At 41.7% G+C, this 144,179-nt stretch overlaps 2 protein-coding genes across 2 annotated transcripts in view; both read right to left on the bottom strand.

The window, feature by feature from the left end:
* Positions 1-615: 615 nt before the first annotated feature.
* On the bottom strand, positions 616-59,556 carry si:ch211-180a12.2. Its single transcript, XM_038990751.1, has 13 exons — positions 59,496-59,556; positions 51,002-51,313; positions 50,336-50,638; positions 35,396-35,704; positions 34,689-34,799; positions 21,494-21,655; positions 19,672-19,986; positions 18,093-18,143; positions 17,549-17,803; positions 5,269-5,616; positions 4,731-5,009; positions 4,047-4,316; positions 616-951 (listed from the first exon to the last, which is right to left on the bottom strand). Exons 1-13 carry the CDS (start codon positions 59,545-59,547, stop codon positions 932-934), a joined length of 2,787 nt encoding a protein of 928 aa, XP_038846679.1. The 5' UTR covers positions 59,548-59,556; the 3' UTR covers positions 616-931.
* Positions 59,557-96,866: 37,310 nt separating this feature from the next.
* LOC120046421 (integrin alpha-M-like) overlaps positions 96,867-144,179 on the bottom strand; it is a 64,142-nt gene continuing 16,829 nt past the window's right edge. The window contains exons 13-30 of the mRNA XM_038991641.1: positions 139,745-139,885; positions 139,419-139,631; positions 139,091-139,224; positions 135,072-135,214; positions 133,248-133,402; positions 130,763-130,891; positions 130,443-130,516; positions 130,034-130,175; positions 129,732-129,830; positions 126,797-126,876; positions 126,615-126,698; positions 113,618-113,696; positions 113,424-113,522; positions 106,424-106,504; positions 105,678-105,788; positions 105,441-105,554; positions 105,022-105,132; positions 96,867-100,145 (exon numbers count right to left, since the gene is read on the bottom strand). Of these exons, the coding sequence (XP_038847569.1) occupies positions 100,053-100,145; positions 105,022-105,132; positions 105,441-105,554; positions 105,678-105,788; positions 106,424-106,504; positions 113,424-113,522; positions 113,618-113,696; positions 126,615-126,698; positions 126,797-126,876; positions 129,732-129,830; positions 130,034-130,175; positions 130,443-130,516; positions 130,763-130,891; positions 133,248-133,402; positions 135,072-135,214; positions 139,091-139,224; positions 139,419-139,631; positions 139,745-139,885 (2,082 nt within the window). The 3' untranslated portion in view covers positions 96,867-100,052. The remainder of the gene's footprint in view (positions 100,146-105,021; positions 105,133-105,440; positions 105,555-105,677; positions 105,789-106,423; positions 106,505-113,423; positions 113,523-113,617; positions 113,697-126,614; positions 126,699-126,796; positions 126,877-129,731; positions 129,831-130,033; positions 130,176-130,442; positions 130,517-130,762; positions 130,892-133,247; positions 133,403-135,071; positions 135,215-139,090; positions 139,225-139,418; positions 139,632-139,744; positions 139,886-144,179) is intronic.

A 144,179-nucleotide genomic window follows, 5' to 3' on the forward strand; every position in this document is an offset into this window, starting at 1 on the left:
ACGCCAGACAGATCAAATAAATCATTGCGAGGGACTAACCTACGTCCTTTTGAAAATCGTCCTGTGGTGTGTCTGATCACTTGGGAATGATTTATAATCCAGTTTTGCGGGCACTTCCGGGCACTTGCGTCAAGAAAGGAAGTGAGGGAAGAATTCACAAAACAGTTTATGTGGCGTGTATCGGCGGTTGACATTCAAAGGTGCCTTACCGCCACTTACTGTACTGGAGTGTGGGCCAGAGACGGAGAGGAACGGGTTAGAAGTTCTACACAAGCACCAACCCAATGATACAGCTTATGCATTGACATGGCACAGAACATAAGTAATATAATTATAAATAATTAAAAGGTTAATACTTAACTATTAACACTGAGATCAAGGCTGAAGTGTGTGAAATGTGCAATGTGAAGGCATGTGAAATGCACTCCCCTTGTTTCAATAGTGGTTGAGGTAAAAGCAAGAGACAGAGAACCACGTCTATTTTTGAAACGCATCAGGCTCACACATTTTGTCCCCATGCAAAAACAATGAACAACACAGTACAATGTCAGCGTAAAGGAAGATGTTTTGTCCCCCCAACTAAAATGAAATGCTGCACAAAAAGTGAACCAAGATTTTATTGACAAAATTACATTTTCGAAAATGTATATGTTTTTAGAAGATTATGCGACAAACGTTGCGCTGAACCTGAAACGAAACATGACATGAATATGAAATGTATGAATCATACAATTACAAATGACCTTATGCGGGAACAAGCATCAAATCAAATGTATTTGTCATAAGCTTTGTAAATAACAGGTGTAGACTAACAGTGAAATGCTTACTTATAGGATAAAGTGTGACATCCTGAGGAGTCGTATACCATAAGTATTTTATATCTATGTTATATAAAATAAACACCTTCTGTAGGCCCCATTCACAGTGAAGATTAAACCTCTTCATTGGGCTCTGCAACAACAAAAAAGACAGGAGTTAGAGGTATGTCTTGTTCATAAGTATGTCCTGTGATATACTGTACGTTGCATATAAGTTAAGTGTATTTATTGTGATGCATTATATTCATTAATTAATGGGGCTTGCGAAAGCAAAAGTGCCAACTTTGAATCTTTGACAAATTTTTGACTTATTACACTGTAGTTACACTGTATTATTAGTGGGGTTTGTGAACGCAAGACCCCCATTTTAAATCTTTGACATACTTCTTATTTTTCGTTGGAACGCGATTCCTCCTACACTGTTTAAACTATAAACGTCATTCAAACGTCAAAACATGCAGATCGGTCTGGATTAGTGTGCTTGCAGAATTTTTTTTGATATCTTTTTACTTTTTAAACTATTACACTTTTTGTCCTCCATCCACTTTCATGGGATTTCCTCAGCATTCTAAAGGCCCCATTGTGACATCATCACTTTCAACATTCCATTCACTGTAAATGCAATGATGCAACTTTTAACACAAATCAGCTACTTTGACCACTTTGCCAACTACTTCTTAGACAAAAGGTTAGAACATGTAAAATCTTCCTCTACTTCTCTGCTTTTCGAATCTGAACTCAGAAGTAATATCAACGACATGTTCATCTAACTTTTTCCAAACTGCCATTTTGACCACTCCCCCCAAAATTCTGATAAAAACTTTGTTGCATCACTGCTTGGTACGGCAATTGCCCGGTCTCTGACCGCAAGGCACTACAGAGGGTAGTGCATACGGCCCAGTACATCACTGGGGCTAAGCTTCCTGCCATCCAGGACCTTTACACTAGGTGGTGTCAGAGGAAGGCTCTAAAAATTGTCAATGACCCCAGCCACCCCAGTCATAGACTGTTCTCTCTACTACCGCATGGCAAGCGGTACCGGAGTGCCAAGTCTAGTACAAAAAGGCTTCTCAACAGTTTTTACCCCCAAGCCATAAAACTCCTGAACAGGTAATCAAATGGCTACCTGGTCTATTTGCATTTATGTGCCCCCCAACCCCTCTTTTATGCTGCTGCTATTCTCTGTTTATCATATATGCATAGTCACTTTAACTATACATTCATAAACATATGTACATACTACCTCAATTGGCCCGACCAACCAGTGCTCCCGCACATTGGCTAACCGGGCTATCTTCATTGTGTCCCGCCACCCACCACCCGCCAACCCCTCTGTACGCTACTAATACTCTCTGTTCATCATATATGCAGACACTTTAACCATATCTACATGTACATACTACCTCAATCAGCCTGACTAACCGGTGTCTGTATGTAGCCTCGCTACCTTTATAGCCTCGCTACTGTATTTAGCCTCGCTACTGTTTTTCACTGTCTTTCTACTGTTGTTTTTATTTCTTTACTTACCTATTGTTCACCTAATACCTTTTTTGCACTATTGGTTAGAGCCTGTAAGTAAGCATTTCACCTGTTGTATTTGGCGCACGTGACAAATATACTTTGATTTGATTCAGATCCTTTGCTATGAGTCTCAAAATTGAGCTCAGGTGCAGCCTGTTTCCATCGATCATCCTTGAGATGATTCTACAAATTGCTTGGAGTCCGCCTGTGGTAAATTCAATTGATTCGACATGATTTGGAAAGGCACACACCTGTCTATATAAGGTTCCACAGCTGACAGTGCATGTCAGAGCAAAAACCAAGCCATGATGTCAAAGGAATTGTCCGTAGAGCTCTGAGACAGGATTGAGTCGCGGCACAGATCTGGGGAAGGGTATCTTGAAGCATTGAAGGTCCCCAAGAACACAGTGGCCTCCTTCATTCTGAAATGGAAGAAGTTGGAAACACCAAGACTCTTCCTAAAACTGGCTGCTAGGCCAAACAGAGCAATCAGGGGAGAAGGGCCTTGGTCAGGAGGGTGATCAAGAACCCGATGGTCACTCTGACAGAGCTCCAGAAGGTTCACCTTCCAACAGGACAACGAACATAAGCACACAGTCAAGACAACGCAGGAGTGGCTTCGGGACAAGTCTCTGAATGTCTATGAGTGGCCCAGCCATAGCCCGGACATGAATCCTATCTTACATCTCTGGAGAGAACTGAAAATAGCTGTACTGTGATGCTCCCCGTCCAACCTGACAGAGCTTGAGAGGATCTGCAGGAAAGACTGGGAGAAACTCCCCAAATACAGGCGTGCCACCTTGTAGCGTACCCAAGAAGACTCAAGGCTGTAATAACTGCCAAAGGTGCTTCAACAAAGTACTGAGTAAAGGGTCTGAATTCTTATGTAAATGTGATATTTCAGTTTTTATTTTAATGTTTTTGCTTTGTCATTATGGGGTACTGTGTGTAGATTGATGACTAAAAAAACCAACAAGGCTGGAATGTAACAAAATGTGGAAAAAGTCAAGGGGTCTGAATAGTTTCCGAATGCAATATACAAACCTATTCTACGTAGTTCTTCAACTACCACAAAAATACTTTTAAAGAGCTGCCATCACTAGATCCGCCATCATATTTCTTGCCACAAATAATAGCCTAAAACCTTTTCATTACATCATCTTTCAACTAAAATCAAATTTAACTTACACTAAACGTTTCACAAAAGTAAATCGCGCATCTATTTATCTGAAACCCACAGCATGAATGATTGAGTTGCTTTGCTTTCCTAAGTGTTCTCTACATGATCCTGCCTTTTATTCCCATCTTCTGACAGAAGATCGCTTTGTTCTGTATCAGTTTTCACACGCAACAACTGTAGTTTAGCCATTTTTTGCGATCTAACTAATCAAAAGAAATAAAGGTTGATATAGTAGTCTATCAAAAATAATCAGACCAATTATTTTACTTTGTCTATATGTATGATTTGCTTTAAATAGTAAAGTAAAACTTTTTAAACTTCTTCCATAACCACAAAAACACTTGCAAAGAGCTAAAGCAAGCCCAACAACTTTACTTTTAAAGTTACCATCTAGTTCATATATGCTATTACTTTGACAGCATAGCAATGTTATAGTATAACGGTTTCATTGGATAGGCCTGTATGTATTATGGTATAGAAAACGTACATTTGAATGATTTTATAGGATAAGCAGTGTAATACAATACCTGTCCATGTTCGGTGCACAGGCAGCTTAAGGGCCGGGTGGGTGATCTCCACGCTCACTCTCAGTCGTGCTCTCTCCTCCCCTCTGGGCCCCTTTCTCACGTTCACCCTGTTTATGTGCAACGTTTCCATGCCTTCTTCTTCCTCATCCCTACTCTCATCCTCCACCTCCATCTGCGTCACCTTTCTCTCCACGTTGTTGTTCTCTCCGTCTCTTGCGTCAATGTACTCTATTCCTTCCGTTTCGGGGTCAGCGACTGCGGCTTCTGTTTCTACAGACATTAAGAGGTATAAGGAGATATTTAGTCGCTTTACTGGATAAAATGTGAACGCATGTACAAGTACTGCATAGGATTTGTATTACTAATGAATATGCTTATGAAATGTTGCACACTTACAGCTAATGTTTAAACTTAAATCATAGGTGCAATGAGTTTGCATGAGCACACATAACCTTGACTTAATTAGCCACAATAGCATTAGCTTGGGTCGAAACAGGGAGATGTTCAATAAGGCAAATCGTTGCAAATTGTTTTGAAACTGAAAACTAAAATTAGCGTTTCATATTAGACAAATGCTTGTAGTCCCTCCCTTTTCAGTCCTTTTTCTTCCGTTTGATGCTTAATGGACACAATCCAGTTCTAACATGGACAGGTACTGTTTCACTAGTGTTAATAAAAACCCACTAAGTGTGTGTCCGTTTTTCCAACTGTCCATCTGACCATTTCCGTCTGTCTGACTGAGCCAGCAAGTGGATCTCTCCAAAGCGCACACACTCCTAAACTCTCTCTGTCCGTCCACTCCCTTCCCGCCTGTCTCGTTGGACACCAGCGGTATGAGGGTGGTGCCCCCTGCTGCCCAGAGCACTTTAGCTTTTGGGTGGCCTCCCGTCAATAGGAGATTGAAAACCCCAACACCCTCGCTGGTCCAACGGACAGTAAGAGAGGAGGGGATGGAGGGAGCAGCTGGGAAAAAGAGAGAGAAAAAGGGAGGATTAAAGGTCAAAGTATTTGGAAAATGTATAGTAGATAGAATTCCTTGAATGTACATATACTTAAAAAAAATATATATATACTGTTTGATAGGTTATTCATAACGTATAAGAAAGTGCATACGACCAGTTACAGTCTTAAAACAGTTGGCGTACTGCTAAACAACATTTAAATGAAGTCTATACTAACAATGTTCACATTACATGAATGCAGACTAGAGAGAGACAGGTACCGATAAGAATGTTTCTCCACCGTCTCTCGATGGGCTCCTCCAGCGAACAGTGCTCCACTCGGCACACCACCCCTCCCGCGCTCTCCTTCTTCTCTTCATTTGTTCCCCCCTTCCTCAGAGTGGCGTTGGCACGGTAGGTACTAGGACCGCTCAGCAGGGGCCCCCAGACTTCTCCTCCTTCTAGCACCTCTTCCTCTCGGTCATCCACCTCTCCTTCTCTCAGACGGAGCCAGGTGACTGAGATGCCTGGAGGGTAGAACCCAGTCATGTCACAGCCCAATGTCAAATGTTGACCAGGGGAGGAGGCAGAGCTGATGATCTCGGACACATTGGGCCTCTTTATGAAACCTGCAAGGAACAAGATGTAATTGAAGATGAGTGGAATACATTTAGTCATGACCAATGTTCCCTCCAAAAAAAATCCGCACTGAGCAAATTTCAGGTGTGTCGAGCGCAAAATGTAACGTTCTGTGCAACTTCCAGCGCATGTTTACTGTGACCACTGAGGCTGTACCCGCTTTAAATTACAGTTTTAACAGTGGCCATGTAGGCTACTGTGGCTATTTGATCATAATGTACGTCTAACCAGTGTGGCCAACCATCAAAAACAATGGAATAAATGCATCCCATAACATTTTAACATGGAAATAGCTGTTCTATCATTCAGCCTACAGTAACAGCCAATGTGTGGTGTTCAATTTAGGCCTACATTCAATGAGACTTTTGAAAAAAAACACGCAGGGGTTGACATTAACCTGTTTATCCACTTGTCCTTCAGACAAGGAGGCGACTGAAAATGTTGTGTTGTTTAATGGAAGAAACCACTTTACAAAATAAAATGCATTATTATTCTGATACCATTATTACAGAGAATCAGACAAATGATGCTACCCTCTGCCTATTGGCTACTTAGCTTATTCAAGACCGCCTCAAAATACAACAGTACCCCATTAAGACAAAGCTTTTCAAAGATGTCTAGAAATGTATTTGTTTTGTGCTCTTGCAGGAAACAATCACTCCCCTACTGCTGACTACAAATTATCTGGTTCACCAACTACTTCTCATATAGAGTTTAGTGTGTCAAATCGGAGCGCCTGTTGTCCGGACCTCCGGCAGGTTCTATGGGAGTGCCACAGGGTTCAATTCTCGGGCCGACTCTTTTCTTTGTATACATCAATGTTGTCGCTCTTGCTGCTGGTGATTCTCTGATCCACTTCTACGCAGACGACACCATTCTGTATACTTCTGGCCCTTCAATGGACACTGTGGAAACTAACCTCCAGATGAGCTTCAATGCCATACAACTCTCCTTCCGTGGCCTCCAACTGCTCTTAAATGCAAGTAAAACTAAATGCATGCTCTTCAACCGATCGTTGCACGCACCTGCCCGCCCGTTCATTATCACTACTCTGGACGTATCTGACTTAGAATATGTGGACAACTACAAATACCTAGGTGTCTGGTTAGACTGTAAACTCTCCTTTCAGACTCACATTTACCTCTTTGGGCTAGGGGGCACTATTTTCACGTCCGGATGAAAAACGTGCCCAAAGTAAACTACCTGTTACTCAGGCCCAGAAGCTAGGATATGCATATAATTGGTAGATTTGGATAGAAAACACTCTAAAGTTTCTAATACTGTTCAAAATAATGTCTGTGAGTATAACAGAACTGAAATGGCAGGCAAAACCCCGAGGACAAACCATCCCCCCCCAGAAAAATTAATCCTACCACTGATTTCAATGGCTGGCACTTTTATTATAAGGCGAAATCCTCCCCGATTGCAGTTCCTAGGGCTTCCAATCGATGACAACAGTCTTAAGAAAGAGTTTCAGGCTGTTTTTTTGAAAAATGAGGTAGAAGTTGTGGTTTTTGTAAGTGGCTCCCATTTTGGCTTGTAGTGTTTACATGCGCATGGACGAGTGCGAGTTCTTTTTGTTTATCTCCGGTAAAGACAATAACGATTCTCCGTCTTAAATTTGATAGTTTATTTACGTATATGGGTACCTAAGGTTTGATTATAAATGTTGTTTGACTTGTTTGGAAAAGTTTATTAGTAACGTTTGGGATTCATTTTGTATGCATTTTCATGGAGGGAAACCAGTGGATTATTGACTGAAGCGCGCCAGCTAAACTGAGTTTTTATGGATATAAAGAAGGACTTTATCGACCAAAATGACCATTTGTAATGTAACTGGGACCTTTTGGAGTGCCAACAGAAGAAGATCTTCAAAGGTAAGGCATATTTTATATCGCTATTTCTGACTTTCGTATCACAACTGCCTGGTTCAAAAATGATTATCATGCATTTGTATGCGGGGCGCTGTCCTCAGATAATCGCATGGTATGCTTTCGCCGGAAAGCCTTTTTGAAATCTGATACCGCGGCTGGATTAACAAGAAGTTACGCTTTATTTTGATGTATTGCATGTGTATTTTCATGAATGTTAAATATTTACAATTCTGTATTTTTAATTTGGCGCCCTGCAATTTCACCGGATGTTGTCGAAGGTGTGCCGCTAGCGGCACGCCTAGCCTAAAGAGGTTTTAAGCATCAGCTGTCAGATCACTGCACCTGTACATAGCCCATCCAACTACCTCATCCCCATACTGTATTTATTTATTTATCTTGCTCCTTTGCACCCCAGTATCTCTACTTGCACATTCATCTTCTGCACATCTACCTTTCCAGTGTTTAATTGCTATATGGTAATTACTTCACCACCATGGCCTATTTATTGCCTTACCTCATTTGCTCACACTGTATATAGACAACAAAAAAATCCTATTGTGTTATTGACTGTATGTTTGTTTATTCCATGTCTAACTCTGTGTTGTTGTATGTGTCGAAATGCTTTGTTTTATCTTGGCCAGTCGAAGTTGCAAGTGAGAACTTGTTCTCAACTAGCCTACCTGGTTAAATAAAAAAATATTATTTTTATTTTATTTTTTATAAATGGATTTAATAAAAAGGTATCACTAGTCACTTTAAATAACACCACTTTAATAATGTCTACATATCCTACATTATCTCATATGATTATACTGTATTCTATACCATCTACTGCATCTTGCCTATGCCGCACGGCCATCGCTCATCCATATATTTACATATTCTTATTCATCCCTTTATATTTGTGTGTATAAGGTAGTCGTTGTGAATTTGTTAGATTACTTGTTAGATATTACTGCACTGTCGGAACTAGAAGCACAAGCCTTTTGCTACACTCACATTAACATCTGCTAACCATGTGTATGTGACCAATAAAATTTGATTTGATTTGACAAAGGCCTCTCCAATAGTAGTACCAAAACATTGAAAGACGGTTTTCTCAAAAGTGAGTTTACAAGTTGATCAACTTTCAAAGCAGAATTGCTTTCCCATTGTTTCCTCAAATGCAGTGTATGATATACCATTTTGTAGTGTAAAAAACTGAAATTCAAATGTTGCTACATAAGACCGAATCCAGGTGGTGAGTCACATATGGAAATGGTCTATTTATATATAGGCCTACTGCAGCTTTGATTGTTTATGCCACACCGGTCTGTGTAAACTAGTCTGGGCTGAGAAGTGCATATCAATGCAATAGAATCCTACTCCGATGCGTTCTGCCGACAACAAAATCTCTTGCGTAATTCGTTTTGTTTCGGGATGTTGCATTGAAAGTGGCTAAAATTGCACTGATCCCAATTGTCACAGTAAAGGGAAACGTTGATAGTGTTAACAGGAAACACTCTAGAACAGTGTTCACCAACCTTTTCTGAGTCGAGATCACTGAGTCAAAATGCAAGCCAAGATCTACCGCTCAGATTTTTTTTTTTTTAACATGACTCAAAAAACGTAAGCCATGCAACATCATCCAACTTTCAGAGAGGGAGAGAGAGAAACACAGCTGCATGTTAGCTCTCACATTTTTCAACATGTTTTTTTACAAAAAGATAGATTTGGAGTTAGATCAACTTTGGTTTTTGGTAGGGACATATACAGGGCACTACACTCCACAGCATAACCTTCACTCCAAATCAAAACTTCAAACCTCTACAACCTAATTTTGGACAAAAGGACCTGGAAGGATTAATACTACCAAGCTACCATCCAACCTGGAACTCAGACAGACCAGATACAATTTCAATTAGCACTGACGTGTGAAGTGAGAGGGCCTTTGAGCCCAACAAATGGCAGGCTACCCTACCCAAATCCAAAGGCCTTGAAGCCCCCTCCTGCCATTCAGAAACCATCTACTGGCATTTTCTACAAGAAATCTGCCTCCAGATAAAAGCTTCTCCAAAATGGGTGTGACACATACTCCCGTTGCCTGCTGCACTGCTGCTTGGATTCCACCTGGCGATCTGTTCTCCGTCTGCCCTGGTTGTCTCCCCCTGTCTGGTACAGGTACCCCCACCACTCCCCCCTCTCTCCCGAGCTTTCGCTCGCCTCCAGCACACAGGCACTGTTGGGGCGAGTGACTCGAACGTACAATGGCTAGCCCCAAGTCGTTATAATTGTTTTCTTGTGCATTTTGCTATTTGCCTCACGACTCCTGCATGCTTTGTTGACTATGAACTTTCTTGTTTACCCAACCGTGGGACATACTATGTTTGTTCCCACACTCAGTACTCTGACTCTCTATTGGTTACACGGACTCTTGGCCTCCCATCCTATTCTAACCACCTCTCGCCGGCTTTGTATTCATGTTACCTGATGAAATTGCTGTATAATATGATCTTGTTTCCATCTAATGCACATTCAAATGTCATAAATCAGCACTGCAGAGCTCTCCCTGTCCTCTGCTGTGCATTGATTGTATTACTGTTGATGATATCTGGAAATGTACATGTACACCCTGGCCCATCTATTGTTACTAGCCCCAATTTTGACTTGTGCTCTGATATCTGTTTCACTGATTTCTGCTCTCGTAAAAGCCTGCTTAAACCTAAGGCAGAAAGACTCCCTAAAACTTTCTCAGATTATTACCAATCCCATAAGGTATGACTCCAAACACCCAGAAAAGGCTACTCTCCGCGATGTTATCCTCACAAATAATCCTGATAGGTATTAGTCTGGTGTTTTCTGTAATGACCTTAGTGATCACTATTTTACAGCCTGTGTTCATAATGGCTGCTCAGTGAAACGACCTGTCCTGATTTGTCATAGAAGCTTTCTAAAAAACTTTAATGAGCAAGCCATCCTTCATGACCTGGCCTCTTTAAATTGGTATAGAATCAGCTTGATCCCCTTTGTCGAAGACGCTTGGACCTTTTTAAAATATATTTTCACTGATATTGTTAACAAACACATCCCCATAAAGAAAATGAGAATTAAAAACAGGTTCAGCCCCTGGTTCGACGGTGATCTTGCAGAGTTACTCCACCTCAATAATTTCATTTGGCGAAAGGCTCAGCACACGCATACTTAGGCTGACTGGCTCTCGTTCAGGCAAATGAGAAATAAGTGCACTCAGGCTATCCGGAAGGCCAAAGTTAGTTACTTTAAGGAGCAGTTCTCTCTCTGTGGGTCTAACCGCAAGAAGTTCTGGAAAATGGTTAAAGACCTGGAGAATAAACCCTCCTCCTCACAGCTGCCCATATCCCTTAAAGTTGATGATGTGGTTGTTACTGACAAGAAGCACATGGCTGAGCTTTTAAATCACCAATTCATTAAAGCAGGATTCCAATTTGACTCAGCCATGCCTCCTTGCCCGTCCAACATTTCCTCATCTCCCACCCCTTCTAATGCGACTAGCCCCGATGCTCCTCCCTCTTTTTCCCCTGTCACACTACAAAGTTTCTCCATGCAGGCAGTCACTGAGTCCGAGGTGCTAAAGGAGCTCCTTAAACTTGACCCCCAAAAAACATCTTGGTCAGATGGTTTATACCCTTTCTGCTGCCCCTATAATCGCTGGGGAAGTTCCCATTGCTTGGAAGGCAGTCACGGTTCGTCTTTTATTATAAGGGGGAGATCAAGCTGATCCTAGCTGTTATAGGCCTATTTCTATTTTGCCATGTTCATCAAAAGTGTTCGAAAAGCTTGTCAATAATCAACTGACTGGCTTTCTTCATGTCTATAGTATTCTCTCTGGTATGCAATTTGGTTTCCGCTCAGGTTATGGATGTGTCACTGCAACCTTAAAATGTCCTCAATGAGGTCACCATTGCCCTTGATTCTAAGCAATGTGGTGCTATTTTTATTGAATTGGCCAAAGCTTTTGATACGGTAGACCAGTGGTTCCCAAACATTTTATAGTCCCGTACCTCTTCAAACATTCAACCAGGGTCAGCGCACTCTCAAATGTTGTTTTTTGCCTTCATTGTAAGCCTGCCACACACACTATACGACACATTTATTAAACATAAGAATGAGTGTGAGTTTGTCACAACCTGGCTCGTGGGAAGTGACAAATAGCTCTTATAGGACCAGGGCACAAATAATAATAATCTTGCTCTTTATTTAACCATCTTACATATTAAACCTTATTTGTTCATCGAAAACTGTGAATAACTCACAGCAGGTTAATGAAAAGGGTGTGCTTGAAAGGATGCATGTAACTCTGCAATGTTGTGTGGTATTGGAGAGAATCTCAGTCTTAAAACTTCTTATGGCTGCAGTCCCGGTAATGGGACCGATATGACAACAGCCAGTCCAAGTGCAGGGCGCCAAATTCAAAAACCAAAAATCTCATAATTAAAATTCCTCAGACATTCATGTGTTTTATATCATTTTAAAGGTAATCTTGTTGTTAATCCCAACAAAGTGTCCGATTTCAAATAGGCTTTTCAGCGAAAGCACTACAAACGATTATGTTAGGTCACCACAAAACCACAATAAGCATAGCCATTTTCCCCAGCTAAATATAGCTTCACAAAAACCAGAATAGAGATAAAATTGAATCACTAACCTTCGATTATTTTCATCAGATGACACTCATAGGACTTCATGTTACACAATACATGCATGTTTTGTTTGATTAAATTCATATTTATATCAAAAAATCTGAGTTTACATTGAGGCGACAAGATTCACTAAATGCAAAAACATCAAGTGACTTTGCATAGCCCTTCGTTTCAACAGAAATACTCATCATAAATATAGATGATAATACAAGTTATACACATTGAATTATAGATATACCTCTCCTTAATGCAACCGCTATGTCAGATTTCAAAAAAACTTTACGGAAATATAAACCATGCAATAATCTGAGACGGCGCTCAGGTGATTAGCCAAATTAGCCACCATGTTGGACTCAACAGAAACCAGAAAATACATGATAAATGTTTCCTTACCTTTGAGGAATTCATCAGAATGTAGGCCTATGAATCCCAGGTCCACAATAAATGCTTGATTTGTTCGTTCATGTCCGTTATTTATGTCAAATTAGCTACTTTCGAATTGTTTACCAAAACCCTAACCAAAGTCTCAAAGCGCGACCACTATAACGTGACGAAAGGTCCAAACATTCCGTTACAGTCAGTAGAAACATGGCAAACGATGTACTGAATCAATCTTTAGAATGTAGTTAACATACATCTTGAATAACGTTCCAACCGGAGAACTATAACGACTTCAATTGAGAGATAGAACACAGCTGCCTCTCACGTGAACGCGCTTGGGGAATGCATGGTCACCTCATGGGACCTGATACTAAATTCTGTCTAATTCGACCCCCCTTCACATTAGAGTCATCAGACTTAGTTCTGTTGATTGCTGACATCTAGTGGAACCCCAAGGCAGTGCAACATCATTAATATCTCAAGTGGATTTCTTTAGGGACTCTGGTGAATACACAGAGGCTCAGATTTCTGACTTCCTGTTTTGATTTCAACTCAGGATTTTGCCTGCCAATATGAGTTCTGTTAATCTCACAGACATAATTCAAACAGTTTTAGAAACTTTAGAGTGTTTTCTATCCAATACTACTAATAATATGCAAATATTTGCAACTATGACTGAGGAGCAAGCCGTTTGATATGGGCACCTTTCATCCAAGCTACTCAATACTGCCCCTTCAGCCATAAGAAGTTAAATCATTTTCCACACAAAGTCTGTGCCTGTATTTAGTTTTCATGCTAGTGAGGGCCGAGAATCCACTCTCACGTAGGGACGTGGTTGCAAAGGGCATCAGTGTCTTTAACAGTGCAATTTATCAAGGCAGGATGCTCTGATCCCAGCCTAATCCAGAAATCTGGCAGTGGCTTCTGATTAAATAACATTTTCACAGAACCGCTTGTTGCAATTTCGATGAGGCTCTCTTGTTCAGATATCGGTAAGTGGACTGGAGTCAGGGCATGAAAGGGATAACGAATCCAGTTGTTTGTGTCATCTGTTTCGGGAAAGTACCTGCATTAGGTGCGCACCCAACTCACTCAGGTACTTCGCTATATGACATTGTCCGTAAGCTTGAGATCATTTGCACGCAAAGAAATCATACAATGATGGAAAGACCTATGTGTTGTCCTTGTCAATGCAGACAGAGAAGAGATCCAACTTCTTAATCATAGCCTCAATTTTGTCCCGCACATTGAATATACAGCTGAAGTTGGAAGTTTACATACACCTTAGCCAAATACATTTAAACTCAGTTTTTCACAATTCCTGACATTTAATCCGAGTAACAATTCCCTGTCTTAGGTCAGTTAGGATCACCACTTTATTTTAAGAATGTGAAATGTCAGAATAATAGTAGAGAGAATGATTTATTTCAGCTTTTATTTATTTCATCACATTTAGTTGGTCAGAAGTTTCCCACATATTTGCACCTCTTCGATGGTCCAACGTCACTGTCTGTTGTTTGGTGCTTTCCCGGGTAAGGGGGTAGTAGCTCTTCGGCTCCATCAGATTGACAACTGTCAGTGTCCATGCTAGCTGGGCTAACAACAAATGTAGAATTACTGATGTTAGCATTGGATGTGCTCGTAGAAACAGAACAACTTGTGTCGTCGACAGGTGCAGGTGTAGTACTGCTGGTAGTAGCAGTACTACCAGTAGAGCTGGTATGTCTCTCTATGGATGCGGGCCTTACTTTTTTTAAACCATTTATCCATTTTCGAGCAAACGGAATGAGCAGAAGCTACGTTTGGCTATATACGGACCGTTAGTGGAATTCCCGCGAGAGAGTAACGGTTAATGTGATTGGATGTTAATTATTTGACTAGGCTACCTGTATTTGACATTGTGTTTTTATTTAGCTGAACACTAGGTGGTTTAATTTTATTTTTGGCAGTGAAACGAGGCTACTCAGGCGAGAAAGAAATCTCACCCAAATGTATAGCCCCATTGGAAAATATAATATATATATTTTTTAAATGTGAATCACATTTTTATTTGGCGTACCCCCAACGGCATTCCCCAGTTTGGGAATACCTGCGGTAGACCATTCCATTCTTGTGGGCCGACTAAGGAGTATTGGTGTCTCTGAGGGGTCTTTGAGAAAGGTAGTTACCAAACCAGGCCAAAGAGTGCAGTGTATAATGTCAGAACATCTGCTGTCTCAGCCACTGCCTGTCACCAAGGGTGTACCCCAAGGCTCGGTCCTAGGCCCCACGCTCTTCTCAATTTACATCAACAACATAGCTCAGCCAGTAGGAAGCTCTCTCGCATCCATTTATATGCAGATGATACAGTCTTATACTCAGCTGGCCCTCCCCGTATTTTGTGTTAAACGCTCCACAACAAATCTTTCTTAGTGTCCAACAAGCTTTATTTGCCCTTAACCTTGTTCTGAACACCTCCAAAACAAAGGTCATGTGGTTTGGTTAGAAGAATGACCCTCTCCCCACAGGTGTGATTACTACCTCTGAGGGTTTAGAGCTTGAGGTAGCCACCTCATACAAGTACTTGGGAGTATGGCTAGATGGTACACAGTCCTTCTCTCAGCATATATCACACCAGCAGGCTAAAGTTAAATCTAGACTTGGTTTCCTCTATCGTAATCGCTCCTCTTTCACCCTAGTTGCCAAACGAATCCTGATTCAGATGACCATCCTACCCATGCTAGATTACGGAGTCGTAATTTATAGATCGGCAGGTAAGGGTGCTCTCGAACGGCTAGATATTCTTTACCATTCGGCCATAAAATTTGCCACCAATGCTCCTTATAGGACACATCACTGCACTCCATACTCTTCTGTAAACTGGTCATCTCTGTATACCCGTCACAAGACCCATTGGTTGATGCTTATTTACAAAACCCTCTTAGGCCTCACTCCCCACTATCTGACATCTACTGTAGCCCTCATCCTCCACATACAACACCCGTTCTGCCAGTCACATTCTGTTAAAGGTTCCCAAAGCACACACATCCCTGGGTTGCTCGTCTTTTCAGTTCGCTGCAACTAGCGACTGGAACGAGCTACAACAAACACTCAAACTTGACAGTTTTATCTCTTCATTCAAAGACTCAATCATGGACACTCTTACTGACAGTTGTGGCTGCTTTGCATGATGTATTGTTGTCTCTACCTTCTTGCCCTTTGTGCTGTTGTCTGTGCCCAATAATGTTTGTACCATGATTTGTGCTGCTACTGTTGCTACCATGCTGTGTTGTCATGTGTTGCTGCCATCCTATATTGTCGTCTTAGGTCTCTCTTTGTGTAGTTTTGTGTTGTCTCTCTTTTTGTGATGTGTGTGTTGTCCTATATTTTGATTTAATTATTATTATTATTATTATTATTTTTAATCCCAGCCCCCGTCCCTGCAGGAGGCCATTTGCCTTTTGGTAGGCCGTCATTGTAAATAACTGACATACCTAGTTAAATAAAAAAGCCCCTTTGGCAGCGATTAGAGCCTTGAGTCTTCTTGGGTATGATTTTACAAGCTTGCCAAACCTGTATTTGGGGAGTTTCTCCCATTCTTCTTTGCAGATTCTCTCAAGCTCTGTCCGGTTGGATGGGGAGTGTCTGTGCACAGCTATTTTCAGGTCTCTCCAGAGATGTTCGATCGGGTTCAAGGACATTCAGAGACTTGTACCGAAGCCACTTCTGTATTTTCTTGGCTGTGTGCTTAGGATTGTTGTTCTTTTGGAAGGTGAACCTTCGTCCCAGTCTGAGGTTCTGAGCGCTCTGGAGCAGGTTTTCATCAAGGATCTCTCTGTACTATGCTCCGTTCATCTTTCTCTCAATCCTGACTAGTCTCCCAGTCCCTGCCGCTGAAAAACATCCCAACAGCATGATGCTGCCACCACCATGCTTCACCTTAGGGATGGTGCCAGGTTTCCTCCAGATGTGAATCTTGGCCACCAGGCCAAAGAGTTCCATCTTGGTTTCATCAGACCAGAGAATCTTGTTTCTCATGGTCTGAGAGTCCTTTAGGTGCCTTTTGGCAATGTGCCTTTTACAGAGCAGTGGCTTCCGTCTGGCCACTTTACCATAAAGGCCTGATTGGTGGAGTGCTGCAGAGATGGTTGTCCTTCTGGAAGGTTCTCCCATCTCCACAGAGGAACTCAGGATCTCTGTAAGAGTGACCATCGGGTTCTTGGCCACCTCCCTGACCAAGGCCCTTCTCCCCTGATTGCTCAGGAAGGTGCATCATCACTAGCTCTAGGAAGATTATTGGTGGCTCCCAACTTCTTCCATTTAAAAATGATGGAGGCCACTGTGTTCTTGGGGACCTTTAATGCTGCAGACATTTTTTGGTACCCGTCCCCAGATCTGTGCCTCAACACAATCCTGTCTCGGAGCTCTACGGACAATTCCTTCGACCTCATAGCTTGGTTTATGCTCTGATGTGCACTGTCAAGTGTGGGACCTTATATAGACAGGTGTGTGCCTTTCCAAATCATGTCCAATCAATTGAATTTATCACAGGTGCACTCCAATCAAGTTGTAGAAACATCTCAAGGATGATCAATGGAAACAGGATGCACCTGAGCTCAATTTCGAGTCTCATAGTAAAGCATCTGAATACTTATATAAGTAAGGTATTTCTGTTTTCTATTTGTAAACTTTTTCTAAAAACCAGTTTTCACTTTGTCATTATTAGGTATTGTGTGTAGATTGGTGAGGAAAATTGCTTATTTTATAAATTTCAGAATACGTCTGTGATGTAACAACATTTGGAAAAAGTCAAGGGTTCTGAAATACTTTCCGAATTCACTGTACCCCCTTAAAGGGGTAGTTGACCCAAATTATGAAATTATGTATTTGTTTCCTTAGCCTAAAAGCAGTCTGTGGACTCTTAGGTAAATAAAACCTAAGCTTGGATTGCAGTCTCTCCTTTTCCATAAACTATATTTAAGGTAACAAATAATACACCTTTAACCCTCACAACACCACCTTCCTCTCACCTCGGGTCTCGCGGGTGACGGGGTGCTTGAGGGCGATGTGATGGACGCTCACCCACACCTTGGTGCTGCCGTGCTCCAGCTCGGCGCGGGGCAGCTTGCACTGGCTCATGGCTGAGAAGAAGCCCTGGGTGTCGGGCCGTGGGGCAGACAGGGCCTGGGAAGCTACGGGGCTCAGTTCGCCTCCCTGGCAGAACCAACGGAAGGTGATGATGTCTGGATGGAAGCACGAGGCCTGGGTGGTCAGGGTGACCACACCTGGAGGAGAGTGGAAAGAGACATGCAGCGTATAGACTTGTGTGGTTCAGTTTGTAACAGTGCAGCACTGGCAAAGCCAAGGTTGTGTGTTCAATTACCACAGGGATCTTACACACACACAAAACATTTTTTTGCACGGACTGTATTGTAAGTCGTTTTGGATAAAAATGTATGCTATATTGTCAAAACTGTTAAAAACGCAAATGGTCAAGTTGAAATGGAATTGACTCCAATCCTGATATGCAATGTACTTTCATTTGTATTTTAAATGAACTTGAGTTCATCTTACCGGAGTCATCACCTGCCTCTGTGAGCTGAATCTCTGAGACCTTGGGGGGAGCTGAAGAAAAGTAAGAGAGGACAGGACAAGTAATTTGAAAGTATTTTTTCCACATTTTGTTGTGTTACAATCTGAAATTAAAATTGATGAAATTGAGATTTGCCGTCTCTGGCCTACACACAATACCCCATAATGTCAAAATGGAATTATGTTTCTTAGAAAAAAAACTGAAGTTCAGGAGTAAAAATGTGCTTAACAAGTCACATAGTAAGTTGCATGGACTCACTCTCTACAATAATAGTGTTTAACATGATTTTTGAATGGCTACCTCATCTCTGTACCCCACACATACAGATCATTTTAAGGTCCCACAGTCGAGCAGTGAATTTCAAAGACAGATTCAAAGACAGATGAGGATGGTGAAGTTATTAATTACACTTTGGATGGTATATCAATACACACAGTCACTGCAAAGATACAAGCGTCCTTCCTACCTCAGCTGCCAGAGAGTAAGGAAACCGCTCAGGGATTTCACCATGAGGCCAATGGTGACATTAAAACAGTTACAGTTTAATGGCTGTGATAGGAGAAAACTGAGGATGGATCAACAACATTCTAGTTACTCCACAATACCAACCTAAATGACTGAGTGAAAAGAATGAAGCCTGTACAGAATAAAAATATTCCAAAAATTGCATCCTATTTGCAGTAAGGCAGTAAAGTAAAACTGCAAAAAAATGTGCCAAAGAAATTAACTTTATGTCCTGAATACAAAACATTAATTTGGAGCAAATCCAACACAACATCATATTTTTAAGCATTGTGATGGCTGCATCAGGTTATGGGTATGCTTATCATCGACAAGGACTAGGGTTTTTTGGGGGGATAAAAATAAATGGAATAGAGCTAAGCACAGGCAAAATCCTAGAGGAAAACCTGGTTCAGTGTGCTTTCCAACAGACACTGTGAGACAAATTCTCCTTTCAGCAGGACAATAACCTAAAACACAAGGCCAAATATACACTGGAGTTGCTTACCATTAAAGACAACATTGAATGTTCCTGAGTGGCTTAGTTACAGTTTTGACTTAAATCGTCTTGAAAATCTATGGCAAAATTTGAAAATGGCTTTCTAGCAATGATCAACAACCAACTTGAGAGAGCCTGAAGAATTTTTTAAAGAATAATATGCCAATATTGTACAATCCGGGAGTGGAAAGCTCTTAGAGACTTACCCAGAAAGACTCACAGCTGTAATCACTGCCAAAGGTGATTTTAATATGTAAATTAGGTATTTCTCTACCAATCAATTTGCAAAAATATATAAAAACATGTTTTCACTTTGTCATTATGGGGTATTGTGTGTATTATTTTATTTAATCCATTTTGAATTCAGGCTATGATGTGGAATAAGTCAAGGGGTATGAATACTTTCTGAAGGCACTGTACACAGACAGAAGGAAGAGAAAAAGTAAAATACAGTGTTTCTGTAAAAGAGACAGGGTTGTATTCAATTCCATTTTAATTCAATAAAATTTCCTGAATTGAAGCAAATTGACACCAACCCTGGTGCGAGAGCTGTCCCTTACCTAATATGGTGAACTTGTCTGACACCCTCTCCACCACAACTTTGTCTTTCCCCACATAAGACACCTGGCACTTGAACACCGCACCCTTGTGGATGGAGATCAGGGGGATGAAGGAGAGCGAGGACAGCAGTCGCTGCTTGCTGCTGTCCCCCGTCGAGTGCAGCGGGCCCTGGGTGTGCAGCTTGTAATAGCCCACGTCGCCAGCAGAGAACAGCAGGGGACCCTTCTCCGGGACTGGGGAGGTGAGCGTGAGACCGTAGGGTAGAAGCATGGTGCTTAGTTGGTTACGGAGAAAGTTAGTGTTGTTAGCGTACGCTTTGAATGTGGGACGGGATTCTGGTCATTTGATGTTGCACAATATTTGTTAGTAGAATTATGTCATGAAAAAAACAAAAGACAGCGAGTTACTTAAGATAATGTACTGCACAAAGGCAAAATGCTAAATAAATGACAAAATAAAGTAATACTTCACTTAATTAAAAGTCCTTCTATAATTACTTGTATAATACTATATAACTTTATGGTGCCTACTGTTGTCTCTCTATGTAGGACATTTTAAAATGGCTGAAAATTCTATACAAATTCTGTCAGTTATTCAGTCAGGATCATTATGAGATGATAATAAGACATAATACATGCTTATGACATGTCTTACAATACCTTCTAACTGTATAATAATGTTTTATACCTGTAGGCTGTAATTAAAGTGTTACCGAAAGAGACATTGTGGTATGGCTCTATGTGTATATACACTCAACACAATATGCATTTGGACAGTGAAACATTTTTAATTTGTCTCTATACTCCAGCATTTTCGATTTGAATTCAAATGTTTCATATGAGGCAACAGTACAGAGTGTCACCATTAATTTGAAGATATTTTCATACATATCCGTTTTACCATTTTTAAATGAAAGCACTTATTTTATGCATCTATGCATCCACCCCTATTTGAAGAAGTCATAAGTATTTGGACAAATTCACTTAAAGTGCATTAAAATAGTCCAACTTTTTGTAGTTGGTACCATATTCCTTGTACGCAATGATTACGTCAGGCTTGTGATCTTATAAACTAGTTGGATGCATTTGCAGTTTGTTTTGGTTGTGTTTTGGTTTGGTCTACGTTTTGCCCAATAGTAACTGAAGGGTGAATAAGCAGTAATGTTCTTTTTAAGTGAGTAGATAAAATGTTTCTGAACACATCTAAATTAATCCCGATTATGCCATAATTAGGAAAAGTCATGAATGAATCATGAATAACGATAAAGAGGCTACAACAAAACATGCTAACCTCTCACTATTACTAACAACAGGGGAGGTTCGCAATTTCTTTTGGGGGGAACAGTATGATATTTGTGACTCTGTAACTTTCTCACTCATCATTATTCACGATCCAGTCATGATTTTCCATAACCATAGTAGCATCCACATGAATGTAAAAGTGTTCAGAAAAATGTCTTATTCTTACTAACAATAAAAGTGGCTACAAAATGACACAAGACACCAATCCGTTCCAAAACATAATCTGAAACACAACCAAAACAAACTGCAAACGCATCCAACAAGCTTGATGTAGTCATTACGTGCAAGGAATATGGGACCACATGCTAAACTTTTGACTACTTAATATACATTGGAGTATAGCCACATTAAAACATGTAACTTCACTGTCCAAATAAATATGTTGTAGAGTGTATATAATACTATAATGCTTTATAATAGTATAATGCTTTATAACATATTATAATCATGAATGGGCCTCTAAAATGTCTTAGAATAAAGCTTATAATATGTTATGTGACATATTGTGGTTTGACTCTACCTGTGTGTGAGGTGTCTGAAATGGGGGTGTCATTGAGGAACCAGGTGGTCTGGACCCTGTCCACCCTCCTCCCCTCCACACTGATGGTCACCCTGCCCTTCTGACCCACAATGACCCGGGGAGGCAGAATGATCCCCGATACATTTAGAAACTTCTGCTTCTCTGGGGAGGGAACGAGGGAGAGGGACAGAGAGAGAGAGGAGAGGGAGATAGATGTCAGTGGTGATATGAACACAATTTTCTGAGACTAGTGGTGTTGCAAAACTTCATAATAAAAGTGCAATTATATACATACAGTGGGGGTCTGAAATTATGGCACCCTTGATAAAGATGAGAAAAAAAGACTGTATCCTGCGTCTGCGTTTATGGACTGCCCTCTTCAATTCAAACTACAAGTCCGGAGATTGCAAAATGTTGATTTTGTGGTTAATTAACAATTTATTTGTGGATTTTGACGTGTGCTTGGAGTTACTGTCTTGCTGGAAGATCCACTTGAGGCCAAGTTTTAGCTTCCTGGCAGAGGCAACCAGGATTTTGGCTAAAATGTCCTAGTACTGGGTAAGATTCATGATGCTGTTGACATTAACAAGGGGCCCCGAGACTGGTAGCACAAAATAGCACCATAACATCAAAGATCCACCACCTGATGTCACAGTAAGTATGGGGTACTTTTTCTGCATATGCATCTTTCCTTCGACACAAAACCCACCACTGGTGTGCATGGCCAAAGAGCTCTATTTTCATGTAATCTGACCATAGCACTGGGTTCCAATCCAAGTGCCAATGCCGTTTAGCAAATTCCAGGTATTTAGATTTGTTGGATGACATGAACATATAGCCCTTTGGCCACTCACACCAGTGCTGGGTTTTGCTTCAAAAGAAACCCCATACCTACTGTAAAATCAGGTGGTGGATCTTTGATGTTATGGGGCCATCTTGCTTCCAGTGGTCCTGGGGCCCTTGTTAACAACTAGAACCCCCTGGCCTTTCAGCCTTTAAGTACCCACTAGACAACATTGCCGGGCGTCCTATTTAGCATACTGATCAGATGCATATCAACGCACAAGGTGCGCAAACATAAGCACCGAGGCTCAATAAATGGCGGATAAGCAATTGTAAACCATGAATTGTATCAAGAAATATTTGTGGAAATATATCCATGTAAAAATATAACAAGAATGGTTATTTCTCTGAATAGAGTCAAGGATATGTTTGTATAATTCTACAAAGTCCTAGTGAAAAAAGCGAATTTTTGGCACTTCTAGCCAATGACGCAATCAACATTCTAACAATCTAATAAATAAATGTAATTTATGCTATCGGAAGAATAATAATTTGGTTGTTTTTATAAAGGTCTTAGGTAACATTAGAAAACCAAAAAACTATGTAGCATGTTTTAGTTTCTTTTACAATAAATGTGATTTGTAATAGCTTTATAGTTAATAAAACAGTCCCGTAACAGCCTCTTTTTACAAAGTACAACGTAAAAAAGAATGGTATCAACCTGCAAGACGCGTGGTCAAATTATTAACATGAGCGCCAATGATGATAAATAGGCATAACACAAACTCATCATTACACTTTCTAAATTAAATCAACCTCTTCACCCTCCTTATCATTCATTTAGGGCTAATTTAAATTCAATTGTGAAGTAATGTGCATAATTATTGCCCATTCATCCATTTTTTTCATTCATTCAGTGAGGAGAGAAAGCAGCATTAGCATTAGCGTACCAATGCTAATTAGGGTACCAAGGTCCTTCTGACAAATTAGCAATTTAAAATACAAACATTTTGGAAAAGTCATGCTCCAGGACCTGCTAGGCTGATAAAAAAATGCAAGCAATTCATTACGATCAGACAGTTACTGGAGGAAAAAGGAATCACTTTTCAACTTGATTCCCGGCAGTACTGTGGGTATGGAAGCGAACACAGAGAATGGAGTTCACAAGCACCGATGAACTCCTGAACAGGCTGTAGGAAACCTTGCAAGTTGGGAGAGCGCCTAGTACCCTGAGGAGAGGTAAAAGTGGAAAAAAACTGATAAGAACACTAGGCTACATAGAGTGATGCCAAAGACCAGCTTATCGTTAATTGACACAATATTTCTTCCCTCTCCCCCCTAATACAATCTAAACTATATTGTCCCCAAGTAACTGTTCTTCTCTAGGATGTAACGATAGAATTAGCAAATGCCAATGAGATATACACAGACACTGAAAATACAGTATAAAAGAGGAAATATAGCATGTAAGCATGCAATAATTGTTAATAATTGATTGATGTACAGTTGAAGTCAGAAGATTACATACACTTAGGTTGGAGTCATTAAAACTCGTGTTTCAATCACATTTCTTGTTAATTAAGAAACTATAGTTTTGGCAAGTCGGTTAGGACATCTACTTTGTGCATGACACAAGTAATTTTTAAAACAAATGTTTACAGACAGATTATTTCACTTATAATTCACTATCACAATTCCAGTGGGTCAGAAGTTTCCATACACTAAGTTGACTGTGCCTTTAAACAGCTTGGAAAATTCCAGAAAATGATGTCATGGCTTTAGAAGCTTCTGATAGGATAATTGACATCCTTTGAGTCAATTGGAGGTTTACCTGTGGATGTATTTCAAGGCCTACCCTTAAACCTGCTTGACATCATGGGAAAATCAAAAGAAAAAGACCTCAGAAAAAAATGTGTAAACCTCCACATGTCTGGTTCATCCTTGGGATGGTTAGGACATCTACTTTGTGCATGACACATTGTGCATGACACATTGTGCATGACACAATATTGTAGACCTCTACAAGTCTGGTTCATCCCTGGGAGCAATTTCCAAAAGCCTGAAGGTACCACGTTCATCTGTACAGACAATAGTACGCAAGTATAAACACCATGGGACCACGCAGCCGCCATACCGTTCAGGAAGGAGACGCGTTCTGTCTCCTAGAAATGAACGTACTTTGGTGTGGAAAGTGCAAATCAATGCCAGAACAACAGCAAAGGACCTTGTGAAGATGCTGGAGGAAACAGGTACAAAAGTATCTATATCCACAGTAAAACGAGTCCTATATCGACATAACCTGAAAGGCCGCTCAGCAAGGAAGAAGCCACTGCTCCAAAACCGCCATAAAAACGACAGACTACGGTTTGCAACTGCACACGGGGACAAATATTGTACTTTTTGGAAAAATGTCCTCTGGTCTGATGAAACAAAAATAGACATGTTTGGCCATAATGTCCATCGTTATGTGACTTGCAAGCCGAAGAACACCATCCCGGCTTGCAAGCCGAAGAACACCATCCCAACCGTGAAGCACAGGGGTGGCAGCATCATGTTGTGGGGGTGCTTTGCTGCAGGAGGGATTGGTGCACTTCTCAAAATAGATGGCATCATGAGGAAGGAACATTATGTGGATATATTGAAACATCTCAAGACATCTGTCAGGAAGTTAAAGCTTGGTCACAAATGGGTCTTCCAAATGGCCAATGACCCCAAGCATACTTCCAAAGTTGTGGCAAAATGGCTTAAGGACAACAAAGTCAAGGTTTTGGAGTGGCCATCACAAAGCCCTGATCTCAACCCTATAGAAAATCTGTGGGCAGAACTGAAAAAGCGTGTGCGAGCAAGGAGGCCTACAAACCTGACTCAATTACACCAGCCCTGCCAGGAGGAATGGTTCACCCAATGTAAGGGAGTGCCTGGTGTAAGGGAGTAACTGGTGGCAGGGAAATCAGGCGCAGGAGAGCAAAACTGGGTAATCAATGGAGCAGTCTTATTCAGAAAACCACCGGAAACCAGAACAAACAAATGGGTACAAAACCCGTCGCGCACCAGAGAAAACATGCACTTACAATAAACAATCCCACACAAAGACATGGGGGGAACAGAGGGTTAAATATACAACAAGAAATTGAGGGAATTGAAACCAGGTGTGAGGAAAAATAAGACAAAACACATGGAAAATTAAAAGTGGATCGATGATGGCTAGAAGACCGAGCGCCGCCCGAACAAGGAGAGGACCCAACATCGGCGGAAGTCGTGACACCCAATTTATTGTGGAACGCTAATTGAGTGTAGGTAATCTTCTGACCCACTGGGAATGTGATGAAAAATAAAAGCTGAAATAAAAACTACTATTATTCTGACATTTCACATTCTTAAAATTAAGTGGTGATCCTAACTGACCTAAGACAGGGAATTTTTACTTAGATTATATGTCAGGATTTGTGAAAAACTGAGTTTAAATGTATTTGGCTAAGGTGTATGTAAAATTCAGACTTCAATTGTATGTGTTGGTGTGTATGTGCGAGAGGGTGTATATGTGGGTATGTGCCTCTGCATATGAATGGGAGAGTGTAGGAGGGTGAATATGAATATGTGTAGGAGGGCGAGAGAGAATGGGTGTGCAGAGGCATAGGGTATATGCTGTGTGTGAATGAAGGAGAATGGATGAGTAAGTAGATGTGTAGAGGGGTGTAAATGTGTTTGAGAAGAGAAAAACTTGGCCTAGATGGGTAGGGAAGGGAGATGGTAATAAGCTTGGCTTGAGGGGGGGAAAGGGGGAGTAAAGATTGGAGGTGGGGATGAGCTCGGCTTGGATGGGGTAAAGGGGGGAGAACAGGAAGGGGGTGGTGGAGAGCAATGGATTTGGTTTGGAAGAGAGAGAAGGAAGGACTTGATTATACTACATTGTAATTGTATTTATTTTGTTCATGACTAAAATGAATAAGAGTTCTGGACAGATTAGGAAAGGATATTGAATCATTATTTTCTGTGTTTGTCATTACAACTAAGATTGGAGAGTGGCTATATCTGTTTGTCGGGCAAGCATCATCTAATAATGATAAAATATGAATAAAATATTTTTATCTGGACACTTTCTGTATTTGATATTTCTACTCTGCAAGTAAACACTTCACTGTACCGTTTACACCCTCTGTATACTGTGCATGTGACAAATAAACATAGATTTTATTTCATATGGCTAGTGTTTACCACATGGCCTCACATGTGAATCCTTAAAGAGATGGGTGTGAACGATGCTGAATGGGTGTTGACAAAGAAGAGCTCTCCAGTAGGTGTACCGAAACATTCAATTGCCATTTTCTCAAAAGTGGGGTTACATGTTTATCAACTTTCAAAGCAGCATTTCTTTCCAATTGTTCCTCAACTGCAGTGTATGATATACAATTTTCTAGCTCTGAGTCTCTACTTTTATCCAATGTAAAAAACACAATTTCAAATGTTGCTACATAAGACCGAATCGAGGCGCCTCAAGTACAAAGACATACATTTTTTAAATAAAAAACATAAAGTATGTCTTCTCAGCCCACATGCTCTATTTATGTCATGTTTACAATAACTATGTTTTTATTCTATTATCCTCCCATTTTATGGAATGCCGACCACGCTCATATGTCATGTCTGCTAAAATGTTGTACTTGGTTCTTCAATGATAGACGGAACAGATAAGGTTAACTTTGATTTGATTACAAGTAAAGAACAACAAAATCCAATTTATCACATGGAATGTGCACGGGCTCCATGATGAAAAAAATAAAGCATATGGGTCTCAAACACTTAAAGATATTCTCAGTAGAAGTGGTTTTCTTGCAAGAATTACATTTTTTAAACAGCAGAAAATGAACATTCAAAGAGGAGCTGGGTTGGAGAGACTTATGCTGCCACCTACTGTAGTATCAGCAGAGGTGTAGGCATCCTGATAAAGAAGAATATACAATTTTCCCTTATATCCCAGCACATTGACCAAGAAGGACGTTTTTGAATGTTGAATTATACCTTAAAATTGTGAAAAATACACATTGATCTCATTGTATATCCGACCCGGGGCAAATCTAAGCTATATTAGATCAAATCCAGATGGGAAATATTATTTTAGCAGGTGACCTAAATTATACATTAGATTAGATTGACAGACGTAATAATAAAAAAAGGCACATTTTGGGAGCCTCCAAAGAGGCTGAAAAATGTCATTTCTACAAATGATTTACAGGACCCCTGGAGATTATTATCCCATTACAGTCAAAGCCCTGTTTAAACCTGGGTCGTACTAAGCTATATGGAATTGTTTTAAGAAGGTCATACCAAGGACCATTTTGCTTTACTGCTATTAGCCCATACAAACGCATTGAATAAGAGATTCACTACATGGAAGATCAGATAGTCCACCCCCTAAAGGAAGTTTGTTCTGAAATGTCTGTCCTATATCTGAGAGATATAAGAAAGATCAGGAAACATTTTTTTCTTCATGTATTTAACCCCTTATTTTTGGCACAAAATGGTCTTTACTTCCATATATTTTTTCAACTGCTACCTAGGAACCTTCAGACGAATCCTGTGACGCCTGTGGGCATCTTAGACCAAAACAACTGACGTGTTTGTGAGAGTCTCATCTTTCCACTAATATATTAGTGTGTAGACCAAACTGTTTGAATGATACAGACATAAGTTGGCAGATCGGCTGTACCAACTTCAGACAGTCCCAAGACTTTGTGTGTCGTAGAGCTAAATGGAGAACATCATTGTGTTCGATCAGACCGTTCGGACACCACAGACAATTTTGTGAGAAGACCGAATTCGGGATGTCTCATGGTCTGACAAATACCGCTCTAGCTCTGTCACCTTTCATGGCAGATGCAGAAGTGCGACATCGGCGGATGCAGTGGATTGAGACGCAGATATCTCTAGCTTAAACTGACAGATTTTTACGGGGAATTGTGTATTATGCTAATTAGATTTCCACAGGGTGCGGATATACCAACTTTAGGGCATTTATTTCCAATTATACAATGGGTGGGTCTAATCCTGAATGCTGATTGGTTAAAACCGCATTCCAGCCGGTCTATTGCACAAGTTACCACCGGCTAAATCTATGACGTTAAAATGCCTATTTACTCTGTTCCATCTGACTGCGCAATCCATTGTCTCATCAGCCCAGCCAAGCAATTTATAAACTTGATCTCCACTATTAAAAGCATCTAGACATGATCTCATTTATTTTAGACTAACATTTTGCTTTTAAAGTCATAACAGACTTTATGTGGGCAAATAAAATTCAAAGAATATAAAGGAACATTTTACATCTTCCTAGGTCTGAGGGTGGTTTTAACCTTGGAATTGTATCAACTCGCTACCCAAGGCTTTTACTTGCGACATACTGTATATAAAATGCACTAAAGAGGAGCAATGGTTAAATATTTTAGACACGCATGCTCACGCCCAGAATATTTTTACATGTCTATTTTCAAAGGATAAAGCTAAGAACATTAACAACTTCATAGCTAAGAACGGTATAACAATATGGAATAAAATAAAACGTATTTTACAAAAACCAATATGTCTTCCTAAAAACACAACCTTATAAAACAATCCTTGGATAGCTTTTCAGAATTCACCGATAAATTGGTGCACATGGAAACTAAAGGCATAGAAACTGTAAATGACTTGGTAATAGGAAATACCTTTATTTCCAAGACAGTATTAAAAAGTAATTTTGGACTGACCAATGTAGATGGTTTAAAATACATGCAACTTAAATGTTACATCTACTGTAACTACATTTCATTTTGAAATCATTCAGACATCAGTGCAACATTGAGGGAATCCTATTTGAATCAGAAAAGGATGTTCATATGATAGGGAAGATATGTAATACCTTGCAGAGATCACATCCAAGAATGTATGATACAAGAGACAAAATTCAGAAATTCTACAGCACAACGGCAGAGTCACGTCTTAAGTGTAAAACTAATAATGACTAATTAACCAATTCTTTCAAGGAATACTTCAACGTCCAGAAGTTGTGGGCGGAGTAAGAAAGTTGGCTGTCAGAAGTATTACAATGTAAACTTACTTTTAATCCGTCTGTCTGCATATTTCAAGACGTGGCACAGTGGGGTGTAGTGAGATACCCGATGGGTTGGACGATCGTCTTCTCATACCTTATCTTTAAAAAAACGTATACTAAAGACTTGGAAATTAATAAATCTGCCATCATTAATACAATGGAAAAATAAAATGATTTATTATTTAAATATTGAAAGTCTGTAGGCTACAAAGAGAAACAAAAAATGGTGCAGTTTCAGGCCATGTGGCGGAAAATGATGCGGGCGCTGGAGATGGGCTGTGTGTTAGTGGGTCTGAGCAGGTTTGACGTAGTTGATGTTGTCATTTGTATGTGTATGTATTGTACTGTTTATAAAAGATCAAATAAAATCGTAATTTTTACATTTTTATTGTGTCATTTAGAAATTTATCCGTAGCGTTATATTCCATTTTGTTGCGACTCGAGCAATACCTCTCCCTCATTCCACAGGTAACTGCCAAAATAAAAGAAATGCATATTGAAAGCATGGGGCGCTTCCACACATTAAGTTCCAGACACTTCTAGAATCTAGGCCAAGGCGCATTGATGCTGTTCTGGCAGCTCATTTTGAGTTAACGCCCTATTAAGACACTTTATGTTGGTGTTTCCTTTATTTTGGCAGTTACCTGTAGGAGCAGGCTACGCGGAGAATGGAACAGCTGTATTGAGGAAACGGCTCTAGTTGCACAAAAGGGAATATGACATTGCGGATAAAGTTCGGAATGACACAATTTCATGTGTACAACTACAGACCTGCATCTCTATAATGAGAGCTTTGCCGTTTCTAAAAGGACGTATTCGGGTGTTTTAGAAGCTTTTGTTCATGTTTTTCAGGGCACCCATACTACACAATTAGGATGAGGAGTGATTTGCAGTTCGGGGTAAGCTTCTCAAAAACAAGTGAAGTCACCAAAAAAATGTGTCTGAACCTTTCTATAACATGCCATTTACATCCAAAATAGAGATTTCATTGTAAAACTTATCCTTCAAGGTCAACAGCATTATGAACTACCCAGCACCAGGACATGTTAGCGAAAAACCTGGTTGCCTCTGGCAGGAGGCTGAAACTTGGCCGCAAGTATATCTTTTAGCAAGACAATAACCCCAAGCACACATCCAAATCCACAAAGAAATGCCTTAATTGACCACAAAATAAACATTTTTCAATGGCCATCTCTGCCTCTGGACTTAAAGCCCATTGTGGTTTGAATTGAAGAGGGCAGTCCATAAGTGCAGACAAAGGATATCAAGGATCTGGAAATATTCTGTATGGAGGAATGGTCTAAGACCCCTCCCAAGTGTTCTCCAATCTCATAAAACATTTTAGAGAAAGGCTCAGTGCTGTTAACCTTGCAAGGTGAGGAATTGAAAACAGGGGTGGCAATAATTTCCATTGAACATGCCTTTTAGTCCAGGACTAGTTTTGAACTTCGATTTGCTATTTATGGCCTGTAGGCCTCATTGACCGGAGCTCATACAACTTGTTTTTGAGTAAAAAAAGCATAATGTATGGATTATTTTGACTATAACAAATACTCAGATTAAACATATTGTGCTATTTATCACAGACTACTTTGTGTCAAAGTTGAACAAGGACATTTGTTTTGAAACCATTTCAATTTTTTAAATAGTGGCAGGATTTTATGTAATCAACCCGGGATATGGCATATCTCGTTGGCCCTGGGGTCATCCAGATAACATTTCAGCCGACAGCCGACCTCTCCTCTCAGGTGGGGATGAAGAACAGGGCAAATTCCCATTATTTGACCAGAATGTAACAAAAACCTCAACAGGGTCCTCTTTCTCATCACTGGATTGTTCCACATCGGAGGTCTCTTGGTCTGGATCATATTCTGCGTTGTCATCAACTACTGACACTTCCTCCTCTAATGCATCTTCACTGTCAGTTTCCTGGCCTCTCTCCTCCTCACCAGTGTCACGATCAAAGATATGATCAAGAGCCTCACATACAGTATATCGTTTGGTCATTGTGCTGCCACAGAATGAATTGTTTGCAAGGCCACAAAAAAGCTTTATATACCAGAGCTGCGAGAAAAGTTCTATATATTACTGAAACAATGTTGTGATTGTTTGTGAGAATGCCAACAGGTTTGGTTCCATGGGGGAAAGATTACAGCTGAAGTTGGAAGTTTACATACACCTAAGCCAAATACATCTAAACTCAGTTTCACAATTCCTGACATTTAATCAGAGTAAAAATTCCCTGTCTTAGGTCAGTTAGGATCACTACTTTATTTTAAGAATGTGAAATGTCAGAATAATAGTAGAGAGAATTATTTATTTCAGCTTGTATTTCTTTCATCACATTCCCAGTGGGTCAGAAGTTTACATACACTCAATTAGTATTTGGTAGCATTGCCTTTAAATTGTTTAACTTGGCTCAAACGTTTTGGGTAGCCTTCCACAAGCTTACCACAATACGTTGGGTGAATTTTGGCCCATTTCTCCTTACAAAGCTGGTGTAACAGTCAGGTTTGTAGGCCTCTTTGCTCGCACACGCTTTTTCAGTTCTGCCCACACATTTTCTATAGGATTGAGGTCAGGGCTTTGTGATGGCCACTCCAATACCTTGACTTTGTTGTCCTTATGCCATTTTGCCACAACTTTGGAAGTATGCTTGGGGTCATTGTCCATTTGGAAGATCCATTTGCGACCAAGCTTTAACTTCCTGACTGATGTCTTGAGATGTTGCTTCAATATATCCACATAATTTTCCTTCCTCATGAAGCCATCTATTTTGTGAAGTGCACCAGTCCCTCCTGCAGCAAAACACCCCCACAACATGATACTGCCACCCCTGTGCTTCACGGTTGGGATGGTGTTCTTCGGCTTGCAAGCATCCCTCTTTTTCCACCAAACATAACGATGGTCATTATGGCCAAACAGTTATATTTTTGTTTCATCAGACCAGATGACATTTCTCCAAAAAGTACAATCTTTGTCCCCATGTGCAGTTGCAAGCCGCAGTCTGGCTTTTTTATGGCGGTTTTGAAGCAGTGGCTTCTTCCTTGCTGAGCGGCCTTTCAGGTTATGTCGATATAGGACTCGTTTTACTGTGGATACAAATACTTTTGTACCTGTTTCCTCCAGCATCTTCCCAAGGTCCTTTGCTGTTGTTCTGGGATTGATTTGCACTTTCATACCAAAGTACGTTCATCTCTAGGAGACAGAACTCCTTCTTGAGCGGTGTGACGGCTGCGTGGTCCCATGGTGTTTATACTTGCGTACTATTGTTTGTACAGATGAACGTGGTACCTTCAGGCATTTGGAAATTGCTCCCAAGGATGAACCAGACATGTGGAGGTCTACAATTTTTTTTCTGAGGTCTTTGCTGATTTCTTTTGATTTTCCCATGATGTCAAGGAAAGAGGCACTGAGTTTGAAGGTAGGCCTTGAAATACATCCACAGGTACACCTCCAATTGACTCAAAGGATGTCAATTAGCCTGTCAGAAGCTTCTAAAGCCATGGCATCATTTTCTGGAATTTTCCAAGCTGTTTAAAGGCACAGTCAACTTAGTGTATGGAAACTTCTGACCCACTGGAATTGTGATACAGTGAATTATAAGTGAAATAACATCTGTAAACAAATGTTGGGAAAATGACTTGTGTCATGCACAAAGTAGATGTTCGAACCGACTTGCCAAAACTATAGTTTGTTAACAAGAAATTTGTGGAGTGGTTGAAAAACGAGTTTTAATGACTCCAACCTAAGTGGATGTAAACTTCCAACCTCAACTGTATATTGGGGGGTTGACATGGAAACCAGGAAGGGGAGTGAGGTGTGTGCACGCTCTAACATATATGCATGTGGGGGTCTGGGAGAGGAAGTGTGTCCATCTGATGAATGGGCATGTGCCTGAACTCAATTTTATACACAAATTGTAGTCTCACCCATTCATTTCTAATGACCGGTCATTTTTGACCGGGACCACCAGAGGTGTACAAAAGTTAAATAAAACACCCAAAATATAATGAAAATAATAACAATTTATTTTGTGTGGTCAAAGTCATGGAACCTTATGACAATCAGATTAAATGATCTACATTTTTCAGAGATAAATCTTGTAAATTGGTCCAGTTCGACTGGAATACAGCAGAAGGGCTAGTTGAGTATCTAGAGCATCAGCATTTGTGGGTTCGATTACAGGCTCAAAATGGCCAGAAACAAATAACTTCCTTCTGAAACTTGTCGGTCTATTATTGTTCTGAGAAATGAAGGCTATTCCATGGGAGGAACTGCCAAGAAACTGAAGATCTCGTACAATGCTGTGTACTACTCCCTTCACAGAACAGCGCAAACTGTCTCTAACCAAAATAGAAAAAGGAGTGGGTGGCCCCGGTGCAAAACTGAGCAAGAGGACAAGTACATCAGAGTGTCTAGTTTGAGAAACAGACGCCTCAAGTCCTCAACTGGCAGCTTCATTAAATAGTACCCGCAAAACACCAGTCTCAACATCAACAGTGAAGAGGCGACTCCGGGATGCTGGCCTTCTAGGCAGAGTTGCAAATAAAAAGCCATATCTCAGACTGACCAATAAAAGGAAAAGATTAAGATGGGAAAAACAACACAGGCTTTTTCTTCGCAACTCTGCCTAGAAGGCCAGCATCCCGGAGTCGCCTCTTCACTGTTGACGTTGAGACTGGTGTTTTGCGGGTACTATTTAATGAAGCTGCCAGTTGAGGACTTGTGAGGCGTCTGTTTCTGCTGATGCTCCAGATACTCTTCAAGTGTAAAGAAGGCCAGTTTTATTGCTTCTTTAAAATCAGGACAACAGTTTTCAGCTGTGCTAACATAATTGCAAAAGGTTTTTCTAATTATCAATTAGCCTTTTAAAATGATAAACTTGGATTAGCTAACACAACGTGCCATTACAATACACGAGTGATGGTTTCTGATAATGGGTCTCTGTACACCTATGTAGATATTCCATTTTTTTTTTTTATCTGCCATTTCCAGCTTCAATAGTCATTTACAACAATAACAATGTCTACACTGTATTTCTGATCAATTTGATGTTATTTTAATGGACAAAAAAATATGCATTTCTTTCAAAACAAGAATTTCTAACTGACCCCAAACCTTTGAACGGCGGTATATGTTGCACCAACCAATCTATATACTGTGTATACCACTTTCATTAAGACGGCATTAGCAGGTATTACAGTACACAGTGCATGAACACATCATTCATTATATACATTCAGATATACATATGTAAATATATGAACATTTAAATATGATGTACATTATTAATAAAGTGAAATAATATTCTGTTTTACTCACCATCCCTCCTTCTCCAGGAGAAGCCAAAGCAGAGCAGAAAGACCAGCACCAGAGAGATGCACATCAGAGCCACAGATGCCTTGGCAGACTTGGTCAGCACAGCTTGTGTCTCTGGGAGAGGAGACACATAAGGGAGGAGGGTAGAATATGTATGAGGCCAGGCTGAATAGAATATATACTTTATTGTCCATTTGGTAAGGACATACATTTGTTCTCTGCCTTTTTCCCCAACCTCAGACACACACACACACACACACACACACACACACACACACACACACACACACACACACACACACACACACACACACACACACACACACACACACACACACACACACACACACACACACACACACGTTGAGAGGCACAGGGTCAGCCGTGTTGTAGCGCACCTGGATGGAGAGCTAGTTTTGGGGTTAAGTGCCTTGCTCAAGGGAACAACAGTATTGGTAGTAATGATTGACAACAGAAGCACTCCAGTGGCCAGTTCAGTCCACACTTTTTCATCAAGTAAACCTTTGGTTACTGGTCCATCTCTCTAACCTCTTACCACCCTCTGTTGTTTCTAAGAGCGGGTTATGGTGGAAACCCAGCTAAGAATTTTATCAAACCCAATGTTGGTATTTCTTGAATTTGTGAACATTCTCTCTGTCCCTTCGCCTCTGCTCTCTCTTTCTCCCTATCCCCTCCCCTCTCTCTCTTACCTATGATGGGGTCGATGTCGGCCAGGGCTGCGGAGGTGACCACAGGTTCAGTGATGCTGGGCAGATGGACGACACACTCCACCTCCCCGGCTAGCTCCCTCTGCTCGGGGCTCAGGGTGTAGTAGCGCCTGGTTCTGAAGGTGCCGTCCGGCCCCGACTCGCTCAGCACAGGTGCGGGGAGCTCCGTGCCATTCTGTAGCCAGGAAACGGAGACGTCCTCCGGATAGAAGCCCTCGATGTCGCAGGAGAGGGTGAGTGGGGAGTCGCGGGAAGGCAAGGGCACTGCGGAGAGGGTGACAGTCGGGAGGTCTGGGGAGGAAAGAGAAATTATACACTAACGTTCAAAAGTATGGGGTCACTTAGAAATGTCCTTGTTTTTGAAAGAAATGCAAAATTTATGTTCATTAAAATGACATCAAATTGATCAGAAATACAGTGTAGACATTGTTAATGTTGTAAATGACTATTGAAGCTGGAAACGGCAGATTTTTTATGGAATATCGACATAGGCGTACATAGGCCCATTATTAGCAACCATCACTCCTGTGTTCCAATGGCACGTTGTGTTAGCTCATCCAAGTTAATAATTTTAAAAGGCTAATTGATCATTAGAAAACCCTTTTGCAATTATGTTAGCATAGCTGAAAACTGTTGGCCTGATTAAAGAAGCAATAAAACTGACCTATAGACTAGTTGAGTATCTGGAGCATCAGCATTTCTGGGTTTGATTACAGGCTCAAATGGCCAAAAATAAATAACTTTCTTCTGAAACTTGTCAGTCTATTCTTGTTCTGAGAAATGAAGGCTATTCCATGTGAGAAATTGCCAAGAAACTGAAGATCTCGTAATAGTCGTTCTAGTAGCCATTATTTACTGTTTTAGACCTAGGGTTAATATACATAACTTTAACTTCTAGTTCCTCCCAAACCCGGATCCGGGAGCACCCCCACCAGTAAAAAAGCTGACTAGCATAGCCTAGCATAGCGTCACAAGTAAATACTAGCATCTAAATATCATTAAATCACAAGTCCAAGACACCAGATAAAAGATACACTTCTTGTGAATCCAGCAATCATTTCTGATTTTTAAAATGTTTTACAGGGAAGACACAATATGTAAATCTATTAGCTAACCACGTTAGCAAAAGACACCATTTTTCTTAGTCCACCATTTTTTCTCTCCACCAGTAGCTATCACCAATTCGACCAAATAAAGATATTGATAGCCACTAACCAAGAAAAAACTTCATCAGATGACAGTCTGATAACATATTTATTGTATAGCATAGGTTTTGTTAGAAAAATGTGCATATTTCAGGTATAAATCATAGTTTACAATTGCACCCACCATCACAACTCGACTAGAATAAATACAGAGAGCAACGTGTATTACCTAATTACTAATCATAAAACATTTCTTAAAAATACACAGCGTACAGTAATTGAAAGACACAGATCCTGTGAATCCAGACAATATTTCAGATTTTCTAAGTGTTTTACAGCGAAAACACAATAAATCGTTATATTAGCATACCACATGTGCAAACATTACCCCAGCATTGATTCAAGGCAAAAAGAGCGATAGCGTTATCACCACCAAAATATATTAATTTTTTCACTAACCTTCTCAGAATTCTTCCGATGACACTCCTGTAACATCATATTACAACATACATATAGAGTTTGTTCGAAAATGTGCATATTTAGCCACAAAAATCGTGGTTATACAATGAGAAAAGTAGCCAAACTGGCCAGAAAATGTCGGGCGCCATCTTGGAGAGTGACCTAGTCTAATCAATAAATAATCATAAACTTGACTAAAAAATACAGGGTGGACAGCAATTGAAAGACAAATTAGTTCTTAATGCAATCGCTGAATTACATTTTTAAAATTAACCTTACTGCGCAATACAGGGTGCGCCAAAGCGAAGCTATCCAAAAAAAATGGCGGATTATGCGTTTAACATTTTTCAACAGAACAACGATTTATCAGCATAAATAGTTCTTACTATTAGCTGAGCTTCCATCAGAATCTTGGGCAATGTGTCCTTTCTCCGGTCTAATCGTCTTTTGGTCGAAAGATGTCCTCTTGTCCTGTCGAAATGGCCACTAACGTTCGGCATGTACCGGAAAAGTGTCCAACTCTTGAAAGTGCGTCACAAAGAAATGCCAGAAAATCGCAATAAACTGATATAAATTGCTATAAGTCGGTTTAAATTAACTACCTTATGATGTCTTTAACACCTATAACGAGTAAAAACATGACCGGAGATATATTACTGGCTAAACCAAAGCTTGGAAGGAGGCCAGTCCGACGTCCATCGTGCGTCAAGCGCAGGGCAGAAAAGAAAGGTACTTCCGCACCTTGGTCTTATATAAAGTCCCAGATTGCGCAATCGACCCCATTCAAATTGTCACCACTTACTGACATCTAGAGGAAGGCGTAGGCAGTGTTTGTAGCCCCACAGCATTCACAGGGACTTATAAACTGACCTGGGAACAGAGGCCAAGATTTCTGAAATCTCACTCCCTGGCAGGAAAAGTGCTGTAGAATGAGTTCTGTTTCACTCAGAGACATAATTCAAACGGTTTTAGAAACTATCTATCTATCCAATAGTAATAATAATATGCATATTGTACGAGCAAGAATTGAGTACTAGGCAGTTTAATTTGGAGACCAATTTTCACTAAGTCGAAACAGCACCCCCTATATTCTCAAGAGGTTTTAACCCAGTTTATAAGAGATTCTCCAAAATTGAAATATTCCAGGCATTTATATATAAACTCCAGTCATACTTTATCATGATAAACTTGGATGAGCTAACACAGTCTCTCAGGAAACAGCAGAGGGAGCACCCCCCTATCCACATCGACGGGACAGTAGTGGAGAGGGTAGTAAGTTTTAAGTACCTCGGCTTACACATCATGGACAAACTGAATTGGTCCACCCACACAGACAGCGTTGTGAAGAAGGCGCAGCAGCGCCTCTTCAACCTCAGGAGGCTGAAGAAATTCGGCTTGTCACCAAAAGCACTCACAAACTTCTACATATGCACAATCGAGAGCATCCTGTCGGGCTGTATCACCGCCTGGTACGGCAACTGCTCCGCCCATAACCGTAAGGCTCTCCAGAGGGTAGTGAGGTCTGCACAACGCATCACTGGGGGAAAACTACCTGCCCTCCAGGACACCTATACCACCCGATGTCACAGGAAGGCCATAAAGATCATCAAGGACAACAACCACCCGAGCCACTGCCTGTTCACCCCGCTATCATCCAGAAGGCGAGGTCAGTACAGGTGCATCAAAGCAGGGACCGAGAGACTGAAAAACAGCTTCTATCTCAAGGCCATCAGACTTTTAAACAGCCACCACTAACATCGAGTGGCTGCTGCCAACATACTGACTCAACTCCAGCTCACTTTAATAATGGAAATGGATCAAAAATGTATCACTAGCCACTTTAAACAAGCCACTTAATATAATGTATATGTATATACTGTACCCTATATCATCTACTGCATCTTGCTATCTTTATGTAATACATGTATCACTAGCCACTTTAAACTATGCACTTTTATGTTTACATACCCTACATTACTCATCTCATATGTATATACTGTACTCGATACCATCTACTGCATTTTGCCTATGCCGTTCTGTACCATCACTCATTCATATATCTTTATGTACATATTCTTTATCCCTTTACACTTGTGTGTATAAGGTAGTAGTTGTGGAATTGGTAGGTTAGATTACTCGTTGGTTATTACTGCATTGTCGGAACTAGAAGCACAAGCATTTTGCTACACTTGCATTAACATCTGCTAACCATGTGTATGTGACAAATAAAAATTTGATTTGATTTGATCAAAAGCCTTTTCAAAGTCAGCTATGAATACCTGGCCTGGTTTCCCATATTTTTCATAGTGTTCTATTTTTCCAGTACTTGTCTTATATTGTCTACAATGTATAACATCAGACAATAGCTTATTAATTCTATGCGTTATGCATGTTCCTATAATTTTTGCACCACAACGCTGAGGTGTAAGAGGCCTACGATTTTTTTAATAGACTGGATCTTTATATTTACCACTTGGATCCTGTTTCAATAATAATGAAATCAGACCTTCTTGGTAAGTGTCTAATAATGTAAAAACTGTATAGGAGTGGTTAAAACATGCTAATAACGGCCCTCTGAGTATATCAAAAGGTTTGGTATACTTCCACTGGTATGCCATCCAGGCCTAGTTTTCCCAGACTTAAAGGCATTAATTGCGTCAAGAAGTTCTTCCTCTGTAATTTGACCTTCACATCAGTCTTTCTGTACAGCTGTCAATTTTACATTATTAATAGAAAGGAAATCAATACAATTAGCTTCGGTTAGTGGAGATGGAGGAGACAAATGTAAACATATGCTTAAAGTACTTTACTTCCTCTTTCAAAATATTGTTTGGTGAATCATGGGTGACTCCGTCATTTGTAACAACTTTCAGAAAATTATCTTTGGAAGCATGTCTATGTTAAAGATAAAATAATTATTTGGTGCATTTTCCCCCATATTCCATCCTGTTTGCTTTAATTTGATAATATATTACACTTGATCCTTCTTGAATAAGTTCTTCCATTTCTTTTTTCCCTCTAACTTATTCGGAGCCTCTATGGTACCATTTTTTTATTGCTATCTGTACTGTTTGTCCTTCCCTTTCCTTTGTTAATATGGACTCTTGACCTAAATTACTTTTGCTTTAGAGATGAGTACGGAATTGCATGGCCTCCAAAGGCACATTTAAAAGTGTCCCATACATTAAGGGGATCTGCTGTACATATATTATGTCGGAAAAAGTCAGTTATAAATTATTCTGCCCTAGTTATAAACAAGTTATCATCCAATAGGCTTTGATAAAATTTCCAATATCCCCTCGCACGTGGAAATTCTGTCAGAGTAACATATATGCCGATTATTTGATGGTCTGACCTCATTCTGTCCCCAATCAACACTTTTTAAACTTTTGGTGGCAGAGAGAATGACATAAGAAAGTAGTCAAGATGACTAGCTTGATTGAGCCTCCGCCATGTATATCTCTCTAGGTCAGGTGTAAAGGAGAAGCTGGGAGTCAAGAAGCAAGGGGGTGACATGGAACGATACAAAACAAGAGCAGCGTCTGGACATGAAACATAACTAATACTGTCTGGGGAATGAACCAAAGTGTATAGATATAGATACAGATATAGGTGAGGTAATCAGAGAAGTGATGGAGTCCAGGTGAGTCTGATAATGAGTCGCAGGTGCGCATAACGATGGTGCCAGGTGTGCGTAATGGTTGTCAGAGCCAGTGATTAGTAAACTGGCGACGTCGAGCGGGAGTAGACGTGATATCAGGAAATGTAAGCCTCCATATATCCACTAGTTCCAACATATCCATGACATTCCTGATTTCCTTAAGTGCAGAAGGGTGATAGTTTGTATTGTGATTTCCTTTACGGTCCATAGAGGTATTTAAAACCGTATTATAAACTTCCACCATAATCATAATAATGTCTTGTATTGCTTGTAAGGTTGAAAAATTATTATATTTTCAAAGCGTGGATCATCATTATTTGGACCGTATAGGTTAATGAGCCATATCTGTTTCTGGTCCAATAACATATTTTAAATATCCATCTACACTATCCATCTACATCCATCTACACTACCGGTCAAAAGTTTTAGAACACCTACTCATTCAAGGGTTTTTCTTTATTTTTACTATTTTCTACATTGTAGAATAGTGAAGACATCAAAACTATGAAATAACACATGTGGAATCACGTAGTAACCAAAAGAACTGTTAAACAAATCAAAATATATTTTATATTTGAGATTCTTCAAATAGCCACCCTTTGCCTTTTGATGACAGTTCACACTCCCTGCGTCGTTTCATGAGTTATTGGCGTTCAAACAGGCAGCAATCTGGCCGGTATGAGGTAGCACCGTGATAAAGTCTCACTACACTGGAAGTCAATAGGAATATGATTTTTAGATTGTGAAAACGTCTATCATACATGTCAGATTTCAATACTGGTCATAACTCGGGAGGGTGTCTTCTCTCGAATGAGCCAATGATCATACTTTAGCGATATTCTTACCTTGAAAAATTTGTAATTTAATGGAGGGTCTAGCACATTTTTGTCCAGGGTGCATTGCATGGTGCCGCTGCCAGAGATATTATAGAAACGAGATAGGAATCAAATCAATTCATGTATAACACCACACCCAACATACTGTTGACCAATCGCGTTCACGTTGTCATGCCCGTTCACGCGGTTTCTAAGCTAATCATCGCGCAGTACCTTCTCAAAGTCCGTGTATATGTCGAGAAACGTGCCTATTTTCCTCGAATGTATGTAACGCCACGATTCCAGAGCTATACGATAATACAGAGAGCAAGTTAATTATCTCACATCTCGGGAAAAGATTTGTACATTTGTACATCGTGCTAATTTGGGTTTTTTGAACTAGCACGAAATAAACTCAAATTCATACCATGAAGGAGAGTGCTCCTTGTCCCAGATTTTTTTTGTTGTTGTCCCAGACTCTTCCAGAATGCAATACACGGCCCATAGACGTTGCAAGGGCAACATTTCTCATCTCCTCAAAAGTGTATCTGTCGTTGCGAATGTCAGACTCCAGTCTGTGAGGCATATCAATCTGCAGGTTGAATATGGTGAGATTGTAGACTCCAAAATCTGATAATGCCGTCTGTTTAGGCGATTTTCCAGCTAACTAGCTACGTTACATGCGGATATTGTCTTTGGTATTATTGTGTGTAGCTACGTTTGTTTGCTACTCAGTGGTGTAAAGTACTTTGTAAAAATACTTTAAAGCACTACTTAAGTCGTTTTTTGGGGTATCTGTACTTTACTATTTATAGTTTTGTCAATTTTTACTTTTACTAAAAGACAATTATGTAATTTTTACTCCATACATTTTGCCTGACACCCAAAAGTATTTGTTACATTTTAACAGAAAAATTGTCCAATTCACACACTTGTCAAGAGAACATCCCTGGTCACCCCTACTGCCTCTGATCTGGAGGACAAACTAAACACAAATGCTTAATTTGTAAATTGTGTCTGAGTGTTGGAGTGTGCCCCTGGCTATCGTCAATAAAAAAAGTATAGTGGCGTCTGGTTTGCTTACTATAAGGAATTTGAAATGGTTTTTACTTTTGATACTTAAGTATATTTAAAACCAAATACTTTTAGACTTTTACTCAAGTAGTATTTTACTGGGTGACTTTCACTTTTACTTGAGTCATTTTCTATTAAGGTATCTTAACTTTTACTCAAGTATGACATGTGAGTACTTTTTCGACCACTGTTGCTACCTAGCTTGCCAGCCAGACCATAGAGAGAGCATTGCATTGTGGATTTTGTAGTCAACTTGACCTGCAACAGATTTCCACAACGATTTTCCATGTTGCTACCAACCTCATTATAACGCCAAAATGAAACATTTGTTCACAAAATATATTGTTCTCACCTATTAGTGTTATTTAACATTGCAAATGAAAGGAATTAGTGGTTTTGGGTGGATTTTAATAAACTGCATGCTTTCCCGACAAGTTGTAACGGGAGGACCACACAACATGTCATCGCATGACTCCAAGTTTACATTGATATGATGGTGTCACACCCTGATCTGTTTCACCTGTCTTTGTGCTTGTCTCCACCCCCTTCCAGATGTCGCTAATCTTCCCCATTATCCCCAGTGTATTTATACCTGTGTTCTCTGTTTGTTTGTTGCTAGTTCGTTTTGTTTCGGGAAACCTACTAGCAGTATTCCCCTTGCGCCTGTATGTTCTAGTGCCTGTTTTCTAGTTTATCCCAGTTTTGACCATTCTGCCTACCCTGAGTCTGCCTGCAGTTCTGTACTTTGCCACACCACACTGGCTGCTCTGACTGAGACTGCCTGCCGTTCTGGACCTTTTGCACCCTATCTGGATTACTGACCTGCCCTTGACCTAGTAATAAACTTTTGTTACTTCAACACTGTCTGCATCTGGGTCTTACCTGAAACGTGATAGTACGAACTGGCCATGACTGACCCGGCAGACTCGGACCAGTTCCGCAACGGCATCTCCTCCCAAGGAGCCACCATTGGAAGGCACGAGGAGTTGCTTCGGGGTCTTATGGAAGGTTTACAGACCTTGGCCGAACGCCATGACCAAGCATTGAACACATTGCTGGAGAAATTCTGCGGGTTGTCTGTTAGGCAACCTACCACGACGGTAACCTCCCAGCCCCCCAGTAACCCGGCTGTAAGCAGCACTGCCTCCCCGGTCACCCCGGTTTCCAAAGAACCCCTCTTACCTCTCCCCAGAATGCTTCGATGGAGAGTCGGGCACCTGTTGGGCGTTTCTCGCTCAGTGTTCCTTCATCATTGTGCTGCAGCCCTCCTCCTTCCCCTCGGGCTGCTCTAAGATAGCATACCTCATTACACTGATGTCCAGGAGGGCTCATGCCTGTGCTAAGGCAGTATGGGAACAACAGTCCCATACTGTTGCTTCAGTCTGGAGGAGTTTGTGGCAGAGGTGAAGAAAGTTTTCAACGCTCCATTGTCCGGGAGAGAGGCTGCCCGGAAGTTACATCAGCTTCGGCAAGACTCCCGCAATGTGGCAGACTATGCTGTGGATTTCGTCACATTGGCAGCTGGACGTGTGCCTGGAACCCGGAAGCGCTGTTTGACATGTACCTGCACGGAGTATCGGAGGAAGTAAAGGACGAGCTTGCAAACCGGGAACTACTGACAGATCTCGACTCGCTCATTGCCTTGACCATTCGTTTCGATGGGCGACTACGGGAAGGAGAGGAGATTTCACCCGCCCATCCAAGGATTCCACCTCGCCTCCGAGGCATCCCGGAAGTCTCTGTTGCCGAGAGAACCCGAGGCTACCTGAGTTCCCCCGAGAGTCTCCGAAGGCTGCCGAGTCGCCTATTCAACTAGGCAGCGCTAGGCTGTCTCCAGCTGAACGGCTATACAGGCTTCACACTAAGAGTTGCATGTATTGCGGGACTACCGGTCATTTTGTCTCCACTTGTCCACTTAACCTCTTTAGCCCAGGGGGGGTGCTATTTCGACTTTGGAAAAATGTGTTCCCAAATTAAACTGCCTCGTACTCAATTCTTGCTCGTACAATATGCATATTATTAATATTATTGGATAGAAAACACTCTCTAGTTTCTAAAACCGTTTGAATTATGTCTCTGAGTGAAACAGAACTCGAGTTAGAGCACATTTCCTGTGAGGGAGTGAGATTTCAGAAATCGATGTCCCTGTTCTGAGATCAGTTTATAAGTCCCCATGCAAGCTATGAGGGTACATGCACTGCATACGTCTTCCTCTAGATGTCAGTAAGCGGGGAGATTTTGAATGGAGTGGATTGCGCAATCTGGGCCCTATATATAGACCCTGGAGCATAAGGAACGTTCTTTTCAGCAGTGCGCTCGACGCATGAAGACATCACAATGGCGTCCTGCAAAAGCTTTCGTTTTAGTAGTTATATATTTCCGGTCATGTTTTTATTCGTTATAGGTGTTAAAGACATCTTAAGGTAGTTAATTTAAACCGACTTATAGCAGTTTATAGCAGTTTATTGCGATTTTCTGGATTTTCAATGCCATGCGCTTCCATTTGTTGGGCACCTCTCCAGTGGGTGGCTAACGTTTAGCGGCTAATTCGACTAGACAAGAGGACATCTTTCAGCCAAAAGACGATTGTTTTGAAGAAAGGACACCTTGCCCAAGATTCTGATTGAAGCTCAGCTAATAGTAAGCAGTCTTTATGCTTTTAATTAATTGTTCTGTTGTTAAAAGTAAAATGCATGAGACACCATTTCTTGCAGTATAGCATTGCGTTATCGCAGCCTGTATTGCGCAGTAACGATAATTTTAAAAATGTAATTCAGCGATTGCATTAAGAACTAATTTGTCTTTCAATTGCTGTCCAACCTGTATTTTTTAGTCAAGTTTTGGAATAGTTACTGATTAGATTAGGCGCCTCTTCAAAGATTTCTCCTGCCATTTTCCTGGCAGCTTTGCTACTTTTCTCATTGTATAACACGATTTGTGCTGCTAAATATGCACATTTTCGAACAAACTCTATATGTATGTTGTAATATGATGTTACAGGACTGTCATCTGAAGAATTCTGAGAAGGTTAGTGAAAAAATTAATATCTTTTGGTGGTTTATACGTAATGGCTATGTTTGGCTTGAATCAATGCTATTGTGAGCTATTGTGATGTTTGCTATTGTGCTAAGCTAATATAACCCTATATTGTGTTTTCGCTGTAAAACACTTAGAACATCTGAAATATTGTCTGGATTCACAAGATCTGTGTCTTTCAATTGCTGTACGCTGTGTATTTTTAAGAAATGTTTTATGATGAGTAATTAGGTAATACACGTTGGTCTCTATAATTGCTCTGGCTGCTTCGGTGCTATTTTTGACGGTAGCTCTGATGGTAGCTGCAATGTAAAACTGATTTATACCTCAAATATGCACATTTTTCGAACAAAACATAGATTTATTGTGTAACATGTTATAAGACTGTCATCTGATGAAGTTGTTTCTTGGTTAGTTTGGTTGGTTCTTGGTTAGTTAGGTTGGCTTTGTGCATGCTACCTGTGCTGTGAAAAATGTCTGTCTTTCTTTGTATTTGGTGGTGAGCTAACATAAATATACGTGCTGTTTTCGCTGTAAAACATTTTAAAAATCGGACATGTTGACTGGATTCACAAGATGTGTATCTTTCATTTGCTGTATTGGACTTGTTAACTTCTTATGGCTGCAATCCCGTTAGCGGGATCGATATGACAACAGCCAGTGAAAGTGCAGGGCGCCAAATTCAAACAACAGAAATCTCTTTAAAAAAATTAAAATTCCTCAAGCATACAAGTATTTCACACCATTTTAAAGATACATTTCTTGTTAATCCCACCACAGTGTCCGATTTCAAAAAGGCTTTACAGCAAAAGCACCGCAAACGATTATGTTAGGTCACCGCCAAATCACAGAAAAACACAGCCATTTTTCCAGCCAAAGACAGGAGTCACAAAAAGCAGAAATAGAGATAAAATTAATCACTAACCTTTGATGATCTTCATCAGATGACACTTATAGGACTTCATGTTACACAATACATATATGTTTTGTTCGATAAAGTTCATATTTATATCCAAAAACCTCAGTTTACATTGACGCCATGTTCAGAAATGCCTCCAATATCCGGAGAAATTGCAGAGCCACGTCAAATAACATAAATACTCATCATAAACTTTGATGAAAGATACATGTTTTACATAGAATTAAAGATACACTTGTTCTTAATGCAACCGCTGTGTCAGATTTCAAAAAGCTTTATGGCAAAAGCACAATATTCAATAATCTGAGAACAGCGTTCAGCCACAAAAGGAAGCCATACAGTTACCTGCCAAATTGTGCAGTCAATAAAAGTCATAAATAGCATTATAAATCTTCACTTACCTTTGCTGATCTTCGTCGGAATGCACTCCCAGGACTCCCACTTCTACAAGAAATGTTCGTTTTGTTCGGTAATGTCCATCATTTATGTCCAAATAGCTATTTTTGTTAGCGTGTTTGGTAAACAAATCCAAAGTCAGGAAGCGCGTTCACTAAAAGCAGATGAAATGTCAAAAAGTTCCGTAACAGTCAGTAGAAACATGTCAAACGATGTATTGAATCAATCTTTAGGATGTTTTTAACATAAATCTTCAATAACGTTCCAACCGGAGAATTCCATTGACTTCAGATGTGCGATGGAACAGAGCTCCCTCGCATGTGAACGCGCATGGTCAGAGCATGGTCAGCTCATGGTAGACCTGACTCATTCCTGTCTCCTTCGGCCCCCCTTCACAGTAGAAGCATCAGACAAGGTTCTAAAGACTGTTGACATCTAGTGGAAGCCGTAGGAAGTGCAAACTGATCCATATCCCACTGTGTATTCGATAGGCAATGAGTTGAAAATCGACCAACCTCAGATTTCCCACTTCCTGCTTTGATTTCTTCCCAGGTTTTTGCCTGCCATATTAGGTTTGTTATACTCACAGACATCATTCAAACAGTTTTAGAAACTTCAGAGTTTTGTCTATCCAATACTAATAATAATATGCACATATTAACAACTGGGACTGAGGAGCAGGCAGTTTACTCTGTGCACCTCTGGGCACCTTTCATCCAAGCTACTCAATACTGCCCCTGCAGCATAAGACACGTAGGTTGATGGGGGTGGTATTGTGGGTGACCCCGCCTATAGAGCGTCCGTCCAGTGCTATAATGTGGGAATGGAGAGGGGCTGTAGGGATGTTAAGCTCGGAAGCCAAGGTAGCATCCATAAAGCTCTCAGCCACAGTCTATGAGTACCCGGAGAGATTGACTGATTCCCCCATAGCAAAATTGCATGAAAAGGGTTGCGAATAAGGGGAGAGGAAAAGTTCTCTGTATGGCCCACCAGATTTCTTTCTCCTACCAGTGAGCCAAGTCTTTAACCTGTACCGCCCCTGCGTTCCGCCAGCGGAACTCCTCCCACATTCCACTGAAAAGGCAGAGCGCGAAATTCAAAATATATTTTTTAGAAATATTTAACTTTCACACATTAAGTCTTCTCAGGTTCCCGTGGTATTGGGATTCTCCCGGCTCCAGCGACACAATCCCCTCATTGACTGGTCTGCTGGTGCCATCATGGGCTGGAGCCCGTTCTGCCACGCACATTGCCTGAAGTCAGCGCAACCTGCCCCAGGACATCTTCCTGGGGGCTCGGAAATTGCCCCGGACCTCTCCGCCATTCCTGAGTGTACCAAGACCTCTGGGAGGTCTTCAGTAAGGCCCAGGCCACTTCGCTTACGCCGCACTGACCCTATGACTGTGGGATCGACCTTCTCCCAGGCACCACTCCGCCCCGGGGACTACTGTACTCTGTCAGGTCCAGAGACCAAGGTTATGGCGATCTACATTGAGGACTCCCTAGCTGCAGTGTTCCTCTGTCCTTCTGCCTCCCCCTGCCGACAAAACCCTGCGCCCATGCATCGACTATCAAGGTCTCAACAAAACGATGAAGAGCCGCTACCCCCTAACCCTCATCTCCTCGGCCTTCGAGTCGCTCCAGTGTTCTCCAAGCTGGACCTATGGAACGCCTACCACCTGGTGCGGCTACGGGAAGGGGATGAGTGGAAGACTGCCTTCAACGCAGTCACTATGAGTATCTGTTCATACCATTTGGCCTTACAAACGCCCCTGCTCTGTTCCAGGCTCTGGTTAATGATGTTATCCGTGACATGTTGAACCGGTTAGTCTTCGTCGACCTTGATGACATCCTCGTCTTCTCCCGTTTTGCCAAAGAACACGTGCTCCACGTCAAACAGGTTCTCCAACACCTCCTGGAGAACTAGCTTTTTGTGAAAGCAGGGAAGTGCGAATTCCAGTGCTCCACCATCCCCTTTCTGAATTACATCATCGCTGCAGGGAGTGTACAGATGGTTCCTGGAAAGGTGAGAGCAGTGGTGGATTGGCCCCGGCCTACCATTCAGGGTGCAGCTGCAATGTTTCCTGGGATTCGCCATATTTTATCCGGGGTACAGCACCCTGGCTTCCCGCCTGTCTGCACTCACCTCTCCCAAGGTTTCGTTCCCTTGGTCCCCAGCTGCTGACCGGGCATTCCGGGATCTCAAACACCGCTTCACCACAGCGCCCATCTTGGTTCATCCTGACCTGACCCGCCAGTTGTGGTGGAGGCCGATTGTTTCGGGTGGCGGCTGTCCTGTCCCAGCGTTCTGCCCTGGACCTCAAGTTGCATCCCTACGTCTTCTCCCACTGCCTCAATGCCACAGAGAGGAACTACGAAGTGGGGAATCGTGAGCTTCTCACGGTGAAGATGGCGTTGGCGTGGAGGCACTGGTTGGAGGGGGCGGAACATCCGTTCATTGTGTGGAAGAACCTGTAAATGTAGATCTTGACATATCTTCACACCGCCAAGCGCCTCAATTCCAGGCAAGCTAGGTGGGTCCTGCTGTTCACCCGGTTCAACTTCTCCCTCTTATACCGGCCGGGATCCCAGAATGTCAGGATGCGCTGTCACGCCGATGTATCACACTTGTAAATGTAGATCCTTCAAACACCCCCAAACAGGGAAACAGATCCCAATCAAAGGTGTTATCACGTGCTCCACTAAGGCAGTTATTTATCTTATAACTTGTCCTTGTGGTAAAAATTATGTGGGTCAAACAAAGCGCAAATTAAAAGTACGTATCTCGGAGCACCGTAGCACCATTAGGTGCAAGAACTCGACTTACCCAGTTGCGGCCCACTTTTTGGAAGAAAACCACTCGATTTCGTCTCTAAGTTATATTGGCATCGAACATGTCACCCTCCCTAGGAGAGGGGGTGACCTCGACAATTTATTGTTAAAACGAGAGGCTGCCTGGTTCTTTAATTGAAAGACTTTGATCTGAAGCCATTCTTGTGATTATTGTGATTTTGCTATTGTAAATGTTTGCAGGCTTATGTAGCCAAATTGTATCTATGATAGTGTACTATCCATTTATGTTTTTGTATGCTATTTTAATACATGAGAATTAACCAATGATATCAGGCCACACACGGCCATGATCACAGACACCTGTGTGTGTCTTTGGACACTATATAAATGAGTCATCCCGCAGTGTTTGTCATTATACCCTGATGAAGACAGCTTGTCTGTCGAAACATTGGACATAAATATTTTTGCATCTGAGCTCCTAGAGTGTGCGGCTCTCCTTTATTTTTCAATGAACTTTTATACCATATAAAAAAATTGAAAATGGTCTCTTGACATGTATCATGTTGATAACCATGTATTGTATTAATCAAATGATAGTAATTGATTGAAAAAGTTGATACTTACAGACGAAGCTGAGTTGAAACTCTAAGCTCAGCAGTTTGTCCAGGGCGGCGTGAGTGACCACACAGCTATAGATCACATTCTGGTCGTCCACCAAAGGGATAAATTTCAAGATGTTGACCGCCCAGTAGGTCCCTTCTGGGGTGCGGTCGACCGCTGTGACTGCTTGCTCTAGCTGGACCACCTCCCCAGCTCTGGTCCAGGAGAAGTAGATGAGTGGAGGGCTAAAACCCTCTGCAATACACTGAAGCTCACTCTTCACATCCAGTACCACCATCGTGGAGGGAATGGAGAGAGTGGGTGGAACTAAGAAATGAGAGAGATTCATTTATTTGATTTCATGGTGAAGCGTTCAGATTCACATAACCAGTTGTGTCCAATGTTTTTTTACTTAACTTCCCATCATCTGTTGCCCTTACTTGTCTGAGAGAACTGGATACATGAATGTCACATGAGGGAACAACTACAAATTAGAAACTACTTAATGGCATCCTTTCCTTTCTCCCTTTAGTGAATGTTATTGGATTGGTGAAAGCTGTGAAGAGGACCTCATGTTTTTACCTATCCAAACATGTTAGATCATTCAATACGTCACGGAAGTGTGGAAGAGAGGTATTTTAGCAGGGCCTTAGACCTAATTTAAAACTGAAAGGACTACGAAAGACTTACCTTTGATGTCCAATGTGACATTGCTGGAGTGTAGCTCGGAGACGTTGTATCTGACTTTACACTCATACACGCCCTGTTGGTCAAGAGTGGCATTAAGTACAGTCAGAGAGAAGGTCCCATTGACAAATAAACTGGTGTCCCAACTGAAGCCTTTGTCGACATGGTTGTTGTCTGTCGTCTCGAAGGAGGCTATATGAGATCCGTTGAAGGTCCAACTGATCCCCAGGAGAGAGTCGCCTACAGGAGGGACTGAGATAGAACAGGGGAGAAGGGCAGACGTATATGGCCGGACCCAAACTTCAGTTGAGGAGACTGAAAGAAAGAGTGAAAAAAATATCAGTGGTCTATAAACATGTTCATAAAGGTTTTGTCCTTATTGATAAACAAAATTATCATCAGAGATGGACAAAGACACATCAAAATGTATCTAGTTACAAAATACGCTTAAGACCAACGTACCAAAGTAAAATACAAAATACTGGTGCCGAAAAAATGATGTAATTAAAATAAATGTATTTTGTATTTTCTAATCCGTAAAGGGGGAAACTGTCATGCCATTTTGGGATATTACAACAAAAATTAAGTTACTTCAAACAACAAATACTGTTTTTTACCCCTCGGACATCATTGCACATGCGATAGAACACCAGAATATGTACTACAATTATTTTTACCATGCTGCTGGACGCTCCTCTCCTCTGTTTCATCAATAAAACAAAAACAATAACAAAGGTGCTGGGTCGAACAGTGGCGGTGTTTCCCCCTTGACGGATTTCAGCTATAAAATAGTTATAAATAAACTTGTGACCCTTGGCTAACACGCAATGAGCAGAACCAAAATTCCAGTTCATTGACATAGTTCACGGCATGTTAATCTTCAGAGCTTTGTGGCACCCTTTTAGTCCAAATTCGCTGCATTGGTGTCAGAAATGAGATACCGTACCTTGCCATGGACATGATGTTATCAGAGGTGCAGGTAGAAAGGGGTTTGAAAGAAATTAGAGGCATGGCACTCATTACCCGAATGAGAGTGAGTGTATTGATCGTGTGGCAATAACATTGTGTGTGTTCGCTTTCAAAGTTGAGTTCACTTCCCACTTTTGGTCCAAATTCACCCCATTATCCTCACTCTGGAAGTGCATTCCTGTGCATACAAGTTTATTTCAAGGTCCTCCACTCATCCATCAACACCTCTTATGGCCTCACACGATAGTGCCATCAGACTTCTGATACCAATGCAGCAAATTTGGCGTGACGAGGGCCACAACATTTTGAAGTGCTATAAACAATGGTAGAAACGTATTTTTAGTAATTTGAAAATGCAAAATACCATTCTCTGAAGTATCTTACTACAATGACATGTTATTTAGGCCTTTCAAATACAAATGACCAAATACTCAAAACTAATTGAGATACATATGTCAAATACATGTAACAGAAATACTACCATCTCTGAGTATCAGCAACGTCTTAATTATGAAGTTATGTGAAGTTCAACATGAAAGCTCAGTTGATGAAACATTAGTTAATTCAGTGAATTTAGAGCAGATTTACTTATCCCAGCAGACCACAATCAATCGATAAATCAATCAGATGTATTTTATAAAGCACTCTTTACATCAGCAGTTGTCACAAAGTGTTTTACAGATTCACAGCCTAAAACCCCAAAGAGCAAGCAATGCAGAGGCAGAAGCACTGTGGCTAGGGAAAACTCCCTAAAAGGCAAAAACCTAAGAAGAATCAGGCTCCAAGGGGTGGCCAGTCCTTTTCTGGCTGTACCAGGTAGAGATTTAAGACTATATGTGGCCAGATCATTTTCCAAGACATTCAAATGTTCATAGATTTTTATTTTTTACCAGGCAAGTCAGTTAAGAACAAATTCTTGTTTTCAATGACAGCCTAGGAGCAGTGGGTTGACTGCCTTGTTCAGGGGCAGAACAACAGATATTTACCTTGTCAGCTCAGGGAATTGAACTTGCAACCTTTCAGTTACTAGTCCAACGCTCTAACCACAAGGCTACTTGCCGCCTAGTAGATTACCATCAGTGTCAAATAATAACCATGATGGCTATAGAGGGTGCAACACTTCAACGCTTCAAGATTCAGTGTCAGTTGGCTTTTCATCGTCAGGCATTCAAACCACAACGTAAGAATGGTAGCAGGTTGACATTTATTGTCATGAATCTTGTCCTGGCGGCAGAACTGAGTGATTTCCCCTGAGATAGGCCAGCTGCAAAGTCAAAATTGGCTAGATTGTAATATTTTTTTTATATTCAGGGTTAGGCATTAGGGTTAGCAGTGTAATTAAGGTTAGGGTTAAGGTTAGAGTTAGATTTAAATGTATATATTTTATGACTTTGTGGCTGTGCCAGCTACTGACCACTCTGCAGAGCTGCTTCCAGAACAAGATTCATGATAAAAAATGTTAACCTGCAGAATGGTATCAGATGTATGTATCCTATGGCAAACTACATTCCTGACTGTTGCTTGTTCCACGAGTGGAATTTCTTGAGAAATACATATAACAGCCATTGTCATTAAAGCAATCAAGAGAAACACAAACCAGAGATAAAAACTTACAACAACTTACAACAAAATGTTAGAACAGCAAATTATTGTTGTGAAAAGCATGCATTCCTATTGGCTTTGAACACATAGTAGGCCTACAGTACATGTATGCAATTTCACAACACACAAAACTAAACCATCAAGTTAAAGAGGAGGAGGGTTGGTGAAATTCCATTTCATACTTTCTTTCCAGGCTTTCTTCTCACATCTGACCAGCATCTCTCTCAAAAGGTCAAATTAGCCTCAATTTTTCAGAATGCTATATATAGGGTAAATATAGCTAGGGTAAATACAATACGAAGGCTTGGGAGACAATGTTCCACTACAGGAACACTGGTAAGGCTGGTTCCCTATATTAATAAATAACAAGCGCTTTAAACATTTGTCGATAGGATTAAAGGCAAGCCGTGAAGTTTGATACTTGAGGAGAAGGTGACGTGTTAATATTAGCACAAGTTTCAGAATGATGGATGGATGATGGGTGGAGTGACCAGGAGAGCGGAAGGAGAGGAGAGAGAAAAAGAACAGAGCTGTGTGGCTTACTTGGTAGGGTTGTGGATTCGATTCCCACTGGGGCAACCCATTCGAAAATGTATGCGTGCACTACCGTAATTTGCTTTGGATAAAAGCGCCTGCTAAAAGGCATATGTATAGTAGGAATCTTGATAAAGAGAAAGATCTGATTAGTGGACCCTAAGACTCCTAAGATCAGTGTCTGACCTGTAAGAAGAGAGACGATAAGATAGGTAATGAGTGACAACAAACAGAATAATTGATGCATAAACTATCCCTATAAACATGGTTTTGAATGTGAATTATGAGTGAAACCTCAAGATGTGAGATATATTTGCTACATGTTTCTAAAAAGTAAAGAAGGATCTGAAAACTATTCTGAACTATTCTAATACAATACTATTCTCTAAGAAAATGTTTTTTGGGAGTTGGATAGAGCAAAACAAGATTAAATTGTGATATGACTGTTGACATTGTGCTTTTGGAGTACAGTGGCTTGCGAAAGTATTCACACCCCTTGGAATTTTTCCTATTTTGTTGCCTTACAACCTGGAAGGAATTTTATTTGGGGGGTGGGGGGGGGGTTGTATCATTTGATTTACACAACATGCTTACCACTTTGAAGATGCAAAATATTTTTTATTGTGAAACAAACATGAAATAAGACAAAAAACTGAAAACTTGATTGTGCATAATTATTCACCCCCCCAAAGTCAATACTTTGTAGAGCCATCTTTTGCAGCAATTACAGCTGCAAGTCTCTTGGGGTATGTCTCTATGAGCTGGGCACATCTAGTCACTGGGATTTTTGCCCATTCTTCAAGGCAAAACTTCTCCAGCTCCTTTAATTTGGATGGCTTCCACTGGTGTACAGCAATCTTTAAAAAACTTCTCAGCGATAGCCCCCTTTTTTACAATTTTCGCCTAAATGACATACCCAAATCTCACTGCCTGTAGCTCAGGCCCTGAAGCAAGGATATACATATTCTTGGTACCATTTGAAAGGAAACACTTTTAAGTTTGTGGAAATGTGAATTGAATGTAGGAGAATATAACACAATAGATCTGGTAGAAGAAAATACAAAGAAAAAACCAACCGGTCTTTTTCTACCACCATCTTTGAAATGCAAGAGAAAGGTCACAGTTAAAGCCATCACCCTGGTTGTAATTCCGATAGTGTCCACAAGATGGCAGAAGTGTGTGTGCAAAGTTTCAGATGGATAACTTGAAGTATGAGTGAACTTTTAGTGTGAAGGAGACATTCGCATTCATATAACATTTTTCTGCAAGAATATCGTCAAATCTATATACTTGGACTTTGATTTAGCTTTCCAAGTATTAGAAAGTATTATAAGTTCAACATTTGCAAAACAACCAGTTTTCATAACTTCATAACTCTGAATATCCTTATAATTTTTGCCCAAAATGAAAAGGCATGCTGTCATACAAGGTTAATAGCTTCATTTTACGACATATAAAGTCGTAAACTCCCGTATAGCCCAGCTCATTGGCTATCTAGCTAGTTTTGTTTGACCCCGACTGGTACTTATTTGACAAAGATACAGTCGTTCCAGTGATGACCGCCCGCGTCATCGGCGTGCCATGAAGGAGTCACTCTCTGACCAAATATGGTGTCCTATAGGATATACTACACCCCTAATGATATAGTGAAGTCTTGTTACCTTCTAGGATCTCTGAGGAATATATACGAACGTGATTTGACTCGTTGAAATAACTTTTAGGGTGAGATTTTCACAGATTCCTTTCTTTGCAAACTGAACGAGTGGAAATACAAAATCGATCGTGCATGCTACATGGATCTTTTTAGGATATGAAAAATGATTTTATCTAACAAAACAACACTTCATGTTATCTCTGGGACCCTTTGGATGATAAATCAGAGCAAGATTTCAGAATGTAAGTACACATTTCACCTTCAGAGGAGAACTTTTGTTGTTAGGAGCTCTCCTCAAACAATAGCATGGCATTTTTTCGCAGTAATAGCTACTGTAAATTGGACAGTGCAGGTATATTAACAAGAATTTAAGCTTTCAGCCGATATAAGACACTTATATGTACCGACATTTGTTGTTTCTCTAAAATCTGCGATCTTGACATAACGCGCTGCATGATTTACAACTGTCCCGTTGATGGGACACCGATCCTTAGGTCATACCACAGATTCTGAACTGGATTGAGGTCTGTGCTTTGACTAGGCCATTCCAAGAAATGTAAATGTTTCCCCTTAAATCACTCGAGTGTTGCTGTAGCCGTACGCTTAGGGTCATTGTCCTGCTGGAAGGTGAACCTCCTTCCCAGTCTCAAATCTCTGGAAGATTGAAAAAGATTCCCTCAAGAATTTCCCTGTATTTGTATTTCCCCATCATTCCTTCAATTCTGACCAGTTTCCCAGTTCCTGCTGATGAAAAACATCCCTACAGCATGATGCTGCCACCACAATGCTTCACTGTGGGAATGGTGTTCTCAGGGTGATGAGAGGTGTTGGGTTTGCGCCAGACATAGCATTTTCCTTGATGGCCAAAAAGCTCAATTTTAGAGTACCTTCTTCCATATGTTTGGGGAGTCTCCCACATGCCTTTTGGCAAACACCAAATGTGTTTGCTTATTTTTTTCTTTAAGCAATGGCTTTTTTCTGGCCACTCTTCCGTAAAGCCGAGCTCTGTGGAGTGTACGGCTTAAAGTGGTTCTATGGACAGACACTTCAATCCACGCTGTGGAGCTTTGTAGCTCCTTCAGGGTTATCTTTGGTCTTTTTGTTCCCTCTCTGATTAATTTAAAATAGGCAATCATGCGCTCATTTACAGTAATGTCCTGGCCTTTATATTGGCCTAATACACAACAACGCAATAAACAGTACAATAATAACTCAAACAAGATATGCAAATGTTTGATCACGGTAAGAAGTATGTCACGGTGTGCGCTACTGGTTGAAGGTAAGTCAGGTGCAGGAGAGCAGAGATGGGTGATAATAGGCGCACTTTATTCATAGCCAGTGAAAATAGCCATATACGCCCAAAGTACACGAAATGGTACAAAATAACCAACACACACGGGCCAAACACAGACCCGGTGCTAACCAGCCTAATATGGGCTACACGTAACAAACAAACAAATTCACACAAAGACATGAGGGGGAACAGAGGAATAAATACATGATGTGTGATTGGGAATGAAAACCAGGTGTGCAGGGAACAAGACAAAACAAATGGATAAATGAAAAATGGAGCGGCGATGGCTAGAAAGCTGGTGACGTCGACCACCGAACGCCGCCCGAACAAGGAGAGGAGCCGACTTCGGAGGAAGTCGTGACAAAGTGTAAGATGATGGAAGATGATCAGGCATTGCAAAAAGCAAATACCAGGCAAGTACAAGAGTTTCAACATGCACATTTAGTTGTGTTTTGTTGGTTGGGTGTACATTGAATTTATTCAGTTGATAATTCAATACAGTATCAGTGTACATTCAACACTGTGTGATGTTGGTTGCCCGCAGGCAAGATGGAAATCCAATTAAGTTTGTTTCAGAATATTTTGCAGCTCATTCTGGCAACGTAAAACAATAGTGAGAGGCCTAATACACAGCACAAGAAGCATTCAAACAAACTATGCAGATGAATGGCCATGGTAAGAAGTGGAAGACAAGTGACAAGATGATAAGACATTACAAATACACTGTACTCGGCAAGTTCAAGAGTCTGTGATTAACCCTAAGCACTTTTGAGCATAGATGGAAACACAATTAGTTTGATTCAGGATCTTCTGCAGCTCATTCAGTCAAAGTGAATCAATAGCGATCCAGGGCCGTAACATGTTGACTCGCCCTACTTGTAGAAAAGTGCAAATGCCATCCTCCTCTCTTTCATGTTGCCAAAATGGTCTATAACTATCATACAGTACACGGTTTTAGTTTGTTGTTCTAGGCTACCTGGCTAAAATGCTTGCTTGCTTGCCTAACTTCCTTTCTCGGGCAACGATGAACCAGCTAGTTAACATCAGCCTGCTACATCTAGCTACAGATTGAACTTCCATCCTCTCAGGCAAGGGGAACAATGTACGAATTTAAGGTTGGATCAGAATCGCCGATATATTCATTGGCCAGTACGGAGAATTAAGTAAAACCATAAGTTAAAATCCCTATCTCCATCCATGGCTAATTTAGGAAAGGGTCAATTTTAGCTAAGCTAGCTAGCTAGCTATAGCCACTGGAGGACAACAACACAACGAGATGCAACAATTCAAGTTTGTTCTCTAAATTCCGTTTGGCTTTTGGTGTGATGTGATTGGTGTGAATCCAAAGCCAGGACCATTTACAGTTGAGCTCACTCAGTTTAGCTCAACGCTGATTGGCTATTATTATATAAAAAAATGTTTTATCAAGGGAGGCCAAATGCTGGCTTCCTTTGTATTCAATGCTATGGAGAGCAACAATATTATACTCTTTTTGACCAGACAGCATCAGATAGATGGGCTACACATAAAGAGGCAGAGAGGCGCTGTTTTGTTCGCTCTGATGCTTTCTTCAGTGAGATACATTCAGTCTCTTGTGAATTGAAGGAAAATTATGGAGCACAAAGAGACAAAATAAAATGTAATTTTTTTCCCATGAATACACGCCACTGACAATGTCTAGCTTAAACATGTTGATCTCATGGGCAGTGGTTAGTCCTTGCATCATAGCTCTAATCAGAAAGTGGTTACATTTCTCCAACTCCATCCATTAGCTTTGTAGCAAACCAAGTGGCAGGACAGCCTTTTGGCTGAAAAACGTTAGATTGTGCCCTTTAATTCGTTTTAAAACAACTCTTTACATGGACATTTATCACATTTAAAGAAAAATAAAATGGTTACCAACAAACCTTAATTATATATTCACATAGTAAAAGCAATAATTAATGTATTCCCTATAATGTGCAACTAAGCATATTCAGTCACCACCGTACTGTAGGCCTATACTGAATCCTAGTCCGACAACTGTCAAAATTAGGTGTTGCGGAAAAAACAATCCAATGTCTGACATATAAACCTTAGAATTCTCCATAAACAAAATTACCAACACTTAAGTTTTACCTGCATACCTGCATTAATCCAATGCTTACCAGAATAATGGTCTAACACTTACCAGAATAATGGTCTAACACTTACCAGAATAATGGTCTAACACTTACCAGAATAATGGTCTAACACTTACCCAATCCTCATTTCACTATTACTACTGCTATTGACACTATCAGAAAAAACATTACAGCAATCATTCAGCTATCTGATATAGTTGAACGCATACAAAGCCACACTCTCAGATTGTCACCTGGATTTAATGTGAAACCAGGGCAAATGCGCAAATCAATGTGGCTTGTTTGTTATCATGAGTGTGAGGGCAATGGCACAACACTCACCATGCTTTATGATTGTCAGGAAGTAGAGGCAGAGAAGGACTTTACACTGCATGGTCCGAGCTTGTCCCAAGACTAACTTCTTATCATCTCTCCCTCACCGGCTCTTATATGCGGGGGTGGAGGGCAGTGGGCGGGCTTTTACCCATGAGGAGACACAGGGGGATAAGACATTTTGTCCCGAAGCCCCTCAGGAGAGAAAAGAGGGGGCTTGTGCTATAGTTGGCTAAATAACCCCCCCCCCCCCCCCCCCCCCCCAGTCACACTGACAGATGGAGAGAAAGAGCAAGGGAAGACTGAGAGTAATGTGCAAAGACACACAAATGGGACAGCAATCACTTAAAATTCAGTTGGGCCTACGGCCAAGGTTTTTGGGCTACTTTACATTGGTGCTGCGTTGCGATGGCCAAATGCTGGTGGGTAACCCCACTGAGCTTATGTAGGCAAACACCCAAGGAAGGCTACCCTTGGATTTGAATGAAGGGAAAGGACTGTATTGCCAATTTGACGGGGGAGAAAGGGAGAGCAGTGAGAGCAGTTCACACCTTTCTTTCCTGATCCGTTCCTGTTCTAGCTATAATGATCTTTCATTTTGATTGTGGTTAACCATTAGCCAGACCCACTGCTTGAATTTTTAACAATAAAGTATTTACTACCTCCCCCACCAATTATTCATTAACTTTATTAGCTGTAACTGTCAAGGTTCAGGAGAAGACCCAGATGCAGAGTTTCGAAGTAACAAAAGTTTATTACAAAAACAGGGGGGCAGGCAATCGACAGGTCAAGGGCAGGCAGAGGGCAGTAGTCCAGAGCAAAGTCCGAAAGGTACAGAACGGCAGGCAGGCCCAGGGTTAGGGCAGGCAGAGGTCAGTAATCCAGGGTGGTATAACAAGGTACAGAACAACAGGCAGCCTCAGGGTCAAGGCAGGCAGACTGGTCAAAAATTGGGAAGGCTAGAAAACAGGAACTAGAGACAGGAGCACAGGAAAACCGCTGGTAGCCTTGACGAAACAAAACAAACTGGCAACAGACAAACAGAGAACACAGGTATAAGTACACTGGGGATAATGGGAAGATGGGCGACACCTGGAGGGGGGTGGAGACTAGCACAAAGACAGGTGAAACAGATCAGGATGTGACAGTAACTAGACAGTCATTATTATTACTTAACTCCAATCACACACAAAAAGTGTGTTAATCCCTGTTTGGAGATTATACGATGATCAGTCGAGCTAGTTTGTGTTTTCAATTACTCTCTGTCATTTACTCAATGTTGTATTTGACACGTTTCTTTCTTAGTCTTGTTTCTTTATTTAGTTTTGGGTTACAGGTAAAAACATTTTTTAAATAAATGCATACAAAGATAACCCTGACTCATTCTCCCCCCCGAAGAACGCCCACCCCTTCCTATCCCACCCACCAACCAAGGTTACTTATCAGTCCCCCTCCCACCCATCCATCCCCTGAGTCTCCTCTTAGATTCCCCCAAATCCCCCCCTGCCCACCCCCACAACAACCATAGGGGACTACCAATGTTAAGTAACATAATGGCAAGCATTGAATATTTAAATGTATGCACTTCAAAATTAATTTTGTAACTTGGCCCCAGAAGCATTTAACTGCAGGGCACTCCCACATCATATGAAGGAATCTTCCTACCTGATTTAGGGGACACAGTGAACAGTGTGGAGTTGGGGCCAATTTCATTGTAAAACGTTTCATTGGTGTTAAATACAGACTGTTAACAAACTTAAGTTGTATAATTGATGGTTTGGATTACGGGATGCCAAGGTCATATTTACTGACCATGATATCAGTCAGGGTATGTATTCCACATTTGGACCATTGGGGAGATGCAAAAGGTCGCCCTCCAGATCAAAAGGCATGCCATTTTGATTCCCAATTATGTTGTTTAAACATTTTGCACCAAATAGAAATTGTGTGAGCAATAATAGGACCAAAGCATAATTTACATAAATTGTTTAATAAGGGATATACAGTGGTTCCTCCTTTAAAAGTTGCGAGCTTACACCGCGGGACTTAGAGGTACCCAGCGTCACGGCTTCATTGCTCCAGACCACCACAAGGGGGAGTTAGAGCACTCATTATGCATTTGGGTCCCAAGGTTTTTATATGACAAATCATATCGAGTGGTTCCAATGACGAATTTGATGCGAGCCACCCCTCCCTGGTGACTTTCTTCAGCAAAGATGGCTGACAAAACATTACGGGGAGGCAAATGTAAGTAGTTATAACGTCATAACGCGTCAAGCAAAAAATGTACAATTGAGAGGAATATGTTAGTTAACCTGTCTGGCTCTGGCGTTCCGCTAGCGGAACTCCTCCCACATTCCACTGAAAAGGCAGAGCGCGAAATTCAAAAGATATTTTTTAGAAATATTTAACTTTCACACATTAACAAGTCCAATCCAGCAAATGAAAGATACACATCTTGTGAATCCAGTCAACATGTCCGATTTTTTAAATGTTTTACAGCGAAAACACCACATATATTTATGTTAGCTCACCACCAAATACAAAAAAGGACAGACATTTTTCACAGCACAGGTAGCATGCACAAAACCAACCAAACTAACCAAGAAACAACTTCATCAGATGACAGTCTTATAACATGTTATACAATAAATCTATGTTTTGTTCGAAAAATGTGCATATTTGAGGTATAAATCAGTTTTACATTGCAGCTACCATCACAGCTACCGTCAGAAATAGAACCGAAGCAGCCAGAGTAATTACAGACACCAACGTCAAATACCTAAATACTCATCATAAAACATTTCTGAAAAATCGATGGTGTACAGCAAATTAAAGACAAACATCTTGTGAATCCAGCCAATATTTCCGATTTTTTAAGTGTTTTACAGCGAAAACACAATATAGCATTATATTAGCTTACTACAATAGCCTACCACACTACCGCATTCATTCATCAAGGCACGTTAGCGATAGCAATAGGCACGTTAGCGATAGGGAATAAACCAGCAAAAGATATTAATTTTCACTAACCTTCATAAACCTTCATCAGATGACAGTCCTATAACATCAGGTTATACATACACTTATGTTTTGTTCGAAAATGTGCATATTTAGAGCTGAAATCAGTGGTTATACATTGTGCTAACGTAGCATCCTTTTCCCAGAATGTGCGGATATTTTTATGACACTCCAACTATTCTGACCAAATAACTATTCATAAACGTTACTAGAAAATACATGTTGTATAGGAAATGATAGATACACTAGTTCTTAATGCAATCGCCGTGTTAGAATTCTAAAAATAACTTCATTACGACATCCAGCTTAGGTATAGCGAGAGAGTACCCAAAATCTGGGCGCAAACGACTAGTACAACATGTTCGACAGATATATGAAATAGCATCATAAAATGGGTCCTACTTTTGATGATCTTTCATCAGAATGTTGTACAAGGGGTCCTTTGTCGGGAACAATCGTTGTTTGGATTTAGAATGTCCTCTTCTCCAGTCAATTAGCACGGAAAGCAAGCAAAGTAGCGCGAAGCTCTCCTTCCTGAACAAAGGCACACAACGCAACACGCCTAACGTCCCGAATAAATTTAAATAATCTAATAAAACTATATTGAAAAAACATACTTTACGATGATATTGTCACATGTATCAAATAAAATCAAAGCCGGAGATATTAGTCGTCCATAACGACAGCTTATCAGAAGGCAAAACCAGGTCCCTTCACGCGCTCTCCAGAAAACAGGAAACTGGTGACACGTCATGCCGAGAGCTTTTATTCGACCCCAGATCAAGTTATACACTCCATTTCTTCTCTCACTGCCTGTCGACATCTAGTGGAAGACGTATGAAGTGCATCTATACTAATAAATATCAAGGACATTAATAGGCAGGCCCTAGAACAGTGCATCGATTTCAGATTTTCCACTTCCTGTCAGGAAGTTTGCTGCAAAAGGAGTTCTGTTTTACTCACAGATATAATTCAAACGGTTTTAGAAACTAGAGAGTGTTTTCTATCCAATAGTAATAATAATATGCATATTGTACGAGCAAGAATTGAGTACAAGGCCGTTTAAATTGGGCACGATTTTCCCCCAAAGTGAAAACAGCGCCCTCTGTCCTCAACAGGTTAACTTCTACTTGGTACTCATCCCGGATCCGGGAGCACCCTCATCAGTAAAAAAGCTGACTAGCATAGCCTAGCATAGCGCCACAAGTAAATACTAGCATCTAAATATCATGAAATCACAAGTCCAAGACACCAGATGAAAGATACAAATCTTGTGAATCCAGCCATCATTTCCGATTTTTAAAATGTTTTACAGGGAAAACACAATATGTATTTCTATTAGCTAACCACGATAGCAAAAGACCCAACCGCATATTTCCACCATTTTTTTTACTGCATAGGTAGCTATCACAAATTCGACCAAATAAAGATATAAATAGTCACTAACCAAGAAACAACTTCATCAGATGACAGTCTGATAACATATTTATTGTATAGCATATGTTTTGTTCGAAAAATGCATAAGTGCATATTTCAGGTATAAATCATAGTTTTACATTGCAGCCACCATCACAAAATCTCACCAAAGCAGCTAGAATAACTACAGAGACCAACGTGAATTACCTAAATACTCATCATAAAACATTTATGAAAAATACACAGTGTACAGCAAATGAAAGACAAACATCTTGTGAATCCAGCCAATATTTCAGATTTTTTAAGTGTTTTACAGCGAAAACACAATATAGCATTATATTAGCTTACTACAATAGCCTACCACACAGCCCCATTCATTCAACATAACGTTAGCGATAGCGAATAAACCAGCAAAAGATATTAATTTTTTCACTAACCTTCTCAAACTCCATCAGATGACAGTCCTATAACATCATATTACACAATACATATATGGTTTGTTCGAAAATGTGCATATTTAGCGGTACAATTCGTGGTTGAACAATGTGAATAAGTAGCCAAAATTCAAACAATTTGTCCGGAGATATCTTGGAGAGGCACCTAATCTAATCAATAACTAATCATAAACTGGACTAAAAAATACAGGTTGGACAGCAAATTAAAGATACACTAGTTCTTAATGCAACCGCTGTGTTAGATTTTTAAAATTAACGATACTACGACATACAGCTTACGTTATAGCGAGACCGCGCCGAAATTAATGGCGGAATATTATTCCAAACAATTTCGACAGAAATACGAATTAACATCATAAATTGTTCCTACTATTTGATGAGCTTTCAGAATCTTTTACAAGTTGTCCTTTGTCCAGAATAATTGTTGTTTGGTTGTAGAAGGTCGTCTTCAACTGTGTAATTAGCAGCAAACGTTAGCCATGTGGCGCAGAAGTGTCCAACTCAGCATAACGCAGAACAAAGAAAATACCGAAAATCGCAATATACTGATATAAACTGATATAACTCGGTTTAAAATAACTACATTATGATATTTTTAACACATATATCAAATTAAATCAGAGCCGGAGATATCTAACTTATAAAACGAAAGCTTTTCAGAGCGCAATGCAAGACGTCAATCTTGCGTCAGGCCAGACGATGAAAAGACCAGTCCTTCCGTTCCAAGAAGTCTTGTTCGACCTCAGATCTAGCTAGACATCCCATTCCAACTCTCACTGCTTACTGACATCTAGGGGAAGGCGTATGCAGTGCATGTAGACCCATAGATTCCATGCAAATTAATAAACTGACCCTGGAACAGAGCCCTCGATTTCAGATTTCTCAGCTCCTGACAGGAAGTTTGCTGCAAAATGAGTTCTGTTTTACTCACAGATATAATTCAAACGGTTTTAGAAACTAGAGAGTGTTTTCTATCCAATAGTAATAATAATATGCATATTGTACGAGCAAGAATTGAGTACGAGGCAGTTTAATTTGGGAACGATTTTTTACAACGTGAAAACAGCGCCCCCCTATTGAGAAAAGGTTTTAACACTCCTGCTCCTGGGACATCAATGATTACACATTGTAACTATGCAATAGACTAGAAACATGATTTTGTAATTCATATATACAGAATAACGCGCGTGCTGAATGACGCGTAGAAGAGAGCGAGGAATGAGATGGGAGTAACAATCAAGGCTATTTGCTTTGAGACCTTTTTATTTTTATTTTTTATTTCACCTTTATTTAACCTGTCTAGCCCCGGGGTTCCGCTAGCGGAACCCCCCCCACATTCCACTGAAAAGGAAGCGCGCGAAATTCAAAAAATATTTTTTAGAAATATTTAACTTTCACACATTAACTAGTCCAATACAGCAAATGAAAGATAAACATCTTGTGAATCCAGCCAACATGTCCGATTTTTTAAATGTTTTACAGCGAAAACACCACGTATATTTATGTTAGCCCACCACCAAATACAAAAAAGCACAGACATTTCTTTCACAGCACAGGTAGCTTGCACAAAACCCCCAAATAGAGATAGAATTAGTCACTAACCAAGAAACAACTTCATCAGATGACAGTCTTATAACATGTTATACAATAAATCTATGTTTTGTTCGAAAAATTTGCATATTTCAGGTATAAATCATAGTTTTACATTGCAGCTACAATCACAAATAGCACCGAAGCAGCTAGAACAATTACAGAGACCAACGTGAAATACCTAAATACTCATCATAAAACATTTATGAAAAATACATGGTGTACAGCAAATGAAAGACAAACATCTTGTGAATCCAGCCAATATTTCAGATTTTTTAAGTGTTTTACAGCGAAAACACAATATAGCATTATATTAGCTTACCACAATAGCCAAACACACAACCGCATTCATTCACAGCAAAGGTAGCGATAGCGAAAAAAACAGCAAAATATATACATTTATTCACTAACCTTGACAAACTTCACCAGATGACAGTCCTATAACATCATATTACACAATACAGATATGTTTTGTTCGAAAATGTGCATATTTAGCGGTACAAATTGTGGTTTTACAATGTGAATACGTAGCCAAACTGCACAAAATTATCCGGATATATTTCTGACACTCACCTAATCTAATCAAAGAACTCATAAACTTTACTAAAAAATACATGTTGTACAGCAAATGAAAGATACACTAGTTCTTAATGCAATCGCCGTGTTAGAATTCTAAAAATAACTTTAGTACAACATACAGCTTACGTTATAACGAGACAGCGCCTGCAATGAGGGCGGAAAATAGTACTAAACATTTTCCACAGAAATACGAAATAACATCATAAACGGTTCCTACTTTTGCTGAGCTTCCATCAGAATCTTGTACAAGGGGTCCTTTGTCCAGAACAATCGTTGTTTGGTTTTAGAATGTCCTTTTCTCCTGTCGAATTAGCAACCAAAGCTAGCCAAGTGGCACGAAGCTGTCCATCTTCACCAAATGCAGAGAACGGAAACCGCCAAAACTCCCGATAAACTTTCCATAATCTGATAAAACTATATTGAAAAAACATACTTTACGATGATATTATCACATTTATCAAATAAAATCAAAGCCGGAGATATTAGCCGTCTATACCGAAAGCTTTTCAGAAGCCAATGCTGATGTCCTTCCCGCGCCTTGCTGAACAAGGAAATTTGGGGTCATGTCATTCCAAGAGCTCTCGTTTGACCTCAGATCAAGCTATACACCCCATTTCACCTCTCACTGCCTGTTGACATCTAGTGGAAGGCGTATGAAGTGCATGTATATCCATAGATTTCAAGCAAATGAATAGGAAGGCCCTGGAACAGAGCCTCGATTTCAGATTTTTCACTTCCTGACAGGAAGTTTACTGCAAAATGAGTTCTGTTTTACTCACAGATACAATTCAAACGGTTTTAGAAACTTGAGAGTGTTTTCTATCCAATAGTAATAATAATATGCATATTGTACGAGCAAGAATTGAGTACGAGTCAGTTTAATTTGGGAACGATTTTTTACAAAGTGAAAACAGCGCCCCCATATCCCAAAGAGGTTTTAACCAGGTAGGCCAGTTGAGAAAAAGTTCTCATTTACAACTGCGACCTGGCCAAGATAAAGCAAAGCAGTGCGACACAAACAACAACACAGAGTTACACATGGAATAAACAAACGTACAGTCAATAACAAAATATAATTTAAAAAAATAAGTCTATATTCAATGTGTGAAAATGGCGTGAGAAGGTAAGGGAATAAATGTGTCATAGTAGTAAAGTAATTACAATTTAGCAAATTAACACTGGAGTGATAGATGTGCAGATGATGATGTGCAATTAGAAATACTGGTGTGCAAAGGAGCAAAAAGTCAATAGAAACAATATGGGGATGAGGTACTGTAGGTAGATTGGATGGGCTATTTACAGATGGGCTGTGTACAGCTGCAGTGATCGGTTAGCTGCTCAGATAGCTGATGTTTAAAGTTAGTGAGGGAGATATAAGTCTCCAACTTCAGCGATTTTTGCAATTCGTTCCAGTCACTGGCAGCAGAGAACTGGAAGGAAGGTGGCCAAAGTAGGTGTTGGCTTTGGGGATAACCAGTGAGATATACCTGCTGGAGCGCGTGCTACGGGTGGGTGTTGTTATCATGACCAGTGAGCTGAGATAAGGCGGAGCTTTACCTAGCAAAGACTTATAGATGACCTGGAGCCAGTGGGTCTGGCGACGAATATGTAGCGAGGGCCAGCCGACGAGAGCATACAGGTCGCAGTGGTGGGTAGTGTATGGGGCTTTGGTGACAAAACGGATGGCACTGTGATAGACTGCATCCAGTTTGCTGAGTAGAGTGTTGGAGGCTATTTTGTAAATGACATCGCCGAAGTTGAGGATCGGTAGGATAGTCAGTTTTACAAGGGTATGTTTGGCGGCATGAGTGAAGGAGGCTTTGTTGCGAAATAGGAAGCCGATTCTAGATTTAATTTTGGATTGGAGATGTTTAATATGAGTCTGGAAGGAGAGTTTACATTCTAACCAGACACCTAGGTATTTGTAGTTGTCCACATATTCTAAGTCAGAACCGTCCAGAGTAGTGATGCTAGTCGGGCGGGCGGGTGCGTGCAGCAATCGGTTGAAAAGCATGCATTTCATTTTACTAGCGTTTTAGAGCAGTTGGCGGCCACGGAAGGAGTGTTGTATGGCATTGAAGCTCGTTTGGAGGTTTGTTAACACAGTGTCCAAAGAATGGCCAGATGTATACAGAATGGTGTCGCCTGCGTAGGGGTGGATCAGGGAATCAGCCGCAGCAAGAGCGACATCGTTGACATATACAGAGAAAAGAGTCGGCCCGAGAATTGAACCCTGTGGTAACCCTATAGAGACTGCCAGAGGTCCTGACAACAGGCCCTCCGATTTGACACACTGAACTCTATCTGAGAAGTAGTTGGTGAACCAGGCGAGGCAGTCATTTGAGAAACCAAGGCTGTTATCTGCCGATAAGAATATGGTGATTGACAGAGTCGAAAGCCTTGGCCAGGTCGATGAAGACAGCTGCACAGTACTGTCTTTTATCGATGGCGATTATGATATCGTTTAATACCTTGAGCGTGGCTGAGGTGCACCCGTGACCAGCTTGGAAACCGGATTGCACAGCGAAGAAGGTACGGTGGGATTCGAAATGGTCAGTGATCTGTCATTATTATTTCGAAGACTTTAGAAAGGCAGGGCAGGATGGATATAGGTCTGTAACAGTTTGGGTCTAGTGTCACCCCATTTGAAGAGGGGGATGACTGTTGCAGCTGTCCAATCTTTAGGGATCTCAGACGATATGAAAGAGAGGTTGAACAGACTGGTAAAAGTGGTTGCGACAATGGCGGTGGATAATTTTAGAAAGAGAGGGTCCAGATTGTCTAGCCCAGCTGATTTGTACGGCTCCAGGTTTTGCAGCTCTTTCAGAACATCTGCTATCTGGATTTGGGTGAAGGAGAAGCTGGGGAGGCTTGGGCAAGTTGCTGCGGGTGGTGCAGAGCTGTTGGCCGGGGTTGGGGTAGCCATGAGGAAAGCATGGCCAGCCGTAGAGAAATGCTTATTGAAATTCTCGATTATTGTGGATTTATCGGTGGTGACAGTGTTTCCTAGCCTCAGTGCAGTGGGAAGCTGGGAGGAGGTGCTCTTATTCTCCATGGACTTTACTGTGTCCCAAAACGTTTTGGAGTTAGAGCTACAGGATGCAAATTTAGGTTTGAAAAAGCTAGCCTTTGCTTTCCTGACTTCCCTGAAAGGTTGCATATCGCGCGGACTATTCGATGCTAGCACAGTCCCGCACAGGATGATTTTGTGCTGGTCGAGGGCAGTCAGGTCTGGAGTGAACCAAGGGCTATATCTGTTCTTAGTTCTACATTTTTTGAAAAGGGCATGCTTATTTAAGATGGTGAGGGAATTACTTTAAAAGAACGACCAGGCATCCTCTACCGACGGGATGAGGTCAATATCCTTCCAGGATACCCGGGCCAGGTCGATTAGAAAGGCCTGCTTGCAGAAGTGTTTTAGGGAGCGTTTGACAGTGATGAGGGGTGGCCGTTTGACCGCGGATCCATAGCGTATGCAGGCAATGAGGCAGTGATCGCTGAGATCCTGATTGAAAACAGCAGAGGTGTATTTGGAGAGCATGTTGGTCAGGATAATATCTATGAGGGTGCCCATGTTTACGGATTTAGGGTTGTACCTAGTGGGTTCCTTGATAATTTGTGTGAGATTGAGGGCATCTAACTTAGATTGTAGGACTGTTGGGGTGTTAAGCATATCTCAGTATAGGTCACCTAACAGAACGAACTCTGAAGATAGATAAGGGGCAATCAATTCACATATGGTGTCCAGGGTACAGCTGGGAGCTGAGGGGGGTCTATAACAGGCGGCAACAGTGAGAGACTTATTTCTGGAAAGATACATTTTTAGAATTAGAAGCTCGAAAGTATGACAGAACTTTGCAGGCTATCTCTGCAGTAGATTGCAAATACTGCATAATAGTGTAACTAAACAAGCAGGGAGCAGGTTTCGAACCCTCAACATTCTAGCCCGAAATCCAGCATGCTATCTACTGTGCCAAAATGTATTAATTGGGGTTGGGGCCGATTGTAGCTAAAAACACTTTATATATTGGAATCTTTAACATGTGGAAAGGGGGAAAAGTATTATGATTAGTTTTTCCACAAGCGTAGCAGGATGGGCTGTTAGCTGAACAATAGACTATTCAACCTTTACTAAAGAATTGTCTAATAGCTGAGCTAGGTGTGAACCCCCCCCCCCCCCCCCCCAACTTGAGCTAGGTGTGACCCCCCCAACTTGCAACAAATCATTTGTATCTATCTTTCCACATCTACCTGCACACGTATCTACCTACACATGGTTAATGTTCAGAAAAATATATATATACGTATATCTATGGTTCGAATTCAGGCTGTATCACATCTGACCGTGATTGAGAGTGCCATAGGGCGGCGCACAATTGGCCGGGGTAGATCTTCATTGGCCGTGGTAAGCTGGTGCTGAAAATATAGCTAACTTGTTATGCAAGTGTTGCACACCAACAAATGGGGAAAACCTACACCAGTTGAGCAATTCATTTCAACAATAATCTTCATTTTAATTTGACTTTACAAACAACAAGAGGGCTTAATTGGAGTCTATTTCAAGACCTATTTCCAAGACCTATATAAATAACAACTGGCTGAGGTAGACTATGAGGCTTTATTAGGCCTACTTACAATTACAACTGGTCAGAAATGTAGCATCCTACAGAAAACAATCATTTAAAGAAAAAAAGTCTGCACTTTCGAACTAAAACAATGTAACTAATAATTAAAAGCGCACATTTGTAAATCCCAAACTCTAAAAGTAAATGGAAAGGTAGATACAATTGATGTGTGACACAATAAAGAATGTAAACAAGATGTAAACAAGAAGCTGTGTTTTTAATTACAGTAGTGATAGACAACTGGATGCATTTTGAAAACAGGTTTTCAAACACTTGTTTTTCACAACTGTAGCAGGTGTAGCCCATCATGCAAATGTTTCCTATTAGCAGGACAATAGACTTTTTATATCCCGGCTACTGTTGTGAAAATCCCTCAACTTGCAATGTATTCGGTGCTTATGTACTCTAAAGTGTTACATTTCTAACTGAAAACAGCAGTACAATGTTTATTCAGCAACATCTTTATGTTGCGGACGTCCTACCTGTCTCAGACCTGCTGTTTTCAACTCTCTAGAGACAGCAGGAGCGGTAGAGATACTCTGAATGATCGGCTATGAAAAGCCAACTGACATTTACTCCTGAGGTGCTGACCTGTTGCACCCTCGACAACCACTGTGATTATTATTATTTGACCCTGCTGGTCATCTATGAACATTTGAACATATTGGCCATGTTCTGTTATAATCTCCACCCGGCACAGCCAGAAGAGGACTGGCCACCCCTCATAGCCTGGTTCCTCTCTAGGTTTCTTCCTAGGTTCTGGCCTTTCTAGGGAGTTTTTCCGAGCCACCGTGCTTCTACACCTGCATTGCTTGCTGTTTGGGGTTTTAGGCTGGGTTTCTGTACATCACTTTGTGACATCAGCTGATGTAAGAATGTCACGCCCTTAGAGATCCTTTTTATGTCTCTATTTTGGTTTGGTCAGGGCGTGAGTTGGGGTGGGCATTCTATTGTTTATTGTTTTGTCGCCGTCATTTCGAATAAATTAGAAAATGTACGCTCACAACGCTGCAGCTTGGTCCGCTCCTTTCAACAGCCGTGACAAAGAAGGGCTTTATAAATACATTTGATTGATTTATGCTTTTGTTAATAAAATAACAAGAAAAAAGACAATCAAATGCAGATGTTTATATAAACTACATTTTAGTCGCACTTCCACCCAGCTCCATGACCACAGGTAAAACCTTGCTGAGATGATCAATGTATTTGTTGTATCGTCAATTTCTCTAGCCAAAACATCTTGATGGCCTTGACCAGTTCATCTTTGCTTGTCGGCTTGGCAGAGTTACGGATGAATGTTTTCAGTTGATGTCAAACAAGTTCGATCGGGTTTAAAACTTCTTGTCAATAGGGGGGCGCTGTTTTCACTTTGGAAAAAATCGTGCCGGGGAACGGCACCTCCGTACCTTCAGGCTCTGATCAGGCCCTACACCCAAACAAGGGCACTGCGTTCATCCACCTCTGGCCTGCTCGCCTCCCTACCTCTGAGGAAGTACAGTTCCCGCTCAGCCCAGTCAAAACTGTTCGCTGCTCTGGCACCCCAATGGTGGAACAAACTCCCTCACGACGCCAGGACAGCGGAGTCAATCACCACCTTCCGGAGACACCTGAAACCCCACCTCTTTAAGGAATACCTTTGATAGGATAAAGTAATCCTTCTAACCCCCCCCCCCCTTAAAAGATTTAGATGCACTATTGTAAAGTGGCTGTTCCACTGGATATCATAAGGTGAATGCACCAATTTGTAAGTCGCTCTGGATAAGAGCGTCTGCTAAATGACTTAAATGTAAATGTAAATGTAAAACGGCCTCGTACTCTTTTCTAGATCATACAATATGCATATTATTATTACTATTGGATAGAAAACACTCAGAAGTTTCTAAAACTGTTTGAATTATATCTGTGAGTAAAACAGAACTCATTTTGCAGCAAACTTCCATACAGGAAGTGAAAAATCTGAAAACGAGGCTCTGTTTCAGGGCCTGCCTATTCAACTGGCTTTTATTTATCGATATGCATGCACTTCATATGCCTTCCACTAGATGTCAACAGGCAGTGGAAGGTGGAATGGGGTGTCTAGCTTGATCTGAGGCCGAACAAGAGCTTTTGGAGTGACAGGTCCGGAATTTTCTTTGTCTTCGAAGGCGCGCGGCGGAGCTCGACATTGTCTTCTGAAAAGCGTTCGGTTTACACGGCGAATATCTCCGGCTCTGATTTTATTTGATACATATGATAATAACATCATAAAGTAGGTTTTTTCAACCGAGTTTTATCAGTTTATTCAACGTTTATTAGGACTTTTGGAGTTTTCCGTTCTTTGTGTCAAGAGAGGATGGGAATGTTAGCAACCTTGGCTAGCATTGTGGCGCGAATTCGACAGAAGAAATGGACATTCTAAAACCAAACAACGATTTATTCTGGACCAAGGACTCCTTGTACAACATTCTGATGGAAGCTCAGCAAAAGTAAGAAAACATTTATGATGTTATTTCGTATTTCTGTGTAAAATGTTGACTCCTATTCTCCGCCGTTTTGGTGTGCGCTGTCTCACAATAACGCAAGCTGTATGTTATGGTAAAGTTATTTTTAAAAATCTAACACAGCGGTTGCATTAAGAACCAGTGTATCTTTCATTTGCCATACAGCAAGTATTTTTATGTAAAGTTTATGATGAGTTCTTTGGTCAGATTAGGTGAGTGTCCAAAATATCTCCGGAGATTCTGGTGAATCGATGCTACGTATTCACAATGTATAATCAGGATTTGTAGCTCTAAATATGCACATTTTCGAACAAAACATAATTGTATTGTATAACATGATGTTATAAGACTGTCATCTGATGAATTTGTTCAAGGTTAGTGATTAATTTTATCTCTATTTTGTCGGTTTTGTGCAAGCTATTTTTGCGGGGAGTAAATTGCGTTGTGTGTTTGGCTACTGTAGTGAGCTAATAGAAATATATATTGTGTTTTCGCTGTAAAACACTTAAAAAATCGGAAATGTTGGCTGGATTCACAAGATGTTTATCTTTCATTTGCTGTACACCATGTATTTTTCATAAATGTTTTATGATGAGTATTTATGTATTTCACGTTGCTCTCTGTAATTATTCTGGCTGCTTTGGTGCTATTTGTGATTGTGGCTGCAATGTAAAACTATGATTTATACCTCAAATATGCACATTTTCGAACAAAACATAAATGTATTGTATAACATGTTATAAGACTGTCATCTGATGAAGTTGTTTCTTGCTTAGTGACTCATTTTATCTCTATTTTCCTTGCTCACACACACTTTTTCATTTCTGCCCACAAATGTTCTATAGGATTGAGGTCAGGGCTTTGTGATGGCCACTCCAATACCTTGACTTTGTTGTCCTTAAGCCATTTTGCCACAACTTTGGAAGTACGCTTGGGGTCATTGTCCGTTTGGAAGACCCATTTGCGACCAAGCTTTAACTTCCTGACTGATGTCTTGAGATGTTGCTTCAATATATCCACATAATGTTCCTACCTCATGATGCCATCTATTTTGTGAATTGCACCAGTCCCTCCTGCAGCAAAGCACTCCCACAACATGATGCTGACACCTCCGTGCTTCACGGTTGGGATGGTGTTCTTCAGCTTGCAAGCTTCCCCCTTTTTCCTCCAAACACAATGATGGTCATTATGGCCAAACAGTTATATATTTGTTTCATCAGACCAGAGGACATTTCTCCAAGAAGTACGATATTTGTCCCCATGTGCAGTTGCAATCCGTAGTCTGTCATTTTTATGGCGGTTTTGGAGCAGTGGCTTCTTCCTCGCTGAGCGGCCTTTCAGGTTATGTCGATATAGGACTCGTTTTCCTGTGGATATAGATACTTTTGTACCTGTTTCCTCCAGCATCTTCACAAGGTCCTTTGCTGTTGTTCTGGGATTGATTTGCACTTTTTGCAGCAAAGTGCGTTCATCTCTAGGAGACAGAATGTGTCTAAGTCCTGAGCTGTATGACGGCTGCGTGGTCCCATGGTGTTTATACTTGCGTACTATTGTTTGTACAGTTGAACGTGGTACCTTCAGGCATTTGGAAATTGCTCCCAAGGATGAACCAGACTTGTGGAGGTCTATATTTGTTTCTGAGGTCTTGGCTGATTTTCTTTTGATTTTCCCATGATGTCAAGCAAAGAGGCACTGTGTTTGATGGTAGGCCTCGAAATACATCCACAGGTACACCTCCAATTGACTCAAATGATGTCAATTAGCCTATCAGAAGCTTCTAAAGCCATGACATAATTTTCTGGAATTTCCAAAGCTGTTTAAAGGCACAGTCAACTTAGTGTATGTAAACTTCAGACCCACTGGAATTGTGATACAATTAATTATAAGTGAAATAATCTGTCTGTAAACAATTGTTGGAAAAATTACTTGTGTCATGCACAAAGTAGATGTCCTAACCGACTTGCCAAAACTATAGTTTGTTAACAAGAAATTTGTGAAATTGTTGAAAAACGATTTTTAATGACTCCAACCTTAGTGTATGTAAACTTCCGACGTCAACTGTACATCATCCAGACTGTTACAGATAAATGGGCCGTTTCCTGTGGAATTCAATGACTGTTTATTTTAACTGAAAAGATTTGATGTTTTCTCATAGCTGCATGTTTTGTTCTAAGCTGCTCTGCTACTCCAGCTTGTAGTACATGTTCACAGGTACACATTAATTATGCATTTTAGGGTAACACTTTATTTGAAATGGGTATACATAACACCTTCATGAAATCATGCATAACACCTTCATGAGTGTTGCTGTGTCTTTCATAACAACACATTTATATAAAAGTCCCTTTTTAGATCCCCATTTACCCACTCTACCACGAAAAAGTGACACAGTATTCAAGCAACAGTTTGGGAGCAGTGCAGGGTTAGCTTCCGAGTAGCCTAGGAGGGCGTGAATACTCTGAATATATTGTGTGTAGATTGATGAGGAAACATTTTTATTTAATACATTTTAGAATAAGGCTGTAACGTAACAAAATGTGGGAAAAGGGAAGGGTTCTGAATACTTTCCGAATGCACTGTATATATAGTACCGTCAGAAGGTATTCATAACCCTTGACTTTTTCCACATTTTGTTGTGTTACAGCCTGAGTGAAACAATTGATTAAATTGCTTTTTTTTCTCTCACCCATCTACTGTACACACTATTTTTTACCTATCTGTGTCACACCCTGGCCTTAGTTATCTTTGTTTTCATTTATTATTTTAGTTAGGTCAGGGTGTGACATGGTGAATGTATGTGTTTTTGTAGTGTCTAGGGTGGTTGTAAGGTTAGGGGGTTTATTAGAGTAGTTGGGTTTATGTTTAGTAGAGAAGTCTAGCTGTGTCTATGGTTGCCTGAAGGGTTCTCAATCAGAGACAGATGTCATTAATTGTCTCTGATTGGGAGCCATATTTAAGGCAGCCATAGGCACTAGGTTTTTGTGGGTAATTGTCTGTGTCTATGTGTAGTGTTTGTGTCAGCACTATCTGGATTTATAGCTTCACGGTCGTCTGTTTGTTGTTTTGTTTCGTTTTCCTTCTTATAATAAAGAGAAGATGTATTTTTCACGTGCTGCGCCTTGGTCCTCTCTCTCTCCCTTTGACGATCGTGACAGAATTACCCACCAATCCAGGATCAAGCAGCGTGATAAGCGGCAACAGGAGCAGCGCAAGGAGGAATGGCAATGGGAGCGTAATCTGGACTACACAACGTGGGAGGAGATCGACAGGTGGGCGATCGACCCAGGGCGAGTGCCGGAGACCGTATGGGATTCTCTGGCGCAGTGCGAGGAGGGATACCTGCGAATGGAGGCAGCACGAAGACGCGGTAGGAAGCCTGTGAGTCAGCCCAAAACATTTCTTGGGGGGGGGCTTAGAGGTAGTGGGCAGAGGGCAGGTAGGAGACCTGCGCCCACTTCACAGGCTAACCGTGGAGAGCGGGAGTACGGGCGAACACCGTGTTACGCAGTAGAGCGCACGGTGTCTTCTGTACGTGTTCATAGCCCGGTGCGGGTTATTCCACCTCCCTGCACTGGTAGGGCTAGATTGGGCATTGAGCCAGGTGCCATGATGCCGGCTCAACGCGTCTGGTCTCCAGTGCGTCTCCTCGGGCCGGCATACATGGCACCAGCCTTACGCATGGTGTCCCCGGTTCGCCTACATAGCCCGGTGCGGGTTATTCCACCTCCCCGCACTGGTCGGGCGACGGGGAGCATTCAACCAGGTAAGGTTGGGCAGGCTCGGTGTTCAAGGGAACTAGTACGCCTGCACGGTCCGGTATTTCCGGAGCCACCTCCCCGCCCCAGTCCAGTTCCACCAGTGCCTACACCACATAACAGGCTTCCAGTGTGTCTCCAGAGCCCTGTTCCTCCTCCACGCACTCTCCCTATGGTGCGTGTCTCCAGCCCAGTGCCTCCAGTTCCGGCACCATGCACTAAGCCACCTGTGCGTCTCCAGAGCCCTGTACACACTGTTCCTTCTCCCCGTACTCGTCCTGATGTGCGTGCCCTCAGCCCGGTGCCACCAGTGCCGGTACCACGCACCAGGCCTATAGTGCGCTTCGAGAGGTCAGTGTGCCCTGTCCCTGCTCCCCGCACTAGGCTTGAAGTGCGTGTCTCCAGTCCGGTGCCTCCAGTTCCGGCACCACGCACCAGGCCTACAGTGCGTCTCAGCCGGCCAGAGTCTGCCGTCTGCCCAACGGCGCCTGAACTGTCCGTCTGCCAAGCGCCGCATGAACTGCCCGTCTGTATTGAGCCTTCAAAGCCGCCCGTCTGCCATGAGCCTGCAAAGCCGCCCGTCTGCCATGAGCCTACAGAGCCTTCCGCCAGACAGGAGCCGCTAGAGCCTTCCGCCAGACAGGAGCCGCTAGAGCCTTCCGCCAGACAGGAGCAGCCAAAGCCTTCCGCCAGACAGGATCAGCCAGAGCCATCCGTCTCCGCAGCGCCATCTGAGCCATCCGTCTCCTCAGCGCCATCTGAGCCATCCGTCTCCCCAGCGCCGTCTGAGCCATCCGTCTCCCCAGCGCCGTCTGAGCCATCCGTCTCCCCAGCGCCGTCTGAGCCATCCGTCTCCCCAGCGCCGTCTGAGCCATCCGTCTGCCCCGAGCCATTAGAGCCGCCCGTCTGTCCCGAGCCGTCAGAGCCGTTAGTCAGTCAGGAGCCGCTAGAGCCATTCGTCAGTCAGGATCTGCCAGAGCCGCCAACCAGACAGGATCCGCCAGAGCCGTCCAGCCAGGATCCGCCAGAGCCGTCATCCAGCCAGGATCCGTTCCTCAGTCCGGAGCTGCCGTCCCTCAGTCCGGAGCTGCCCCTTATCCTGGTGCTGCCCCTTAGTCCGGTGCTGCCCCTTAGTCCGGTGCTGCCCCTTAGTCCGGTGCTGCCCCTTAGTCCGGTGCTGCCCCTTAGTCCGGTGCTGCCCCTTAATCCAGTGGGGTTAAGTTGGCGGGTGGTCAGTTGGAGGAGGCTACGAAAGCGGGTAGTGACTATGGTGGGGTGGGGACCACGACCAGTACCAGAGCCGCCACCGTGGACAGACGCCCACCCAGACCCTCCCCTAGACTTTATGCTGGTGCGCCCGGAGTTCGCACCTTAAGGGGGGGGTTATGTCACACCCTGGCCTTAGTTATCTTTGTTTTCATTTATTATTTTAGTTAGGTCAGGGTGTGACATGGTGAATGTATGTGTTTTTGTAGTGTCTAGGGTGGTTGTAAGGTTAGGGGGTTTATTAGAGTAGTTGGGTTTATGTTTAGTAGAGAAGTCTAGCTGTGTCTATGGTTGCCTGAAGGGTTCTCAATCAGAGACAGATGTCATTAATTGTCTCTGATTGGGAGCCATATTTAAGGCAGCCATAGGCACTAGGTTTTTGTGGGTAATTGTCTGTGTCTATGTGTAGTGTTTGTGTCAGCACTATCTGGATTTATAGCTTCACGGTCGTCTGTTTGTTGTTTTGTTTCGTTTTCCTTCTTATAATAAAGAGAAGATGTATTTTTCACGCGCTGCGCCTTGGTCCTCTCTCTCTCCCTTTGACGATTGTGACAATCTGCCAATAGGTGCCCTTCTTTCAAAGGCATTGCAAAACCTCCCTTGTCTTTGTGTTTGAATCTGTGTTTGAAATTCACTGCTCAACTGAGGGACCGACAGATCATTTGTATGTGTGGTGTACAGGGATGAGTCCTTCAAAAATCACTATTATTGCACACAGAATGAGTCTATGCAAGATATTATGTGACTTGGTAAGCACAGTTGTACTCCTGAACTTATTTAGGCTTGCCATAACAATGGGGTTGAATACTTATTGACTCAAGACATTTCAGCTCTTCATTTTTTATATTAATTTGTAAAAAATGTCAAAAAACATAATTCCACTTTGACATTATGGGGGATTGTGTGTAGGCCAGTGAGAAAAACGTCTCAATTTCATCCATTTTAAATTCAGGCTGTAACACAATACAATGTGGAAAAAGTCAAGGGCTGTGAATACTTTCTCAAGGGACTGTACATAGTGTCCCAACACAAAATAATGACAGACTGGGCACATTCTTATAGTGTAAGAGGTCCTTAATTGACACTAAAAGGTTGTAGCCTATTCTATACCCATTTGAAGAGGAAAAATCCCCCACCACATCATTTATGACATCATCGTTCTAAATTGAGAACAAATAGCTCAACATGTAAAGTGTGTGAGTTTAGCTATTATTTCTCCGCTTCAGGTGACTGTTCCCCAACAAGCCAGTAATGTCATCGTACTGTAGGCCTATGGCTGCACTGGCGATGCATGCCATATGATAAACTGTACAATGGATTCACAGAGCTGATATACTGAGAGTGACAGTCAAATAAAACAGATTGGAGATCTTACAACTAGATAAAAAAGGAAATGGTAATTTGACAATACAACACAGAAACACAGACACTTCCCCTCTTTTTTGCATGATTGTGATATGCGATTAATCAACACAGACACTAGTTAATTAGTTAGTCAACTAGTTAAACAATAGTTTCACAATCAAAACAAGTTTAAACATTTCACTTCAAAGAATCATCACTTCAACATGCACAAATAAATGAACTTGTACGTACAAATTAGACATCTTAGTCTAAACAACAATAGATAATTGAGTAGAGACAAGTAGGCTATTAATACGAAAGCATTATTTCAGGTAAAAAAAAAAACTCTGTACCAGCGGATGCAAACCTTGCTCCGCTGATCCCTGATCTACTGGGTGAGCACACTTCTATTTCAGCCCAGCAGTGGCACACTTGATTATCAATTCATTAGGTTTGATCAGTTGAATCAGGTGGGTTATTTCTGTGCTGAAACATAACCCTGCATACCCAGCAGACCTCCAGCAGGGTTGGCCTGCTCCAGTTGTAATAGGTTTATACGTTGTGTGTGATGTTTAACTGTATTTTTGTATACAACTTTTTTTAACATAGGTAGGCCTACACACATAACCCATGCCAAATAGGATATACTCTTAGTCTTGTGGAACATTCATTGGGACCTCTCTCCATCTGCAAACAGGCTTTCACAGGATTCCATATCTGAGGACAGAAAACATCACAAAGAAACAGGCTTCACTATACTTGTCACGGATCCCTCCGGAACTTTCATTACGCACACCTGTCCCCTATTCCCACTGATTAGTGTGCCCTTTGGTTTCCATTGGGCTGTCCATTATTGTTACAATGTCCGTTGGTGCGTGTGAGTACCTGTGCTGTGTGTTTTGACTTTCGTGCCCTTGTGGATTGCGCAGATGATTACGGGTCTTGTCCTGTGTGTTAATCATTGTGCATGTGCGTAATTTATTCAAGGTACTCTTCGCTCTTTTGTTTTGGGTTTCTACCCTGTGTTTTGTTACGTGTTTGTTTGGTCTTCGTCCCCGTGCCTTTACACGGCACGCCGTAATTTGGATTTAATCAAAAAAACTATTACGCATTCCTGCGTCTGTCTCCCGAATCATTGATACCAGCGTGATAATACTCAAATTAGACAGCACTGAATATTATTCTGCTATTATCTCTCTGTCTACAAAGATTTCCTCTCTAGGGACTGGAACTGGATAATAGTTTCATAATGTAACTGGCTTTCCACTAGATGTTTTAACATTGTTGCGGGGACTGGTTCCATTCAGCCACAAGAGCATTATTCAGGTCAGGCACTGATGTTGGGCAATTAGGCCTGGCTCGCAGTCGGTGTTCCAATTCATCCCAAAGGTTTTCGATGGGGTTGAGATCTCTCTGCAGGCCAGTCAAGTTCTTCCACACCAATCTCGACAAACCATTTAGGTATGGACTTCGCTTTGTGCACTGGATCATTTTCATGCTGAAACAGGAAAGGGCCTTCCCCAAGCTGTTGCCACAAAGTTGGAAGCACAGAATCATTTAGAATGTCTTTGTATGCTTTAGCGCTAAGATTTCCCTTCACTGGAACTAAGGGGCCTAGCCCGAACCATGAAAAACAGCATCAGACCATTATGCCTCCTCCACCAAACTTTACAGTTGGCACTATGCATTGGGGCAGGTAGCGTTCTCCTGGCATGCCCCAAACCCAGATTTGTCTGTCGGACTGTCAATTGGTGATGTGTGATTCCTCACTCCAGAGAACACGTTTCCACTGCTCCAGAGTCCAATAGCAGTGAGCTTTATTCCACTTCAGCTGACGCTTGGCATTGCGCATGGTGATCTTAGGCTTGTGTGCGGCTGCTCAGCCATGGAATCCCATTTCATGAAGCTCTAGACAAACAGTTATTGTGCTGAAGTTGCTTACAGAGGTAGTTTGGAACTCGATAATTCGTGTTGCAACTAAGGACAGACCATTTTTATGTGCTGCACGCTTCAACACTCGGCGGTCCCGTTCTGTAAGCTTATGTGGCCTACCACTGATCTGTTGTTGCTCCTAGACGTTTCCACTTCACAATGCCAGCACTTACAGTTGACCGGGGCCGCTCTAGCAGGGCAGAAATTTGATGTACTGACTTGTTGGAAAGGTGGCATCCTATGCGACATTGAAAGTCACTGAGCGATTCAGTAAGGCCATTCATTATACGGTCAATGTTTGTCTATAGAGATTGCATGGCTGTGTGCTCGATTTTATACACCTGTTAGCAATGGGTGTGGCTGAAATAGCCGAATCCACTAATTTGATGGGCGTGTCCACATACTTTTGTGTATATATAGTGTATATTAACTGATGTTAACCCAAGTAAATTCAAATATCCTAGTGAATTGCACCGGGACAGGTTTATGAGAGCAGCAGACTAATGTGATGAGCTGTGGCAACATCTCCTCCACTGAGAACATCTGCACTGGAGCGATGAACCTAGAGCAGGTAACAAGGGCTACAGCAAGGGCTACTTCAGTTAAAGCATCCAGGTATAATGCAGCATGATGCCATTATAATGCATTGTAAGACTTGTCATGTATGATCCCTTAATAATGCATTATAAAGATCTCTTAATGATCGGGATAAAATAACATCCAGTTTGAGACAGATGCCAATTGTATGCATAGAGAGGCATTACATGCTGTATATTATAAGCCTTGTTATAAGACATTATAAAGGCTCACAAATGGATACTTTAAGTGTTACCCATACTTTTCATGTTTGTTTCTTCAAAAAAGTATGTACAGCATACTTAAAAAAAATATAAAGCATTTTTCATAGGTAGCATCTCCGTCACTCGGCCGCGTCATGCCATTGTTATGAAGGTTCTTAAGCTACCCTCCGCCATATTGGAGCACAAAAGTCGTGATAAACCCAGTCATTCTGAACACAGGCTAATTTACACTACAGTGACCTGAAAACAGGTGTCAGGTGGGTAGGCCAGCTAAAGAACAAAATATTTAAAGACGGCTTCAAAAAAGTAGAGTAAAATCATTCAAATCCCTATTAGAGTGAAATGGCTGTTTAACGCATTGATTGGCTGGCTTTAGGACCTTGTGGAGTATCCCTCGGAGAGAAGCTGCCACCCAGCGCCAGCTTTCTCTTACCTTAGGGAAGCAGAGAGCAGAGACCGTGCCAGACAGTTTGCTTTGCCAGTCAGCCGTTTAGACAGTGCGCCGATTGCTTTGAATTTGATGTAGGCCTTGTAAGCCTAGCCAACAGCTGTTGGCATATGCGGCGTGTCAAACAGGCTAGGAAAAGATAAGCTTCCCCTAAAGTAAATTGAATTACATTTGCCAAAATGAGCTATATAATTACTCGTGAATATACAGAAATAGATACAATTATTCAAAATAGTACACCAGGGAGCATGATGTGGCCACAGAGAATCGTTAGCTTATTTTGATTTAAGTGCGTGATTTGGGCAGCGTGTGCAGCAAATAGCCTATAAAATAGCTGATTGTTGCAGGAGCCACTGAAAAGCAGTTAAATAGACCTATCACAATATTTCAAAACACAATCGTGGGAAAAACATAGTTTAGAAAGAAAATGGCTATTGCTGAAAATAGAAGACAAAGAAAAGACTGTAATCTGTCTCTGGTAATCAAAATTCTTAACTCCCAATTGAGCGAACAATAGCCACAATAGATACAATAGTATCTTATTGGCACCAGTGGAGCGCATCGAAAACATTTTTGGGGGAGAATTAGTTCCTCCTCCTCCAAGCTAGATTGACATCATATTGTACAATTTGTGTCTCCCCTTTTCGTAGGCCTAGGTTAGATGTTCAAGGCAACGTCATTTTTACTAATCTGTTTTTTCAGTGTCAGCAGAGTAGGCTTGTAACGATGTACGCTGAGAGTCAGTTCCTCAAAAATAGCTAGCAACTAAACTCTGGGGATATCCCCTCAATCTTAGCTGGCTAGCTAATGTTAATGCCACTTTAATAATGTTCACATATCTTGCATTACTCATCTCATATGTATATACTGTATTCTATAGTATCTATTGCATCTTAGCCTATGCCGCTCTGTCATTGGATTACTGTACGGAAACCAAAAAACCCTGGTAGGAAAACGACAAGGCAATGTGATGCCTTGGAACTGGGAAACAGATACCGGGTATTGGAAGAGTAGGAGGTCTTTGCCGTTGGCCCCAAAGGAACAAACAACTCTGCCCGGAAGCAAGTGGACCCCCGCCATCTAAACAATTTACAACGAAACAGCCCTACAACTAGCCCCAAACAACTTTCTAGGAGGAAGATAACTCAAGAGAGACGCAATTTAAGAAATGTACCTCAAGAGAGACCCAATTTTAAAAATGTACCAAGCAGCAGTCTCACTGTCCTTATTGTGGGCTCATCCATGATCCAAAATGTTTCTATTAGGAAAGCAGAGACCATCCGGGACATTGACTGTATGGTACCGCTACTCAGTAGTGAACACCTGACTGCCTCAGCTATCACTCTCCATGTAGGGTCAAATGATATTAAACTACAGCAATCTGAGCAACTTAAAATGGACTTTAAATCACTGATTCATACTCTACTTCATTCAAGTAATGCATTATTTCAGGTCCACGGACCTCTGACGAAGGCCGTGTGGCCGATACATAAGCTTATTAAATATCGGTGATACTATCAAGAGCAGTGTGCGGTTTCCTTTTTCCTTCATCAGGTCCACTCCTGTCTCCATGCTCTACGGATAATAATTTCAGTCGTATACGTCAGCTACACATCTGGCTTAAAGGTTATTGTTGTTCAATAAGCATACAGTATGTGGACAATTTTACAGCTTTCCTACATCGACCAAATGTATTTCTCTGGGATGGATTACATCTGAACAGGCATGGTACAAGCATTCTCTCCTCAAACCTGGCTCTCACTATAGTCTCATACAGAGCATGTGAGAACTGACAATATATAGCCATGGGGGTTGATACATGGAATTGGTCGATTCCCCATCAGACTATACTCATTGCTCCCCTCCCAGCTTTAAATCGCTCTACAGGTGCTGCTAACATTTATGAAACTTTTGATGGACTTTATGTCATTGTTAGACTATTGTCAAGGTACCGTGTTACCACTTCCTCGCACAGGCAGAGGGGTATTAAAGAAGCAATCTCGTCTCCATCCAACTCAGGCCTGTCAGTAGCTACACGAGGAAGCGTCACTCATCTAATATTACCTTGAACGCTCCATCTGATATGAGCTCTCGAAACAGTGGCCTTGGAATGATTCATTTGAATGCTAGAAGCTTGATCCAAAAGTTAGATGTTATTGAAATACTGGTCTCACAATCACATGCTGACAAATTTATTATATCTGAATCCTGGCTCTGTGTCTCTGTTCCAGACTCAGATGTTCTGTTAGCTGGGTACAAAATATCTACAGAGCAGACAGAGTGGGTAGAGGTGGAGGTATTGCCATATATGTTATTTTCATAAATGTTTACCTCCATGGCTGATAAACACGCCCCATTAAAACGACTTAGGGTAAAAAATCGAACTAATCCTTGGTTCTCCTCTGATTTGAAAACCCTTTTCCTGCAAAAGAATCAAGCTTGGCGAGGAAAACTGGTGAAACAGCTGATTGGCTGCTTTTTAGGCAATTGAGAAATAAATGGACCGGAGGAATAAAAAAGGCAAAATCTAGGTATTTTCTTAGTGCTATGACAGAGTCTTCTGGTGATCCCTCTAAATTCTGGAAAACCGTTAACTCACTTAAACAAGGAAACTCCTCGACGTCCCTGTCCAAAGCAAATTACATCGGAATCTGGTATCGTCAGTGACAGAACTGAAATTTGTGATGTTTTTAATAAGTACTTTATTTCTGCTGGTTTTCTTTTTGAAAGAAAAAATGGCCAATATGATCCTGACCGGTCTATTGTTTCAGCCCCTCGGCCCCCAGCTGATGTGGAAAACAATAAGACGGTTTTTCATTTCCAAAAAGTCACAGAAGATGAGGTCTTATCTGCACTATCTGCTATAGATTCAAATAAATCGTTAGGCGCTGACAATCTGGATCCATATTTACTCAAGTGTGCAGTGATGCACATCTTCAATCAAACATTAGTCGTAGGAAAGATTCCTAAAGCTTGGAAAACATATTGTTACGGCTTTCTTCCTGGGATGAAGGAGAGGACCAAAATGCAGCGCAGTTAGTGTTCAACATGTTTAATTAAACAATAAACGATGAACATTAACAAACATTACAAAACAACAAACGTGAAAGCCGAGACAGTCCTATCTGGTGCAGAACATAAACACAGAGACAGGAAACAACCACCCACAATACCCAACACAAAACAAGCCACCTATATATGATTCTCAATCAGGGACAACGATTGACAGCTGTCTCTGATTGAGAACCATATCAGGCTGAACATAGAAACAGACGAACTAGACACACAACATAGAATTCCCACCCAGCTCACGTCCTGACCAACACTAAACAAGCAAAACACATAAGAACTCTGGTCAGGACGTTACAGTACCCCCCCCCCCCTGAGGTGCGGACTCCGAACGCACCCCTAAAACTCAAGGGGAGGGTCTGGGTGGGCATCTGTCCGCGGTGGCGGTGGCGGCTCCGGCGGTGGACGAGGACACCACTCCACCACTGTCTTTGTCCCCCTCCTTAGCGTCCTTTGAGTGGCGACCCTCGCCCACGACCTTGGCCTAAGAATCCTCCCCAAGGCCCCCACATGATTTAGGAGGTAGCTCAGGACAGAGAGGTAGCTCAGGACCGAGAGGTAGCTCAGGACCGAGAGGTAGCTCAGGACCGAGAGGTAGCTCAGGACCGAGAGGTAGCTCAGGACAGAGAGGTAGCTCAGGACAGAGAGGTAGCTCAGGACAGAGAGGTAGCTCAGGACAGAGAGGCAGCTCCGGACAGAGAGGTAGCTCAGGACAGAGAGGTAGCTCAGGACAGAGGGGCAACTCCGGACAGAGAGGCAGCTCAGGACGAATGGCAGCTCCGGACTGAATGGCAGCTCCGGACTGAGTGGCAGCTCCGGACTGAGTGGCAGCTCCGGACTGAGTGGCAGCTCCGGACTGGGTGGCAGCTCCGGACTGGGTGGCAGCTCCGGACTGGGTGGCAGCTCCGGACTGGGTGGCAGCTCCGGACTGGAGGGCAGCTCATGACTGGAGGGCAGCTCATGACTGGAGGGCAGCTCATGACTGGAGGGCAGCTCATGACTGGAGGGCAGCTCATGACTGGAGGGCAGCTCATGACTGGTGGGCAGCTCATGACTGGCTGGCGTCTCTGGCAGCTCCTGACTGGCTGGCGTCTCTGGCAGCTCCTGACTAGCTGGCGGCTCTGGCAGCTCCTGACTGACGGACGGCTCTAGCGGCTCCTGACTGACGGACGGCTCTAATGGCTCGGGACAGACGGGCGGCTCTAATGGCTCGTGGCAGATGGATGGCTCAGATGGCGCTGGGCAGACGGATGGCTCAGACGGCGCTGGGCAGACGGATGGCTCAGACGGCGCTGGGCAGACAGATGGCTCAGATGGTGCTGGGCAGGCAGGCAGCTCAGACGGCACTGGGCAGGCAGGCAGTGCAGGCAGCTCAGACGGCGCTGGGCAGACGAGCAGTGCAGGCGGCGTTGAGCAGACGAGCAGTGCAGGCAGTTCAGACGGCGCTGGGCAGGCAGGCAGCTCAGACGGCGCTGGACAGACGAGCAGTGCCGGCGGCGTTGAGCAGACGAGCAGTGCAGGCAGCTCAGACGGCGCTGGGCAGGCAGGCAGTGCAGGCAGCTCAGACGGCGCTGGGCAGACGAGCAGTGCAGGCGGCGTTGAGCAGACGAGCAGTGCAGGCAGTTCAGACGGCGCTGGGCAGACGAGCAGTGCAGGCGGCGTTGAGCAGACGGCCGACTCTGACCTGCTGAGGCGCACAGTAGGCCTGGTGCGTGGTGCCGGAACTGGTGGTACCGGACTGGAGACACGCACCTCAAGGCTAGTGCGGGGAGCAGGAACAGGGCACACTGGACTCTCGATGCGCACTATAGGCCTGGTGCGTGGTACCGGCACTGGTGGTACCGGGCTGAGGGCACGCACCTCAGGGCGAGTGCGGGGAGAAGGAACAGTGCGTACAGGGCTCTGGAGACGCACAGGAGGCTTGGTGCGTGGTGCCGGAACTGGAGGTACTGGGCTGGAGACACGCACCACAGGGAGAGTGCGTGGAGGAGGAACAGGGCTCTGGAGACGCACTGGAAGCCTGGTGTGTGGTGTAGGCACTGGTGGTACTGGGCTGGAGCGGGAAGGTAGCGCCGGATATACCGGACCGTGCAGGCGTACTGGCTCCCTTGAGCACTGAGCCTGCCCAACCTTACCTGGTTGCATGCTCCCCGTAGCCCGTCCAGTGCGGGGAGGTGGAATAACCCGCACTGGGCTGTGTTGGCGAACCGGGGACACCATGCGTAAGGCTGGTGTCATGTACACCGGCCCGAGGAGACGTACTGGAGGCCAGATATGTAGAGCCGGCTTCATGGCACTTGGCTCAATGCTCACTCTAGCCCGGCTAGTGCGGGGAGGTGGAATAACCCACACCGGGCTATGAACACGTACAGGAGACACCATGCGCTCTACTGCGTAACACGGTGTCTGCCCGTACTCTCGCTCTCCACGGTAAGCCCGGGAAGTTGGCGCAGGTCTCCTACCTGACTTCGCCACACTCCCCTTTAGCCCCCCCCCAAGAAATTTTTGGGTGAGCCTCTCGGGCTTCCAGCCGCTCTGCCTTGCTAGCGCCTCATAATGCCGCCTCTCCGCTTTAGATGCCTCCAGCTCCGCTTTTGGGCGGCGACACTCCTCTGGCTCTGCCCAGGGTCCTTCTCCGTCCAGAATCTCCTCCCATGTCCATTCCTCCTTGAACCACTGCTGCTGTCGCTGCTGCCCATTAACCCGCTGCTTGATCCGGGTTTGGTGGGTGGTTCTGTTACGGCTTTCTTCCTGGGATGAAGGAGAGGACCAAAATGCAGCGCAGTTAGTGTTTAACATGTTTAATTAAACAATAAACGATGAACATTAACAAACATTACAAAACAACAAACGTGAAAGCCGAGACAGTCCTATCTGGTGCAGAACATAAACACAGAGACAGGAAACAACCACCCACAATACCCAACACAAAACAAGCCACCTATATATGATTCTCAATCAGGGACAACGATTGACAGCTGTCTCTGATTGAGAACCATATCAGGCTGAACATAGAAACAGACGAACTAGACACACAACATAGAATTCCCACCCAGCTCACGTCCTGACCAACACTAAACAAGCAAAACACATAAGAACTCTGGTCAGGACGTTACACATATTTTGTTTTACCACTCTACAAGGGAGGTGATGGTAGTGAATTGGATATTTATTGTCCCATCTCTAAGCTGTCCTGTTTGGCAAAAATTCTAGTCATTGGTGAATAGGCAACTACAATCATTTTTAACTGTTAACAATACTCTTTCTAGCAATCAATCTGGCTTCAGACCTAAACACAGTACCACTACGGCCATTATACGTGTTGTAAATGATATTGCTAATTCCCTAGATAATTGAAAGTACTGTGCCCCCTTTGTTCATAGAGTTGTCTAAAGCTTTTGACACTGTAGACTATGCAATACTTTTGTGTAAGCTGTCGTCAATAGGACTGGGATCGGATGCCTGTCGTTGGTTTCATGACTAGCTAAAGGATAGAAGTCAGGCTGTTAGAGTCTACAGCATCTAGTCAGAGCCATTGGAGTTGGTTAAAGGGGTCCCGCAAGTTTCTATACTTGCTTCATTACTGTTCACTCTCAACAAAAACAATATCGGTGATGAGGTAAGAAAGTATAAATGAATCTATATGCTTATGACACTGTCATGTACAGTTGAAGTCGGAAGTTTAGTCATTAACTCATTTTTCAACCACTCCACACATTTCTTGTTAACAAACTATAGTTTTGGCAAGTCGTTTAGGACATCTACTGTGTGCATGACACAAGTAATTTTTCCAACAATTGTTTACAGACAGATTATTTCACTTATAATTCACTGTATCACAATTCCAGTGGGTCAGAAGTTTACATACACTAAGTTGACTGTGCCTTTAAACAGCTTGGAAAATTCCAGAAAATAATGTCATGGCTTTAGAAGCTTCTGATAGGCTAATTGACATCATTTGAGTCAATTGGAGGTGTATTTCAATGCCTACCTTCAAACTCAGGGCCTCTTTGCTTGACATCATGGGAAAATCAAAAGAAATCAGTCAAGACCTCAGCATTTTTTTTGTAGACCTCCACAAGTCTGGTTCATCCTTGGGAGCAATTTCCAAATGCTTGAAGGAACCACGTTAATCTGTACAAACAATAGTACGCAAGTATAAACACCATGGGATCACGCAGCCGTCATACCGCTCAGAAAGCTGATGTGTTTTGTCTCCTATAGATGAACTTACTTTTGTGCGATAAGTGCAGATCAATGCCAGAACAACAGCAACGGACCCTGTGAAAATGCTGGAGGAAACAGGTACAAAAGTATCTATATCCACAATAAAACAAGTCCTATATTGACATAACCTGAAAGGCCGCTCAGCAAGGAAGAAGCCACTGCTCCAAAACTACCATAAAAAAGCCAGACTACGGTTTGCAGCTGCACATGGGGACAAAGATCGGACTTTTTGGAGAAATGTCCTCTGGTCTGATGAAACAAAAATAGAACTGTTTGGCCATAATGACCATCGTTATGTTTGGAGGAAAAAGGGGGATGCTTGCAAGCTGAAGAACACCATCCCAACCGTGAAGCACAGGGGTGGCAGCATCATGTTGTGGGGGTGCTTTGCTGCAGGAGGGTCTGGTGCACTTCACAAAATAAATGGCATCATGAGGCAGGAAAATAATGTGGGTATATTGAAACAACATCTCAAGACATCAGTCAGAAAGTTAAAGCTTGGTCGCAAATGGGTCTTCCAAATGGACAATGATCCCAAGCATACTTCCAAAGTTGTGGCAAAATGGCTTAAGGACAACAAAGTCAAGGTATTGGAGTGGCCATCACAAAGCCCTGACCTTAATCCTATAGAACATTTGTGGGCAGAACTGAAAAACTACAAACCTGACTCAGTTACACCAGCTCTGTCAGGAGGAATGTGCCAAAAATCAGCCAACTTATTGTGGGAAGGTTGTGGAAGGCTACCCGAAACATTTGACCCAAGTTAAACAATTTAAAGGAAATGCTACCAAATACTATTTGAGTGTATGTAAACTTCTGACCCACTGGGAATGTGATGAAAGAAATACAAGCTGAAATAAATAATTCTCTCTACTATTATTCTGACATTTTACATTCTTAAAATAAAGTGGTGATCCTAACTGACCTAAGACAGGGAATTTTTACTCTGATTAAATGTCAGGAATTGTGAAAAACTGAGTTGAAATGTATTTGGCTAAGGTGTATGTAAACAACTATACATTACTCTATTGCTTCAATGGATGACCAAGCTTTATCGTAGCTGGAGACATATTTTAAGATATTACAAGGGTCTTTTTTTACAGTTGAAACTTGTTTTAAATGCAAAGAAAACACATTTTATGATTTTTAATAGGTCCAAAAAGTTGGTTAAAAATACACTTGCACTTACGAGCTTAGATGGCTCTCGAATTAATCAGGTCTCTGCATGTAGTATACTCTTAGGGTTATGGCTGGATCATAATCTGTCTTTTAAAATGCATGTTTAGGAACTTTGTAAATGGCTAAAAATCAAGCTAGGCTACCTCTATAGAAACAGGATATGTTTGTCCTCCACAAATAGAAGACAAATTGTGCAAGCTACTTTTATGTCTGTTATAGATTATGGGGATATTATTTACATGCGTGCTACGGCATCCACACTTAAATCGCTGGATGCTACTTATCATTGTGCACTTAAGTTTATTACGGGTGCTAGCTACAGAACTCACCACTGTGTTTCATATCAAAATGTGAGTTGGACTTCGCTGTCCATGAGACGAGAACAACATGCTTTCGTGTTTGTCTCTAAAGCACTTCTGAATAAATTACCTTCTTATTTATCATCACTTATCAACATTAGAATTATAATTCTGGATTGCACTGGAGGCCCCTGCGATCTCCACAGAGTTGGGTATGGCTGCCTTTTCCTGTTTCGCTCCTTGCTTATGGAATAGCCTGCAGACCAAACTTTAAGTTGAGACTCTTGTCCCCCTTGCCCATTTTAAACATTTATTGGAGGATTTTATTTTAGTATTGCTTGTAAACTGCTTCGGGTAATGCAAGTTCTTGTGCTATTAGGGGAATAACCTGTGTGTAAATGTAACAATCTGCTGTTGTATTTTTTGATTGTTTTGTTTGTCTTGTGTAATTTCTTAATCATTGTACCTAAACTGTATGTGTAAACATGTATACGCAGGGCCCAGCTGTAAAAGAGACATTGGTCTCAGTCTGTGTTCCTTGTTGAAATAAAGGTATAATAATAATATTTATATGTTATTACTCCAATCCTTTACTTAGATTTGTGTGTATTAGGTATTTGTTGTAGAATTGTTAGATATTACTTAATAGATATTGCTGAACTGTTGGAACTACAAGCACAAGCATTTCACTACACTCGCAATAACATCTGCTTACCATGTGTGTATGTGACCAATAAAATTTGATTTGATTTATACTGCATCTAAACTAAATTTGGCAACATAAAAATGATGACAAAAGGTTTTCCGTATAAATTATTTTCCAAGGCACTGTAATGCAAATCTTCATCAGGGCTCATTGACAATGCATTGAGTAGAATGCTCTGTCGGGCATCAATCCTAAAACGAATGTTGCGACTAAACATGCAACCCATGATTACCGAGATGCTTTAAGTAAGGTGTTACCCATACGTTCTTATTTTGGTTTCTGAGTGCTAGTCATTGCTGTGTGGTGTTGTAGGCTGTGAATGTGGGTGCAGGTCAGGAATATTCTCTCCCTGTTTAAGTGATTCTCATTTAATGTTGTTTGCTTTACAGGAAGATGTAGGTGGCCCCCTGTTGTGTAAGTCCAGCCAAGCATGGTTCAAGACTGGAGTGATAACAATGAATGAGCATGTAAATGGTACCAATTCTTGAGCGACCGAGATTCATGTTTTTGCCAAAACTTCCAGATTCGGGTACTTTTTTAATAAGATGGCTTATTGACTTATTGCTCATTGACTTCCCCTTCCCGGCAACAACCACTGCCCCTAACATCAACACAGGTAATGTCTCCCCCAGCTCCCTCTCTCTTTTGCTCTTCTTTTCTCTTTTTCTCCATGTTCTTGCTGGTAGTTCCTACAATCTCTCTGTTTGGCAGTGTCAAGAAACTTGATTAACGCACTTAAAGTGAACAAGGTTATTCTTTATTTTATTTAACCTTTATTTATACAGGTTTTTCTCATTGAGATAACATCTCTTTTCCAAGAGAGACCTGGTCCAATAGCAGCAGGTGGAACAATGTTTCAGACAAAACAACTTACATACACTAACACAACATTAATCAAAACTATAAACACATATACAGTACAACAATTACATATTACATTACAAAACACGAAAGTCTTGACTAAAAAACAGCTGTCCTAAAGACAATTACACTCTTCTATGATATATACAGTATATAACATCACTATGTAGCGTGAACCGTGAAAACATAACTTTCCGCTCCATAACCAGGGTAATGAAACTTAATGTTTACATTTGTGGTACCAAAGAAACAAACTAGCAATTTCACAAAAGCGTGAATGTCAGGAATAATCCTTTTTTTAGGTACTTTCCCCCCCCAATTTTATGATAGCCAATTGGTAGTGACAGTCTTGTCCCATCGCTGCAACTCCCCTACAGACTCGGGATGTCGAGAGCCATGCGTCCTTAAAAATAAAAAAATACAAACCAAAACCGCACTGCTTCTTGACATACTGCTCGTTTAATCCAGAATCCAGCCACACCAATGCATCGGAGGAAACACCGTCCAGCTGGCGACCATTTTCAGCTTGCAGAAGCCTGGCTCACCACAAGGTGTCGCTAGAGAGCAATTGGACTAGGAAATCACAGGTGGCCAAACCCTCCCCTAACACGGACGACGCTGTACAATTGTGCGCCGCCTCATGGGTCTCCCGGTCACGGCCAGCTGTGACACAGCTTGGGATTGAACCAGGGGCTGTAGTGACGCCTCAAGCACTGCGATGCAGTGCCTTAGAGCGCAGCGCCACTCGGGAGAGGAATAATCATTCTATGAAACTAATGAAGAAAACATTTTATGAATCAGTAATACATTGTTATAACTAGGGCTGTGGCGGTCACTAAATTTCATCAGCCGGGGATTGTCAAGCAAATAACTATCGATCTCACGGTAATTGACCGTTAATTAACATAAACACATTTAGCATCTCCTGGTTTACACACATAGCCTACAAGCTATATGTGTCATTTTCAAAAGTCGAATAAATCCATGTAATATAGCCTACTCCTTCACAATAAATCCATTATTGTTTTAGACAGGTCTAAAGAAGCATGATATGAAGAAAATGTAGTCTATTTCAGCAGAAGCTGTCCTTATGTTAGGTCCTGATGTGGCTATGCCAAATAGCTGTGGGCTACACTAGTTCATTTAGCAGACAATATTTGCTTATAATTCCGTGAAATTATTTTATATTATGAAGAATACAATTGAACATAAAATATACATATTTTCTCCAGACGATTTGAGGGAGTGCGCACATGCAGCTATTCTGTGTTGAGCGGTTACCAAAGAAATGGGTACTCCTATATGCTTACTCTAGAGTTATTCATGTAACTTTATTTGTTCTACAAACGTTGGGCTGTATGATGAGACTCCAATGATGATTTGAAAAAAGTTGCTTGAAAGTCATGAGCTCTGCTTTGCTTTTTTGCACAGGCTGTACACACTCCAATAGTCTCTCATTCACAATTTGACAAGCACTTGATAATGCCTAGAATTTCACGGAGGCATCCTCTTTGTGGCCATAATGCACCCTAAAAAGATCCATGCCTTTTGCGGCCAGGAGTGCTGCGTTGTGCCCTTCTCCCTGAGTGACCTGCACAATCAGAAGCGCCTCTCACTCACATGGCTTTCCGTCACGTGATTGGGTCTTTTTCATAGGCTACAAGTGGAGACAGACAAATCGGGGATGTAACTGCGTTTTTCCTTATCCAATTACAAGGTGCATTTTGAAGATATTGGAAGAATTGTCCACCTTAACTTTTCGTCAGCCAACAAGATGAGTATGCCTAACGAACAGAAAAAGCACTAACTTATGTCAATCTACTATTCCTCATAGTACAAAAGTCGACCTATTCGATTCTGTGCGAGAAATAAATATTCCAAACATAGGACAGTTGTGGGATGCGATATATCTCAAATTTATACAACCATTAGCATCAAAAAACATTTTTATGCACTGTGGCTGACACAACAGATCAGAACATTTAGCTTAAAATGTTGATAAACTATTAGGCTATTTCTTCATTATAAGCGCACCAATGCGCACATGGTAGTAGGCTATAAGCGCGAATGTTACATTAGCAGAAAACACCATTATCAAAAGTGACAGCAAATGCAATTATGCATGTAATACTTTTATTATAACGGTGTATTTTTATGGTGAAAATTATCTTCCCCAAACTAGAAACTCACACGCTGCTTATAATTTATATGCCAGCTAAGCTCTACACCTCTTGTAAAGTGGATTAATGTGCTTTATTTCAAGAGGTTATTTGGCCAATTTAGTTGGAATTCAAACCTTATTAAAACATATAGGCCTATGGGCTAGGCTACATGATTGTGTGCAACTATGATTAGAAAAAGTCGCTAAAAAATGATTTTTTTCTTATGCTGGGCATCATTCACAAGTGATAATCTATCATTCACAAGTGATAGGTTAATATTGTCACCCATCAGATTATTCTTGATTTAATCTTGTCTTTACATATACTAAATAATATGTGTGACATTTGTTTTGATTTAGAATGGACCATTAACATGCGCCTGTATCGAAACAGGGGCAGCGGGAAGAAATACATGTCATCTCAAATCAAATCAAATCAAAATGTATTGGTCACATACACATGGTTACCAGACGTTAATGCGAGTGTAGCAAAATGCTTGTGCTTCTAGTTCTGACAGTGCAGTAATATCTAACAAGTAATCTAACAATGGGCTACACTATGCACTTAAATAGTGAATGGAGGACGCTTTTCCCCGTGGTTTATTTTCATGCCAGCCAGGTAGGCTATACTCCTGTTGAAAATATAAGCAATGTGCTTAATATTAGGAAAGATGAGAAATAAATATAGTAGGCCTAGCCTATAGAAAGCTGATGGGATCCTCGTCTTTTTATTTGCGGCCAATGACCCAACACACCTCCAGGCTACGTAAGGGCTATTTGACCAAGAAGGAGAGTGCTGCATCAGATGACCTGGCCTCCACAATCACCTGACCTCAACCAAATTGAGATGAGTTGGACCACAGAGTGAAGGAAAAGCAGCCAACAAGTGCTAAGCATGTGTAGGAACTCCTTCAAGACTGTTGGAAAAGCATTCCAGGTGAAGGTGGTTGAGAGAATTTGAAGAACAATTTGAAGAATCTCAAATATAAATTATATTTCGATTCGTAAAACACTTTTTTGGTTACTACATGATTACTACATGATACATGATGTGTTATTTCATAGTTTTCATGTCTTCACTATTATTCTACAATGTAGAAAATAGTAAAAATAAAGAAAAGCCTTTGAATGAGTAGGTATGTCCAAACTTTTGACTGGTACTGTATGTAAATGTGATATTTCAGTTTTTTTTATTTTAAACATTTGATAAAATTTCCAAAAAACTGTTTTTGCTTCATCATGGTGGTTATCGTGTGTAGAGTTATGAGGGGAAAATGTATGTAACACATTTTAGAACAAAGCTGTAACGTAACAAAATATGAAAAAAGTAAAAGGGTCTGAATGCTTTCCAAATGCACTGTATACTTTTAATTAATGAAGCCATGTTAAGCATCAGTTGTACAGCTGTAAAGTACACAACGAACATAAGCTACCATACATTCTATTCTTTAACTGATGTTGTCTGTTAAATATAATAATTGTATATTGTTAAATCAAACTAAATGTGAAAATGATTATTTATCATAAATGCAAGAAATGTTTAGCTTTTTTTGGCAGTTAGTTCATTTTGTAGAAATATTTACATTTATTTTCATGTTTGGTATGTTTCAATAAACTAAACTAACTCATGACATGTACTGTAAGCTCTAAGCTATTGCGATTTCATCCCCTATCATTGTGCAAATTGGAAACCAAAGATCATGTCCATAATTCCCTCCAAAAATGAATCCAATCTTCCAACAGATGGATATCTTGCCAGTTGGAAGATTGGATTCATTCATTTTTGGAGGGAATTATGAACATGATCATTGGTTTCCCAGTAGCACAAGGATAGGGGATGAATTTAAAGCAAGCTATCTAGTTACTGTGTCTATTAAATGTGAAGAACAATAAAACAAACATTTACTATGTAGCACAATGTCTGTGCCATACAAATACCAGAAGTTTTCATAAGAAATTTTAAAATTAAATTAAAGCTGCAAGATTCCTAATTTAAAACTGCAATATGTAACTTTTTGGGCGACCTGACCAAATTCACATAGAAATGTGAGTTATAGATCTGTCATTATCATTGAAAGCAAGTCTAAGAAGTGGTATATGTGTTCTATGTGCGCTATTTCTATGCGTCCCGTTCTTAAGCGTCGTTTTTGCATCTTTTACTTTCAGTTTTGTAAACAAGCTTCAAACATCTGAAATTACAATATTTTTTTATATGTTTTTTACACCTGAATTAAGATGTTATTGCTGTAAAATGCCATTTGGGATTCAACCTCTACTGGGATTTGAACTTACAACCTTCTGGTTGCCAGTGACCTGAAATGTTCTGCTTTTTGGGCATGGCAGTGATTGGCCACAGATTTATTGGGTAGAATACCTTTCTGCATTTGCTAAAGGTTTCTCAGACTGTTCTAAATAATCTATAATTATTATATATTACAGTAAACACTGGCTACTGAGTAGCAGTAAAAATACAGTGAAAATACAATTTTCAAATCTTTTGATTTGAAATAATTTTTCCATACATATTTTTCTATACATACTAAAATGTGAATGAAATTGAAATTGTATCTTTCAAATGGTACCACAAACATGGTTCCAGGTCCACCCATCAAAGAATGTTGACTTGAATGGGAATATCCATTATTCTAAATTCTGTTGTCAATCTTCCATAGGAAACCTATTGAAATCACAGAAATATAGATACTAGAATAGACATTCCCATTCAAGTTAACATTCAACAGGGGTGGACCAGTGGCCATCTTTTTGGTAATAATGGGAAGTTAAAATGTTAATTCAATTAAAATGTCAATGGTGTACCAGCTTAAATGCAGTGGTCAAAAGGCATAGGCCCATTCTATGAATACTATGTATATGATTGAAATGAAACCCACACTGTATTCAACAGTATGCTGTGTCTCAACTGATGGTGGGCACAATTTAAACACCTCAGATTATGTTTTATGTACAATAGGTTCTAAGCTGCAAATTATGTGAGAAAAACATTTTAGTTTAAGGATTTTTTTTATAGTTGACAAATACTTTTTTTCTAGAAATTATAAAATAGTTTGATAACCCTGTTAATATGTTCCCAAATTATATCAAACTCAAGCGTTTATATTTTTCAGTGATGAAGATATGGATGTCTCATTGTAGGCTGGGGTATGAAAAATGGGTCAACTTTGAGCACCTCCAGAATGTTTTTCAATTCAGGTCCAAAAAGTAGTTTCTGACCACTTATATAATGGGCAAACATGTATGGAACATTTTGTTCAAATCAAAAGGGGTGCAGTCAAAAAGTGACTGAATGTGGGTCAACCCTACTGTCAACCCATAAATTATGTTGTAATCAGATTGATTCTGTGAAACTACAGTAACCTAAAAACACACACTACAAACTTCAGCTAACTTTAGCCATTGTTAGCTAACAATCAATGGAAGTGATAGGGGCAATTGTGCAAAGGATTTAAAATGGCCAAATCACCCTTTACTGCATGCATTATTACAGAACCATGCCCCCTACCACTTCCATTTTTTTATCACTTCAAATGGCCTCAAATAAACAAATAAAACAAAAAGGTTTATTTAAATGTATGTTGCCATATGGAAACACTGTGCGACAACGGTATTACTCTGCAACTACTAATATCATGAATAATTGGGTTTTCTAATAAAAATGAGGTGTTTGAATTATAATTGTATTGTTTTATTCCTTCACACTTTCTGAAAATATGTTTTCTTTAAAAAAGTATTCAATCTAGCCCTATTATATATTTATGTAATGGATATTATAATATTATACATATAAAAAATAATTGTATTAGCCATGCATATGTAAATAAAGTTGTATGTTATCTTGGCCATATGTTATCTTTTTGGGGGGAGAGGGGAGATGTAAAGATGATTGTTTTATGAGAATCATTTATGGAGCAAATTAATAACTAGCTCTTAGCTAGTTATTTGCGTGGTAGCTAGTTATTATCTAGTTAAAAGGCCATGGTGTATTTTTTCATTTAGGGAAGTAAGGGGGTAAAGAGAAATGATATGTTGCCACATGGTAACATTATGCGGTAAAGGTTTATTAACTAACGAAAAACCAACTATGAAGTTGATTTGGCCCATAACATTTCTAAATTGCACGATTGCATCTATCACGAGCATAGTTTTTTTGTTAGCAGTGGCTCAAGTTATCTGAAGTTTGTAGTAGATTTACAGAAAACTGAACCATGGATTACTGTTTTTCCTGACCCATAGATTACTTTTTCGGTGAGGAACCATCTAACATCAAGTTGTAAAATCTTGAACTTCCCCTTCAATAATTGTACACACTCAGTGAGCAAGTCCAATTGTTTGCTGTTATTCAGGCGAGGCAGCTTCTCCATCAGCCCCTGGTCCATCTTCTGATGTATCCTGCATCATCTGCTTCAACTGGCTTTTGAAAAACCCAGCCTGAGAGAAAGAGAAATGTGTAGAGAGAGATTATTACGTTCTTTAACAGTTTTTTGGCAAATGTATTGCATAGTAAGAGTATCAGAATGTGTACTACATATTAGATTCCTGCATCGGGCCAGGTACCCACTGTTCCCTTGGAGTAGGGCACTGTCTATTATTGGTGCTGAAACGTTCTAATTTGTACACGTGCAGAGGCGTTCACAACTGAACCTTTCATTCACCATACGCTGGCCATATAATTTGCGTTTGACTGGTGTGGCTGGTAAAGTTTACAAGATTTTTGCAGGCTATATTCAATTCTGGCAATGCTTTATTTAAGTTTCAATTAAACAATTTGATAACCAAAACAATTTTGCCTGCAAAGGTTTTGAGTTGTTATAAATTAAAAAACGGTATTTTTCCCGCAAGTGATCGTCTTTTTCAACTAAATAAATAACATAAACATAGTAGGTTAGTAGACCTAGCTACTAGACTGAACTTGGTTACACAACTAACAGAGGACGACGATAACCCAACATAAAAACAAAAACATGTTGCTGGCTGGCCCGTGTCTCGGATATTTGATGAGGAGGAGAGGAGATATGCTGGATGGAGCAGATGAGCCTTTCACTATATAAGCAGGCTATTTTTCAAAGCGATTGAGTTATCAATGTGCCACATTGTGAAAATAAAAATAAATAATTTGTATGGTTTCCTTTATCCAACGGTTAAATAGACATGCAGACAAATTAGGAAAATCAATAGGCTTACTGTCTGGAGTAAAAAAATCGATAAAAAAAATGGATGCAATTTGGCAGGTTCACAGATAATCTCTCGGAACAATTTTTTGTAGGTGGGTCGATTCGTGGAGAACAATCTGTCCTGGTGTCGGGTGGGTATCGGAGTTGTGGCAGGCGTGGGGCGGGTGTGGCTCCAAAAAACGGACCCATGCAGAACTCTACTGTATACAGTGCCTTCAGAAAGTATTCACACCCATTGACTTTTTCCACACTTTGTTGTGTTACAGCCTAAAATGTATTACAATTGTCACTGGCCTACACATAATACCCCATAATGTCAAAGTGGAATCATGTTTTTCAAAAATTTTACAAGCTGAAATGTTTTCAGTCAATAAGTATTTAACCCCTCTGCTATGGCAGGCCTAATTAAGTTCAGGAGTACACATTTGCTTCACAAGTCACATACTAAGTTGCATGGACTTTTGTGTGCAATAGCAGTGTCTAACATGATTTTTGAGGTAGTCATTTTTGAATGACTATCTCATCTCTGTACCCCACACATACAATTATCTGTAAGGTCCCTCAGTCGAGCATTGAATTTCAAGCACAAAGACCAGGGAGGTTTTCCAATGCCTTGCAAAGAAGGGCACCTATCGGTAGATGGGTAAACATAAAAAATCTGACACTGAATATTCTTTTGAGCATGGTGAAGTTATTAATTACACTTTGGATGGTGTATCAATACACCCAGGAATGTAGAAAACCGCTCAGGGATTTCACCATGAGGCCAATGGTGACTTTAAAACAGTTACAGAGTTTAATGGCTGTGATAGGAGAAAACTGAGGATGGGTCAACAACATTGTAGTTACTACACAATACGAACCTAAAGGACAGAGGGAAAAGAAGGAAGCCTGTACATAATACAAATATTCCAAAGCATGCATCCTGTTCGCAACAAGGCACTAAAGTAAAACTGCAAAATAATTTGGCAAAGCAATTAACTTTTTGTCCTGAATACAAAGTGTTATGTTTGGGGCAAATCCAATACAACACATTACTGAGTGAGTACCACTCTCCATATTTTCATGCATAGTGGTGGCTGCATCATGTTATGGGTATGCTTGTAATCGTTAAGGACTGGGTATCTTTTCAGGATAAAAAATAAATGTAATGGAGCTAAGCACAAGCAAAATCCTAGTGGAGACCTGGTTCAGGCTGCTTTCCACCAGACACTGGGAGATTAATTCCCCTTTCAGCAGGACAATAACCTAAAACACAAGGTCAAATCTACACGAGTTGCTTAGTAAGAAGACAGTGAATATTCCTGAGTGGCAGAGTTTCAGTTTTGATTGAAATCTACTTGAAAATCTATGGCAAGACATCAAAATGGGTGTCTAGCAATGATCAACAACCAATTTGACAGAGCTTGAAGAATTTTGAAAATAATAATGGGCAAAGGTTGCACAATCCAGGTGTGGAAAACTCTTAGAAACGTACTGTAATGTCTTCTTCCAACTCACACTCTCAAACACGTAGATCCCCTGAACGCAGCTCACTTTCCAGCCTACTTGAAAAGCCTCCGCGATATGCAACCTTTCAGGGAAGTCAGGAACCAATATACTCAGTCAGTTAGGAAAGCTAAGGTTAGCTTTTGCAAACAGAAATTTGATTCCTGTAGCACTAATTCCAAAAAGTTTTGGGACACTGTAAAGTCCATGGAGAATAAGAGTACCTCCTCCCAGCTGCCCACTGCACGTAGAATAGGAAACACTGTCACCACTGATAAATCTACGATAATCGATAATTTTAATTAAAAACATTCCACGGCTGGCCACACTTTCCACCTGGCTACCCCTACCATGGCCAACATCTCAGCAACCCCTGCAGCAACTTGAGAGTTCAGTGTGTCAAATCGGAGGGCCTGTTGTCCGAACCTCTGGCTGTCTCTATAGGGGTGCCACAGGGTTCAATTATCGGGCCGACTCTTTTCTCTGTATATATCAATGATGTCACTCTTGCTGCTGGTGATTCTCTGATCCACCTCTACGCAGACGACACCATTCTGTATACATCTGGCCCTTCTTTGGACACTGTGCTAACAAACCTCCAAACAAGCTTCAATGTCATACAACACTCCTTCCGTGACCTCCAATTGCTTTTAAATCCTAGTAAAACTAAGTGTATGCTCTTCAACCGATTGCTGCCCGCATCCTCCCGCCCGACTAGCATCACTACTCTGGACGGTTCTGACCTAGAATATGTGGACAACTACAAATACCTAGGTGTCTGGCTAGACTGTAAACTCTCCTCCCAGACTCACATTAAGCATCTCCAATCCAAAATTAAATCTAGAATTGGCTTGCTATTTCGCAACAAAGCCTCCTTCACTCATGCCGCCAAACATACCCTCATAAAACTGACTATCCTACCGATCCTTGACTTCGGCGATGTAATTTACAAAATAGCCTCCAACACTCTACTCAGCAAACTGGATGTAGTCTATCACAGTGCCATCCGTTTTATCACCAAAGCCCCATATACTACCCACCACTGCGACCTGTATGCTCTCGTTGGCTGGTCCTCACTACATAGCCGTCGGCAAACCCACTGGCTCCAGGTAACCTATAAGTCTTTGCTAGGTAAAGCCCCGCCTTATCTCAGCTCACTGGTCACCATAGCAACACCCACCCGTAGCACATGTTCCAGCATGTATTTTGCACTGGTCATCCCCAAAGCCAACACTTCCTTTGGCCGCCTTTCCTTCCAGTTCTCTACTGCCAATGACTAGAACGAATTGCAACAATCTCTGAAGCTGGAGTCTTATATCTCCCTCCCTAACTTTAAGCATCAACTGTCTGAGCAGCTTACCGATCCCCGTACCTGTACACAGCCAATCTGTAAATAGCACACCCGTCTACCTTATCCCCATGATATTACTTACCCGCTTGCTCTTTGCACCCCAGTATCTCTATTTGCAAATTCATCATCTGCACATCTATCACTCCAGAATTAATGTTAAATTGTAATTATTTTCACCTCTAGGGCCTATTTATTGCCTTCCTCCCTACATTTGAACACACTGTACATAGATTTTTCTATTTTTCTTTTGTGTTATTGACTGTACGTTTGTTTGTGTAACTCTGTGTTGTTGTTTTTGTCGCACTGCTTTCCTTTATCTTGGCCAGGTCACAGAGAACTTGTTCTCAACTGGCCTACCTGGTTAAATAAAGGTGAAATATATATATATTTAAAAAAAATACTTTCCAGCTCATACTCTCAAACACATAGATCCCCTGAACGCAACTCACTCTCCAGATCCCAATCACCTGAATTCTGATCACCTGTTCACACACCTGTATGTCATTATCACACACTATTTAGTTCAGTTCTTCGCACCCCATCATTGTGAGGTATTGTTTTTTTTTCTTTTTTTCCCTTAATTGAAATCCTCCCGTGTATGATAGTGAGGCAGGCAAAAACTGACGACGCCTTTGCCTATTCCCTGCCTGTACTTTCGGATTTCATGTTATCAACCTATTGTCTGATCTCCCGGACGACTTTACTAGACTTTTCCCTGCCTGTACTGTTGCCTTTTTGGACCCCCTGTGTATGACCTTCTGCCTGCCCCTGGACCCAGCTACCTGCCACCTGTGGTCCTTTACAAATAAACACCTGCTGCGCCCTGCGCTTGAAACCAGCTCTCTGTCTCCCATCGTGTTCATTACACATACCCAGAACGATTCACAGCTGTAATTGCTACCAAAGGTGCTTCGACAAAGTATTGACTCAGGGGTGTGAATACTTAACTAAATTATATATTTCTCTATTTCATTTTCAATACATTTGCAAAAAAAATCTAAAAACATATTTGCACTTATGGGGTATTGTGTGTAGATGGGTGAGATATTTTTTCATTTAATAAATGTTTGAATTCAGGCTGTAACACAACAAAATGTGGAATGAGTTGAGGGGTATGAATACTTTCCGAAGGCATTGTATGCTGTACATGGCACATTACATGGATATGAAAACGACCCTGGTTTTAGAACTACTATATAATAAATGGTGATGTACATTAAAACCTTTGACTATACTGTAGATATTCAACATATGTGAGTGAAATTGATAATACCAAATATGTAATGAATATTACCTTATAAAGCCCAGCTGTGATCAAAGCTAACAGCAGCAGACCTCCCACAACACCCCCGATGACCGGCTTTGTGAAGTCAACCTCAGGATACACCTCCACCTGAGTTTCAATCTGAGGATGACAAATGCATGTATTTTCAACTGAAGCTAAATTAAGTTATCAATCTTACTGGGCGGCAGGGTTGGAGTCAATTTCAAATTGAAGGCAGTCAATTCAGGAAGTAAACTGAAATTCCAATTCAATAAGTAAAACATTTTAATATGATTTTTTATAACTTTGCAATAAGCTGAAAAGGAGAAGCTGGTTATGCCAAACGTTTTCACATTTGGATTTTAATATCAATTCACTCCCTGAATTGACTGATTTCAATTCGAATTAACCCCAACCCTGATTTGAGGAGATAACATCTAAAAGGCTACCTTTTGTATAGGTGGGTTATTTTTGGAGTCCGAAGAATAATAGATGTATTGGTTTCTGTCATAATCTACAGTGGCACTGCTGACCAAGTTGAACTGGGCAGACTCAAGACCAATCTGAGAACAGAGAGAAAGAGCGAGGAATGTTAGTAAGGAGATATGTACTGTAAATTAGCACAGCTAGCATTGGGGGAAAATACTGTATACAATTATCCATACCTCCATCCTTAAATTTATTACCTGTTCTATCCATCCAGAGCTGAGGTTACCAGTGATGTTGTAAGAGTTACGATCCAAATTTCGAATGAAGCTTTTGCACATGAACACCCCGCACTTTGCGACAGAGCAGTCCTGTAGGATAGGGGGAAGATAAAATGATTGTGATCACTTTTGAACTAATGACAATCTAACACATTAATATAATAGAATCCATTATTTACTATTAACCCATGAATACGCATTACAACTATTTATAACTGCATTATAGTTGTTAAGCATTTACAACATTCCTTATCATTTATAAAGCATTCATACTCCTTTATGAACAATTTACAATGGGTTATTCATGAGTTATAAAGTGTAACACAAATTAAACATGTTAAAAGTCACATTTTAAGAGGTTGTGAATACCTTATCTTAATTAAGTTTGCCTTCATACAGAATCAGGCAACTACCTAAATGTAATTCTGTTTACATTTAACAGCATTTCTAGACACAGCAAATCTGTAACAACACTTGGCTTTAACATCTAAAAAATTCTAGGATATATGTTTTGCCATAAGATTATGTGTCGAGACATGTAATTAAATAAACAATCTATTTGCAGAAAACCTGTCATTACTACTGTTCGTGACACTCAATGCAAGTTGGTGTTAGGTGTGACCGTTAGCTGGCCTCTTAAAATTGCAATACCAGGAAGTTGAGAAATATTATTTCAAATAGAAGTGGATGACATTATAAAACAGAAATGGGCGAGCACTATTCACCACAGCGTGATTTTTCTGCAGCTTGTCCACAAACTCTGTGGCAGTAGGTTCTTCATCCTTGTGTCTTTGACAACCTTGAATCTGAAACACAAAAGTTTCCTGTCAATTCCAATCATCACAAAACTGAAATAAAACTTGCAATTTCCACTTTCTTGGTCCCATTTCTTGGGATTGAACATAGTGCTTACTTTACATTTGTACTATTTGTGCATGTATCATTACTAATTTATTTATACACTGAACAAAAATATAAACACAATATGTCAAGTGTTGGTCCAATGTTTCATGAGCTGAAATAAAAGATCCCAGAAATGTTACAAAAAGCAAAAAGTGTGCTCTTCACGGATGAATTCCGGTTTCAACTGTACCGGGCAGATGGCAGACAGAGTGTATTGCGTTGTGTAGGCGAGCGGTTTGCTGATGTCAATGTTGTGAACAGTGGGGTTATGGTATGGGCAGCCATAAGCTACAGACAATGAACACAATTGCATTTTATCAATGTCAATTTGAATGCTGAGATACTGTGACGAGATCCTGAGGCCCATTGTCGTGCTATTCATCTGCTGCCATTACCTCATGTTTCAGCATGATAATGCACGGCCCCATGTTGCAAGAATCTGTACACAATTCCTGGAAGCTCAAAATTTCCCAGTTCTTCCATGGCCTGCATACTCACCAGACATGTCACCCATTGAGCATGTTAGGGATGCTCTGGATCGACGTGTATGACAGCGTGTTCCAGTTCCCACCAATATCCTGCAACTTCACACAGCCATTGAAGAGGATTGGGACAACATTCCACAGGCCACAATCAACAGCCTGATCACCTCTATATGAAGGAGATCTGTCGCTCTGCATGAGGCTAATGGTGGTCACACCAGATACTGACTGGTGTGAGCACCACGCCCATAGGATTTTTTAAAAGGTATTTGTGACCAAGAGATGCATATCTGTATTCCCAGTCATGTGAAATATATAGATTAGGGCCTAATGAATTGATTTTAATTTACCAATTTCCTTATATGAGCTGTAAATCCGTAAAATCGTAGTTATTGTTGCATATTGCATTTATATTTTTGTTCAAAGTATATTTTAATTCCCCGTCATTAAGACACAGGATGCCCAACTGTTCCTCTACCCACAAGCAAGCATACAAGGCATTAACTCCTTCCCCATTTGGCAAATCAGCTCATGACTCTGTACTCCTTCTTCTTGTTTACAAGCAGAAGCTCAAACAAGAAGTACCTGTGACTCGCTCTGTTGAGAAATAGTCATCAGAATCAGGGATTACGCTCCAGGACTGCTTTGTTAGCACTGCTTGCTTGGGATATGTTCCGAGAGTCCGCCGATAACTTCGATGAGCTAACCACCTCAACCTCAACCACCGCGTGGAATGGCAACAGCACCAACAGCACCATTGTAGAATAATAATGAAGACATCAGCACTTTGAAATAACACATATTTATTTTTACCTTTATTTAACTAGGCAAGTCAGTTAAGAACAAATTCTTTTTTTCAACGACGGCCTAGGAACAGTGGGTTAACTGCCTTGTTCAGGGGCAGAACGACAGATTTGTACCTTGTCAACTCGGGGATTCAAACTTGCAACCTTTCGTTTACTAGTCCAACGCTCTAACCACTAGGCTACCCTGCCGCCCCATATGGAATCATGTAGTAACAATTTAAAAAATATATATATTTTATATATTTAAGATTCTTCATATTTAAGATTCTTCAAAGTAACCACCCTTTGCCTTGATGACAGCTTTGCACACTCTTGGAATTCTCTCAACCAGCTTCAAGATGAAATTTTCCAACGGTCCTGAAAGAGTTCCCACATATGCTAAGCACTTGTTAGCTGCTTTTCCTTCCTCTGCGGTCCAACTCATCTCAAACCATCTCAATTGGGTTGAGGTCAAGTGATTGTGGAGGCCAAGTCATCTGATGCAGCACTCATCACTCTCCTTGGTCAAATAGCCCTTACACAACCTGGAGGTGTGTTTTGGGTCATTGTCCTATTGAAAAACGAATGATAGTCCCACTAAGCCCTAACCAGATTGCTGTGGTAGCCATGGTGGTCGAGTCTGCCTTGAATTCTAAGTAAATCACAGACAGTGTCACCAGAAAAGCACCCCCACACTATCACACCTCCTCCTCCATGCTTCACGGTGGGAACCACACATGCGGAGATCATCCATTCACCTACTCTGCGTTTTACAAAGACACGGCGGTTGGAACCAAACATCTCAGATTTGGACACATCAGACCAAAGGACAAATTTCCACCGGTCTAATGTCCATTGCTTGTGTTTCTTGGTCCAAGCAAGTCTCTTCTTCTTATTGGTGTCCTTTAGCAGTGTTTTCTTTGCAGAAATTCGACCATGAAGGCCTGATTCACGCAGTCTCCTCTGAACAGTTGATGTTGAGATGTGTCTGTTACTTGAACTCTGTGAAGCATGTATTTGGGCTGCAACCTGAAGAGCAGTTAACTTTAATGAACTTAATCTCTGCAGCAGAGGTAACTCTGGGTCTTTGTTTCCCGTGGCGGTCCTCATGAGAGCAAGTTTCATCTCAGCGCTTGATGGTTTTTGCGACTGCACTAGAAGAAACTTTAAAAGTTCTTGAAATTGTCCGCATTGACTGACCTTCATGTCTTTAAGTAATGATGGACTGTCGTTTCTCTTTGCTTATTTGAGATGTTCTTGCCATAATATGGACTTGGTCTTTTACCAAATAGGGCTAGCTTCTGTATACTACCCCTATCTTGTCACAGCACAACTGATTGGCTCAAATACATTAAGAAGGAAACAAGGCACACCTGTTAATTGAAATGCATTCTAGGTGACTACATCATGAAGCTGGTTGAGAGAATGTAAAGAGTGTGCAAAGCTGTCATCAAGGCAAATATAAAATACAACAAATAAAGAAAAACCCTGGAATGAGTAGGTGTGTCCAAACTTTTGACTGGTACTGTTAATATACATTTGAAGTCGGAAGTTTACATACACCTTAGCCAAATACATTTAAACTCAATTTTTCACAATTCCTGACATGTAATCCTAGTAAGAATTCCCTGTCTTAGATCAGTTAGGATCACCACTTTATTTTAAGAATGTGAAATGTCAGAATAATAGTAGAGAGAATTATTTATTTCAGCTTGTATTTCTTTCATCACATTCCCAGTGGGTCAGAAGTTTACACACACTCAATTAGTATTTGGTAGCATTGCCTTTAAATTGTTGAACTTGGGTCAAACTTTTCAGGTAGCCTTCCACAAGTTTCCCACAATAAGTTGGGTGAATTTTGGCCCATTCCTCCTGACAGAGCTGATGTAACTGAGTCAGGTTTGTAGGCCTCCTTGCTCGCACACGCTTTTTCAGTTCTGCACACAAATTTTCAAAAGGGTTGAGGTCAGGGCTTTGTGATGGCCACTCCAAGACCTTGACTTTGTTGTCCTTGACCCATTTTGCCATAACGTTGGAAGTATGCTTGGGGTCATTGTCCTTTTGGAAGACCCATTTGCGACCAAGCTTTAACTTCCTGACTGATGTCTTGAGATGTTGCTTCAATATATCCACATAATTTTCCTTACCTCATGATGCCATCTATTTTGTGAAGTGTACCAGTCCCTCCTGCAGCAAAGCACCCCCACAACATGATGCTGCCACCCCGTGCTTCACGGTTGGGATAGTGTTCTTCGGCTTGCAAGCATCCCCCTTTTTCCTCCAAACATAACGATAGTTAATATGGCCAAACAGTTCTATTTTTGTTTCATCAGACCAGATGACATTTCTCCAAAGAGTACGATCTTTGTCCCCATATGCAGTTGCAAACCGTAGTCTGGCTTTTTTATGGCGGTTTTGGAGCAGTGGCTTCTTCTTTGCTGAGCGGCCTTTCAGGTTGTCGATATAGGACTCGTTTTACTGTCGATATAGATACGTTTGTACCTGTTTCCTCCAGCATCTTCAAAGGTCTTTTGCTGTTGTTCTGGGATTGATTTGCACTTTTTGCACCAAAGTACGTTCATCTCTAGGAGACTGAGCGGTATGACGGCCGCGTGGTCCCATGCTGTTTATACTTGCGTACTATTGTTTGTACAGATGAACGTGGGACCTTCAGGCGTTTGGAAATTGCTCCCAAGGATGAACCAGACATGTGGAGGTCTACAATTTTTTTCTGACTGATTTCTTTTGATTTTCCCATGATGTCAAGCAAAGAGGCACTGAGTTTGAAGGTAGGCCTTGAAATACATCTACAGGTACACCTCCAATTGACTCAAATTATGTCAGTTAGCCTATCAAAAGCTTCTAAAGCCATGACATCATTTTCTGGAATTTTCCAAGCAGTTTAAAGGCACAGTCAACGTAGTGTATGTAAACTTCTGACCCACTGAAATTGTGATACAGTGAATTAATTATAAGTGAAATAATCTGTCTGTAAACAATTGTTGGAAAAATTACTTGTGTCATGCACATAGATGTCCTAACCGACTTGCCAAAACTATAGTTTGTTAACAAGACATTTGTGGAGTGTTTGAAAAATGAATTTTAATGACTCCAACCTAAGTGTATGTAATCTTCCGACTTCATCTGTATATATATATACTGTATATATATATATATATATACACACACTACCGTTTAGAAGTTTAGGTTCACTCCTTGTTTTGAAAGAAAAGCAATTTTTTTGTCCATTAAAATAACATCAAATTGATCAGAAATATAGTGTAGAGATTGTTAATGTTGTAAATGACTATTGTAGCTGGAAATGGCAGATTTATTATGGACTATCTACATAGCCGTACGAGGCCCATTATCAGCAACCATCACTCCTGTGTTCCAATGGCACGTTGTGTTAGCTAATTCAAATGTATCATTTTTAAAGGCTAACTGATCATTAGAAAACCCTTTTGCAATTATGTTAGCACAGCTGATAACGTTTGTCCTGATTAAAGAAGCAATAAAACTGGCCTTCTTCAGACTAGTTGAGTATCTGGAGCATCAGCATTTCTGGGTTCGATTACAGGCTCAAAATGGCCAGAAACAAATACATTTCTTCTGAATCTTGTCAGTCAATTCTTGTTTTGAGGAATGAAGGCTATTCCATGCGAGAAATTGGCAATAAACCAAACATCTCGTACAATGCTGTGTACTACTCCCTTCACAGAACAGCACAAGCAGGCCCTAACCAGAATAGAAAGAGGAGTGGGAGATGCCGGTGCACAACTGTGTAAGAGGACAAGTACATTAGAGTGTCTAGTTTGAGGAACAGATGCCTCACAAGTCCTCAACGGGCAGCTTCATTAAGTAGTACCTGCAAAACACCAGTCTCAACATCAACGGTGTAGAGGCGACTCCGGGACGCTGGCCTTCTAGGCAGAGTTCCTCTGTCCAGTGTCTGTGTTCTTTTGCCCATCTCAATCTTATCGTTTTATTGGCCAGTCTGAGATATGGCTTTTTCTTTGCAACTCTGCCTAGAAGGCCAGCATCCCGGAGTCGCCTCTTCAATGCTGATGTTGAGACTGGTGTTTTGCGGGTACTATTTACACACAATATCCCGTAATGACAAAGTGAAAACAGGTTTTAAGAAATGTTTGCAAATGTATAAAAAAAACAGAAATACTTTATTTACATAAGTATTCATACCCTTTGCTATGAGACTTGAAATTGAGCTCAGGTGCATCCTGTTTCCATTGATCATGCTTGAGATGCTTCTACAACTTGATTGCAATCCACCTGTGGTAAATTCAATTGATTGGACATGATTTGGAAAGGCACCACTGTTGACAATGTATGTCAGAGCAAAAACCAAGCCGTTTTTCGGTCGAAGGAATTGTCTGTAGCGCTCAGGATTGTGTCGAGGCGCAGATCTTGGGAAGGGTACCCAAAAAATTTCTGCAGCATTGAAGGTCCCCAACTTCACAGTGGCTTCCATCATTCTTAAATGGAAGAAATTTGTCACCACCAAGACTCTTGCAAGAGCAATCGGCGGAGAAGGGCCTTGGTCAGGGAGGTGACTAAGAACCCGATGGTCACTCTGACAGAGCTTTAGAGTTCCTATGTGGAGATGGTAGAACCTTCCAGAATGACAACCATCTCTGTAGCACGACCAATCAGGCCTTTATGGTGGAGCTGCCCGATGGAAGCCACTCCTTAGTAAAATGCACATGAGAGTCATCTTGGAGTTTGCCAAAAGGCACCTAAAGGACTCTCAGACCATGAGAGACAAAATTATCTGGTCTTATGAAACCAAGATTGAACTCTTTGGCCTGAATGCCAAGCGTCACATCTGGAGGAAACCTGATACCGTCCCTACGGTTAAGCATGGTGGTGGCAGCATCATGCTGTGGGGAAGTTTTTCCCCACAGGTGCGCCAAGCTTGTAGCATCATACCCAAGAAGACTCGAGGCTGTAATCGCTGCCAAAGGTGCTTCAACAAAGTACTGAGTGAAGGCTCTGAATACTTATGTAAATGTTATATTTCAGTTTCTTTTTATTATACATTTGCAAAAAAAAAGAAAAAAGTTTTTGCTTAGTGATTATGGGGTATTGTATGTAGATTGATGAGGAAAAAAACGATTTAATACATTTTAGAATAAGGCTGTAATGTAACTGAATGTGGAAAAAGTCAAGGGATTTGAATACTTTCCGAATAGACTGTATCTACCAATCCCAGGCATTTTCAAAGTTTGAGACACTGAAAATCAAGACAACCTAGAGCCAAACTAGAACACTGGGCAGCTAAACCAAATGTTTTTTTTCTGTCCAAGCTATATAAAAAAAAATTGCTTTCACATTGTAATTTGCTAAATGAAGTACTGCAAATGTCTCTTCATTATCACTGTTCACCACTTACTCCCATTTTAACAGGGTGTAATTCGCTCAATATTGAGAGATTAGACAAAGTTTACAATACCAGAAAGCTTCAATTCTCCTATTTTTTATCAGTAGCATAGGGTAGGGGGTGTTGTGATTCAAAAAATAGAATCCACTCTTCTCACCTGTATACCCTTTGGATCAGCCCAGATGTCTTTGTCGCCAAGCTTCACTGGCACCTTGATTATCACAGTAATATTGAAGCCTCTTTCATAATTTTCAACCTGAGAAAGAAGGGGGTATTTTAACTTATGCTATACATTTCAGACATATTAAGTAAATGGCACATAAATACTGTGTATTAGTATATTATCCTTACCTCAAAGGATTGTTTCACATGTTTCTGCAAATCATTTTTCCCGGCAGTGAAATTAACATAACTCGTTGAATCTTCATTTCTAAATAAATGGGGGGAAGATTTAGTGGAGACAAATATTCCAAACAGCTGGGCTAGATTAAGCCTGAGTCATACAGTACCGGTCAAAAGTTTAAGAACACCTACTCATTCAAGGGATTTTCTTTATTTTTACTATTTTCTACATTGTCGAATAATAGTGAAGACATCAAAACTATGAAATAACACATATGGAATCATGTAGTAACCAAAAAAGTGTTAAACGAATCGAAATATAATTTATATTTGAGATTCTTCAAATGGTCACCTTTTGCCTTGATGACAGCTTTGCACACTCTTGGCATTATCTCAACCAGCTTCATGAAATAGTCAACTGGAATGCATTTCGATTAACAGGTGTGCCTACTTAAAAGTGAATTTGTGGAATTTCTTTCCTTCTTAATGCGTTTGAGCCCATCAGTTGTGTTGTGACAAGGTAGGGGGGTATACAGAAGATTGCCCTATTTGGTAAAATACCATATTATGGCAAGAACAGCTCAAATAAGGAAGGTGAAATGACAATCCATCATTACTTTAAGACATGAAGGTCAGTCAATACAGAACATTTCAAGAAAGTGCAGTCACAAAAACATTGAGCCCTATAATGAAACTGGCTCTCACGAAGACCACCACAGGAATGGAAGACCCAGAGTTACCTCTGCTGCAGAGGATAAGTTCATGTGAGTTATCAGCTTCAGAAATTGCAGCCCAAATAAATGGTTCGCAGAGTTCAAATAACAGACACATCTCAACATCAACTGTTCAGAGGAGACTGCGTGAATCAGGCATTCATGGTCGAATTGCTGCAAAGAAAGCACTGCTAACGGACACCAATATGAAGAAGAGAATGGCTTGGGCCAAGAAACACGAGCAATGGACATTAGATCGGTGGAAATGTGTCCTTTGGTCTGGAGTCTGAATTTGAGATTTTGGGTTCCAACCGCCATGTCTTTGTGAGACACGGTGTTAGTGAATGGATAATCTCCACATGTGTATTTCCCACTGTGAAGCATGGAGGAGGAGGTGTTATGGTGTGGGGTGCTTTGCTGGTGACACTGTCTGTGATTTATTTAGAATTGAAGGCACACTTAAACTGCATGGCTACCACAGCATTCTTCAGCGATACGCCATCCCATCTGGTTTGGGCTTAGTGGGAAATTTGTTTTCAACATGACAATGACCCGACACACCTCCAGGCTGTGTAAGGTCTATTTTACCAAGAAGAAGAGTGATGGAGTGCTGCATCAGATGACCTTGCCTCCACAATCCCCCGACCTCAACCAAATTGAGATGGTTTGGGATGAGTCGGACCGCAAAGTGAAGGAAATGCATGTGGGAACTCTTTCAAGACTGTTGGAAAAGCATTCCAGGTAAAGCTGGTTCAGAGAATGCCAAGAGTGTGCAAAGCTGTCATCAAGGCAAATGTTGGCTATTTGACGAATCTCAAATATAAAACATATTTTGATTTGATTAACACTTTTTTGGTTTCTACATTATTCCATATGTGTTATTTCATAGTTTTGATGTCTTCACTATTATTCTACAATGTAGAAAACAGTAAAATAAGGAAAAACCCTTGAATGAGTAGGTGTTCTAAAACTTTTGACCGGTAGTGTATATGAACCATATACAGTGTATTCTGAATGTACTCAGCCCACTTCCCTTTTTTCACAATTTGATACGTTAGAACCTTATGCCAAAATTGATTTTAAGTAATTTTACTCATCAATCTATACACAACACTCAATAATGACAACGTGAATACAGGTTTTTAGAAGTGTTTGCAAAACTATTCAGACCCTTTGCAATAAGACTCAGAATTGATCTTAGTTGCATCCTTTTTCCATTGATCATCCTTGAGATGTTTCTACAACTTGTTTGGAGTCCACCTGTGGTAAATTCAATTGATTGGAGATGATTTGGAAAGGCACACACCTGTCTATATAAGGTCCCACAGTTGACAGTGCACGTCAGAGCAAAAACCAAGCCAAGAGGTCGAAGAAATTGTTTGTAGAACTCCGAGACAGGATTGTGTCAAAGTACAGATCTGGGGAATTGTACCAAAAAAATCACTGCAGCATTGAAGGTCCCCAAAGAACATAGAGGCCTCCATTATTCTTAAATGAAAGAAGTTTGGAACCACCAAGACCCAAAACTGAGCAATCGGGGGAGAAGGACCTTGATCAGGAAGGTGACCAAGAACCCGATGGTCACTCTGAAAGAGCTCCAGAGTTCTTCTGTAGAGATGGGAGAACCTCCCAGATGGACAACCATCTCTGCAGCACTCCACCAATCAGGCCTTTATGGTAGAGTGGCCAGATGGAAGCCACTCCTTAGTAAAAGGCCCATGATAGCCAGCCTGGAGTTTGCAAAAAGACACCTAATGGATTCTCAGAAAAACAAGATCCCTGGTCTGTTTAGGACTGTTGCGGTGACTGTATTACCACAACACTGGCGGTCACGAGTCATGAAGGCAGTTAAATTCCATGTGACCATTTGGTCATGGCAATTAGGCTTCCCCAAGCTCTGATGCTGCTGATGGTCATTAATAGCCTACCAAACTTGCTAACTGCCTGGTACTCAGCACACGATTGTCCCTTTAATCACTCTGACATCAATGCAAATGTAATTGAAAATCTAATCAAACACTTCATGAGATCCTATGAGCTTTTCTACATTTCTACAGGCTATGCAATTGGGGGAGAAAACAGAGTGATGGCCTCTATTAAAAAGAGGAGGATCCCATCAGCTTTCTATAGGCTAGGCCTACCATATTTATTTCTCAACTTTCCTAACATTAAGCACATTGCTTATCTTTACAACAGGAGTACAGCCTACCTGGCTGGCATGAAAATGAACCACGGGAAAAGCATCCTCCATTTGCTATTTAAGTGCACAGATTACAAGTTTTTCCTCCCCTGCCCATCTTTTGAGACAGGTGCATGATAACTGTCCATTCTAAATCAAAACAAATTTCACACATATACTCTTTAGTACACTACCGTTCAAAAGTTTGGGGTCACTCAGAAATGTCCTTGTTTTTGAAAGAAAAGCAATTTTTTGTCCATTAAAATAACATCAAATTGATCCGAAATAGAGTGTAGAGATTGTTAATGTTGTAAATGACAATTATAGCTGGAAACAGCTGATTTTTAATGGAATATCTACATGGGCGTACAGAGGGCCATTATCAGAAACCATCAATAAAACTGGCCTTCTTCAGACTAGTTGAGTATCTGGAGCACCAGCATTTCTGGGTTCGATTACAGGCTCAAAATGGCCAGAAACAAAGCGCTTTCTTCTGAAACTCGTCAGTCTAGTCTTGTTCTGAGAAATGAAGGCTATTCCATACGAGAAATTGCCAAGAAACTGAAGATCTCGTACAATGCTGTGTACTACTCCCTTCACAGAACAGCGCAAACTGGCTCTAACCAGAATAGAAAGAGTGGGAGGCCCCGGTGCACAGTTGAGCAAGAGGACAAGTACATTAGAGTGTCTAGTTTGAGAAACAGATGCCTCACAAGTCCTCAACTGGCAGCTTCATTAAATAGTACCCGCAAAACACCAGTCTCAACATCCGTAGTTGCCTCTTCACTGAAGACGTTGAGACTGGTGTTTACATGCATAATCACATTTGCGGTCACTTTTGATAATGGTATTTTCCTGATAATGGAACATTTGCTCATTTAATTATATACAGTATAAAAAAAATGTTTAACTTGGTAAGTCATTTAAGAACAAATTCTTATTTACAATGACGGCCCTAGAGCGGTCAAACCCAGACGATGCTTGGCCAATTGTGCGCCTCCCTATGGGACTCCCAATCACGGCCGTTTGTGATACAGTCAGGATTCGAACCGGGGTGTCTGTTATGACACCTCAAAAACTGAGATGCAGTGCCTTAGACTGCTGTGCCACTTGGGAGCACATAGCCTACTGCCATGTGCGCATCACTCCGCTTATAATGTGAAGAAATAGCCTAATAGTTTCTCAACATTTTAAGCTAAAGGGGTCTGATCTTTGCGTCAGCCACATCGCGTAAAAACGTTTTTTTTGATGCTAGTGGTTGTATTAATTTGTGATCTATCGCATCCCACGACTGTCCCAGACTATGTTTGGAATATGTTACCCGATTCAGGAAACTAGGCGTATGTCGCAAGTCACGACTTCACAGGAGAGCCATTTGAACGTAAAAAATATTTTTTAAATCAAAATGCGTTTTTTTGGCAGAATTGCCTTCTCGAACATATGAACTTTCATATGCCTTAATAACAATATTGTATGCCATCTGTAAATACGAATACAATTGTTAACTTCTTGTCATTAGGGGGTGCTGTTAGCACTTTGTAATAATTACGTTCCCAAATTAAACTGCCTCGTACTCAATTCTTGCTCGTACAATATGCATATTATCATTACTATTGGATAGAAAACACTCTCTAGTTTCTAAAACCGTTTGAATTATATCTGTGTGTGAAACAGAACTGGACTTAGAGCAATTTTCCTATGTGGATGTGAGAATGCAACATTTTGCAAGCTGTTCTCAGATCTGTTTATAAATCTGCCTGTCTTCTATTGGTTGAGATGCACTGCATACGCCTTCCCCTGGTTGTTAGCGAATAGTGAGTCTTGAAATGGAGTCTCTAGGCAGATCTGAAAGGTTTTAAATCGCTTGGAAAGGAGGTGTGCGTTCTTTTCCCTCTTCGCTCTGACGCAGAAAGGAGCTTGGCATATCGTGCTAGAACCTTCGGTTATAACTCTTAGAAATATCCGGCTGTGTTTTTATTCGATATAGGTGTTAAAGACATCATAATGTTGTTATTTTAAACCGAATTATATCAGTTTATGTCAGATTATTGCCATTTTTCGGATATGTATTAGTGTTGCGTTCTAGGGAGTTGGTGATGTCTGGACCACATGCCTAATTATATCAGTTTATTTCAGTATATTGCGATTTTTCGGATATGTATTAGTGTTGCGTTCTAGGGAGTTGGTGATGTCTGGACCACATGCCTAATGTTTACTGCTAATGCAACGTTGAAGAGGACATTCTACAACCGAGCAACGATTATTTTGGACAAAGGACACCTTTCCCAAGATTCTGATGGGAGTTCATCAAAAAGTAAGAACTATTTATGCTGATAATTCGTTGTTCTGTTGAAAAATGTTACACGCATAAGCCGCCATTAATTTCAGTGTAGCCTCGCTTTAACGCACGCTGTATGTTGTAGTAACGTTAATTTTAAAAATGTAACACAGCGATTGCATTAAGAACTAATTTGTCTTTCATTTGCTGTCCAACCTGTATTTTTTAGTCAAGTTTTGGATTAGTTACTGATTAGAATAGGTGCCTCTCCAAAGATTTCTCCTGACATTTTCTTTGCAGCTTTGCTACTTTTCTCATTGTATAACCACGATTTGTGCCGCTAAATATGCAAATTTTCGAACAAACTCTATATGCATTGTGTAATATGATGTTATAGGACTGTCATCTGAAGAATTCTGAGAAGGTTAGTGAAAAAAGTAATATATTTTGGTGGTTTATACGTTATCGCTATTTTTGCCTTGAATCAATGCTGTTGTGATGTTTGCTATTGTGGTAAGCTAATATAACGCTATATTGTGTTTTCGCTGTAAAACACTTAGAAAATCTGAAATATTGGCAGGATTCACAAGATCTGTGTCTTTCATTTGCTGTACGCTGTGTATTTTTAAGACATATTTTATGATGAGTAATTAGGTAATACACGATGGTCTCTGTAGTTATTCTAGTTGCTTTGGTGAGAGTTGTGATGGTGGCTGCAATGGTAAACTATGATTTATACCTGAAATATGCAAATTTTTCTAACAAAACATATGCTATACAATAAATATGTTATCAGACTGTCATCTGATGAAGTTGTTTCTTGGTTAATGGCTATTTATATCTTTATTTGGTCGAATTTGTGATAGCTACTGATGCAGTAAAAAAATGGTGGAGTTAAAAAAGTGGTGTCTTTTGCTAACGTGGTTAGCTAATTCATTTGGTGTCTTGGACTTGTGATTTCATGAACATTTTATTATATGATATCCCTGTGGCTTTAGGCTAGGCTATGCTAGTCAGCTTTTTTGATGGGGGGGATCCCGGATTCGGGTTTGTGAGGCGTTAGAGGTTAAATTACGAGCCTTGTTGGTTAAGCCACAGAAAAAGTCAGCAGCCTTCCTACTAGCCATGATTGGCTGAGATAATGAGCGGGCTGCACATGCTGATAGAGGAGTTCGGATTGGTCTGCCATATAGAAGTCTTCTGTCTATTTGAGCTGGTCAGTCTGTGTTGGTAATCCTGTCGAATGCAACTTTTTTTATGTATTGTGTAGTGGAGCTGCATAAGTGTTGCTCTCCACTTTCTGGAGGATCAAGTTTTGAAATCAGTGGAATTAGAGTATGATAGCTAAAGAGATAGAGAAAACACATGTGTCCGGATTACATCTTCAAACAAAGGGCAACCATGTCATGGAAATATTGACAGGGAGACACGTTCATCATGCTTTATGATGTATACAGGTAAGATAGTCTAGCTTTAGCTAGCTACATTTTCAGATATTAAACGATTCTAATTTTGACAGAAAGTTGTTTATTTAAAGCTAAATAAATAAACCAACGTTAGCTGGCTGGCTCCCTAGCTGACGTTATTATTCATATCCCAGAGCCGTTTGCTTTTCTAGTTAGAGCCTAATGTTAGCTTAGCTAACATTGAACCTGGTTGGTTAGCTCCCAGCATATTACTAGCATATAGTCATGACATGATTTGGCACTGTGTTCATTGTTGTTTTTTTATTTTTTATATATATATATATATATATATATATTTTTTTTTAAAAATTTTATCCCCCTTTTCTCCCCAATTTTCGTGGTATCCAATCGCTAGTAATTACTATCTTGTCTCATCGCTACAACTCCCGTACGGGCTCGGGAGAGACAAAGGTCGAAAGCCACGCGTCCTCCGAAGCACAACCCAACCAAGCCGCACTGCTTCTTAACACAGCGCGCCTCCAACCCGGAAGCCAGCTGCACCAATGTGTCGGAGGAAACACCGTGCACCTGGCCCCCTTGGTTAGCGCGCACTGCGCCCGGCCCGCCACAGGAGTCGCTGGAGCGCGATGAGACAAGGATATCCCTACCGGCCAAACCCTCCCTAACCCGGACGACGCTAGCCCAATTGTGCGTCGCCCCACGGACCTCCCGGTCGCGGCCGGCTGCGACAGAGCCTGGGCGCGAACCCAGAGACTCTGGTGGCGCAGCTAGCATTGCGATGCAGTGCCCTAGACCACTGCGCCACCCGCCATCAATTTGCACCTCGGAATTGGATAAGGACACAAACAGTTGCGTCCCCGATGAGTCTGTCTTCACTTGCAGGCTGTTTTTTTTAGGGTGCATTACGGCCACACAAAGGGGATGCCGCCAGGGAATTTGAGGCGTTATCAAGTGCGTGTCAAATTGTGAATGAGAGACTGATGAAGTGTAGAGTCCGCACAAAAAAAAGAAGGATCTCATGCCTTTCAAGCAACTTTTTTCAAATCATCATTAGAGTTGCATCATGCAGCCTTACAATGCATTAAAAATCAAAACATATAGCTCAACGTTTGTAGAACAACTAAAGATACATTGAAACTTGTTAAGGCTAGGGGGCGGTATTTTCACGTCCGGATGAAAAGCGTGCCCAAAGTAAACTGCCTGTTACTCAGTCCCAGAAGCTAGGATATGCATATTATTAGTAGATTTGGATAGAAAACACTCTGACGTTTCTAAAACTGTTTGAATGATGTCTGTGAGTATAACAGAACTTATTTGGCAGGTGAAACTCCGAGGACAAACCATCCAGGATATGTTTTTTTGAGGTCACTCTCTTTTCAATGGGTTTTCTATGGGCATCTGGATTTGTAAGGCACTTGCTTGCAGTTCCTATCGCTTCCACTGGATGTCAACAGTCTGTAGAAATTGGTTGATGTTTTTCCTTTGTGTAATGAAGAAGTAGCCCTGTTCAGAACGAGGGTCGAGTGAAGTGTACTGTTTGAGAGAGGCGCGTGACCTGAAAAGCTCCCTCCACTTTGTTTTCCTCCGGTGTTGAACACAGTTTATCCCATCTTAAATTGTATTGATTATTTACGTAAAAAAATACCGAAAGTTGTATTAGGAAAGTTGTTTGAAGTGTTTGGACAATGATTACAGGTAACTTATGAGATATTTTGTAATCATGTTGCGCGAGTTGGAACCGGTGTTTTTCTGGATCAAAAGCGCCAAATAAATGGACATTTGGGATAGATAACGACGGAATTAATCGAACAAAAGGACCAATTTAATTTGAATTTGTGTCACGATCGTGTGGAGGAGAGACGGACCAAGACGCAGCATGTGGAAAATAAGCCATCTTCTTTTATTATTGAAGAAGGCAAAACGAAACAAAAACACTTACCAACTACCAAAACAATAAACGACCGTGAAGCTAATAAAACGTAGTGCACACACACACAGGCTACAAACGTTCAGACATAGACAATTCCCCACAACAAACTAAAGCCTATGGCTACCCTAAATATGGCTCCCAATCAGAGACAACAGAAACCAGCTGTCTCTAATTGGGAACCCATTCAGGCAACCATAGACTTTCCTAGACAACTACACACAACATAGACACTGCTAGACAACTATACTAAACATAAACCCAACTACTCTAAATAAACCCCCTAAACCTTACAATCACCCTGGACACTACAAAACCCACATAAATACCCATGTCACACCCTGACCTAACTAAAATAATAAAGAAAACAAAGAATACTAAGGCCAGGGCGTGACATAGCCCCCCCCTTAAGGTGCGAACTCCGGGCGCACCAGCACAAAGTCTAGGGGAGGGTCTGGGTGGGCATCTGACCACGGTGGTGGCTCAGGCTCAGGGCGAGGTCCCCACCCCACCATAGTCAATCCCAGCTTATATCTCCCCCTACAAATGACCACCCTCATATTACCCCCACTTAATCTTTTGGGTAACATCGACACAAGGGGCAGCACCGGGATAGAGGAATAGCTCAGGATAGAGAGGTAGCTCAGGATAGAGAGGTAGCTCAGGATAGAGGGGCAACTCCGGACTGAAAGGCAGCTCCGGACAGAGAGACAGCTCTGGACTGAGGGGCAGTTCTGAATAAATAGCCGCTCTGGGCTGAGGGACAGCTCATGACTGGCTGACGGCTCTGGACGCTCATGGCTGGCTGACGGCTCTGGACGCTCATGGCTGGCTGACGGCTCTGGACGCTCATGGCTGGCTGACGGCTCAGGACGCTCATGGCTGGCTGACGGCTCTGGCAGATCCTGTCTGGTTGGCGGCTCTGGCAGATCCTGTCTGGTTGGCGGCTCTGGCAGATCCTGTCTGGTTGGCGGCCCTGGCAGATCCTGTCTGGTTGGCGGCCCTGGCAGATCCTGTCTGGTTGGCGGCTCTGGCAGATCCTGACTGACAAATGGCTCTAGCGGCTCCTGACTGACTAACGGCTCTGACGGCTCGGGACAGACGGGCGGCTCTAATGGCTCGGGACAGACGGATGGCTCAGACGGCGCTGGGGAGACGGATGGCTCAGATGGCGCTGGGGAGACGGATGGCTCAGATGGCGCTGCGGAGACGGATGGCTCAGATGGCGCTGCGGAGACGGATGGCTCAGATGGCGCTGCGGAGACGGATGGCTCAGACTGATCCTGTCTGGCGGAAGGCTTTGGCTGCTCCTGTCTGGCGGAAGGCTCTGTAGGCTCATGGCAGACGGGCAGTTCATGCGGCGCTTGGCAGACGGACAGTTCAGGCGCCGTTGGGCAGACGGCAGACTCTGGCCGGCTGAGACGCACTGTAGGCCTGGTGCGTGGTGCCGGAACTGGAGGTACCGGGCTAAGGACACGCACCTTCAGGCTAGTGCGGGGAACAACAGGGCACACTGAGTTCTCAAGGCGCACTATATGCCTGGTGCGTGGTACCGGACTGAGGGCACGCACCTCAGGACGAGTGCGGGGAGAAATAACAGTGTGTACAGGACTCAGGAGACGCACAGGTGGCTTAGTGCGTGGTGCCGGAACTGGAGGCACTGGGCTGGAGACACGCACCATAGGGAGAGTGCGTGGAGGAGGAACAGGGCTCTGAAAACGCACTGGAAGCCTGGTGCGTGGTGTAGGCACTGGTGGTACTAGGCTGGGGCGGGGAGGTGGCGCCGGAAATACCGGACCGTGCAGGCGTACTGGCTCCCTTGAGCACCGAGCCTGCCCAACCTTACCTGGTTGAATGCTCCCCGTCGCCCGACCAGTGCGGGGAGGTGGAATAACCCGCACCGGTCTATGTAGGCGAACCTGGGACACCATGCGTAAGGCTGGTGCCATGTAAGCCGGCCCAAGGAGACGTACTGGTGGCCAGATATGTAGGGCCGGCTTCATGACATTTGGCTCAATGCCCAATCTAGCCCTACCAGTGCGGGGAGGTGGAATAACCCGCACTGGCCTATGCACCCGTACAGGAGACACCGTGCGCTCTACTGCGTAACACGGCGTCTGCCCGTACTCCCGCTCTCCACGGTTAGCCTGGGAAGTGGGCGCAGGTCTCCTACCTGCCCTTGGCCCACTACCTCTTAGCCCCCCCCAAGAAATTTTTGGGTAGTACTCACGGGCTTTTCAGGCTTCCAGCCACGTCTCCTTGCTGCCTCCTCATATCTCCGACTCTCTGCCTTCGCTGCCTCCAGCTCAGCTTTAGGGCGGCGATATTCTCCTGGTTGAGCCCATGGTCCCTTTCCATCCAATATTTCCTCCCATGTCCATGAGTCCTGGTTACTTTGCCGCTGTTGTTGGTTCCGCTCATGCTGCTTGATCCAATTGTGGTGGGGAATTCTGTCACGATCGTGTGGAGGAGAGACGGACCAAGACGCAGCATGTGGAAAATAAGCCATCTTCTTTTATTATAGAAGAAGGCAAAACGAAACAAAACACTTACAAACTACCAAAACAATAAACGACCGTGAAGCTAATAAACATAGTGCACACACACATGCTACAAACATTCAGACATAGACAATTCCCCACAACAAACTAAAGCCTATGGCTACCCTAAATATGGCTCCCAATCAGAGACAACAGAAACCAGCTGTCTCTAATTGGGAACCCATTCAGGCAACCATAGACTTTCCTAGACAACTACACACAACATAGACACTGCTAGACAACTATACTAAACATAAACCCAACTACTCTAAATAAACCCCCTAAACCTTACAATCACCCTGGACACTACAAAACCCACATAAATACCCATGTCACACCCTGACCTAACTAAAATAATAAAGAAAACAAAGAATACTAAGGCCAGGGCGTGACAATTTGGCGGTCTGCCATTTCGCCGGATGTTGTCAAATCGATCCCGCTAAAGCGATTTGATCCCTAAGAAGTTGTTAATAACTCTAAATAAATTAAGGATATAGTATAACCTATTTATTTGTTACTGCTCAACACAGGATAGCGGCATGTGTCTCAAATTGTTTGGAGAAAATATCCTTTCTATTTTATTCAGCTCTTCTCAATTGTATTCTTCATACTATAAAATAATATAAAATAATGTCACAGAATTCTAAGCAAATCCTGTCCGCTGAATGAAGTAGTGAAGACCACGGCTATTTGGCATAGCCAGATCAGGACTTAACATCAGGACAACTCAGAGTATGCTTGTGGCGAAATCCTGCACGGATTTGTTCATCTGAAGTAGACTACATTTTCTTCATATTATGTTTCTTTAGACCTGTCTAAAGTAAATAATGGATTTATTGTGAAGGTGTAGGCTATATTACATGGATTTATTAGACTTTTTCAAATGTAGATGTTCCAAACGTCTGCTTCAGTGGCTTGTAGGCTATGTCTGGAAGTCAAGGAGATGCAAAATGTGTTTATGTTATTTAACTGTCAATTACCGTGTAACTGACAGTTATTTGCTTGACAATCACTGGTGGCCAAAAATTCGCGACCGCCACAGCCCTAAGTCTGATGAAACTAAGATCGAACTCTTTGGCTTGAATGCCAAGCATCACGTCTGGAGGAAACCTGGCACCATCCCTACAGTGAAGCATGGTGGTAGCAGCATCATGCTGTGGGGATGTTTTCCAGCGGCAGGGACTGGGAGACTAGTCAGGATAGAAGGAAAGATGAACAGAGCAAATTACAGCGAGATCCGTGATGAAAACCTGCTCCAGAGCGCTCAGGACATCAGACTGGGGCGAAGGTTCACCTTCCAACAGAACAACGACCCTAAGCACACAGCCAAGACAATGCAGGAGTGGCTTCGGGACAAGTCTCTGAATGTCCTTGAGTGGCCCACCCAGAGCCCAGACTTCAACATATATTTATACCAGTGGAGGCTGCTGAAGGGTGGACGGCTCATAATAATGGCTGGAATGGAGCGATTGGAATGGCATTAAACACATAGAAACCATGTGTTTGATAGCATTCCACTCATTCTGCTCCAGCCATTACTACGAGCCCGTCCTCACCAATTAAGGTGCCACCAATCTTCTTTGATTTATACAGTTTATTGACTTTATCCATCTCGTTTATAATTCCCGAAATTAAAGCTAGACAGTCAGGGAATATTGGAAATTCCAAAATCGATGGATAAAGGACTATCTTTTGCAAATTTTGACAGTGAGGACATATAACACATTTTCAGTGCGGCCCTCCGGACCTTGTGCAGCCACCAGGGCAAACTAAGTTTTACACACCTGAGTTAGAGCATTGATGTATGTGATCCAACTGCAAAATGTTGTTTAAACATTTTTTTACACAAATAATGTCTGAGGGACATAAAAGGCCATATATTTGTAGAACGAGCAAGAAGCAGATATAGGAAAATATGGTATGAAAAATAAATAGCACATACCTTTTAATCACAACATAAATGCTGTATTTCACACCAATCTCTTTCACTTTGAAAAGTTCACTCTCTCGCGAGTGTGTATTCCCACTAAACAGGATGAGACAGGGTAATGCAGTTACTACAAATATTGCTGAACAAAACATCATAAGACATGATAACTTTATCTGAGTGTGTACCGCACATACCTTGAGGCATTAGCAGTGAATTCCATCATTTGGCCAAATTTTGTGTTTCTATCAATCCCATAGGAAATGACAAAGAGAGCCTGAGATGAAGGGAAGGAGAATACAATGTTTATTTAAAATATGACTTTAGGGGCCTCCCGGGTGGCGCAGTGGTCTAGGGCACTGCATCGCAGTGCTAACTGCGCCACCAGAGTCTCTGGGTTCGCCCCCAGGCTCTGTCGCAGCCGGCCGCGACCGGGAGGTCCGTGGGGCGACTCACAATTGGGCTAGCGTCGTCCGGGTTAGGGAGGGTTTGGCCGGTAGGGATTTCCTTGTCTCGTTGCGCTCCAGCGACTCCTGTGGTGGGCTGGGCGCAGTGCGCGCTAGCCAAGGGGGCCAGGTGCACGGTGTTTCCTCCGACACATTGGTGCGGCTGGCTTCCGGGTTGGAGGCGCGCTGTGTTAAAGAAGCAGTGCGGCTTGGTTGGGTTGTGCCTCGGAGGACGCATGGCTTTCGACCTTCGTCTCTCCCGAGCCCGTATGGGAGTTGTAGCGATGAGACAAGATAGTAATTACTAGCGATTGGATACCACGAAAAATTGGGGAGAAAAGGGGATAAAATTTAAAATAAAAAATAATAAAAAAAATATATATATATGACTTTAGACTCCTGTAGAAGCCCAGCAAAAAAAGTATGCCATACGGACATTAGGCGACATTCCCATAAATTCCCTTTTAGGGTTTCAGTGAGACGTTATCCCACTGACCTTCTGAGAACGTTCTATGGACTTTAAAACATTACGTTATCATTGGGACCATAAAGGGATGTTCAGTAAAGATCCCTGTTTGGTCACAGTATAACGTTCTAAAAAAGGTATTTTGGTGACGACTAGGGAACTTTACAAATAGGTTCCTATTTGTTTCTGAAAGGACGTTATCCTTGGGGCATTCAATGTCAATGATCGCAAGGAGACGTTTCAGGCAGGTCCTGGGCTTCCAACAATAATTAGTCGTTAGGAATTTCCCAGAATGTCACAAAATGAAGAAAAGGATGTTGTGGCATGGTCCTGTGGATGTGTTGTCTAGTTCCCAGTTTGTTCTGGGGATGTCCCCAAGGACGATTTTAGGACATTCTTAAAACGTTCTGTCATGGTTCCCTGGAGGTTTTTGTCTAGTTCACGGCTTGTTCTGATGTTTTTAGTATGTTCCCAAGACATGCATTTTTTCCTGTCATTAGGACGTTGTTTGATGGTCCAAAAGGAATGTTCTCTGGGGGACCTTTGTCTAGATCCCTGTAAGGTACAGTACCAGTACGTCACTGAGGACCATGTCAGGACTTCGTTTTTTTACATTCTCAGGACATACATTTTACTAATCATTATGACTTTGTGTGATGGTCCCAAGGGAACGTTCTCTGGGGGACCTTTGTCTAGTTCTCTCTAAGTTACCAGGACATTGTTGAGGACAATATACGGATATCTTCAAGACGTCCTCAGGACATTTGTTTTATAAGTAAAGTAATGAAATGGAAGAGGGGGTTTGAGCTAAGTGGGACACTGTTCAGCAAAAATGTAAATGACAATAAGATGACATAATGTAAATGACAATAAGATGACATATAACATGATCACTTTTACAGTACTTACATTTCAATATGACCCCATTTGAGATTTGAACTCACAACCTCTGGATTTGGAATATACTGATCTTTCTGCTGCACCACAAGATCTGTAGCATTCTCGGAAGTCCCCTATACATTTATTGCCTATAACACATCTCTGCACTTAGCAAAAGAGTGCCATTGGCACTGGTATTTCAGTTATCAGTTAATCTGACTATTCTCTAATCGATTTGATTTACCTGTTTCTGCAATTTGTGGCTTTTCTGTATAGTTGTCTAATGTTAGTGGGGCATATTACTCTGTTTTAATGTAACTCCTGAATCACTATGATAAATAAAATAGTTTTTCTTTAGTGTTTTTTTTAGCAAAGCTTAATTTACTTAGAAGTGCAAACTGTAGCAATACAGGTGGAATCAGGCATTGACACAGACATGGTGGCATAGCAGGACAATCGGAATGCGGTGAACCAAGAGGTTGTGAGTTAAAATCCCAGGTGAGGACATGTTGAACAATACTTACTTTATAAATGAACATGTACAATGTCTTCATGTTTGTCAAAGTGTGTCAAATATGTTGAAAACACTGTATGTTAAAAGCACTGTTTGTGTTTAGGTGTCCCTAAACTTACCAACAGACAAAGAGCTGTGAATAGATCAGTAGTTCACCAATCAGGGCCTTGATGGGCTCGGAAACAGTAACTAGGGGTGATGTGTAATGAAACGAGTGTGTGAATCCCCAGGTAGGTGGGTATAATGTTTTTTTTTTTGGGGGGGGGGGGGGGGGGGGGGGACTATCAGACGACGTCCTGATGACTGATACACTGAATGTCCTGAGAACGTCCTAAGATCATCCTGACCTGACCTTCAATGACATCCCAGGAACATGGAGGGAACTAGACAAAAGTATCCTAGAGAACATTCCTTTGTGACAATCACACAATGTCCCGATGACAGGAAAAAATGATATCTTGAGAATGTCCTAAAAACGTATTTAGGGACATCCCCAGGAACAAGCCGGGATCTAGACAAAACCTACACAGGACCATGACACAATGTCTACAGAACATCCTAAAATTGTCCTTGGGGACAGCCCCGGAACAAACAGGGAACTAGACAAAATCTCCACAGGACCATGACACAATTTCCTGACAACTTTCGGTAACCATTTCCTGACTTTCTGTGGACGTCCTAATGACATTTTTTTTGTTGCAGGGAGTACAGATTGCTTCTACAGTTCAATAGGATGTTTTATTTAGTAAGTAATAGTGATGTTATTACAATACAATCTCGTATTACTGTTATTGTAATGATGAACATATGTTGTAAGTGAGACAGACCTTAGAATTGCTTTTGAAGATTGGCTTGTCAATGGTGCAGTCACTTTGTCCCCACATTACATTTCCGTCACTGTCTGATGAGTTACACTCCACTCTTCCCTGGAGAGCAATGACAGGACAATGACAATTTATGTCAACTTCAGGCAATAGTTCACTGAAATTACCAATGAAACACTGGAAATGTACATACTGGACCTACAGAAATGACTAAACTATCACTTAAACAATATAAATCCTTCCTGCCCCTCAAACACTGAGTCTATAGCTACTCACTCCCTCTTCTTCCTTGTATGTACTCTTACCTGGAGTATTATGAACTTCCTGAATGAAAGTCCTGCAGGGTATGTGAGAATAACGTGGCTGTTGTAAGAGTTCTCTTCCCTGCTCTCGACTGACACTGTCACATTTATCACCTCATCTATGCCAACCCTCACCTCTGAAGACCTGAGAGAAGAGAGACAGAGAGAGCAAAAGTAAAAAAAAGAAATGATTCTCATTGTCATTACATCATGCTTGTTTGCCTTAACCTTTGACTATCATTGACATCATCATCCTATCCATCTTCATCATCATTTTCATCTTCATCCATTTTACTCGTCAGCTGCTGCAACGCTCTAATCGACATTCTAATCATCATACTTCTTTAATCAAATGTTTAATCTTACCTAGTAGAAAAACAGAAAGGCTCTGAGTCAATGCTAGTGATCTTACCTAGTGAAATTAAAATCCACTTTCAGGTTGTCAATGCAGTTGTTATCAGCGCCACAGTTGATCTCAAAACCTAACTGTGGGATGAAGAAAGATGTTCACTAAGTTCACTTAACACGTTACCTTCTTCACAATGACTAGGATATAGATTTATCTTTACCCCCCCTCCACACACACACACACACACACACACACACACACACACACACACACACACACACACACACACACACACACACACACACACACACACACACACACACACACACACACATCAACTTTGACAGAGCTTTTATTGTCAAAAGTTAAGAGAAGAAACATACTGGATGATATGTTGTAGTCGGAGACTGCGGGGAAAGGATAGGGCTGAGGCCACCAGAAGATGTTGGCAACCCTTCAAATGTGAAGTCAAGTTCATTGGACAGTTCATTGAGGGAGTCCTCTGGACAAGCCTATAAAAAAATAGAATCTTCAGAGACATTTTTCATCATTCAACTCCTTTAAAAAGAGGTTTACTGTGATATTGTTGACATGTCAAGGCTCTATGGCTGTATCCGTTAGAGTGTATAGTAATGACAGAGGGGAGAAACCAATGAGCATACACTATTGACGTTGTCGACGTGACAGCCATAAAGCCCAGACTTAAAAGCTGATACAATTTGATGTGTACTCCACATAATAGGTGCAGTATGTCATTCCAAAGTTTCAGCTGCTATTCTCTCATTGGATCCCGAAAAATACTTTTGACTGCTTAGAGCACTAAGACTCTAAGCCTGAAAAACGCACATCATTCAACTTTTATGGTGACAATTGTTTGCTGTATACTTTGGAAGAATTGGAATTAGGACAAGGCAGTTGGTGAACTTCATTAAATATCTCTGGAGGTGTTGGCAGAATGTTTTAAACGTCTACAGTGACTTTTGCTGTGTCTGACAGTTTATGGAAGAAAAAAACTATTGCAAACATATCGTTTGAATTCAATAATGTTTGGCATGAACTTTTCCCCCAACCTAAATATGCTACACTGCCCGTGAATTTTGAAACATTGTCTAGTCTACTCCAAAACATTTTTTAACTACATTGGTAGACTACACACTTAAAATCAAAATTCTACTGTATTTTATAAACCATGCTCCCTTTTCAGATGCATAGAACAAAATACTTGAAATAATAGCCTATCTAATAGGCCCAATTAAATGAGAGAAGTGCTTGGTAATTTGTTTTAGGCTAAAGCTTCTTCGGCATATGCACCTATCATGGACAGAAAAGGTGGCCAGGAATTTATTCTGCAATGGTTATGAAACTATATATTATGTTTTATGTTTATAAATTAAATATAGTTTACTTGAGACATTTGAAATTACAGTAGACTATTCAGACGTATACACAGTAGCCTAAAAGAAATGGAAATGGAAAAGGTGAACCGTCTGTTCTGCCATTAAACTGTGCTCTGGATAGTTTCTCGTTACTACTGTAAAGTGGGTCCAATTCAATGAGAGATGGGACGTTGTAGGCCTACAGGCTACTTTGCGAGTATGAAACCATAACCGTCAGAAAAGGAACAATTCTGTTTCCTAGTTTTCCCGGTTCTGACTATTCTGCCTGCTCTGACTCCAAGCCTGCCTGCCGTCCTGTACCTGCCTGACTCTGACCTGATTACGAACATCTGCCTGCCCTGACTCCGAACCTGCCTGCCGTCCTTTACCTGCCTGACTGTGACCTGATCACGAACCCTTGTCTGTCCTCGACCTGCCCTTTGCCTGTCCTTTGCCTGCCCCGTGTTTACAATAAATAATCTGAGAACTGTACTATCCGCCTCCTTCTGTCTGCATCTGGGTCATATCCTGAGTCGTGGTAGTCACCAAGTGCCTTCAGAAAGTATTCACACCATTTGACTTTATCCACATTTTGTTGTTACAACCTGAATTTTAATTGAATTCAATTTAGATTTGTTTTGTCACTGGCCTGGCCAAAAAATAAAAGTGGAGTTATGTTTTTCAATTATTTATTTTTTTACAAATTCCTAAAAAATGAAAAGCTGAAATGTCTTGAGTCAATAAGTAAAAAAAAAAAAAGAACTTGTTATGTCAAGCCTAAATAAGTTCAGGAGTAAAATGTGCATAACAAGTCACATAATAAGTTGCATGGACGCACTCTCTGTACCCCACACATAAAATGATCTGTAAGGTCCCTCAGTCGAGCAGTGAATTTCAAGCACAGATTCAACCACAAAGACCAGGGAGCTTTTCCAATGCCTCGCAAAGAAGGGCTCCTATTGGTAGATGAATAAAAAAAAGCAGACATTGAATATCCCTTTAAAAATTGTGAAGTTATTAATTACATTCTGGATGGTGTATCAATCCACCTAGTCACTAAAAAGATTCAGGCGTCCTTCCTAACTTAGTTACCGTAGAGGAAGGAAACCACTCAGGGATTTCACCATGAGGCCAATGGTGACTTTTAAACAGTTACGGAGTTTAATGACTGTGATAGGAGAAAACTAAGGATGAGTCAACAACATTGTAGTTACTCTCCTCATGGCCCACTAGATATCATCAGAATGAGATAAAATAGATAATCTGTAGATTTTCCTGCCTATGCATTTATTTCTGATTGGGAGCCAAGCTCAAATAATGACAAATTAAAAATACTTTACTGACTAAGTTCACTGAATGCCAGATTCGAGTTTTTGGTATACCAAGTTTATGAACGCTGTGACGTTGGGCATGAGGTTATACTAATACTGCCCATTTGCGTCATTGATAGCTTTTTGGCAAACCCAAATGGAGGGCTAAGTTTCAAACCTACCTCAATAAAGAATTTATGAGAGAAGCATTGCTCTTGAAGTCTTAATGCAATAGTTTTCGTTTCCTCCCGTATCTTTGGACCGATATAAGCACGATAGTTTGGAGCTTGGCGGGTCACATCCAGAGTTAAAGTATAGTTAATCTCTGCTTGAAGATCTGGAGCAAAAGAGATTGCATTTAATGAAAAGGATAAGCTACTCGCATGCAAATGTACAGTGCCTTCGGAAAGTATTCAGACCACTTGACTTTTGCAACATTTTTTTACATTACAGCCTTATTCTAAAATTGATTAAATAAAACATGTTCCTCAGCAATCTACAAACAATACCCCATAATGACAAAGAAAAAACTGGTTTTTAGAATGTTTAGCAAATGTATTAAAAATTAAAAACAGAAATACCATATTTACATAAGTATTCAGACCCTTTGCTATGAGACTTGAAATTGAGCTCAGGTGCATTCTGTTTCCATTGATCATCCTTGAGATATTTCTACAACTTGATTGGAGTCCACCTGTGGTAAATAAAATTGATTGGACATGATTTAGAAAGAAACACACCTGTCTATATAAGGTCCCACAGTTTACTGTGCATGTCAGAGCAAAAACCAAGCCATGAGGTCGAAGGAATTGTCCGTAGAGCGCCGAGACAGGATTGTGTTGAGGCACAGATCAGGGGGAAGGGTACAAAAAAATGTCTGCAGCATTGAAGGTCCCCAAGAACACAGTGGCCTCCATCATTCTTAAATGGAAGAAGTTTGAAACCACCAAGACTCTTCCTAGAACTGGCCGCCCAGCCAAACAAGCAATTGGGGGAGAAGGGGGTGACAAAGAACCCGATGGTCACTCTGACAGAGCTCTGGAGTTCCTCTGTGGAGATGGGAGAACCTTCCAGAAGGATAACCATCTTTGCAGCACTCTTCCCATCAGGCCTTTAAGGTAGAGTGGCCAGACGGAAGCCATTCCTCAGTAAAAGCCACATGACAGCCGGCTTGGAGTTTGCCAAAAGGCACCTAAAGACTTTCAGACCATGAGAAACAAAACTCTGGTCTGATGAAACCAAGATAGAACTCATTGGCCTAAATGCCAAATGTCATGTCTGGAGGAAACCTAGCACCGTCCCTACGGTGAAGCATGGTGGTGGCAGCATCATGCTGTGGGGATGTTTTTCAGTGGCAGGGACTGAGAGACTAAACAGGATCGAGGGAAAGATGAACGGAGCAAAGTACAGAGAGATCCTTGATGAAAACCTGCTCCAGAGCGCTCAGGACCTCAGACTGGGACGAAGGTTCACCTTCCAACAAGAAAACGACCCTAAGTACACAGCCAAGACAACGCAGGAGTGGCTTCGGAGTCTCTGAATGTCCTTGAGTGGCCCAGCCAGAGCCTGGACTTGAACCCGATCGAGCATCTCTGGAGAGACCTGAAAATAGCTGTGCAGCAATGCTCCCCATCGAACCTGACAGAGCTTATGATCTGCAGAGAAGAATGGGAGAAACTCTCCAAATACAGGTGTGCCAAGCTTGTTGCGTCATACCCAAGAAGACTCGAGGGTGTAATCGTCGCCAAAAGTGCTTCAACAAAGGACTGAGTAAAGGGTCTGAATACTTATGTAGATGTGATATTTCAGTTTTTAATTTTAATACATTTGCAAGCATTTCTAAAACCCTGTTTTTGCTTTGTCATTGTGGGGTATTGTGTATAGATTGATGAGGAAAAAAACATATTATTAATCAATTTTAGAATAAGGCTACAATGTTACAAAATGTTGAAAAAGTCAAGTATTCCGAATGCACTGTAGATAAGAACAATGTTGAGGTCAGAAACCTTTTGAGTCTGTTGTTTGTCTGGTCATGGTGAAACAGACTTTAGCAATGTTGCTCAGGGGTGTACTGCAGTCCGACTGGATGGTGGGGATTTTGGCTGGGTTGAAGGAAACTTGTGCCGTCAATGTTACTATAGGCCTGGACCTGGAAGAAAAAAAACATAAAGTATCAGTTTGATGCTCAAAGTATACGTACATTCCACAATGAAGGGTGAGTTATTGGCCTCTAAAGCCTAATTTCCATTGACACCTTAATTAGGGTGTCAATTCGAGCTGGCTCGATTTTCAAATTTGAGCTGGTTCAGGGAGTCCCGGCTAACACAGCCCAGATTCACAACTGGTGCTGGCTGGATTAGGTTCAGGCTGGTGACGCCATTACAATGCAACCACCAGCTAGCTGATCACTCGCTCAATGCTGATACATTTGGCTTTGGATTTGTTGCTGCTAGCTAGCTGAGCTACTGCAATAATCAGACATGACACTCCACTTAGTATGATATGTTACGTTCTTATGGTATGTGTTAATTTGTCGATTCCCATCATCCATTTCATTTTGGATTTTACAAATTACAATTCATGTGATATGTTACGTACAAATGCCAGCAGCATACCACCCTGCATACCACTGCTGGCTTGCTTCTGAAGCTAAGCAGGGTTGGTCCTGGTCAGTCCCTGGATGGGAGACCAGATGCTGCTGGAAGTGGTGTTGGAGGGCCAGTAGGAGGCACTCTTTCCTCTGGTCTAAACAAAATATCCCAATGCCCCAGGGCAGTGATTGGGGACATTGCCCTGTGTAGGGTGCCGTCTTTCGGATGGGACGTTAAACGGGTGTCCTGACTCTCTGAGGTCATTAAAGATCCCATGGCACTTGTCGTAAGAGTAGGGGTGTTAACCCCGGTGTCCTGGCTAAATTCCCAATCTGGCCCTCAACCATCACGGTCACCTAATAATCCCCAGTTTACAATTGGCTCATTCATCCCCCTCCTCTCCCCTGTAACTATTCCCCAGGTCGTTGCTGCAAATGAGAACGTGTTCTCAGTCAACTTACCTGGTAAAATAACGGATAAATAAATAAAAAAACAAAGTGTTACAAGTTTGCCAAATGTTCAATATGTTCCGAATTTGCAAAATGTATGAAATGTTACCAATTCCAATTTTTTGTTGATAATGTTAAATAGGTGGCTAACATTAGCTGGGTTCGGGGTGAAGGTTAGGAGTTAGGTTAAAGGGTTAAGGTTAGGGTTAGCTAAAAGGGTTAGGGTTAGGTAAAAGGGTTAAGGTTAGGGTTAGCTAACATGCTAAGTAGTTGCAAAGTTGCTACCTTTGGGTTGCTACACATTTGCGTAATAAGCCCACCCTCCTTGCATTTTTGCCTTAAGCAACATTCTGTCTCATGCAACGATTCCAAATGTAAGATATCATACTAATTTGAGTGTCCTGGATTTACATTCACTATGACACCAGGCTGCTGAACAATAATCTTTTGTTAGAACAGTGTTGTTTTTGGTTAGCAGCTAGCTAATGTTAGCTTGAAATGACCCTGCAAAAAAAAATGAGTCATTAGGACTTTGTGTCGTGGTCCTGTGGAGGTTTTGACTAGTTCCCAGCTTGTTCCGGGGACGTCCCCTTTGATGATTTGAGGACGTTGTGTCATGGTCTTGTGTAGGTTTTTGTCTAGTTCCTGGTTTATTCGGGGGACATCCCGAAGGATGTTTTTAAGACCCTCTTAGAATGTTTTGTCATGGTTCCCTGGAAGTTTTTGTCTAGTACCCAGCTTGTTCATTGGACGTCACCAAGGACGTTTATAGGGCCTTCTTAGAACTTTCTGTCATGGTCCCCTGGAGGTTTTTGTTTAGTTCCCAGCTTGTTCTGGGGACGTCCTTAGAGACATTTTTAGGACATTCCCAATATGTAATTTTTCCTTTCATCGGGATGTAATTCAATGTTCACAAGGAACGTTTTCTGGGAGACTTTTGTCTAGTTCCTTCTATGTTCCTGGGACATCATTGAGAACCAGGTCAGAATGAATTTAGAACAAATGTTTTTAGGCCAATTGCAACCAACATTGAGCACCATCCCAACACGAGGTGATCTCTCGGTAAACCATCAATATGTGCTAAGATCACCCGCACAGCTGATCTCAATGCAACCACTATTGGCCAACATATTACCGCTCCCTAAAGCTGATTATTGTTTGTTTTTTGGGATCCCCATTAGCTTTTCCAGAAGCAGCAGCTACTCTTTCTGGAGTCCACAAAAAACATGATAAGTAACAAAACACTGATACACTGATAGACAAGGACAGTCACACAAATTTAGAATGCAACAAAAAAATAATACAAACAATACAACAACAAAAATATTGTGTGTTAGAGTGTTTGTGTGTGTGTGTCCTCACAGTCCTCGTCGTTCCATTTTTCTAAAGATAATTTTGCTGTTTGCTTGAGTAATTGGAGATGGAAGAGAATTCCATGCGATCATGGCTCTGTATAATACTGTGCATTGACGTGAATTCGTTTTGGGCTTGTTGACTGTGAAGAGACCCTTGGTGACATGTCTCGTGGGGTATGTATGGGCAGAGCTCAACATTCAGGGATGCCTGTTGTCTTGGCCACATCAGCCAAGCTTACAAGGCCAGTTAATCAATTTTTCATATGATCTGCTTGGGCCAGTACATTTAAACACTCCAAAACAGACAATAATAATTTATATTTGTATTTAATCCTTCATAATCTTCCCAACGTCTGATGCTTCAAACTTGTTATCAACCAGCATTCGGTTTCCAGGTGGAGTCAAGAATGTCAAAACCTTCCCTCTCCATCTCGAGTGAGCACCACCTCAGCACATCCTGGATACTCGATCCAGATCCGTCCCAGGAAAAAAATATATACGTATATATATTGTAAAAATGCAATTTTGTGGTCAATATAATTGCTTAAAAACCAGATTAATTCCCGAAACTGTGTCATTTATTCATCAGCGGAATATCAACTGTCCGGTGGCAAGAGCACGCAATCCCTCATACAGCTGATTGCTGCATGGAAACAAATGTGTTCCAGTAAGTCCAGTCACTGTGCAACATTCCTAAATGCAATCGCGGAAAAGACAACAGTTTTGATGGCAATTATTGAAAAGAGCAGGATCCCAGATTTCCAGTACTGTTTGATTTATTTCTCAACTCAACCCAATTGGCAGGGTTTTACAATCTGGCATGACAATAAAATGTGTCTGGCATGACAATAAAAAAAGTAACTGCAGGAAGTGCGTCACGGCCATTCGAGTGCACAAACGGTAGGCCTATATTCACTGTAAAAAATCACATACTTTTTTTAGGCTCTAGTGCCATTGGGAGTTTTTTTTAGAGTGTGATCTAGGTAATGACTAGCCCATTGAGGTAAACAATGCAGATGAGCAACCCCATGCTTCAGCCATGCATCAGGCTATAGGTGATAATGCTTATTCCTAAAATAGCATACCTGCCTGCAAAATGGACCATCTAAATATATTACTTTTCCTGAATTTTTTATTGGGCTCATTTCTGGAAGGGAATGTTACATTTGAAACAGTTTTTTTATCAATCAATCATGGATTCTAGTAGCCTATGCCATGGTAAGCAAGGTAAGAATTTAGCTAGCTAGCTTGCCTATTCATTGAGTTAACAAATGACAATGGTAACCGTTTAACTAACTAACAAGCTAAACACTTGGCAAGCTGGTACTAGCACTAGCACTATGGGGTAATGGAAAGTAAATTAAAATCATTCAGCAACATTTTGTTAACTAGTTATCTAGTTATGATCATGTAGCTATCAGCAAGAACATTCTACAAATTCTAGTTAGCTAGCAACATTAGTCCATTAGTGTTAGCTAAATTGGCAAATTCATAAGCAACAACATGACATCATTTCTAAATTCTAGAGGCAATGGATAAACAATTCGAGCTGTGCCCATCAATGCCAGCCCAACTTGGCTTGAATTTAATTGCCAATGGAAACAAGGCTTGAAATATTATTTGGAGATACCTGAGTAAGAGAACAGCCCCATTTGATCCCACGGCCAAGTCTGGGAGAGAGTCCGAACTCATGTCCAGGGAAGTCTGACTGATGGACAGTCCAAAATACTTTAATCCAGGCTGTACATCTGAGGCTGAAATTCTCTATCAAGAGATGGAAAGGAAGAGGAAAAGACACAGTAGATATAATCAGATTTTCTATTACACCTTCAATTATCTCTGCCGTGTTTCTCTAGTGGATTTACACTTTAGTTTAAAGAATGGAGACAATGTCTGTCTGTCTCTCTTTATGCTCATATCCACCACCCTCATTCAATGTCTATCTTTCTCCCACATACCTGAGATTTGATTTTGCTGATTCCACTTCTCGTCCCATGGAATATGTAGACACTTCCTTGACCATCATTCTCTAGAGGTGCTCCGACAGCTAAATCATTAAATCCATCCATATTCAGGTCAGGCAGTGGGGCAAGAGAAGTTCCAAACCTGCCCATCTGTCCTGCATCCCCCACCAGTGTCATCTCAGCAACTAATTGACAGGCCACCCCAGACTGGGAGAAAAACAGGTAATCAGTAAAAGTGATCAGGCTGAAACATGTTTTTATCAATTGTTTTGTCAGATTTGGTCAATTATGAGGTGAATCAAAAAAGATCTACCAATTACCCTGTCACTGATGGTACAGACATATACCCTGCCCTCTCTGTCTCTGTCTGTGAACATCGGAGCTGATATGAGGACTAGGTCGCTATATGAGTCTTTATTCACATCCATCGCACAGACCTCTGCCCCAAAATAAGCGCCAATCTGAAAGAATGAGAGAACCACAATTATGATTATTTCCCCGCCAGATAACAAATAACCTTTCTGACAGATCACACTAACACTTAATTTTTTTATTCTCTCAATTAATTAAATCATGCACTGACATACATGCCCACATTATTGGTGCATTTCCACTGTCAGGCTTTGTAGCAGTGTTTGGTCAAAAAGTCAAAACATCCCGGGCCATGAACCTACCCAGACTTGGGGCCAGACTGGGGGATAGTGGAAGATACATTAATAACATCTCGTGGATAGGGGGCAGTATTTTCACGTCCGGATGAAAAGCGTGACCAAAGTAAACTGCTTGTTACTCAGGCCCAGAAGCTAGGATATGCATATTATTAGTAGATTTGGATAGAAAACAAACTGATGTTTCTAAAACTGTTTGAATAATGTCTGTGAGTATATCAGAACTGATTTGGCAGGCGAAACCCCTAGCACAATCCATCCAGGGAATTTTTTTGTTGAGGTCAATCTGTTTTCCATTAGGTTTCTATGGGAAGCCCTTTTTAATAGGAATCTGGTTGCAGTTCCTATGGCTTCCACTAGATGTCAACAGTCTGTAGAATTTGGTTGATGTTTTTCTTTTGAGAAATGAAGTGTCACTCCAGATGGATTCTACTGTTTGGTGCGCGTAACCTGGAACGCGCTTCATGTTGTTCTTATCCGGTATTGAACACAATATTTCCCGTCTTAAATTGCATCGATTATTTATGTTTTAGGGTACCTAAAGTTGGATTAGGAAAGTTGTTTGAAATGTTTGGACCAAGTTTACAGGTAACTTATTAGATACTTTGTAGGCATGTTGGGCGAGTTGAAACCGGTGTAATTCTGAATCAAACGTGCCAAATAAATGGAATTTTTTGGGACATAAAGAAGGACATTATCGAACAAAAGGACGATTTGTGATGTTTCTGGGACATTTTGGAGTGATAACAGAAGAAGATCTTCATAGGTAAGGCATATATTATATTGCTATTTCTGAGTTTTGTCGCACACCTGCCTGGTTGAAATCTGATTATCATGTGTTTGTATGCGGGGTGCTGTCCTCAGATAATCGCATGGTTTGCTTTCGCCATAAAGCCTTTTTGAAATCTGACACCTTCGTTGGATTAACAAGAAGTTAAGCCTTATTTTGATGTATTATACATGTGATTTCATGAAAGTGAAATATTTATAGTAATTTAATTTGAATTTGGTGCTCTGCAATTTCACTGGATGTTGGCCAAGTGGGACGCTACCGTCCCACGTATCCATAAGAAGTTTTAACAAAACAATGGTCAACAATTTTACTGAGTTACAGTTCATATCATTAAATTAAAATAAAGTCCAGAATCCAGTTGCAGAGGGAGGTGTTCAGACCCAGAGCCTAAGCTTGGTGACGAGCATGGAGGGGCCAATGGTGTTGAACGCTGAGCTGTAGTCAATAAACAGGATTCTCACATAGATATTCCTCTTCTCCCGAGAGTCCAATTGGTAGAAAATCCATCCATCTTATCATCAAGTGACTGTAAATTTGCCAGTATTGTCAGGGGTAAGGTGTTACCTGAGGTAAGGCTGACCGAGATCCCCATGCGTTCCATAAACGCCCTCCAGACTCTAGACGTAAATTGGGGACCCCGATCAGAAACTATATCCTCAGGCACCCCGTAGTGCCGGAATACGTGGGTGAACAGAGCCTCCGCAGTTTGTAGAGCCGTAGGGAGACCGGGCAAAGGAAGGAGACGGCAGGACTTAGAAAACCGATCCACAACGACCAGGATCGTGGTGTTACCCTGCGACGGGGTAAGATCCGTCACAAAATCGACAAATAGGTGTGACCACGGTCGCTGTGGAACGGGAAGGGGTTGTAATTTCCCTCTGGGCAGATGTCTAGGTGCCTTGCACTGTGCACATACCGAACAGGAGGAAACATAGACCCGCACATCCTTAGCTAAAGTGGGCCACCAGTACTTCCCAGCAAGGCAGCGCACCGTCCGACCGATACCAGGATGACCAGAGGAGGGTAACGCATGAGCCCAACAGATCAAACGATCGCGGACATCAAACGGAACGTACATACGCCCAGCTGGACAGTCAGGTGGAATGGGCTCTGAACGTGACGCCCGTTCGATGTCCGCGTCCACCTCCCATACCACCGGTGCCACCAGGCGAGAGGCTGGAATTATGGGAGTGGGATCTGAGGACCTCTCCTCTGTATCATACAGCCGGGACAGTGCGTCTGCCTTAACGTTCTGGGAACCTGGTTTGTAGGAAAGGGTGAAATCAAAACGGGTGAAAAACATGGCCCACCTTGCCTGGCGAGGGTTCATTCTCCTCGCCGCCCGGATGTACTCCAGATTGCGGTGGTCAGTCCAAATGAGAAAAGGGTGTCTAGCCCCCTCAAGCCAATGTCTCCACGCTTTCAGAGCCATGACAACAGCCAGCAACTCCCGGTCCCCCACATCATAGTTTCGCTCCGCCGGGCTGAGCTTCTTCGAAAAGAATGCACAGGGGCGGAGCTTTAGTGGCGTACCCGAGCGCTGAGACAGCACAGCCCCTATCCCTGCCTCGGACGCGTCCACCTCAACTATGAATGCTAAGGAAGGATCAGGATGAGCCAGCACGGGAGCTAAGGTAAACAGAGCCTTCAGGTGACCAAACGCCCTGTCCGCCCCAGCTGTCCACTGCAGTCGCACCGGTCCTCCCTTCAGCAGTGAGGTAATGGGAGCCGCTACCTGACCAAAACCCCTGATAAATCTCCGGTAGTAGTTGGCAAACCCTAAAAACCGCTGCACTTCCTTTACCGTGGTTGGAGTCGGCCAATTACGCACGGCTGAAATGCGGTCATTCTCCATCTCTACCCCTGACGCTGAAAAGCGGTACCCTAGGAAGGAGATGGACTGTTGGAAGAACAGACATTTCTCTGCCTTGACGTACAGGTCATGCTCCAACAGTCGACCAAGCACCCTGCGCACTAGGGACATATGCTCGGCGCGTGTAGCGGAGTATATTAGAATGTCATCTATATACACCACTACACCCTGCCCGTGCAGGTCCCTGAAGATCTCATCCACAAAAGATTGGAAGACTGATGGAGCATTCATTAACCCGTACGGCATGACGAGGTACTCATAATGCCCAGAAGTGGTGCTAAATGCTGCCTTCCACTCATCTCCCCCCTTGATACGCAGCAGGTTGTAAGCGCTCCTGAGGTCCAATTTTGTGAAGAAGCGCGCCCCGTGTATTGACTCGGTCATACTGGCTATAAGTGGTAGCGGGTAACTGTATTTTACCGTGATCTTATTTAATCCGTGATAATCAATACACGGGCGCAAACCTCCATCCTTCTTCTTCACAAAAAAGAAACTCGAGGAGACAGGTGAGATGGAAGGCCGAATGTATCCCTGTCCCAGAGATTCAGTGACATATGTATCCATAGCCACCGTCTCCTCCTGTGACAGAGGATACACGTGAATCCTGGGAAGTGTAGCGTCTACCAAGAGATCTATCGCACAATCCCCCGGTCGATTGGGTGGTAATTGAGTCGCCTTCTTCTTACAGAAGGCGAGTGCCAAATCGGCATATTCGGGAGGAATGTGCATGGTGGAAACCTGGTTTGGACTTTCCACCGTAGTGGCACCTAGGGAAACACCTACACACCTCCCTGAACACTGACAGGACCATCCATTGAGAGCCCTCTGTTGCCACGAAATAATCGGCTCATGAGAGGCCAACCAGGGAAGACCCAACACAACAGGAAACGCAGGAAAGTCGATCAGGAAGAGACTAATTCATATCGATGGGCGCTGTGACCTCCCCAACCAGCCCCGACCCCAAAGGACGACTATCTAAGGCATGTACAGGGAAGGGAACATCAACAGGAATAATAGGGATCCCTAAGCTATGAGCCAAAGAGCGGTCAATAAAGTTCCCAGCTGCGCCTGAATCTACTAGCGCCTTATGCTGGGGATGCGGGGAAAACTCAGAAAATTCTATAGGTAACCACATGAGTGCAACAGAAGGCTCTGGGTGAGTTCTGTGCCTACTCACCTGAGACGACCCACCAGTGCTCCGCCTGCTACCTCGACTTCCAGGAGAAACACCCCAGCACCGGACAGCAGTGTGCCCTCTGCGTCCACAGTTGGTACATGGAGTGGTTCCCCCTCCGGTCTCCCTCCTATCAGCCCCTCCCAACTCCATAGGGGTTGGATCCAAGGAGCTGGGTAATGGAATGGGCGGACCCCGATCTAGACGCCCGCGGGAGGCCAACAGGTTATCCAGCCGGATAGATAAA

This window comes from Salvelinus namaycush, chromosome 4 (assembly GCF_016432855.1).
Source record: "Salvelinus namaycush isolate Seneca chromosome 4, SaNama_1.0, whole genome shotgun sequence".
Classification (NCBI taxonomy): Eukaryota; Metazoa; Chordata; class Actinopteri; order Salmoniformes; family Salmonidae; genus Salvelinus; species Salvelinus namaycush.

Excerpts from the sequence above, each read along its gene's own strand:
- si:ch211-180a12.2 (XM_038990751.1), bottom strand. The coding sequence starts at position 59,547 with ATGCAGTGTAAAGTCCTTCTCTGCCTCTACTTCCTGACAATCATAAAG. Across the intron at positions 19,987-21,493 it reads TTCAGACACCTCACACACAG|CGTACGCTAACAACACTAAC; the intron begins GTAGAGTCAAAC and ends CCACATTCAAAG. Across the intron at positions 5,617-17,548 it reads CGTCACCCGCGAGACCCGAG|GTTTCATAAAGAGGCCCAAT; the intron begins GTGAGAGGAAGG and ends TGTTCCTTGCAG.